This window comes from Pecten maximus, chromosome 10, assembly GCF_902652985.1.
Source record: "Pecten maximus chromosome 10, xPecMax1.1, whole genome shotgun sequence".
Classification (NCBI taxonomy): Eukaryota; Metazoa; Mollusca; class Bivalvia; order Pectinida; family Pectinidae; genus Pecten; species Pecten maximus.
This window is the reverse complement of record NC_047024.1, coordinates 43,005,246-43,125,252: the sequence shown is the minus strand read 5'-3', so window position 1 is coordinate 43,125,252 and position 120,007 is coordinate 43,005,246. Positions and strand designations below refer to the sequence as shown.

General features: G+C 36.8%; 5 protein-coding genes and 1 long non-coding RNA gene across 8 annotated transcripts; 2 read left to right on the top strand and 4 right to left on the bottom strand.

The window, feature by feature from the left end:
* Window positions 1-15,397: 15,397 nt before the first annotated feature.
* Window positions 15,398-32,561, bottom strand: LOC117336724 (zinc finger CCCH domain-containing protein 4-like). Its single transcript, XM_033897338.1, is given in 18 exon segments — window positions 15,398-17,332; window positions 17,334-17,647; window positions 18,992-19,113; window positions 19,371-19,462; window positions 19,793-20,032; window positions 20,710-20,812; window positions 20,898-21,519; window positions 22,711-22,876; window positions 23,096-23,177; window positions 23,858-23,967; window positions 24,728-24,839; window positions 25,454-25,630; window positions 26,018-26,114; window positions 26,599-26,885; window positions 27,435-27,625; window positions 28,291-28,520; window positions 28,980-29,352; window positions 32,379-32,561. Coding segments are annotated over 17 exon segments (4,881 nt in total). The 5' UTR covers window positions 29,309-29,352; window positions 32,379-32,561; the 3' UTR covers window positions 15,398-15,725.
* Window positions 32,562-34,981: 2,420 nt separating this feature from the next.
* Window positions 34,982-55,320, top strand: LOC117335643 (transcription elongation factor SPT5-like). The gene is made up of 24 exons (XM_033895782.1): window positions 34,982-35,077; window positions 37,957-38,108; window positions 39,078-39,140; window positions 39,669-39,756; window positions 40,418-40,553; window positions 40,739-40,870; window positions 41,513-41,612; window positions 42,385-42,519; window positions 43,690-43,806; window positions 44,616-44,711; window positions 45,182-45,246; window positions 45,585-45,766; window positions 46,692-47,002; window positions 47,427-47,524; window positions 47,795-47,864; window positions 48,293-48,418; window positions 48,985-49,110; window positions 49,361-49,556; window positions 50,487-50,592; window positions 50,771-51,007; window positions 51,470-51,654; window positions 52,415-52,677; window positions 53,270-53,365; window positions 54,352-55,320. Exons 2-24 carry the CDS (start codon window positions 37,962-37,964, stop codon window positions 54,484-54,486), a joined length of 3,210 nt encoding a protein of 1,069 aa, XP_033751673.1. The 5' UTR covers window positions 34,982-35,077; window positions 37,957-37,961; the 3' UTR covers window positions 54,487-55,320.
* Window positions 55,155-56,021, bottom strand: LOC117335644. The gene is made up of 2 exons (XR_004534472.1): window positions 55,556-56,021; window positions 55,155-55,422 (listed from the first exon to the last, which is right to left on the bottom strand). It is a non-coding gene; the product is annotated as an uncharacterized LOC117335644 (long non-coding RNA).
* Window positions 56,022-59,409: 3,388 nt separating this feature from the next.
* LOC117335627 (membrane-associated tyrosine- and threonine-specific cdc2-inhibitory kinase-like) lies at window positions 59,410-78,381 on the bottom strand. 2 transcript variants are annotated; one of them, XM_033895752.1, is made up of 15 exons: window positions 78,175-78,381; window positions 74,164-74,302; window positions 73,941-74,035; window positions 69,657-69,865; window positions 68,823-68,895; window positions 68,350-68,472; window positions 67,654-67,748; window positions 67,439-67,545; window positions 67,015-67,118; window positions 66,480-66,521; window positions 65,371-65,548; window positions 64,285-64,390; window positions 63,858-63,965; window positions 63,125-63,257; window positions 59,410-61,813 (listed from the first exon to the last, which is right to left on the bottom strand). In XM_033895752.1, exons 1-15 carry the CDS (start codon window positions 78,244-78,246, stop codon window positions 61,784-61,786), a joined length of 1,614 nt encoding a protein of 537 aa, XP_033751643.1. In that variant the 5' UTR covers window positions 78,247-78,381; the 3' UTR covers window positions 59,410-61,783. The 2 variants fall into 2 exon arrangements, with proteins under 2 accessions (XP_033751643.1, XP_033751644.1); XM_033895753.1 differs by lacking the exons at window positions 73,941-74,035; window positions 74,164-74,302 and adding exons at window positions 70,439-70,533; window positions 70,662-70,800.
* A 7,568-nt stretch (window positions 78,382-85,949) lies between these two features.
* Window positions 85,950-100,328, bottom strand: LOC117336356. Of its 2 annotated transcripts, none has more exons than XM_033896857.1 (5): window positions 100,252-100,299; window positions 90,334-90,561; window positions 89,100-89,319; window positions 87,981-88,023; window positions 85,950-87,359 (listed from the first exon to the last, which is right to left on the bottom strand). In XM_033896857.1, exons 1-5 carry the CDS (start codon window positions 100,289-100,291, stop codon window positions 87,027-87,029), a joined length of 864 nt encoding a protein of 287 aa, XP_033752748.1. In that variant the 5' UTR covers window positions 100,292-100,299; the 3' UTR covers window positions 85,950-87,026. The 2 variants fall into 2 exon arrangements, with proteins under 2 accessions (XP_033752748.1, XP_033752750.1); XM_033896859.1 differs by lacking the exons at window positions 85,950-87,359; window positions 87,981-88,023; window positions 89,100-89,319; window positions 90,334-90,561 and adding exons at window positions 94,059-95,071; window positions 95,693-95,735; window positions 96,825-97,044; window positions 99,142-99,369 and having other exon boundaries at window positions 100,252-100,328.
* Window positions 100,329-106,952: 6,624 nt separating this feature from the next.
* On the top strand, window positions 106,953-116,977 carry LOC117336013 (microfibrillar-associated protein 1-like). The gene is made up of 11 exons (XM_033896339.1): window positions 106,953-107,210; window positions 107,640-107,691; window positions 108,467-108,640; window positions 109,098-109,236; window positions 109,790-109,849; window positions 110,373-110,497; window positions 110,821-110,929; window positions 111,689-111,846; window positions 113,604-113,763; window positions 115,363-115,452; window positions 116,508-116,977. The coding sequence occupies exons 1-11, from the start codon at window positions 107,144-107,146 to the stop codon at window positions 116,682-116,684; spliced, it is 1,311 nt and encodes a 436-aa protein (XP_033752230.1). The 5' UTR covers window positions 106,953-107,143; the 3' UTR covers window positions 116,685-116,977.
* The last annotated feature ends 3,030 nt before the right edge of the window (window positions 116,978-120,007 follow it).

Genomic DNA, 120,007 nt, shown 5'->3' with positions numbered 1-120,007 from the left:
TGATAACATGTTTATCTTTGTATACAGCATTATAACATGTTTATCTTTGTATACAGTCTGATAACATGTTTATCTTTGTATACAGTCTGATAACATGTTTATCTTTGTATACAGCCTGATAACATGTTTATCTTTGTATACAGCATTATAACATGTTTATCTTTGTATACTGTCTGATAACATGTTTATCTTTGTATACAGTCTGATAACATGTTTATCTTTGTATACAGTCTGATAACATGTTTATCTTTGTATACAGCCTGATAACATGTTTATCTTTGTATACTGTCTGATAACATGTTTATCTTTGTATACAGCATTATAACATGTTTATCTTTGTATACAGTCTGATAACATGTTTATCTTTGTATACAGTCTGATAACATGTTTATCTTTGTATACAGTCTGATAACATGTTTATCTTTGTATACAGCCTGATAACATGTTTATCTTTGTATACAGTCTGATAACATGTTTATCTTTGTATACAGCATTATAACGTTTATCTTTGTATACAGTCTGATAACATGTTTATCTTTGTATACAGTCTGATAACATGTTTATCTTTGTATACTGTCTGATAACATGTTTATCTTTGTATACAGCATTATAACATGTTTATCTTTGTATACAGCCTGATAACATGTTTATCTTTGTATACAGCATTATAACATGTTTATCTTTGTATACTTAGGGGATAGTAAGTTGTTTTGAGTGGCTATACTGGCGATTAGAACATGAAATTTGGTTTGAACTCGAGACCGTATAGCCACGAAAAACAACGTACTATCCCCATTCTAACACGTTTACTATCGCATATATTTAGAAACATTGTTTTACAGTGCTACAAGTACGCTGTTAAGTACTCTGTGACCTCCGTTAGTGACGTGTCATACTGTGGCGGATTGACCAATCAGAGAGAAGCTATCAAAGTCGGTCAATTGGCCACGCCCATACTGGCGAGAGCTCGGTCTGTATGTTAACGAAGCGGGGTATTTGGATTGTTGTGAAAGTCCTGTTTCCGAAGATTTAAAGACATATTTGGATTTACGCAGTATGCTTAACGACATGTGCATTTTAACAAAGTCAGGGTTGATGTGTTTCTACAGGCTCAACCGTTATGTGAAGTTGTGTGCACTTGTTCCATTTCATTTCGGATTTTACTTGACCTTAGATGCTTACACACGGACGAAATGAACGTTTCAATCAATAAATGACGGTAAGAATGATGTTAACGATTTTTGTTAAATTTATTAAGTTAATTCATTCTATTCGATTTCTTCACTTTCGATTCCAATATCACGGGTCATCAATCATAAATAGTGCAGAGTGTTGAATTTCGCTACGAGTCGAACTTTACGCCATATTGTTTTGATTAGAAACGGGGCGTGGCTTAACACGATATGTCATGGTTCTATCGCAGATTAGAAGTCGGTCCGCAACCAATCAAAACACGCGTTGCAAACGAATCGTGTTAGAATGTCTGATAACATGTTTATCTTTGTATACAGCATCATAACATGTTTATCTTTGTATACAGTCTGATAACATGTTTATCTTTGTATACAGTCTGATAACATGTTTATCTTTGTATACAGTCTGATAACATGTTTATCTTTGTATACAGCCTGATAACATGTTTATCTTTGTATACAGTCTGATAACATGTTTATCTTTGTATACAGTCTGATAACATGTTTATCTTTGTATACTGTCTGATAACATGTTTATCTTTGTATACAGCCTGATAACATGTTTATCATTGTATACAGTCTGATAACATGTTTATCTTTGTATACAGTCTGATAACATGTTTATCTTTGTATACAGCCTGATAACATGTTTATCTTTGTATACATTCTGATAACATGTTTATCTTTGTATACAGCATGATAACATGTTTATCTTTGTATACAGACTGATAACATGTTTATCTTTGTATACAGCCTGATAACATGTTTATCTTTGTATACAGCCGGATTGATATATGTGTTATGTGATGAGGAAAACACTATTGATTCGGGCAACAGTTCTATTTTTTAGAATTGTAACATGAGTAATTACAAAGTTCAAAGAACGAACAGACAGAGACGTTTAATAAATAGCCTGGACAGGTCCAAGGCGTGGGCAGGAAAATAAAAGAAACGAATGAGAATCTACTTAATAACAAACCTCATGACAGAACTCATAACGCGGTCTCCACAAGTAGACATGTTGTCGATGGGAATGTCCTGCTTTTTATGATCATTTCTGTATAGATCGATACCGAGAACTACTGTAATGGCTATTGTACGAGTCGTACACCATTTCTCCTAGTACAGCTGGTTCTGCATATAGATTCCATTTGTTTGATTAACATATCTAGTCCAGTTATTATTCATATACCAACTCTTTTTACATATAAATCGATAAATATACCAAAAGTTTGAGCGGAATATTAATACAGTTCTCTCGAAAATCGTGGCCTTCACCTGGCATTTGAAACAAAAATAGATATAACACATGAACTTGAAATTGAAGACACTACAGACTTTGGCTTTAAATTTTACTGAACATTGACAAACTAACCAAATACTGTACACTGTATGAACGTGATGGTATCAAGTTTCCTATGAAAAAATCCCATTTCTCGATAGTAGCATCCCTGCTTCCCCATCTACCTTGTTACATATCGCATGTGTTTCCATATACAATAACACGGCAATATTGCTCTAGAAGACAAGTTACTGACGAATCCCGATGAACCTTCTATGTGGCCGAGTGGTTAAGGTGTCCCGACACTTTATCACTAGCCCTCCACCTCTGGGTTGCGAGTTCGAAACCTACGTGGAGCAGTTACCTGGTACTGACCGTAGGCCGGTGGTTTTTCTCCGGGTACTCCGGCTTTCCTCCACCTCCTAAACCTGGCACGTCCTTAAATGACCATGGCTGTTAATAGGATGTTAAACAAAATAAACTAAACTAAACCTGCTATGAGTGGTTTGATCTATTATCATCTCTACTTTTAGAGGCGATCTAAGTGTTATTGCAGTTAGCTATGGATTCGGGTATACTACAAATACTGGTCTGATTTATATTTTGTATTTTCTTTAGAGAGGCAAGCCTCTGCTATCGCGATACAACTATATATATGCTTGCATCCTGATAAGGAAGGACAGGTCCCTAACGACGCATATATACGTCACTGAGCTCGCGACAAATTAACGGAGACACATGAAAAACCAACAAGTATAAAAAAAACCTTAATATTGGAAACTACAACGGAGAGAAGGTTTCCTAATGAGACCCGGGGGAGAGCAATACGCATCCTACTTACCCGGATTATGGTAATGTCTGGAATAATACGTACAGCATCACGTGCTCTGGACTGTATAGTATGATGATCGCGGAGGGATAATTTGCGGAATCTATTACAATGTCACGTGCTGTGTACTGTATAATCAGCAGACCGCGGAGGGATATTTTTCAGCATAGCCGTATAATATTCTTTTGGCCCCGGATATGAGGCGACAGGTGGCGTTACTGGTCAAGATAAAGTACGTGATTGGTCAATGTAGCGGTAAATGCAAAATGCAGACATGCAGTTAAAAACGAAACAAAGTTAAGATTGAATGCAAGCTGAATAAGTGGATGTATATTTTCATATAATACATTGATAAAATTATATTCCTGATTCAAATGCAGTCTTATTATCACCAAACTGATATAATTTTGTTGTCCGTGCTGAAACGCATTAGTTCGTTGATTTATTTACATTATAACCACCAGCATTAAAACTATGCCGTTTATCTTTTTTAAAGATATTTCTTGTTTAAAAATATTCTTTGCTACCGGTATTTATTGGTAACTAATCTATTCATCTACCCCCAACAAGATTGGTCGTTATACTGCGGAGTGTTCTTCAGACCTTGAACGGTAATGTTTATTGATGGTAAAATTTATACTACGCAGACGACCCATTATACAGGCCCCAATACACCGCGCCTTATTTAATCTCATTCGCAAGTTAATCACATGACAGATATATACATTCGAGGAATGGCTCATCAATGAGGATTTTCTGGGCCAAACTGCAAGCATTATCTCAAGTTCTCAGGAAACTCAGATGGGAATCAGACATTTACATCTTTAAAATCTTTTAAATCGTTAAATCTTTAAAAAAAAAAAAAGCACAACGTTTATTAAATTACCAAATTAAAAAAACAACAAAAAAAAAAAAAAAAAAAAAACAACAACAACAAACAAACAACACATGATTACAACTAGATTGACATTGAATGTAGTCGGAGTCAGTTTTAGCACTATAAATTTTCATCACAAAAATACCTTGTGATAATAACATTACGTGATCACTTCCGGTTATTTGACCAAGAAAGATTTTGTTCTCGAACAGAACAAGAGACGTCCGTTCTAACACACGAAGTAAACGACACCGACTTCCCACATATGTAACACTCGATCTCTCCAAGACGTGGCGACATATTACAGGACTCCTAGAATGCCTGGAACCACAGCTGTTTATATAGTACCATTACTCGATCAGGTTTGTTGGACCAATACCCCTATAGCCACGGCGTTTCAATGATGGCGTCCTTTGCCAATACCACTATCATCACGACACGTCAATGATGGCGTGCTTTACCAATACCCCTATAATCACGACACATCAATGATGGCGTCCTTGGCCAATACCACTATCAACACGACACGTCAATGATAACGTCCTTTACCAATAACCCTATAGTCACGACACGTCAATGATTGCGTCCTTTACCAATCTCTATAGTCACGACACGTCAATGATAGCGTCCTTTACCAATCTCTATAGTCACGACACGTCAATGATAGCGTCCTTTACCAATATACCCTATCATCACGACACATCAATGATGGCGTCCTTTACCAATACCACTATCATCACGACACGTCAATGATAGCGTCCTTTACCAATACCCCTATCATCACGACACGTCAATGATGGCGTCCTTTACCAATCTCTATAGTCACGACACGTCAATGATGGCGTGCTTTACCAATACCCCTATAATCACGACACGTCAATGATAGCGTCCTTTGCCAATACCCCTATCATCACGACACGTCAATGATAGCGTCCTTTACCAATCTCTATAGTCACGACACGTCAATGATAGCGTCCTTTACCAATCCCTATAGTCACGACACGTCAATGATAGCGTCCTTTACCAATCTCTATAGTCACGACACGTCAATGAGAGCGTCCTTTACCAATACCCCTATAATCACGACACATCAATGATGGCGTCCTTTGCCAATACCACTATCATCACGACACGTCAATGATAGCGTCCTTTACCAATATACCCTATCATCACGACACATCAATGATGGCGTCCTTTACCAATCTCTATAGTCACGACACGTCAATGATGGCGTCCTTTACCAATCTCTATAAACACGACACGTCAATGATAGCGTCCTTTACCAATACCCCTATCGTCACGACACGTCAATGATGGCGTCCTTTACCAATCTCTATAGTCACGACACGTCAATGATAGCGTCCTTTACCAATCTCTATAGTCACGACGCGTCAATGATGGCGTCCTTTACCAATCTCTATAGTCACGACACGTCAATGATAGCGTCCTTTACCAATACCCCTATAGTCACGACACGTCAATGATTGCGTCCTTTACCAATCTCTATAGTCACGACACGTCAATGATAGCGTCCTTTACCAATATACCCTATCATCACGACACATCAATGATGGCGTCCTTCACCAATCTCTATAGTCACGACACGTCAATGATAGCGTCCTTTACCAATACCCCTATCGTCACGACACGTCAATGATGGCGTCCTTTACCAAACTCTATAGTCACGACACGTCAATGATAGCGTCCTTTACCAATACCCCTATAGTCACGACACGTCAATGATAGCGTCCTTTACCAATATACCCTATCATCACGACACATCAATGATGGCGTCCTTTACCAATACCCCTATCATCACGACACGTCAATGATGGCGTCCTTTACCAATCTCTATAGTCACGACACGTCAATGATAGCGTCCTTTACCAATTTCTATAGTCACGACACGTCAATGATGGCGTCCTTTACCAATCTCTATAGTCACGACACGTCAATGATAGCGTCCTTTACAAATACCCCTATCATCACGACACGTCAATGATAGCGTCCTTTACCAATATACCCTATCATCACGACACATCAATGATGGCGTGTTTTACCAATCTCTATAGTCACGACACGTCAATGATGGCGTCCTTTACCAATCTCTATAGTCACGACACGTCAATGATTGCGTCCTTTACCAATACCCCTATAATCACGACACGTCAATGATGGCGTCCTTTACCAATCTCTATAATCACGACACGTCAATGATAGCGTCCTTTACCAATACCCCTATCATCACGACACATCAATGATGGCGTGTTTTACCAATCTCTATAGTCACGACACGTCAATGATGGCGTCCTTTACCAATCTCTATAGTCACGACACGTCAATGATTGCGTCCTTTACCAATACCCCTATAATCACGACACGTCAATGATGGCGTCCTTTACCAATCTCTATAATCACGACACGTCAATGATAGCGTCCTTTACCAATACCCCTATCATCACGACACGTCAATGATGGCGTCCTTTACCAATCTCTATAGTCACGACACGTCAATGATGGCGTCCTTTACCAATCTCTATAGTCACGACACGTCAATGATTGCGTCCTTTACCAATACCCCTATAATCACGACACGTCAATGATAGCGTCCTTTACCAATCTCTATAATCACGACACGTCAATGATAGCGTCCTTTACCAATACCCCTATCATCACGACACATCAATGATGGCGTCCTTTACCAATCTCTATAGTCACGACACGTCAATGATGGCGTCCCTTACCAATATACCCTATCATCACGACACGTCAATGATGGCGTCCTTTACCAATACCCCTATCATCACGACACGTCAATGATAGCGTCCTTTACCAATACCCCTATCATCACGACACATCAATGATAGCGTCCTTTACCAATCTCTATAGTCACGACACGTCAATGATGGCGTCCTTTACCAATCTCTATAGTCACGACACGTCAATGATAGCGTCCTTTACCAATACCCCTATCATCACGACACGTCAATGATAGCGTCCTTTACCAATCTCTATAGTCACGACACGTCAATGATAGCGTCCTTTACCAATACCCCTATCATCACGACACGTCAATGATAGCGTCCTTTACCAATCTCTATAGTCACGATACGTCAATGATAGCGTCCTTTACCAATATACCCTATCATCACGACACGTCAATGATGGCGTCCTTTACCAATAACCCTATAATCACGACACGTCAATGATAGCGTCCTTTACCAATCTCTATAGTCACGACACGTCAATGATAGCGTCCTTTACCAATGCCCCTATAATCACGACACATCAATGATGGCGTCCTTTACCAATATACCCTATCATCACGACACGTCAATGATAGCGTCCTTTACCAATATACCCTATCATCACGACACGTCAATGATAGCGTCCTTTACCAATCTCTATAGTCACGACACGTCAATGATAGCGTCCTTTACCAATATACCCTATCATCACGACACGTCAATGATAGCGTCCTTTACCAATACTCCTATAGTCACGACACGTCAATGATAGCGTCCTTTACCAATACCCTATCATCACGACACGTCAATGATGGCGTCCTTTACCAATAGCCCTATCATCACGACACGTCAATGATGGCGTCCTTTACCAACTAATCATTCTAACGTACTGGTATATTACATTTGATGCTGAAGTACGCGGCATGAGGGACTGCTATATTAAAAAAGGCTTCTGACATGGAGAGTGGAAAGTTTTAAAGTTTTTTACCTCCACAACAAATCGTGGGTCCGTCAGAGTGTTCTGGAAGTTTGGATTGAACTTGTGCAGATTGTAATGAAAAAACTTCCCTTCTGTGAATTTTCCATTTGTATAGTATTATTACTGCTTCATTGGATATCCCAGGGTTATTTCCTTACACAAAAATCTCTATGACATCTCTCTGAGAGAAACACTAACAACACAAGGTTTTCAAGAGATACAGGTTTATGAAGACCATGAGGAATTGTCAAAGCTGTCGTTATAATCTCATCGTGTTCCAAAGATGGCGTCCTTTATTAATACTCCTTACAGTCAAGGCGCGTCAAAGATGGCGTCCTTTATTAATACTCCTTACAGTCACGGCGCGTCAAAGATGGCGTCCTTTATTAATACTCCTTACAGTCACGGCGCGTCAAAGATGGCGTCCTTTATTAATAATCCTTACAGTCAAGGCGCGTCAAAGATGGCGTCCTTTATTAATACTCCTTACAGTCAAGGCGCGTCAAAGATGGCGTCCTTTATTAATACTCCTTACAGTCACGGCGCGTCAAAGATGGCGTCCTTTATTAATACTCCTTACAGTCACGGCGCGTCAAAGATGGCGTCCTTTATTAATACTCCTTACAGTCAAGGCGCGTCAAAGATGGCGTCCTTTATTAATACTCCTTACAGTCACGGCGCGTCAAAGATGGCGTCCTTTATTAATACTCCTTACAGTCACGGCGCGTCAAAGATGGCGTCCTTTATTAATACTCCTTACAGCCACGGCGCGTCAAAGATGGCGTCCTTTATTAATACTCCTTACAGTCACGGCGCGTCAAAGATGGCGTCCTTTATTAATACTCCTTACAGTCACGGCGCATCAATGGCGTCATTTAACAGGTTTATTTCATTTCGCAAACTTTGTCGGGCGTCATATCAGGAACTCGCCAGCCAAATACATTGATTCTAGATGTGTATGTTAATCAGGAGATGTCATTTGAATGTTTAAACTTGTAACATCGAATATTTCTTTGTCCGGCTTTACCTCAGTAAGTACCAGCCTAGTATCATAATTCTAGGCTTTCTGAGAAGCAATAATTCCAAAGAAAAATCAGGCGGAAAACATACAGACGACGGACGGCACACCATGGCATGAACAGTGCTAGGTGGGTTAACAAGCGAGGAAGAGGACACCCTGATATCACATGACAGTTTGTCAGCATGCATGACAGAGAATGTTCTGGTATCTAATCATCACCGACTATTGATACAAATTTAGCATTGTGTCGTTTTCTGTGTTGCGAGCATTGCTTTACATGTACATATTTTACTTCAGTCTGGGTAAGGGATTAGGATTGATCATAATTAGGACGGGTAAGAAGCTATTATTGGGAACAGTCAGTAAAGGCAAATAATGGACAATGTCCTTATACTCGTTAAAGATGCTACAGCGCCGACAGTCTATACACTGTCTGTCACAAAGATGTTACAGCGCCGACAACCTATACACTGTCTGTCACAAAGTTACTACAGCGCCGACAGTCTATACACTGCCGGTCACAGAGATACTACAACGCCGACAGTCTATACACTGTCTGTCACAAAGATACTACAGCGTCCACAGTCTATACACTGTCTGTCACAAAGATACTACAGCGTCCACAGTCTATACACTGTCTGTCACAAAGATGTTACAGTGCCGACAGTCTATACACTGTCTGTCACAAAGATGTTACGGTGCCGACAGTCTATATACTGTCTGTCACAAAGATACTACAGCGCCGACAACCTATGCACTGTCTGTCACAAAGTTACTACAGCGCCGACAGTCTATACACTGTCTGTCACAAAGATATTACATCGCCGACAGTCTATACACTGTCTGTCACAAAGATGTTACAGTGCCAACAGTCTATACACTGTCTGTCACAAAGATACTACAGCGCCGACAGTCTATATACTGTCTGTCACAAAGATACTACAGCCCCGACAGTCTATACACTGTCTGTCACGAAGATGTTACTTCGCCGACCTGTCACAAAGATACTACAGCACCGACAGTCTATACACTGTCTGTCACAAAGATACTACAGCCCCGACAGTCTATACTCTGTCTGTCACAAAGATGTTATAGCGCCGACAGTCTATACACTGTCTGTCACAAAGATGTTACAGTGCCGACAGTCTATACACTGTCTGTCACAAAGATACTACAGCCCCGACAACCTATACACTGTCTGTCACAAAGATACTATAGTGCCAACAGTCTATACACTGCCTTTCACAAAGATACTATAGTGCCGACAGTCTATACACTGCCTGTCACAAAGATGCTACAGCGCCGACAGTCTATACACTGCCTGTCAGAAAGATACTACAGCCCCGACAGCCTATACACTGTCTGTCACAAAGATACTACAGCCCCGACAGTCTATACTCTGTCTGTCACAAAGATGTTATAGCGCCGACAGTCTATACACTGTCTGTCACAAAGATGTTACAGTGCCGACAGTCTATACACTGTCTGTCACAAAGATACTACAGCGCCGACAACCTATACACTGTCTGTCACAAAGATACTATAGTGCCGACAGTCTATACACTGCCTTTCACAAAGATACTATAGTGCCGACAGTCTATACACTGCCTGTCACAAAGATACTACAGCGCCGACAACCTATACACTGTCTGTCACAAAGATACTACAGCGCCGACAGTCTATACACTGCATGTCACAAAGATACTACAGTGCCGACAGTCTATACACCGACACTGATAACGTGTCCTAATAGCGATTGTTTTAGGACAAAATTATAATTCTACAACAGTTTCCTGTCGTATTGACCAATAATTTACAGACAAGGCGATACTCATGAAGCGAAAATAAGTACACCATGCGTAATGCAGTGAGCAACAGCTCACCTGCCAGGTGAACTTTGTCATATTGACGAAAAGCGTGTCTGTAATATTTAATGTTTATATTGGATGTAGTGTTTAAAATGACTGTCACGTGTCTTGATCAACTACCTCGTGATAATTTCACTGCAACATTCCGGTCCCACATATTTTTGTTCCTACGAGCATGCGTTTTTTTCTGCATATTAATTGTTTTGGATCATAAGATAGTTCAGTTAGAAGGAACACATTGTTTGGTACTGATGAATGTTAAAAAAACTTTTTGATTCGCACAAACAAACATTTAACTATCAACTGCTTAAAACCATGTTTAAACTCCGTTGCTATCGGAACATGCATTGTAGAAACGATCTAGGTTTCACCTCATAATCACACTTGAAAGATGACGCTAGAGCCAGAGATGATATATATCTCTCTGCTAGAACCATTCTGAAGCAGTCTATCTTTATTTTATTGATAAGTTTATATATTTACAAACCAAGCACTTTGATAAAGCCTTATCCGATTGTCTACGACCATCATTTATCTTAAACAGGCGTCTTCAACCATGTAACAGCATGAATCATTTCATGAAATTACAAACAAATACTTTTTGGAATTGAACAGTGTGTTGTTTGTTTTAGGGAAGACATCATTTTAGTACCATCCTGAACTCATCGGGTATTGTAGAAATACTTAACAGAAGATTCCCCGAGGAGTTCCTGATGAATCCCCTCCCTGAGGACCACTATAGGTGGTAAAGCCACAGCACCTAAAACTGAAAAACATATTCGTTTCTTTGACCTTGAAGGGAGGTCAAGATCATCCATTTCAACAAACTGTGTAGCACTTTATCCCAGCATGCTACTAGACCTCTTGGTTATTATGAAGAAATGATTTAAATATTTTAGCATATTTGACCCGTGACCTTGAAAGTAGGTCAATGTCATCTGTTTCAACAAACTTGGTAGCTTTCATTCCAGCATGCTATTCGGCTAATACCATTACTTTGGACCGTTTGGTTAACCAGAAGAAATTGTATGCTTTTTTTTTTTACACACATATTTGACCCCTGTGACCTTGAAAGAAGGTCATGATCATCCTTTTGAACAAACTTGGTAGTCCTTCATCCCAGCATGCTACTGGCCTAATACCATGACCCTGAATCTCATGGTGAGTGAGCGAGTTAATAAAATTTACAATTGACAGGCCATCACCTATGTAAGCTTGGTTAATGATCCATGCAGTTGGGCATTGTCAGCTAACATAAAACATAATACAGTATGGTGGACAACTTTTATTTAAACAGCACTTTCAATCTTACATCTGTCAAAATACACAAACAGTCATTCAAAGTCACGCACATCTCACACCACATACATACTCTCACACACTATCCATCATTCAGAGCTGCTGTTCTCACACATCTCACAACACAAACACACTCTCTCTCAGTGCCTACTAGCACAACCTTGATATAAGACAATACGGTCCCAGTACCATAATGTCCATCCTCCCGTTATTCTTTGTACTTTTCCCGCTATCGTCTTTTGCTCCCTGATAGTGTCCTACAGAGTATATAGCACAGAAACTCTGGGAGAGATTCAAATTTATCTTAATTTCATCATTTAAAAATATCTCATCAATTTAATGTGCCGTCTACGACTGTTGGAAATGTAATGCATGGTAACGTGTTTGTCTGTGTAACTGTTTAATTTATAAATATTTCAAAACTAAAATCAGAACCAAACCAGCCTATAATATTCATCTGTTATATCAGTGTTTGCAAGTACATCTCAAATCTTTGACCTTCAATTTGGGTCATAATCATGCCTATTATGAAAGAAGGCTGTCAATCAAACATTGCTACATGTACTTTGATTATGTGAATTTGTAATACCAAATCTATTTAGGTAATTGATAAAAACTTATCCTAGCAAGTTTCAGCCGGAAAAAAAACCCTTCATAGATATACATTTTACCATACACCAAATAATCTAACTTTGGAACATGTTAGAAGTTGTTTTAAGACTATTCGTTTGTCATTCAGACAAAGAAATGTCCCTCTATATCCTTCTTTATCCTTTGGATCTGAAGGCTTTTGTTTTTGCTATGTATGAAAAATCAGCTTTTCAAAAGTAACGACGTATAGTTCTTTTAAATGATTACACTCAACATTCACTCATAAACATGAAGAATTAATATCAAAAGTTGATTTGTAACATCTAAAAATCTTAAACAAAATTCAAATAGATGAATAATTTTATATTTTTATGAAATGGACAAATTTGTAACAAACCAACTAGGATATCAACACTACAGGACGTGGTGACATAAAATGTTTGTATTTGATTAACGCTTAAGATTTGGAGGATATTAGTCTCCTTCCAATAACAATCAGAATTCTTAACAATTTCATAGTCATCCTCACTAAAGTTCTGAACCCCTTATGTACTGGGTATGCTGTGTTGTTTTTCACATTGATAGAAATACTAAAATTAAACAGTCAAAACTTTGAAAAATATCAGAACTTTTTCCCAAATGATAAATTCTGAAAGCACGCTGATTTGTTTTTTTCAAAAATTGATCTGGAATAATTTAATCAAGATTTTATCAATGGCAAAAATCGGTTTCCTTGTTATGTCAGACCTGATTAATGGTGATAGAAATGGCTTGCAGCAAATTACCGATGATTCTGTTTTTAAATTGTTATTGTAACTGTGTTGTCACAAGTTCCACGTCCATAGTTAATGTGTCAAATCACTTTTATGAATTACTATTGGATATATGTCTGTTGAATAATAACACAGTTAGGATGCACATATGTACACCACTGTATATATCGGTAGGGTACACATATGTAAATCACTGTATATATAGGTAGGGTACACATATGTACATCACTGTATATATCGGTAGGGTACACATATGTACATCACTGTATATATAGGTAGGGTACACATATGTACATCACTGTATATACAGGTAGGGTACACATATCTACATCACTGTATATATCGGTAGGGTACACATATGTACATCACTGTATACACAGGTAGGGTACACATGTACATCACTGTATATATAGGTAGGGTACACATATGTACATCACTGTATATATCGGTAGGGTACACATATGTACATCACTGTATACACAGGTAGGGTACACATGTACATCACTGTATACACAGGTAGGGTACACATATGTACATCACTGTATACACAGTTAGGGTACATATGTACATCACTGTATATATCGGTAGGGTACACATATCTTCATCACTGTATATATCGGTAGGGTACACATATGTACATCACTGTATATATCGGTAGGGTACACATATGTACATCACTGTATATATCGGTAAGGTACACATATGTACATCACTGTATATACAGGTAGGGTACATATGTACATCACTGTATATACAGGTAGGGTACACATATGTACATCACTGTATACACAGGTAGGGTACACATGTACATCACTGTATATATAGGTAGGGTACACATGTACATCACTGTATATATAGGTAGGGTACACATATGTACATCACTGTATATACAGGTAGGGTACACATATGTACATCACTGTATATATCGGTAGGGTACACATATGTACATCACTATATATCGGTAAGGTACACACATGTACATCACTGTATACACAGGTAGGGTACAGATATGTACATCACTGTATATATCGGTAAGGTACACATATGTACATCACTGTATATACAGGTAGGGTACATATGTACATCACTGTATATACAGGTAGGGTACACATATGTACATCACTGTATACACAGGTAGGGTACATATGTACATCACTGTATACACAGGTAGGGTACACATGTACATCACTGTATATATAGGTAGGGTACACATATGTACATCACTGTATACAGGTAGGGTACACATATGTACATCACTGTATATACAGGTAGGGTACACATATGTACATCACTGTATATACAGGTAGGGTACACATATGTACATCACTGTATACACAGGTAGGGTACATATGTACATCACTGTATACACAGGTAGGGTACACATGTACATCACTGTATATATAGGTAGGGTACACATATGTACATCACTGTATACAGGTAGGGTACACATATGTACATCACTGTATATACAGGTAGGGTACACATATGTACATCACTGTATATACAGGTAGGGTACACATATGTACATCACTGTATATACAGGTAGGGTACACATATGTACATCACTGTATACACAGGTAGGGTACACATATGTACATCACTGTATATACAGGTAGGGTACATATGTACATCACTGTATATACAGGACTGGTCAACATAGCTTTACATTCAATTATATGGAACCGTTTCTACAGGTTAAACAATATACATGACAACACAGATCCTGTTCTGTATGTGTACTATCTGGGATTCTCATATTTATAATCTTGTATCCTCCCAAGAACATTTATCATCACACATCTTACAAGGACAAGCCCAGACTCTGTATTCAACCAATCACCTTGCAATATCTCATTATTTTTGGCAAAGCACAGAGCGGGAGGGTTTAATACAGGATGTTGTTCACAAACTCATTAACAAATAAGACTTCACAACAGGTTTAAACAACAAATTAACTTGATATTTAATTTCCTACAACAATAATAAATCACCTTCCTACAGATGTCTGTCCTCCTATACCATTTGACACTGATGTGGTAATGTTATCGAGCTGCCAGCAACACTTCCCTAACAAATCATCCTACCCTACATCATTATCAAACCTAGACAATTTCAATGGTCATGATTCTCGACTGTATTGGAAATAAGCAATTTGATTTCATGATTGCACCTCAAGACGACACTGAGCCACTAGTCTGTCGAGGAGTTGGGTATACACTGTATGTTAAGTAAGTGAAGAACACATTTGATCAATATAGACCTCTGATCAGCAGAACGGTGAGGCTGTGGGATCCATTGTCTTAAAGAAATCCTTCATTTGAGGTTCTAATGCATTAGGGGTCACAAAAGGGGGAAGCTCTAGGGCAACAGGCATGCCAATATCCCCATCAGGGGGCGGAGGGGGCAGGGGGCTGGAATCTACATTAGGAGAAGAGCCATCAGGCTTGTTAGTTCGAGGGTCGAGTTTACCCTTCACCAATGGTCTACTCTCTGTTTTGTGTTTAGCACTGTCAGGTCGTTGGTAACTGTTGTAGGTCCCTTTATCCTCACTGTCCAGCCCTAGGGGCGAACTGTAGTCCATGCTACTTTTGCGCTGCCCTGTGTATCTCTTGTGACCCACAGATTCACTGGCAGGTTTACGTTTAAATCTCGGATCATTTCTATAATCTAGCTTTGGCTTAGGTGTGTCTAATTCTTCCGTTTTCTTGTTTTCTGAGTCACTACTAGATTGCACACTTGGCATATCGCCTGGTGGGGGACGCCGGGGGTCTAGTGCCAGAGGCTTCCTGGGGTCAGCCCCTATTGAGCCCTGTCTCTGTAATGAGCGGGGATCAATCTGTCTTTGAGGCTCCATATCTGTAGTTGAACGAGGATCATGTGGAAATCTCCTGGGGTCTGAATTTGCTCTTGGATCTTTCAGCCCTCCACGTGGATCTTGTGGACCCACTCGTGGATCTTGGGGACCCATACGTGGATCTTGTGGACCCATCCGTGGATCTTGAGGACCACTTCGTGGATCTTGTGGACCCATTCTGGGATCTTGTGGTCCCATTCTTGGATCTTGTGGACCCATTCTGGGATCTTGTGGTCCCATTCTGGGATCCTGTGGACCCATACGTGAATCTTGAGGCCCACTTCGTGGATCTTGTGGACCCATTCTGGGATCTTGTGGTCCCATTCTAGGATCTGGTGGACCCATACGTGAATCTTGAGGTCCACTTCGTGGATCTTGGGGACCCATTCGTGGATCTTGTGGACCCATACGTGAATCTTGAGGACCACTTCGTGGATCTTGTGGACCCATGCGTGGATCTTGTGGACCCATTCTGGGATCTTGTGGTCCCATTCTAGGATCTTGTGGACCCAGTCTGGGATCTTGTGGTCCCATTCTAGGATCTTGTGGACCCATACGTGAATCTTGAGGACCACTTCGTGGATCTTGGGGACCCTTTCGTGGATCTTGTGGACCCATTCGTGGATCTTGGGGACCCATTCGTGGATCTTGCGGACCCATTCTGGGATCTTGTGGACCCATTCGAGGATCTGGTTGACCTATTCTTGGGTCGACTGGTCTTTGTGGCAGGCCACCTGATGTGTTACCATCCCGACTCATTTGCCGCGACATCCTAGGATCGAGTGGTTTCTGAGTGCCACTATCTGGGCGTGGATTCATGCCTATATTTAGTGTGGGGAGTAGTGGGTTGGATGGAGGACGCTGTAGTTGTGGTGGAATATTTGAGTGTGTAGATGGACTGTCAGATCCCTGTAGACGAGGGTCGACTGGTCGAGCTCCTTCTACTGCTGCATCCGAACGAGTTTTAACTCGAGGATCAATACGCCGGTCGACAGGTTGTCCTGTGCGTGGGTCAAGTTTACCCTCAACTGTCTCTGTCCCTAGGGAGCCAATAGGCTTCACAGGGCTTGACCACTTTCGGAGCCTGCGACTCCAAATAATCAATGAACTTTTTCATACGTGGATCATTCTTGTACTGTACATTATGTACGTCCATTCCATGAGGTGGTCTGGTCTGTTGTGACTTGTCGACTGTGATTACTCGGAGTTTGTATGGAATGTCGCCTTCGGATGAATTAATGATGACCGGGTCTGGCATGGTCACAGGAGCCTTGTTAATGACCTGAGCAGCAGTATCTTTAGGGAAGATTGGAGGATTACTGTTGGCTGGTATACTGAAACACAAAAACATATTCATTGTGATTCCATCAAGTTCATATATACACGTAAAAAACTAATGCCTTTGCTCCAAGTTTGGTGAAAATGGACCTATTAACGAAGAATAAACAATACATCCGTCTGTAGATTTTAGCAACAGAAAGTTATTTCTTTAATGTGTCAGAACATTAAACTAACTAGATGTATTTCAAAATAATATGTATAGATTTACAACATTAGATTTAAAGACAACTTTCATGCAAAAACAAAAAAGACACATCAATCATTCCTGAAACAATTACAGCGGACCCGCGATAATCCTGACGGCGATAGTCCAGAAAACTCACAGTCCGGACGGAAATGCATGGGAATTTGAGAAAGATCCCTTCCCTACTTTCTGAGAAATAGCGATAACAATCTTCAATTGTCAAAATACAAGATGGCTTCCTGTCGGCCATGTTGTTTTCCGATTGGTCTCAAAATGCAATATGCATGTACCGATAGAGAAACCTTACCCTGACAGTATAGTCTAACACAGCCATCTAACCAGTGATCATTCAATAAATGGATAAATAAATTGAAAGCAATAATTTCACAAAATTCACACTGGAGTTATATCCCCTCATCAATACAATTGAATGCCATAATATTAGATTAAATTCCAAGACCTTGATCAAATTTTATTTCTCAACACATTTCTGGTCACCTGTTCCCTGATTTGTTGATACATTTTTCAATCTTAAGAACTTTATGTTTCATTAAAATGATTATAACATAACAAACATTATCCTATCAAATATAACATATTTCTCTGTAAGATGTTTCTGCTGAAAGGTAGCATAAATTATAGACTTATCCATACAATTATGGAAACATAGTAACAGTATTGGGGTCAAGGTCACTATAAGGAGTTTAACCTGTTAACCATATATGGGCGATACAAAATCTCTCAAGCAATTCAAATATGTGGCCTTTCCCTTATCCCTATCCCCATCACTGAGTGGGCGAGACATATTCATGGCTCAAAGTGGCGCCTATTTTAGTGGCCATGTCACCTTAAATTCACTATTGGCGACCAGTTATTGACCTATAAGGCATCTGCATGGTCACTAAAAAAAATTGTGTAAATTTGCAATTTGTTAAATTTTTTCAAAGGTTGCAGCCCGTGCTAAATGACATTCACAATTGAAAAAGTTACAGAGAGATATCATACTGATATAAGAATAAAAAGTTGTTTTATTTTTAATCAGACAACTAGGACAACTGGCACCTTGATTTAATGACTTTTTTCAGATTAGCTAAATAGGCCTCCTGGTAAAAATATCCACAATGACAGTGGCCTAGATAAAAAGCAGACTTACTCTGGAGTGCCGACAGAAGTATTGTTGGCCTTGCGAATACTGTTAATCATCTGCATGATGTCCAGTGCAGACGACTGCGAGAAATTGGTGGGCCCAGGTGTCTGAGGACTTTCTGGCGTCGGCTACAAATAACACACACTTATTGTATATATCAGTGTAACACGCGAACAAAGGCATAGATCTGAAGTGATGAAAGATATTCAAAACAAATTACTTGAAATTGAAGAACAAAATATTTGAAATATAACATTTACATAAAATATAGCTCCAAATTACAATATTGATAACGTTTTTCATAAATCAAAGGTCCATGAAATCTCCAGTCAGACATTTACATATTAGATAATAGCTTGCCAGTGTGTTAGGAGTTAAGTTGTACCTTTTGTGAGAGGTTTTTGAGAATGTCTGTGAGCTTGGGTTTGGCAGATGGTACATCCTCTTCATCACTAGAGTACCAGTTGTCATCGTCCACTGGAAGTGTAAATCACAAGAAGGAACTATTAGATTTCACTCTTTGTTTAAAAGCAATCATCACAAACTTTAACTATTAGATTTCACTCTTTGTTTAAAACTAAAAAGCAATCAAATTCCAACTAAAATTTAAGAGTGTAGTGAAGTTAATATTGTTTTGTGTAGGGTAAAGCTAATAGTATTTAGGTTAGTATCTATATATGGTAATATTTCAAATGCTACAGCACGTGGAAAATGTTTACTAAATATTTCACAATTTCTCAAAAAGTAAAGTAGGTTAAACAATAACTACGGTAATGTCATCGATCTTCATACGAATTAAACCCTTACATTTCTCATCTTGAACTTTTTCTACTTTCTCTTCATCTGTTTGCGTGTCCTTCAGCCCATCTCCCTGCTGGTTTTGTATGCGGAGAAAGAGCTCACGTTGTTTAGCGGGAAGGTGAGTGAGTGTGTCTATATTTAATCCAAGTGTAGATAATTTCTTTTCGTTGGACTCATCTTCAGCAGCTGCTTCCTCTGTTCCAGCCTTGTCTGCCTCGGGATCTGATTGTTCTGTTTTCTCGCAGTCTGCAACATTGACATGTATTTTATCATATACCAGTATCAAAAGGGTGTTTCTGCATTTTTAAGGAATGAGTATAGGAAAAGAATACTTGAGTATTAAGATTTCCTAATTTCATATATGTTTTTACCAGGTATGGTATAGGAAAAGAATACTTTGGTATTTTATGTATGTTTTTTACCAGGTATGTAAGTCATGGTCAATATTCCGCTTGTACCCTACCACTTAACAATATTTTCAACTCCACAGGGACAACATTTACTTAAATTAGCGTTGATGACATCATGTCTATACTGTATTATTACGATTCAAATACGATAATTATTTGCAAAAACAAACCATACCAGATTTTGAAGGTCTTAATAGTTCAGTCAGAAAAGCATCAGTGTAACCTCAATGGAACAGTTTGTATTCTTATTGAAGTAGAGATTACCAACTTTACCCTAATTACTCTGTATAGTATACAATTTACCAGCCTTATATTGTTCAGTGAAGTAGCCACTGACTACAACAACGAAACTCCTCAAAATGAACATGGGGTAATAAATCCAGCAAACAACAAATTTTACAGCATATTTAGAGAAAACCACTCAAGAGTTCACATTCAACTTGTTGATGAACTTTGAACTAATGAACAAAATACAAAACTGAAAGAAATATTTACAAGGTCATTTATTCTCACCATTTGTATTCCGACCAATATCCTCCGCTTTCTTGTCCACTCCATTGTCAGAGGGATCCTCTCCATCCTTGCTTTCCGATGGCTGGTTGGTAGAAACTGGGTTCTGTTCATGTGGGGGACTCATAATTGTGTCATTAGAAGAGCCGTACATTCCTTGAGGGGAGTTGAAGGGCCCCGTCTGGTTAGGCCCCTGGAATGGTGGAGGCATGTTTTGCATTGGCCCTGGTGGTGCTATGTTCTGGGGTCCCTGGAGGCCCCATATTCTGGGGTCCGGGTGGTCTCATGTTTTGTGGTCCAGACGGTCCCGTGTTTTGTCGGAGAACCTGAGGGGCAGCCTGTCGTAAAAGTGCACCAACCAATGCCACCGCTGGATTCATAGCTGCAGAAGAAACAGGTGGGTTCGGCATAGGTGGGCCCTGCATACGAGGTCCAGGCATAGGTGGGCCCTGCATTGGAGGCATTCCTGGGCCCTGCATGTGGGGACCAGACATTGGCGGTCCATGTGAGCGAGGTCCTGCCATAGGTGGGCCCGGTTGATGGGGCCTGGGCATCGGAGGACCCTGCTGGCGGGGCCCAGACATCGGAGGACCCTGCTGGTGGGGCCCAGACATCAGAGGACCCTGCTGGTGGGGCCCAGACATTGGTGGGCCTTGTTGGTGGGGCCCAGACATTGGTGGGCCTTGTTGGTGGGGCCCAGACATTGGTGGGCCTTGTTGGTTGGGCCCGGGCATTTGTGGGCCTTGCTGGCGTGGCATGGGTGGTCCCTGCATTGGGGGAGGCTGATTCATGTCTGTATAGAATCCACTGGGCCTAGAAGAACAATAGACAATTGTCAGATATAATGTCAGTACATGGGTAAGAGATATAACAATTCATCGATATATGAATCATATTGATTACCAATTTTATAGATACATTGTATTGTGACATTCAATGTATCCCAATACAGTGCAAGAGTTGTGAAATTGTGGTGCGACATCTAAGAGATTGACAAAATTACTCTTCTGCAAAACATACTTCCATAACAGAAAGCAGCTTGGAAAACAACAGATATTTCTGGCACCAAAAGTCTATGAATGCAATGTGGAAATAACTTTCATGGAATATATAGAGGATAATAAATGGTTTCCCTTTTGATATAACATATATTTCATGAGTACGACAGAATATCGAAATATTATGTCATCTCATGAAATAGCTATATTAAACAGGAAACCATTCAATTTTCTTTTTATTGCATTTTACATACATAAAAACAAAATCAAAAACATTGAAAAATTAGTAGTGTCAAAAAGTGCAGGAATCAGTAACATAATTCATAACGTCATTTCTTTGTGACGTTACTCCATGTCAGCTTTACGGCGCAATTTTGAAAGGACTGATCAACACAGTTTAAGCGTTTTCTGCTGTTATCGGATATTCTGTGCATGAATAGCTAACATCAAGTGAGTAATTTGTCAAAAACTAGTCTGACTATTTCAGCAAAATAACTAATTTATCTATCTTCGTTTCGATTGGAAAAGTCAGTGAGTTTCAATGAGGTGAATACAAAGGTTCGCTCTGATTGGTTAAAAGCGAATGATTTGTATTTTCACTGCAAAACTTGTATTTTCACTGCTCATCGCTGAAGTGAAAAGATGTTTTATTAGTTTGATAAATGTCTATATTTCACTGGCAAAAATGTAATAAAACTTGTTTACTTTACTTTGATATCATATATAAACATGTATTGAGGTAGAAATGTATTGTGATTCAATCATGACACCAATCAATGTATCGTAATACCAGTCCATGTATTATGATACAATCGTGATACCAGTCCATGTATTATGATACAATCGTGATACCAGTCCATGTATTATGATACAATCATGATACCAGTCCATGTATGACCATTTAATATTGAAATATCTATTACACTGTAATTTTCTTGAGCTAAAACAGGTATTGTATCTATCATATCCTCAGTTAACATATTTGAAGAAAAGGTATGTTAGCTACCTGGAAGGAGGCCCACACATTTGAGGAGGATGTGCGTTCGGTGGGCCATCGTTAAGTGGTGGTTTCTTTGGACTTTGGCCTGGTGGGTATACTTTGATGTCAAATATTGATGGAATCTTCTTAACTCGTTCAGACTGCTGCTCTGCCATGTGGCGTGGTGGTGATCCTGAAACAATGATTTTTGGTAATTTTGTCATTTGCAAGGTTAATTTTAAACATCAATATTTCAGCTGAAAAACAGTAAAATATTCAGTGGACAATAGTTATGTTAAAGTTTTGTTACATCAACCATATCCTCAAACAGACAATTCTTGTTTATTTTAAACAAAGAATCTGAACCTCTGAATGAATTCTGTACTGGGAGAGTATGTAGTATTCCCCATACCTAGGAGACTTGGTCGAGGGGGACCCATTCTCTGGCCATCCCCGTAGGTTTCTTCATCCCTGTTTGAAAAGTCCTGGTAAAACTACAAAGAGGAAAACAACCATTACAATCTATACATCATTTGACGTTCTTATAATACTCTTTATTTTCTGAGAATAAGACAAGAGTTTAGCCGAGGCTAATCCTCCACACGACCTACTGTGAGTTAAATATATGTTAAGTTAAAAATTACATACATATACAAACTGCAGTTAAGTTATATCACAGTAATCTTAATTAAGATTATCACAGAATAAATATATGTATTGTGCCAGTTATATGGCCTGCTAATATATGTACATGTTCATATAGCAAAGAAATAAAAACTGACAGTTATATGTGCTAATATAGCATAATCTAAAAACAGTATAACTTCAATTTCATTACCACTGCTACATACATAGATATAAAGCCATATATGCTACAAAGCTATTTGGTCATAAATCATTGATGATTAGAATATTGCAACTAATTAAACATGCTGAAGAGTAGGAGTCAACAAGCTTACTTTAAGTTGTTTTGAGTTAAAACAAAAATAAATAAAATATTGCATTAAATTTTCTCTAGGTTTTCTTATATAATATTTAAATGATTTTTCAACTTTATACCAGGAATGGGCTGTTAACATAGATGGAAAGAATATGATGGACCGAAAATGATAAAGATCTCTATTGAGAATTAAGGAAAGATAACTCCATCTACAGTATAAGAAGTTAGACTCACCTTATCGACAAGAGGTGCTGTTTCGTCTGTAAGTGGGTCGTGCGAGAACTTACAGTTGTCACCGCTGTAACAGTTTGCTCCAGTGTGGAAAAACTTACAGGGGAATTCACGTGATCAGAGTTAAGGAAATCTGCTTACATGCAATGTGGTACTTAAATAACCTATAACCAATTTTCTATATTAATCTGAATATTATATGATTTTTTAAAATTTAATGAACATCAAAAATCTCAAAAATTTATACTAAGTCTCCACTAACAATAGAAGATCCAAGACAACTGCAAAAATGGTCACATCATGGCCGCCAACAGGAACAAATTACGCAATCTTGACCGACACCATATATGACCACATGAACATATTACAGACAAATGATCAAATAATACTTACAAACCTTGACCTTTAATTCAATGACCTTGACCTTTGAACCACAACTCTTCATTTCATTCCATTGAACCTTTGATTCATGAAATCAACAAAAATGTAGCCAATACAAGATGAGTTTAACCTTGACCTTTGAACTGGTGACCTAGGCTTTGACCTACAGCAAGAAAGCCTTCCTTGTGATTTTAACACTGTTTCAGGACGTCATACCAAAATATGTACAATTCTGTCCTACGGTGGACTCAGTCCTAAAGGGACAACCTGTAATCACAACTATCTGAGAAATAGTGATATAAAGTTTTATACAAATTGACGGACTATAAACAAAAGTTGATCAGATCACAAGTTTAAGGTTGCATTTTTCTAGTAATGTTATTTGAAGGTAAAAACTTCTCAAAGTGTTGAAACTCGGGGAAATGACGTACGAACAGAAGTAATAACATCAATGCCAAATGTTTCCAGGTATGACTGTTAAATAAAGGATATCATGCATGAATATACAGTTGTCTCCCTTGGAACACTGAGAATTCAGGTAAAACTTGCACAGATCCATCTTTTTTGGTGGTCGATAGTCATGGTTGAATGGACAATCATTCCCCTGCGAAGAAAAAAAGCAATTTCTTGGAACATGTTCTTTCGATAATACAAAATGTTCTTATTTCAAATACGAAACAAGTTGTATCAGATTACACTGGCATGGTGCCTTTTCTAACACAGCAGCTGGGCCAGGCACGTAGTTCCCATTCACATTTAATGAAGGCATTGAAACATGCTGCTTCACTGAGAGGCATGAGCTTCATCCTCTGCATCATCCAACCATCAAAGTTACTTCCTTGACCAGAACAGCAAGCAACGATGTAACAATATAAATCCAGACCGAGTTCTGCTGTTTTCGTTTCTGCCTCTCAGCATTATTTGCCATTGAATTTTGCCCCCACCCTCTCTCCCAATTTGTAAACAAAAAGCTAAAACATTTGGAATAACATGGAATAAGTAGTTTAGAGATTTACCTCAATATCTCTATTGGGCTGCCCATCTACCATAAAGGTTGTGATGCCCATGGTCATTAATGATCGACACCAAATACCACTCATTCTGGACAAGTTACTGTTGTGGATATTTTTACACAAAGTTAAAGAATGCATTACCTTAGAGCATTTCCTTAAAGAATTTATTATCTTAGAATTTTTCCTTTCTTAAAGAGTTTATTACCTTTGAACATTTCCCTTCCTTGAAGAATTTACAGATAGGACGTTCATTCATAGGCGTGAGTAGTAGAGGTTTTTTCTTCGGTGGTTGGTCTCCCTGCTGTTGGCGGTCCATCTTCCTTTTCATTTGTTTCATTTGCTTCACTTTCTTATTGGACATGTTCTGATGCTTGTAGATGTTCTGTGTGTAATAATGGTATGGTGTTTTACAGAAATTACTAGAAGTGTAAAGTACTATTATTAGGGTGGGCCAGTAGATGTTTTGTCATGTTGGGTGAAACAAAAATTTCAGATAGATATAAGTTGGTTTTGTCTTGCTAGATAACCATCAATGTATAGGCGTGACTTCACCTACATCGTAAAATATTGATTCATTTTTTTTTTATTAAAGTAAAACAGTTTTAAAAGAAAATGCTGTTTTTGTGTTTCAAAGATGACTTTTTTAAAGTCGAAAATTGTCAATTTTTCACATAGTTTCTGACTTGCATTTAACTTGCTGTCAGTCATGATAAAATACATGAACTATCTGTGGAATAATCTATGGTCGAAATCAAGAAATATGAGTTACCTCCCCTTCGTCAATGACAACATTGGCATCAACATAATCTCCCTCCACCATACTCATCATGGTTCGCCGGGGCTTAACGTGGTTTCCTGACTCATATCTACAAAAACGGTAAGTTTATACAGTCAGTGGGTACACTACATATGTTCAAATATTCAAAACAAAAAAAGTACTTACAGAAGTCATTTTGATGCGTCTCCATGCCGATCTTTATTTTTGTTTACATTTTGAGTTTGAATTGTGTTTTCTTTATTATGCTGGCATTCTTTGTTGTTTTTGACAAACTAATACACTGCATCTTAAAGCTTAAAAGCTTAGGTATTTGTTTCTTGATGAATACTAAGTTTGGACATCTTGAAGTGTTAATATTACATTACATTTTCGGAGAGGAAGTCTTTAATCATTTAGTAAAAATATGCTGCATGTTTAATGCTACCCGAGGGCCATTTTATAGAGACTTAACTATTTTATTATATAGTGGTTAAAAAATGAGCTAATATATAGAGCTTTAACTGTTCAGTGATGAACAAGGGGAAAGATGAAGAATTTTCTTTATATCCTGAAGATTTAAAGAGATTACATACATTTCTCCTTCGGAGTCCTCATCATAGGAGGGGCTGTCATAGGGACCAGGAGGACTATCGTAGGGGCTGTCGTAGTGCCCTGGGGGGCTGTTGTATGGTCTCTCATACTGTCCCTGATCTTCAAAATTATCTTCATAGGGTGCGGGTGGGCTGCGTTCGTAGCTGCCTCGAGAGCCTCGAGAGTTTGGCGGATTGTTGGAGTGTTTGTCTATGCCAGTGCCCCAGGCTTGGTCGTAATCTTCTTCCACTTTGTCAAAGTCATGGTACTCTCTTCGCTTCTTCTTTTTCTGCAAACACCAAGAATTATGCTTTAGAATACACAGTTAAGGTGTTTACAAAACTGTACTGTGCTTCAGAAAACACAGACAATAGGCTACAAAACTTGTTACTTGTCGTCCAATTGTCCAATCGTTTATAATTATCAATAAAACATGCAATACCTGGCTTTACAAATTTGTAATGAAGAAAAAACAAATAAATAAACATAATCTGCTAACCAACAACATTTTGAATTTAATATGGAGAATATTGCTCCCTCAACACCCTCAATAAAAAGTACTCGGAGCCTTTTAAAGAGATATTCTGCACAAGTTGCAAAAAATCTGACTGTTCTGTGCATTTAATAATAACTTTGATGAATTAAAACTATTGTTAGCATATATAGTATTGGGTAAAAACATAAGTGTGTACGGCTGTTTACTTTTAATTTCTGATCAAAATTTTATTGCTTCATTGGTCTTATTTCCTGTCAATTTTTTAAAAGTATACGATGAGATCATAATTTGTACTGAACATCCAATGAGCTAAATCACGAAAAAGTTTTTAATTTTACTCACCTTTTCTTCTTTTTGTTGCTTTCTTCGTTTGTCTTTGTCACGCTTTTCTTTTCGGCGTCTTTTACTATCGTGATCATCCCTTTGAGGTCGTGACCTTTCTATATCTTCAATATTACCTTCTTCTACACCTTCGCCTTCCACAGCATTCTCCGGGTAAGCTACCTCCTCTTGGTTATCATCTTCAGTTTGGCCTGTTCAAACAGTAACAGTGATTTCTATATATAGCACAGACTAAATGATGTCCTGTGATAACACGATAATTAAACACTGACCTGGTTCTATATATAACACAGACTAAATGATGTCCTGTGACAACACGATAATCCAACACTGACCTGGTTCTATATATAACACATACTAAATGTTGTCCTGTGACAACACGATAATCAAACACTGACCTGGTTCTATATATAACACAGACTAAATGTTGTCCTGTGACAACACGATAATCAAACACTGACCTGGTTCTATATATAACACAGACTAAATGTTGTCCTGTGACAACACGATAATCAAACACTGACCTGGTTCTATATATAACACAGACTAAATGTTGTCCTGTGACAACACGATAATCCAACACTGACCTGGTTCTATATATAACACAGACTAAATGTTGTCCTGTGACAACACGATAATTAAACACTGACCTGGTTCTATATATAAAACACTGACCTGGTTCTATATATAACACAGACTAAATGTTGTCCTGTGATAACACGATAATCAAACACTGACCTGGTTCTATAACACAGACTAAATGATGTCCTGTGACAATACGATAATCAAACACTGACCTGGTTCTATAACACAGACTAAATGATGTCCTGTGACAATACGATAATCAAACACTGACCTGGTGGATGTTTCTTTGGTGAAGACTTTTCGCTACTCTCCTTCCTATCAAGTTTTGGGGGAGAGGGTTTGGTTGGGGTGATGTTTTCTTGGTAATCATTGTTATCATCATCATCTAACTCTCCGTCCTCTAACTCGCCATCTTCTAACTCGGCCTCTAGCTCCTGACTGCTGCGTGAATTGTTGTTACGACGCGAGTGACGGGACCTCTCTCGATCCTTCCTACGTGATCTGAGAGTGTATAAAACTACTGTTATTAATTGACCCAATGAATCTTTTTTTTTTTAATTTCAAGGTGAAAATATCAGAGTAAATCCTTGTCATGGGTGATGTGTTGATAAAGTATATGTGGACAATATTTTCCCGTGATATCAGGGAATAGTTTTGTATATTGATTTTCCCCTCCTTTTTACATATATGTAAAATTTATGTGTAAATTTACATACATTGTATTTCAACATTATTTCAATTATAAACCTTTCTTTGTTGTTTTAAAACATGCAAATATTTTGATACAATCCTCATGAAAATCTATATTCAATACCAGTGAATACTTGAATGAGAGTCTTCCTAATTAAGATTTGAAAAGAGTAAAAAATTTCAAATTTAGGGAATAAACTTTAAGGTCCCCAAGGGAGGTAACCCATCAATATAATGAGAATGGTCTTAGATTTATCCCTGCTACTGTACCTGTGGTGTCGTCTGCGATGATTTCCACGATCCCTATCCTGATCAACTGAACGATGTCGAGAATGGTGTCTGTGGTCACTATCTCCATCAGAATTATCTCCCCCTGACCGCCTCCGTTTTAATACTTTATTATTGTAATCAGAATTCACATCTCCATCTTGTTCCTCTACGTTACACTTTTCATCAGGGTCACTAAAACTCTTTTTGCGTCTCCTTTCAGATCTGTAATCTTCCTCAAAATAATTGTCTTCTTCTCCTGCAGAATTCAATGGCTGTGTATCATTTTCTCCATACTGATCATTTTCAGTAACTTCTTCAGCCAATTCCATTGTCAGTTTATTTTATCACAGTCATCACAAAAGTCTTTACTCCCCTGAAATATATACATGCATATAGAATTAATAACTCTAATCTTTAAAAAAATAAATGAGCAGTTCAATGCATTTTGAAAATAATTTAATTACTAACCAATATAATCATTTCAAAATAAAGCATGATTAATAGAATATTTAAAGTTGAGTTTCCAGAACATGTCTAAAATTGTTTGCATTGATTGTTAAAGGCCAATACACAAATCTTCCCTATTACATTGGGATAATAACCGTTAGAAATCTATCAGACCCATAACAGACAGAAAAACAAAGTATACCAAACCAATCCTATACAAGTCTTACACAATAGATTTAAACCCAAGAGATGAAAATATCAAAATGCATTGTTAACAAGGTGTGTTCATTTGCTATTTCTTCCTGAATTATAAAGGTCTACAAGATTATACTCATTGTTCTAACTTATTCTTAGTTAATTTTTTTTTACACAAAAATATTTTCAAGGGAGACAATCCTTATACATAGCATAAGTTTACTTTTATATTATTTTGCTTTCTCAGAAACAATATACTGGATTATACTAAGGAGGGTTTAGTTAAGGTTATATCACAGCATAGGTCAAAGGTCACACAAATAAATGTGTGTGCAGTTTCCAGGTCGAGATAATTTGGTACTTAAAATAATTAATGCCCCCCCCCCCCTTTTTTACAGGGCTTTTTCTAAGGGCTTTTAGGGGCCTTTATGGCCCCCATTCCTAATTGAAATTATTCATATTTTAACCGAATTCCCAAAATTTGTAGTTTAATCCTGAAAAGTTCCTTCACAATTCACCAATTTTCATCCGAAAATGAGGCAAAAAGATCCCTTCCCTAACCATTGAAAAAAAGGCGTGTTTTTTTATCAAAATACTTTGACATCTTTGATTGGTTAACATGAATTACCCCAAAAACGATATGAATGTCCATATAAAAAATTACAGCACATTCTCACAATTTATTTCATTATTGTTCTGATTTTTTTTAACTTTCTTTTTTTCCAGAATCCGATATTAAATCTTTATGAAGTGTTTTGAAAAATTTTCCTTTATATTTGATTGAAGCTAAAATTTGAAAAAAAAAATCATGATTTAAAGAAAATGGTAAAAGGCTGTATTATATATACCGTATATAAATTATCAGACACTACCACTTTTTGGAAACAGCAGGACATTTGAGTGGACCTTTCTTTGTCATTTTCGTTTTGATTTGTGATCTTATATGATGTGTAAGAGTGTTTTTTGGTGTCCATTTTTGTTAAATCCCCATATTATGGAGATAAGGGGGGGGGGGGGGGGGGGGGGGGGGGGGGGGGGGGGGTTAGTATTTGGGCAGGGCAAAAATACTCTTTGTAATTAAAGTCATTCTGTCATATCAGAAAATTCTCTACATATATTTATATTCCAATTTCAATAAGAAAAAATTACATTTTCTCTAGTAACAAAATTATCTTCATGTTTTATGGTAAATTTGTCATTACAAATATTTTTCCCAATGCACAAAAAAAATTTGTCCCACAGAATTACATGTAGAAATAAACATATGTAATTATTTTTGTATTCATTGTGGAATGCAGAAAAGAGGGAATGACTTTGTTGCATGCTTCAATACTCAACATTTTGATTTTGTAAATATAGATAGGCCCAACAAAATACTTTATAGTGTCATCTGATTACAATAATTAGCAGAAGTTGGTCAGTGACATTTGTATATATATATTTATAATTAATGGAAATGTGGTCTATATGGTGTACTCGGTTGTCAATAAATAAATGTTTCATGGATACAAAGTTAGAGTTTTGTCAGTTTCTTATAATCAGACACTTTTTTTTACATTTTGATCCGTTTGTGGGATATATATATATATATATGGTCCTTAAAGGGGTTCTCTTTTCTTAGTTCACATATTGTACACACGTGGTGACGTGTTATATTACACATTGCGAATCCATGGACAACGGCTAGAATTAATGTAGACCTAGTCCGTTTAGCTTCCTTCCTCCTTCGGTTATCACCGGTCCTCAGGCGAACACGTATTAGCCAGGTGATCGGCCACGTGTTCAAGATCACATGTTTGTGTTAGTACAAATCACGCATCCTTCCGCAAGAAAAATAGTTCTTCGTACTTCCACAGTTTACGATGCTATTACTTTGCCCGGTGAAACTTTTGATACAACTGTTTACAAATATGATATAATCCATTAGTCACATATAAAAATATATTATGTTCGCCCTCAAGCCGGGTTGTACTTCATTGAGGTCAAATCATTTCGAAAGATCTATTTATAAATAACATTGTAGTTGGCCAAGGTACGCGATGTCCACATCCGGGTTCCCTCTCGAGCCACCAGACATGGCAGCTGATGTTATTCTCGATGGTGTAATATAGAGAGAAAGAAATCTCGTATCATCGACGTCGTTACACTATCCCAAAGTCCAATATCAATACTACTTCGTGAAAGATACCCAAGAAAATAATAATTTGAAGAAAATTCGAAATAAAATCAGTGTTGTGACAAAAGAATTTATCTGAAAGGTCTCTGTCATAAACTTGCTAAAATACTCTAACATTGTGCTTTTGTATTTTTCCGTTTCCGCATAGCTTACCTTTGAGTGATTTATTTTAATCCTCGCCACAAAATAACAATCGTTTAATCTGATTTGAATTTTTTAAGTATTCGTAACGCTGAACAGGCCAAAATATTGGTATTTGGAGACTTCGACATCTAGACATTCGTAAGAGAAACCATCATGGCTAAACTCATTTGCATAATTTATGCATATTTTGTTACACTACCTTGGCCTGCAACTAATGCAGTCATTTCCTTGTGCAATTTTAAATTCAGCTGCACAAAGTATGTACTTAGACGGTGCTACATTATTCGTTGCGGTTGTGACGGCAAAAACATTCCTTCTATCCTCGATCCATGGATTCGCATTGTGTTGCTTGTGAAAACCACCCTACATTTTTGCAAGGGGTTGGGCCACAAGAGGAGATACTTGGAAGGTTTAGTTGTAGTTTTTGGGAAAGATACCGTAAAAGAGCATGTCACTGAAGCCTTTTCAACTTGAGCTTTGATCTGATCGGTTTGTGTGAAATATACAGGTCCAACTATCGTCCATTTTTTGCAAGAATTCCCCAAGTACATTGCTCACTAGCCATTCCTACTGCGAACAAAATGGCGACGTAATTTACATTCGGTCACGTGATCGCCGATGGCTCACGAGTTGTCTAGAATATTTTTCCAATGATCTCAGTTGGTTGGGTCAAAGTTCAAAAGGGCAATTCAGTCCAGGCTTTCAGATACAAGGAGAGATACCATATTTCAGCCCAATTTTAGTTGTGATTTAGCTGTTTCATTATATAGGCCTATTTTAGCAAGGTCTCCGGAAAATCATTATAATGCCCTATATCACAATTTTAATTCGGATTTATGTGGACAATTTATATAAATAAATCCAGTTCACAGATCTTCGACGTTATGATACAAATAATAGCTAATTTCATTGTATTATACTGGGACTAAACCCTTGTTTATTTATTTATATATATTTCATGATTAAAGAGTTTTGTAAAAATAATGTTTTCTGGATATAAGATATTTAATTGAAATAGATAATCAAGAAAATACAGAAATTTATACAAAATTAATCAAATAAGTACATATGCTGCTGCCAGCAGGGACGTTTATCATATATATTTAGAATTAGTCTATGTCCCTGCATGAATGAGCTAGTTATCCACCTTTAAACGTTATCTTTATAAACCATGCAGAGACTTGTATAATTACATAACATTATACACACAAATATATAGGACCCAATAAGGTCTTAGTTCTCTGTATTGTATACTTATGATCATATTCAGTGACGAACTATACTGTACATGAACTTCTTTGTATTATTTTAGAACATCGCCGGCCTTCTCCGCCTTTTCTTGTCGAATCTTCCAACTGTTGCTTGTTTGGTTATAAAATGTATTGGTTATATAACAAATTATACATACGTGTACTTATACATGTACTATACGGAATCAAATCTAACCCTTGAACTTTATTACCAATTGTACTAGTTGTTGAACATCAGCATTCTACGATTTGTATTTATAACCATGATCACTTATGGAACGCCAAATTAACATATATTCAATTAATTGAATCTATCTTGAAGATAGGTTCAATTATTTGAAGATAGTCAGTTCAATTGAAGATAGGTCCAATTATTTGTACACGTACCTATCTTTAATTATTCAAAGATAGGTACAATTGAATTGAACCTATCTTTAATTGAATTATACCAATCTATAATTGAATTGAACCTGTCTTTAATTGAATTATACCAATCTATAATTGAATTGAACCTGTCTTTAATTGAATTGAACCTATCTCTAATTGAATTGAACCTAACTTCACTTGAATTGAACCTATCTTCAATTATTTGAAGATAGGTTAAATATTAATTGAATATATGGTTTTTTTTTAATATTGGGCGTTCCATAATCACTCTTTATATCAATGTCCAATACTAATAAGACGGTGGTTTTACATAAACTCTTATCGTGTTACCGAATCCGCTTGTTCACTTTTGATTAATTGTTTTGTACTACTTATTCTCATTTTTTTCTTAAAACTAATTTAATTACCAACTAGCTAGATCAGATCTATTTTATATATTTTTCCGTGATACAAATAAAAATGTTGGTACGCGATGCTGCAAAAACTAGGTTTGATATGAAAGTTTACAAAACTGTTTTTGTCAAATTCTCTTTAAATTAAGTTTTATAAGAAAAATTTACATGTAGACTAATAATTAAGGGTCTTGTAAGTCAAATATGGCTTCTTATAATATATATAGTGTCGCGTACTGGGTATACAGTAGAGGCTAACCTTTTGATACATTTTTAGATATATTCTAATTTAAAAAATGTCCAAACAAATAAATTAAAACTTAATAGTTTGATATATGTACAGTTGAGTGTAGACTAAAGGTTACAAAAAGTGCACTCCGTTTGGACTCCAGGTAAACTTGGAGTGCACTCCAAGTTTACCTGGAGTCATATCAGGCTCCAATTCTACCTGGGTCCATATGTATCACATGTACCTGTAACCAAGTACATTATATACATACGTAATGTACAGATAGATGTATACTCATATACAACATGTAACGATAAGATATGCGTTACTGGGTATACAGTAGGGGCTAACCTTTTGACATATTTTTAGATATTCTAATTTAGAAAATGTCCAAACAAATTAATTAAAACTTAATAGTTTGATATATATGGCGCGGGAAGGATGTCATAATTAAATATTTTTGCCTAGGCAGAAATCGAAGTTTGCCTAGGCAAAAATAGAATATTGCCTTGGCAAAAATAATATTGCCTAGGCGGCAAAAATATTTCTGCCTTAGCAAAAATAATTTTGCCTAGGCAAAATTCGATTTTTGCCTAGGCAGAAATAATTTTGCCTAAGCATAAATCGAATATTGCCTAGGCTGAAATATTTTTGCCTAAGCAATATTCGATTTTTGCTTAGGCAAAAATATTTAATTATGACATCCTTCCCCCGCCATAGATATATATATACATTAAATCTTGTACACACGGTCATGTTGCTTTACGTCGATGATTGATTTTGTGATAAGCAAAAAGTACGAAACTAAATACCAGCTCTTTCAAAACGAAAAGCGCCATCTGCTGAAATAAAACGTGAAGATTGAAAATAGAAAGAAGGTATGTACAAAGCGACCTGGTAGCTTTTATGAGTCCTTTAACAGTCGAAATAACAAAAGACGCCGGTGAAATTACATAACAGGTGTCATGTTTGACTGTCTTATTTGACTCAGAAATGTATGTATACACGAATAATTGTGGAATTATTCTCAACAAGTTCACCCCCCCCCCCTCCATCCTCTGTGTTCCTTGATTATATTTACGTTCTTGATGCTTCAGTCGGGGGTTAAAACGACAATGGCATCAATAGCTGGCATTCAAACATGTAGCTTAGCTGGAATACGCTTTTCTGCCTGGGACCATCGGTGGTAATCAAGGGGTTACGTCCGCTCTGCACTGCACCAGCTTGTCTGATTTCAGCAGATATATACTGCCCGTATATCTCTCTGATTTCAGCAAATGTACCCGGCTTTATAATGTTCTGTTTCCTTATTTTAACAAATGACTGTCGTTGATCAGTTTGATGCAGTCCTGAATTGCAACATCTCAGAGATATAGTCTGCTATGACACTGATGTTGAATAAAAAACACAGAGTAAAGAGGAAGCTTAAAGATGAATCATTAACATTAAACATTATCTTTCTTTATTCTTGCTGAAAAGATTGTAATGGAAATGGATAGCACACATACACTGATCAGGCATCATTGTGTGCTGTTTACATATTCAGAAATCGGTTATTCTTGTACATTAACCTGCACATGTGATTATGTAATTTTACACTAACATGTAAAATACTTGAATTACTCGGATGATCTTAATCTGAGAGTATAAAAGTCGGCTCAGACAGACAACATTCACTTTGATTTCGGCACCTGAGCTAGACAGTGTTTGAAAGTAAAGGTGGTCCGATGGTCCAAGGCTATAGAAAACCTGGTCGGTCTATGTAAAAATTCAAAGTGTTGGCCCCATTGGCTATGACAAGTTTGAGCCCTGAAATACATTACAATTCATGAAAACAACATTCCATTATTTTCTGACAAATGATCATATGAAATCAGAGCTTACAATAGAGTTTATTTTACCCATAACAGTGTGTTATTACTGGATGATGCAAGTATTTGCGTGACAGTTATGCTACTTTCAACAATGTTTTAAAAAATTGGTCTATCGAAAAATAACTTGGGCTATGGGATTTGAATTTTCTGTAGACATATTGTCTAATGAATTTTTATATATAATTTCATACACTGGCTTGAAAGACTGAAGCGGATAGACCCAAGAAAAAAAAAGGATGAGCGTGTTTAATAAGGCTTGTTTGACTTCAAACATTACGTGGCCATTATGTAAAATCTGCAACTATTTATGCAAAATTTGAGCAATTTTCTCAAATATATTTTTATATACAAAAAAATTAATCAGTGCCCATGGAATTTATTCAGCTTTTTACTGTTTCAAAAGTTGAAACAATTAGAAGAGTGTTTTTAGAGAAAGGTGGTGTACATATATGTGTGTTCACGTTGAGTAGGGAGTTGAGAGTAGATCTAGAGTTTAAAGAGGTATATTTGAGAGAGATTTAGAGCAGGTACTCATAAAGACTAAGAATGGGTCTCATAAATAGGGAGACTTTAAGGTTTTATGTGCCAAATTTAGATAAAGAGTTTGGAAAAAATGTTTGATTATGGTTAGTTGATACATTTTGGTTACTTCTAACAAGAATTTTAATGTAATCTATTTTGTACCAGTGGAATCTATTTGACATTACAGTCCAACCCGGTTATGACGAATTTCTGGGGACCCCTCAAATGTTTTCGTATTTCCAATGTGCCACACCATGTTTGTACGCACAGCACACATACACTTCGTACATGTTTGTATACACACGTTTCATGTTACACTTTTCTCACTAAAAATAAACAAAATTGAATATTAATTTGATTATTTAATATGAAAAATATAATGTTTAAAACATTGTACATTGTAAGTGCATGGCGTTCAGTCTTTGGTTATTTACAGTTGGCCTACCAATGCACAATGGGCCTACAACGGCTACGTAATGTCATATCACGATCGCGCTAATCACGTTTTGCAGCTGCGAAATAATCACTGACCAGTGTTTGTTTGACTCTTTCCGAGCTGACCTTATACTTACAAATATATCCAGGTATAAGAGATTTTTGAAAACACAATCTTGAACGTCATTTTGATTTTGAACGAATGATTTCAACTTGTCAAGACATTCGCGGGCCTCGCGATCTGTAACGCATGTGTTTCCGGGTCAGTACCATCATCATCACTCTCGTGGAGCTCTATTCCTCAGTAATCTCGAGCTAATATCAAGGTATTCCTCAGCCACGATAACTTAGGCAAGAGAAGTCGTAATTCTAATTACGGGATGTTGTCATCCGGGTCCTACAGTTGTATACACTTTCTATAGAGCGCGTGGGTCGGTCCGAGACAAAGGTCATGAAAACTTACCTGTGTCACACTTGGCTGACTCTGACTTTGACACTTCGTATTATGTGGGTTTAAAACAACACAAACAGTGGTCAAGAGACCCTGGCATGTCTGTGTATTACCCGGGTTTTCGTCGTAACCGATTCGTCTTAAGTGGGTAAACAATATAAGCACATTGTGCACGGTTTGCAGGGCATTTGATTTTCATTCGTATAAAGCGAGTTTTTGTATTATCACTTATACTTTGAAGGCATTTCAAACATGTATATGTTTTCATTTGCATCGAATAATGTAACAATTTGGTGTCAGAAGGAAAAAAAATTTTACTCGTAAGGTATTGATATTAGTATATTACTGCATCCCTACATGGAGTTGAATTATTTAAAGTTTAGAATAGCTGTCACCAGCAGAAGTCCACTTCAGAACACCGAACATACGAAAAACTAACAATAACAAGAACTCAATATTTTTTGTATCTCTGCAGCCATCATGTCCGACGATAGTGCGGACAGTGATTTCTCCGACCCAGAAAGTGTACACAGTACCAGTGGTCCTGGCAGTCCTGCTGGTAGCGCATCAGGAAGTGGAGGCGGTAGGAGTCCGGCCGGTAGTAGGGGAAGTGGATCTGAGAGTGGGGTAGGTACTCGATTGATGTAACAGCCTTCTGCGAGTATAGGGGAAGTGGATCAGAGAGTGGGGTAGGTACTCGATGGATGTGCAACATGCTTCTGGGAATCTAGGGGTATATGGGGTGGGTACTCAGTTTATATAACAGCCTTATTGGAATAGAAGGATGTGTGGAGTAGGCACTCGGTTGATGTAACAGCCTTCTATGAGTATAGGGGTATGTGGGGTAGGCACTCAATGAATGTAACAGCTTTCGGGTAGTACAGGGGTATGTGGAGTAGGTACTCAATGGATATAACAACTTCCTGGGACATTTTATCTGGCCATTTTGGGAAATTGTTACCTTGCTAAAATTGGCAAAAAAGAAAACTAAAGTGAAAAGAACTATATTTGGGAAAAATTCTTCCAATATTATTTACATTACAAATTCACTACATCGTGAAGTTACAGAATAAATAATTATATTTGAGTGTAGCTGTATATATCGATGATATCATTATCATAGATGTTTTTAGTAATGTTATGTTACTTTTTTGTCCAGATAAGCTGTCAGATTTATTCAATTTTTACCAGTTCAATCTGATAACCATATTTCCTTGATGTAAAATTTTCGTTATGCATTACTGTCTTGTTGGGTTGCAATGACCTCAACTTGAGTCAGCTAAGTGTTTGAAAACAGCTTTGTGGGAGTGGAAGAGTTACTTGTGAACACAACATAGTGATTACTTCGGTACTTATTTTAATATTACAAATTTTCAAATCACACTGTTACAAAGTGGAAAAAACTCACATGGACTCAGCGACTGTGGTATGATGATTTCCGATCCTGCGTTAGTGTGAGTCTGATCCACTGTATGTTGAGTAATGACACAATTTTAACTTAAGGCTGTATGTTAGGCATGTTTGTAAGTTTTCATTTTGAAATTGTTTGTTCCAATCAACTGATTCCTAAATATTTGTCAATAATTTTCATTATAGGGAGAAGGCAGTGATGTAGAGGTCCGGCATCGACGGAAGAATGTGTTGTCCGAAGACGAGGGGGTAAAGTGATGTGTTTACTATGTGATATGTCAGTATATTTTTATTGCTGCGAAATAAAAAAAAAATGCTGCCTTGTGATATGAGTCAGAATACTCGCTCGAAATTAGAGACATAATGAAAAGAAAGTGACTATCATTCATATCATAACAAATAATGAATACCACTGAAAGAGCGAAACATATTCAAGCTTGTGATTGCTGAATACTGAAGTACTTTAGTGTGTCATTTATAATGGGCTTTCCTCTGATAAATTAATTGTTAAATGGGATTAGAGGCTTTGGTAAATGGAAAACACTGATTCGGAGGAATCAGAAAATTTAACATTATATGGTATGATTCCCCAACAAATTTATTATGTTGAGTTTTAACAGTATTCACTTGTCATTGCCCTGGTGTGTCAAAATGGCCTTGATAGACTCTTTGTTCAATCAACCTAAACTTAATACATTACAGATATAAGTATTAATACTTATCTGATTTCTTATTTTATATGTATTTTTAAGAAGTTGATTGTAATAAATTTTACAGGAGTATGATTCAGAGGAAGATGAAGATGATGACGGGAGGAGGAAGAAGAAGAAACCTCGACTATCTGGTTTCATCATTGACGAAGCCGGTAAGACTATGTTAAATCCTTAAAACAGTTTCATAGATTGCCTTTCAAATCACTGCCTTGAAAATTGTTTGAATTCATGAAAATCTATGATTTGTAGAAGTATACAGCCCTTTTGAAATATGAAGGTCTAGATGTGTCATCCTTTGACATTATGGTTCAGTTTACTTAAGCCTACTGCGATTGAGAAAAAAAACTTGCATGCAATATTCAGTAAAGGAAAATAAACTCTCTCTATAGTTTAAGATGAGTGGAAGCTATATCAATGTAAATTTTGCAAATGACTTGTGTATGCTGATCAAAGGTCACTCTTTTTGAACAATCCAGACATTAGTATTGGGAGATATGGAGAAAAGTCCTGGTAGTTGTGTTATTGACTGATGAAATAGTTTCTGGTAGTCGTGTCAATGACTGGCTTGGTCAGGTACCTGAAGGAAAAGTTTATTGTCATTATCACCTAAACAAAATCAGGTTTTCAGACTGATTACTTTAGCGTAATTCATTCTTTTGTAACCAGCTGAATTTATGGCGTTGTCTGACACTTGTCTCTATGGATGAGGACACTTAGAAATCAATCCCTCTCACATTGTCTTAAGCATGTAACTTGTACAGCGGGCCAGAATTATTATGTATCATCTGTATTGTGAATTCAATTTCTGTTCAGATGTTGATGATGAGGGCGAGGATGATGAAGATGACTGGGAGTCCGGAGCAGAAGATCTGATTGAGGCTAAATCTAACTATGAGGGTCCAACTGCCAGAGAAATAGAGGGCAACCGCAGACTCGAACACTTGTTCAAGTGAGAACAATTCCAAATTATCATGTCTCAGAGAACTTTTCAATGAGGTGGTAGTTTGAAAATGACCCAATCTCCCCAAAAAAAATTCTTCAGACAAAATAATTGTTTTTATTTTAGAAAATCAAATTTATCACTGATTTAAGGAATATACAACTTAACAATAAATGTTTTTTTTATTTTGACAGGTCACAGAAAGAAGATGAAATTGAGGCATATTACAGACAGAAGTATGAGGATTCCTCCCTCACAGAGAGGTTTGGAGAGGGTGCTGAAATGTCGGATGAAATCACGCAACAAGGATTACTCCCCGGAGTCAAGTAAGTTGTTCATTTCAGTGGTTCTAGATCGTATAGTTAACATTTACCCCACTCTTACGTTTTACACAAGTCCATCACATACTCCTAGCAACTTTTGATTACAGAGTTCTATTGTTTTGTAACATAAGCAATTTCTGGCAAAAAATGACACAGAAAAGAAATGATTGTTAAAGGGTCATTCCTTCGTTCGGACATCAGAAACATGCACAGTTTTTCTATTCATGAAATCTATGTCTGAACGATAATTATGTGTGTGTTTGTGCCTACAAGTAATGAAATTAAAGCCGAAATATACAGGGAAAAGGCGTAGCTTATACAAATACTGTATGTCTTTGCGAGAATTAGTGATACTTCGAGTCGAATTAAGAATTTTCAGGACTTAGTACAGGAAGAACTTTGGTTTATCTTGAGAATAAAACTGCTTTTTAATGTATAGATTATAACTTTTACTATTTGGAAAAAATACATATTTTCCTGTAAGTAAAATTTTGACGACCTAAACTTTATTAAAACGAAGGAATGCCCCTTTAAGATAAGAAATTGTAGAATTTTTTGTTTGCCTGTCATGGTGTAAACGTGAAAATAACACAACAGAAATTCAAAGTCATATACATAATATCTCTTGTTGTTTGTGTTACACAGAGACCCCAATCTTTGGCTTGTCAAGTGTCGTATTGGATTTGAGAGGGAGACAGCTATTCAGCTTATGCGCAAATTTATTGCCTACCAATTTACAGACGAAGTAAGTTTACAACATAATGCCCGTCATCAGCAAGGAGTCTAAGGGAGATAACTCCAATATAGAAATATCTGATTCAGAATTCCCTGGTCTAGGATGAAGAAAATCTCTTAGTTTCTGAAGAATAGAGTCGTAATGCTGCTAGAACAATTCTTGTTGTAGTCAAAATAAAAAAAAATGCGAGAGAAACAGACTTTTGTAGTGTTTATAGTGCGGAAATGTCAAGATTTTGTGTAAAACAGTTCATTTTTCGTACCGCAGACAAAAAAATATCTGACAAATCAATATTAACGGTTTGGATTAACAGAGAAGTGTTGGAAGCACTGCACTATTGTTGAAAAAACTGAGCTCTAAAGATACCTGATTTTCATAGAACTCGTGAAATCTTTATTTATCTAATACCGTCAGGTATGAGAATACTACATGAAGGAACTGACAATCTTGCTGTGATACTGATTTACATAGATTAGGAAGTTATTCAGGCTATACAGACATTTTCTAAAGTTTCTTTTAGGTAATCAACTAATGTAAATGTGGAAATTAACGCTAGCTAAGCGAAGGCCATTCAGTCGCAACAAATTCTCCCACACAGATTATTTTATGATGTGTGTGATATTCATGGTGTTATTGCAAAGGAAAAAATGTACACCGGTCATGGAAATAATCCTATATGCTTATAAAAATTGTGAAATAAAACCCCCTTGGAGATTACCATGATGTTTACAATATCAAATGACTTTTAAGGATGTTCTATATGAAGATGTTATGTTTTCAGCCTCTCCAGATAAAGTCGGTGATATCCAAGGAAAGCCTAAAAGGTTACATCTACATTGAGGCATTTAAACAGACTCATGTCAAACAGGCAATGGAAGGCATTGGGAATCTCCGCATGGGACTCTGGTCACAACAGGTAAGACTAGGTCACATTTGGGACTCTGGTCACAACAGGTTAAACTAGGTCACGTGTGGGACTCAGGTCACAACAGGTAAAACTATGTCACATGTGGGACTCTGGTCACAACAGGTAAACTAGGTCATGTATGGGACTCTGGTCACAACAGGTAAGACTAGGTCACATGTGGAACTCAGGTCACAACAGGTAAGACTAGGTCACATGTGGGACTCTGGTCACAACAGGTAAAACTAGGTCACATGTGGGCTCTGGTCACCACAGGTAAAACTAGGTCACATGAAGGACTCTGGTCACAACAGGTAAGACTATGTCACATGTAGGACTCTGGTCACAACAGGTAAGACTAGGTCACATGTGGGACTCTGGTTACAACAGGTTAAACTAGGTCACGTGTGGGACTCTGGTCACAACAGGTAAGACTAGGTCACATGTGGGACTCTGGTCACAACAGGTAAAACTAGGTCACATGTAGGACTCTGGTCACAACAGGTAAAACTAGGTCACATGTGGAACTCTGGTTACAACAGGTTAAACTAGGTCACGTGTGGGACTCTGGTCACAACAGGTAAGACTAGGTCACATGTAGGACTCTGGTCACAACAGGTAAAACTAGGTCACATGTGGGACTCAGGTCACAACAGGTAAGACTAGGTCACATGTAGGACTCTGGTCACAACAGGTAAAACTAGGTCACATGTGGGACTCTGGTCACAACAGGTAAGACTAGGTCACATGTGGGACTCTGGTCACAACAGGTAAGACTAGGTCACATGTGGGACTCTGGTCACAACAGGTAAAACTAGGTCACATCTGGGACTCTGGTCACAACAGGTAAGACTAGGTCACATGTGGGACTCTGGTCACAACAGGTAAGACTAGGTCACATGTGGGACTCAGGTCACAACAGGTAAGACTAGGTCACATGTGGGACTCTGGTCACAACAGGTAAAACTAGGTTATATGTCTCAGAATTGTTGTATAAATGTTTTTGTTCTTAAACAGATTTATTTGAAATCTTACAATTATTTAGATCCCAAAAAATAATGTTTGAGTAACATGATATATGTGTGTGTGAAGGTAACATACTACCTTAAGACAAATAAGATTTGTGTGTGTTTCTATGAAAAATTTGTGGATTTGAGATTGACATCGTTTTGGTTCCTGCAGATGGTTCCGATCAAGGAAATGACAGATGTCATGAAGATCGTACGTGAATCTACAATCCTCAAAGCGAAGGCGTGGGTTCGGCTAAAGCGTGGCCTGTACAAGGAAGACCTGGCTCAGGTAGGCAATGTTAAAAACTGCTCAAGATGGTGTTTCTGTAAAAGGGAATTGTTCACCGAAGTTGGTACCGGGTCAATTTCCTTTGTCTGCCAATCTCCTCTTACATTTTTTACCGTCCTCTTCTTAAACTTCGTATAAATTATGATCGTGATATGAAGTTGTGTCTCCCTGAAAAGAATTGTGATTCAACTGTTTTTATCCTATTCAGTATTTTATTTTTGTCCAGCAATTTCCTCTTTCATTTTTTGATCAATCTCTTTGAAGCTTGTAAGAAAATAATTCCAATACATCTGTTTTTGCAATAAAAAGTTATTCCTCTCAAAATATATGTGGCATGCGATGGGTGTATATTGTTCCGCCCTTCGGTACTGTTGTTAGCAATTTCAGAAATCAAATCACTATTTCACAAAAACCTTCATGGTCAAAACAAAGTCAAATGGACATATCCCTTCAATCTCGAGAGTTAATTATCATATTGAAGAATCAAAAACAAACACTCAAGGGTCAACTGGATACCCTATTTGATGTCGACAACGTCCTAAATCAGAAAAAATCAGACAAATTAAATTAAAAAATGTCAAGAAAGTATCTTTAAAAGTCCAGTTGTCTGTCTTCCAGGGCATGTGAGAACAAAAATATACAGTTTGATTAGAAAATTTTTTCTGTTGAAGAAAAGGTATTTTTAAGGAGAAAAATGGAAGACGTACATAACTATATATTTCAATGCAGGACAAAGTCCTAAAAAAAGTCGGAACAGATCTTTGAGTTGATGAGCTAACCAGATTTTTGTTTTCCTTTTCCCTACACAGGTTGATTTTGTGGAGCCAGCCCAGAACATTGTGCACTTGAAACTGATACCAAGAATTGACTATACCAGACAGAGGGGGGTACTGCGGAACGCACAGGTAACATCACTTTAAATAATGTCATCATATTTAGAGAAAAAAATTCGGAACATTTTAATCTTTAGGTGAATATGTACTCATTTATTTTTTGCTGGAATGAGATTTTCTGGAATTCTTCATAAATATAGAACACCTATTTACTGTATGATTGGTGTATATTATACAGGTAATCAAACAAAAACTGAGAGCAGTTCTAAAATCGCTGTTTGTTGTGTTTCTTGTGCTGATCATTATGTATGCTTAAAAGCTGATATCAGGGATATCCTATCAAAAATGGTGTCTCTCAAGATCACAAAATTTCAGTCCATATAATATGTGTGTGAAAATAGTACAACAAGAGACCTGGGGAGAAGTTTTATTTTGTCCGCTGTTGTGTAGTATTGGTGAAGGAATTGTAGGATAGGGGTAATGTAGGGAAAGATGATTATAGCCGTAACAGAATTGTAAGGGACATGTCCAAAATGTTGTAGGATGCAGAGAAGCGGAAAAAGAAACGAAGGCCTGGACAGAAATTGTTTGATCTTGACCAGGTCAGGTAAGATTTCACCTGTGAACGATAAATATGTTTGTGAGGATGTGCAGTTAGACCTAACCAAACCAATGGCTGCTGATGCTACAGGTTCAAAATCCAATATTTATACCAGTATCATCTTTTTTAGTAAACATATGAAACAAGTTTGAGTACTGATAGGAATTTGTTTGCATTTTGAAATTTTCAAAAACATTAAAATCATGGAGATTGCACTTCACAAATATGTTAAACCTGATAACCTTTTGAATATTTTCCAACCTTGTGGAGGCTAAACTTCACAGAATATTGTTGAATTGTGGAATTGGGTATTTATTTTTGAAGTCAATCAATATTTGTTTCAGACAAATTGGTGGTGAAGTTTCGACCGATGGTGACTTCCTCTTGTTCGAGAACAACAGATACAGTCGGAAAGGTTTTCTCTTCAAGAGCTTCGCCATGTCTGCCATCATTGCTGAGGGAATCAAACCGACTCTAGCAGAGCTAGAGAAATTTGAGGATCAACCTGAAGGAGCAGAAGTGGATTGTATCTTTAACTTACAGGGATAATAAATAACACCTTATACATATTTAAATATTGTTTTTTGGCCGAAACAAGAGGTTAGGTATTGTTTATTGGCCGAAACAAGAGGTTAGGTATTGTTTATTGGCCGAAACAAGAGGTTAGGTATTGTTTATTGGCCGAAACAAGAGGTTAGGTATTGGAACAAAATATAGGGACAATTGGAGGGAACTTAAAGTGAGGTTAAGTTTAATGTTTGTATAGGGGAGGTAATAATGGGCCATGATGTAATGAAGTAGAAATATAAACTTTTTATAAGGTATGGGGTGGATATATACGCTTAGAAATGATATAGGAGAGAGAGAGAAAGAGTAATTCAGCAAGAAATAAAGACATGAAATAAATGGTGGATATAGGAGAGAGAGAGTGGGGGAGGGGGTTAAGAGGAAATATAGATGGGAGATAAAGAGAGGATGTATATAGATTTTACATGGAAAAGGGAGAGAGATAAAAAGGAGAAAAAAATATAGGCGTGAAATATAGATGCTAGATAACCGGAGGATGGATATAGACTTCAAGTGGAAAAAGGAGAGAGAGAGAGAGAGAAAGAGAGGAATTGAAGCAAGAAATAAAGACATGAAATAAATGATGGATATAGGAGAGAGAGAGTGGTGGTTGAGGGGAAATATAAATGCTAGATAACGGGAGGATTGATATAGACTTCAAATGAAAGAGGAGAGAGAGATAAAATAGGACAGAAAATATAGGCAGAAATAATGGGAGAATGAATATGGACATCAAATAAAAAGAGAGAAAGCGATGAAATGGGAGAGAAAATATAGGCGGAAATATAGATGCTAGATAACGGAAGGATGGATATAGACTTGAGATGATGGGAGAGAAAATTTAGGTGTGAAATAGAAGCGATTATAACCTTAACCCTCGTCAGTGATCCCAGAGAAGTCTGCTGGGGATGTGAGCCACACCCTTATTCCCGGGGACGTGGTGGAGGTGTGCGAGGGAGAGTTGGTTCATCTCCAGGGTAAGGTCATCAGTGTTGACGGTAACAAGATCACCATGTTACCCAAACACGAGGACTTGAAAGACCCTCTCGAGTTTCCCTGCCATGAGCTCAAGAAACACTTCAAGATGGGGGACCACGTAAAAGTGATCGCGGGTCGGTATGAGGGAGACACAGGGTTGATCGTGCGAGTGGAGGAAAACATGGTTGTTTTATTCTCGGACCTCACAATGCACGAGGTAAGTCCTGAAACCAGCATGGTATTTATTCTGAAGACACTAGTATATGTTGGCTTTCTGGGTATTTATTCTGAAGACACCAGTATATGTTGGCTTTCTGTTAATTGTTTTGATCTGTTCAACAAAATGAAAATAACTCTGAAGGCTCTTTGATGTTGTCTCGTCAGCTGAAAGGCCGCAAGCCCGTAATAGCGGACATAAAACCCGTTAAATAAATAAATAAAATAAAATCTTTGATGTTGTAGTTCAAGCAGACATTGAAAATTTCAGGCTATCAATTTTAATCTTACAAACTGCTGACAATTTATTTCAGTTAAGAATTATATTAAATAAAGGAATATTCTTTATGACTGGTAACTTTTGTTTTATGTTACAGCTCAAAATATAATACTCATTATGACTGGTAACTTGTTTTCTGTTATAGCTCAAGGTTTTGCCACGAGATTTACAGTTGTGTGCAGACATGGCTACGGGGGTTGACTCCCTGGGGCAATTTCAGTTTGGAGACCTTGTCCAGCTAGAGTGAGTAAAACTACCTTCATTTTGTTGTTTGATCTCTATGATGAGACTGTGGCAGTCAATGTAGCTGCTACAGATAGTCATAACTCATATATGATGATGATGATGATGATGATGTGAGAAAGGAAGCTAATCTTAATTTTGGACGTATATCACATTGGTGTTACTTCGTATGTAAATTAGTTGTCTCGGTTTGTATTGGAAATAACCTTGAAAAATGTAACAAAAGTTCTATTTTGGCATATTACTATTAAATGTGTTTGCTGTTTACAGCCCACAGACTATGGGGGCAATCGTGCGACTCGAGAAAGAAAACTTTCAGGTCCTCAGCATGCACAACAAGGTAGACGATCTGTGATTAGTTCGGCAGAACATTCTACCCCAAATATTTCTGTAGGAGAATCTAGGCATCTCAATTCATCCCAAATGTTTAAAACAGCATTTCTTTATCAATGAAAATAATTTTGATTATGAATTATCAATGCCAGCAAACAGATCAGAAGAAATTTTGTGTCACTTTGAATGTTATTGTAGATAGAGTTACCCTAATTATGGCAAAAATGTATCGAAACAATGAAAACTCACTGTTGTGTTTAAGTTTACCCTATTATTTATCCGTATTATTCGTGGTCTTATTGTGGTGTATCTCCACAAATTTCTAAACATGGCAGAGATATCCCCTAAATTAAGCTTGTAATGTAATTTATAGATGAGACAAATTGTTTGCCATATCGTACTTGGATTAACAGAAATTTTTTCTTGGCTGACTAGGTATTGAATGTGAAGCCACAATCAGTGACAAGGAAAAAGGACACGAAGAATGCCGTGGCTCTGGACTCGGAGAGTAATAATATACAGACCAAGGATATTGTCAAGGTCATAGATGGACCACACTCTGTGAGTATTCAAGGTCATAGTGTCAAGGTCATAGACAGAGCACAGTAAGTATTCAAGGTCATAGTATTCAAGGTCATAGAAAGACAACACTGCGCAAGTATTCAAGTTTGTATTGTCAAGGTCATAGACGGACCACACTCGGTAGGTATTCAAGGTCATAGTGTCAAGGTCATAGACTGACCACCCTCAGTAAGTATTAAAGGTCATAGTGTCAAGGTCATAGACAGACCACACTCAGTGAGTATTCAAGGTCATAGTGTCAAGGTCATATACAGACCACACTCAGGTAAGTAGTCAAGGTCATAGTGTCAAGGTCATGGTATAAATAGATACCATATATTAAATATTATGGAAATTGAATATGTATTATGAAAATTATCAGTTTGAAGAAGCTATTTTAGCCTATAAGATTTAAGAAAAAGTTAAAAACTTACTCAGATAATTTTTTTCAGAATTTTCATTTTATTTTTATAATGATACATGTTTGTTAAGAAGGGCACTATTTGATACTTAATAAAAAGTACTGAATAAGCTTTGTACATGCTATGTTTTGTTTGTTTTGACAGGGTCGCCAAGGCGAGATCATGCACTTATATCGTAGTTATGCTTTCCTGATGTCCCGAATGATGACAGAGAATGGTGGCTACTTCGTGTGTCGAACCAGACACTTAGTATTAGCAGGAGGGGCTAAGGTACGCAATCCCAAAATCTAAAATAGAACGTCAGAGTTCTTCACATTTCTAAAGTTGACTTAATGGTTTGTTGCTTTATTGAACGTAACACTGCAGTAATTCCTACACTCTTTACAAACAGATTTTGAAAACGCACTCCAATTTTTGCTATCTTCAGGAAAGCGACAGTTAAATTAATAAGAAAAAGCTTAAGATGCAAAATTCCTTTAGATGTTTCTTTGTGTATGTTATTACCAGCTTCACATTTCAGCAATCAACAACAAGTATTGGTGTGGCCGGTTTTATGTCTCCACGATTGTCGAGTCCTGCCCACCCAGCTAGCGGAGGCGGAGGTGGAACCCCGGGTAGTGGTACACCAGGACGGGGCAGAGGGGGTGGGGGATTCAGTCGTCGGGACCGTGAACTCATTGGTCAAACTGTCAGGATTGTTCAGGGGCCTTTCAAAGGTTTGTCTTAGAATAATGTAAACGTGATAAAAGCAAATCTCACTTTAACTTTAAATCATAACTTAGCAACCCTTCATCATAACTTAGCAACCCTTCATCATAACTTAGCAACCCTTCATCATAATTTAGCAACCCTTCATCATAACTTATGAACCCTTCATCATAATTTAGCAACCCTTCATCATAACTTAGCAGCCTTTCATCATAACTTAGCAACCTTTCATCATAACTTAGCAACCCTTCATCATAACTTAGCAACCCTTCATCATAACTTAGCAGCCTTTCATCATAACTTATGAACCCTTCATCATAATTTAGCAACCCTTCATCATAACTTAGCAGCCTTTCATCATAACTTAGCAACCCTTCATCATAACTTAGCAACCCTTCATCATAACTTAGCAACCCTTCATCATAACTTAGCAGCCTTTCATCATAACTTAGCAACCCTTCATCATAACTTAGCAACCCTTCATCATAACTTAGCAACCTTTTACCATAGCTTAGCAGCCTTTCATCATAACTAAACATCCATTTGTCATAACATAGCAGCCGTTCTTGTAACTTAGCAAATCTGTTTAATAGGAATGGAATTAAAAACATTTTTGCAAATATTTGGTTCGTAAAGTGATATTTAAATGCAATATAGACAAATGAAACCTCGGAACAATTATCAATTTTGATGTTTTAATAAATTACTGTCAGGCTTAATGCGAGTAGAGAAAATATACCCGAGTGTCTGTTGATGTATCTTTTGTGTTTATTTTACTTACTCATTAAGATTTCTGTCAAAATCCGCAAAAACTTAGATACCTTCAATTGGTAAATTAAGCAGCCCACCCCAACATTTCTGTGTTTACCTGGTTGTTCTTATGTCTCTTGGACAGATTGATCACAGTTTCTCCACACTACTGAATTTCTGTGTTACAGGATATATTGGTATTGTGAAGGACGCGACAGATTCCACAGCCCGTGTTGAGCTACATTCCAGCTGTAAAACCATCTCTGTGGATAAAACGCGACTTTCAACTCTCACGTATGTAAAACATGACTTTCTACTGTCACGTATCATTGCAACCTTCATTTTCAAGTCAAATGTCAATTCAGTGCCAAAATATTCAAAGATAGTATGGGAGATGGGGAGACGTAGGATTTTGTTCACAGAAATAAATCTGAAGTTGTGTTTGTTTTCAAACCAAATTGTCTCTCTTCAGAGGTGGAAAACCAAGTGGGATGTCCTCATCATACGGAAAAACACCGACATACATGGGTGGACAAACGCCTATGTATGGGTCCCGCACACCAATGTACGGTTCTCAGACACCACTCCATGATGGCAGTCGTACACCCCACTATGCTACTCCTGGAAGCCGCACTCCTCTACATGAGCCGGGCAGTATGACACCAGGAGCCAGTGCCTGGGATCCAGCCAATCCAAACACTCCAAGCAGGTAGATAATACACCCATTCAAAAACGTACAAACTGGTCAATTACTACTGTAAACGTGGAAATTTACGCAAGGGGGAAATTTACGCTAATTACACAGAGTCCTTTTGATCGAGAAAATTTCCCCCATGCTTGTTATTTTGATATCAGTTTGCATAATCTCGAACTACAAACGAAGGTGGATTGATCGTAAAAATTACTCCAACGCGTTTAGTTTATATATCGAAATCGCGAAATTAACCCCCCCACGAAAATAACCATGTTTACAGTATGTAAGAATTGAAGAAATGTCAGTGAATTTAAAATTTGAAAAATAACAAAAATAAGAGAGAGAAAAAATCTTCAACCTAAAATAAACCGTTGTGTATTGACATTAAATCATCTGAATACATCGTAATAAATTTGTTACAGGACCATCACGTTTAACGATTGAAATCATTATCTTGTTTAAAAATATCTCTTTAAGGAATTCTGAATTTGAAGACTACAGTTTTGATGAGTCTTCCCCAGCTAACTACAACACTCCTACCCCTGCCACACCAGGATACCAGGAGAGCACGCCCAGCCCCCAGGGGCCTTTTACACCCCAGACCCCAGGGACCAGCTACTCCCCATATGGCCAGGCGTCTCCCTCCCCTGCTAGCTATCAAGGTAAGCTTACTCCCTCTCAGCTTGGTTTTTCTCCTCAAATACTAATAATGTATTGATAGGAACAGAACATTATTCTTTGTAGAGGATCATTTTTGTTACTATGAATACCATATCTCTCCATAGGAACAGGAAAGTTTTGTTACCATGGTTACCATAATCCACTCGTTTTATAATTCGACTCCCGAGTTTCCAAACAATTTGGTGGCCATATTTGTAATGTGAATCACATGATTACAGTCTAACGGAAATTTTTTTTCAGAATGAAGATTTACCATGTGTCACGCGAGATCTCGTCCAGTCACATGAACACAATTTAAAAATAGGGCCACGAAATGTTTGGAATTTCGGAGTTGAATTACAAAATGAGTAGATTGACATTTTATGTATGTTGACATGTATGTCTGTGTAGTCAGGTATGTCAAAAAATGGTGGATGTTTCAATATATGAGTGTTTATTATCCACATGACAGTATTGAAAAGTTGGAAATATACACTGAAGTGCTAACCCTAGGGTGGGTCAGCTTTCCCCCTCCTTTTCACTGTGGAAGGAGTTCTGATGTTAGCTCTTATAGGATTTTCTAAAAGGCTGATAAAATATCAGAAACCTTCAAATTAATCTAATCTCATTCCAAATTAGAATTTTATAGCCTTATACAGTTCTGATGAAGACTATACATTGATAACCATCTTAGACTAATGCTGATTTGATGAAAGAACATGTATAACAATATCATCGCCAACTTATCTCTATTATCCACAGCACCTAGTCCGGCTGGGTTTGGCAGTACGCCAAGTCCTGGTGGTTATCAGCCGTCCCCATCTCCTGGGGGATTCTCCAGCAGCCCTTCACCCATGGGATACAGCCCTATGACCCCAGGGGCACTCTATACTCCTCAGACCCCCGGCATGGCTATGGACCACAGTATGGCGGACTGGCACACCACCGAGATTGAAGTCAAAATCAGGGAAACACATGACGATCCAAATCTCATATATCAGACGGGCACTATCAGAAGTGTGACGGTGAGAAACGCTATTTATAGATCTCATATGAGACGGCACTATCAGAAGTGTGACGGTGAGAAGTGCTATTTATAGATATCATATATCAGACAGGCACTATCAGAAGTGTGACGGTGAGTAAGGCTATTTATAGATCTCATATATCATACAGGCACTATCAGAAGTGTGACGGTGAGAAAGGCTATTTATAGATATCATATATCAGACAGGCACTATCAGAAGTGTGACGGTGAGAAATGTTATTTATAGATCTCATATATCAGACAGGCACTATCAGAAATGTGACGGTGAGAAACGCTATTTATAGATTTCGTATATCAGACAGCTTGACCAGGAAGACAATATGGCCGACCGGTGGACATCTTAGACAGTTTGACAGTTGAAAATTGATATTTCTTGGTCACAGAGAGTTCTTAGATTTCATTGTAGGTTTTCCTGGTTAACAAATTATTTGATAGGGGAAAGAAGGGAAATTGAATTGGGCTGTATCAATACTAAAATACACTTATGTGGTTTAGTTATCGGTAGATTTACCTTTGATTACATTATTGTATTAATGAAAGTAATATTAAGAAGAGTACCTGTGTTTTAGGGTGGAATGTGTTCAGTGTATATCGCAGAGGAGGACAAGACAGTCAACGTGGCTTGTGATCATCTGGAGCCTGTTCCGCCGGAGAAGGGTGACAAGGTGAGTTGAGGGTGATCTTGATTGGTCTTGATTTGATAAGTCCATTCAGGTCCTTGTCATTATCATCGTTACTATGTCATTGTTTATACTTATCGCCACCAACACCACACAGATTGAAGTGTATATGATAAATTCCATCACATATCCAATAATGTGTGTATGAATATTGCCTAACTTCGAAATTGGTATGCTGGTCTTGGCGCCAAGGTAGTATAACCACTTAATTAATGATATTTCCCAGTACAGGTTCCTACTAAGGATCCTCTTTGCACTTTGTGATATATTGTCAGCCTACTATAATTGGTCATATCGGAACTTCCACTCTTCATCCCAGCACAACCATGTCCAAGTTACCTCCCTTGTCTGAGGTTACCTCCCTTTTATACATCCTCCATTCATTTTTCTTCAGCATTCAATCCACCTCCCTGAATTTCATTTTGCTGCCACACATGATCAAGTGAGAGTTGCATAGTTTATGAAAAATTTTGTGTTACTTGTTAGTTTGTGATAAAAAGTCATGCGTACACAGGCAAAATGTCTTCATGTCAATTATGGTCAATTTCAAATTGACCAGAAAAGTGTAGGTGCCTGTTTGTTTATGCGGTCAAACCGGTTTGACAGTTTTTAATTGTAATATTTCAAACATTTATCTTGACGGACCTGCAAATGTTAATATAGGCCTTGGAAGTCTTTGTCAAGACTTGTCTGAAAACAATATAAAATCACCAGGTCCGTCTTTATTTCATGAAAGAACAACATCGGTCCAAGTGGTCTAACCGTTTTAATTGCAAAAAACGAAAACGACCCAGATTAGTCATTTCATATCATATCGTTGACCTGAATTTGACCTGAAAATTTCTTCATATGAAATTGACCCCATTTTCAGGTCAAATTTACCTCAAGACATTTAGCCTGTGTATGTACACTTAAATTTTACTTTGCACGACCAATTTTGATTACAGATCAATATACAATTGTTTTTCCAGGCAAAGGTAATTCTGAGTGAGGAGAGAGAGCTGACTGGAATACTACTGAGTATAGATGGTGGTGAGGGAGTCATCAAAACCGACCACGGCGAGATTAAAATGTTACCAATACGCTACCTCTGTAAAATGACATAGTGGACTTGACAGTATTACAACTCCTCTCACAAACCTGACCTGGTCATTGGACAAACAGACCTCCTGCTTAAGCAGCATTTAAAGAGTTTTCGTACAGAAACATGTTTCGTCGGCAGATGCAACAATATTGTTTGTGTACTCTATAAGGATATGTAGAAGACTTGTACTCCAATAGCAAGGACGAGGCAGTCTAAGATGATCACATTGCCTGGGCAAAAAAGTCCTCCATAATTGGCGATGAGGAGCATATTGTGTGGAATGGTTGGGAACATTTAGCCAGGTCTGGACTGTCCTTTAGGGACATCACCACCAGAAACTGACCAGATTATTTCTGTAAGATTATGTTACAAACAGTGCAGTTTAAGAACCCTCTGTTGAGGAAGAATGATGTTTATATACAAATGCCCTGGCCTAGATTCACCATTCCATTTGGTGAAAATACTGACGAAAAATTTGTACTGTTGTTTTTCTTGATTTTATCATTTGAAATCATAGCTTTAATTCATTAGTTTGAAACTGAAACAGAAGTTTTCTCTTTTTGGGAAGAAACAAATTTTGTTTAGTTTGGGCACGAAAGAAGACTTTGTTTTGATTTATGCAAGATTCTTCGATAAATCCTGCAGAATCGGTAATAATTCAATGTTTTAATCTATAGTTTTTATAAATTGAAATTGAAAAGATCCGTATGTATGCTGTACAACAGGTCTGCTTGAAGTTCTTGTCGTGTTGAATTTACAGTTTCAATATTTTTAGGTATGTAGTATTTCCTTCCTAGTTGAGATGAATAAAGACTATTTTACTACAAGTCAACACTGGCTTGTGATTGAAAATGAGCCTGTATAGTTGAGTTATCTGTGTGTCATTTGTGCAGTATCATTCTCTCACCTTTGGAATACGCGGATAATCTGTCTGTATGGTGAATATACATTATGTTACCTAGGATAACCATTGAACGTGAACGTTATGTTAATAGGATAACAATTGAACGTGAAAGTTATGTTAATAGGACAACAATTGAACATGAACGTTATGTTAATAGGACAACAATTGAACGTGAACGTTATGTTACCTAGGATAACCATTGAACGTGAACGTTATGTTACCTAGGATAACCATTGAACGTGAACGTTATGTTACATAGGATAACCATTGAACGTGAACGTTATGTTACCTAGGATAACCATTGAACGTGAACGTTATGTTACCTAGGATAACCATTGAACGTGAACGTTATGTTAATAGGATAACAATTGAACGTGAACGTTATGTTAATAGGACAACAATTGAACGTGAACGTTATGTTACATAGGACAACAATTGAACGTGAACATTATGTTACATAGGACAACAATTGAACGTGAACGTTATGTTACATAGGACAACAATTGAACGTGAACGTTATGTTAATAGGATAACAATTGAACGTGACCAGAACCTGTACAATTTGAAATGTGAACAAGGTATGATACAATGTTCTGTTGCTTAAATTAAAGTTTAAGCCAGTTTTACAAAGTTGTTATTTTCTGTATTTTCACCTTGTCTTATTGCCCATCATCTTCGGAGACCCAAGATTGCACTACGCTACACTTATCAGCACTACGCTACGCTACACTTATCAGCACTACGCTACGCTACACTTATCAGCACTACGCTACACTTATCAGCACTACGCTACACTTATCAGCACTACGCTACACTTATCAGCACTACGCTACACTTATCAGCACTACGCTACACTTATCAGCACTACGCTACACTTATCAGCACTACGCTACACTTATCAGCACTACGCTACGCTACACTTATCAGCACTACGCTACGCTACACTTATCAGCACTACGCTACGCTACACTTATCAGCACTACGCTACGCTACACTTATCAGCACTACGCTACACTTATCAGCACTACGCTACACTTATCAGCACTACGCTACACTTATCAGCACTACGCTATGCTACACTTATTAGGATAAGCGTAGCCTTGTGCAATCAACCATGGGTCTCTGGCGATGATTGCCTTTAAGAATGACCTAACCACAAAACCTTGTGGTTGATTCCAGTCAAATAGTGGATACGTACATAATAAAAAATATTTAACCTCGACAATTGACTTGCGAGTTACTTTCAGTCGTAGGCTTATTTTATTTAAATTCCATAAAGTCTACTTTTTAATGTAATCTGTTAAGAGGTAATTGCCTTGACCTGTGACCCCATTATCTAAACCCTATAGACCAATCATTTCCTTGTTTAATTTTAATCAACTTTATTTTAACAGCAGAACAGTCTGAATTTGACCTCGACACATGACTCTATGGAACAAACTTTATTTGCAAGTTCAGTCTTACTTTACTTCATAATGTCGCACCAGAAAATTAGTTCGTACAGATAATTTCACACCGAAATCCAAATGGCGATAGTATTCTTCATGGTATGTGGATGCGTAAAAGTTATTTTTCACAAAAGGGACCTATCATGATCAAGTGCGGTTTTGAAATCTTAAAAACAGTTACGACCATGATCATCATACTTGTAATTAAGAAGAAAAGTAAATGTCAGATTCTCAAACATCACAAATTAACCAAAATAAATTAATGATCAATTCCAATACCTAACAAAGGTGTAGTATGGTAAAGTGAAGCCCCCAATGATAAAGTGAAGTGTTTCTTACTTATTCACTTTTTTTCTATAAAAATACTACGAGGAGATATCATCAATGTATACAAAATCATGAACAGGAAATGTAGGGCGGGGCGGGGCGCTTCACTTTACCATGGCCATGATAAAGTGAAGCATTTCACTATTTTCTCACTAATTCAGTTTTTTTCACCAAATCTTTTTTAGATTACCCCCAGACATTTTTTGTGTGTTAATGTGTTCAGAGGAATAAAGCAAGGTAATCTAAAAAAGATTTGGTGAAAAAAGTGAATTAGTAAGAAAATAGTGAAATGCTTCACTTTACCATGGCCATGGTAAAGTGAAGCGCCCCACCCCACTCTAAATTTCCTGACCCCCGGACATTTTTAGTGTGTTAATGTGTTCAGAGGAATAAAACAAGGTAATCTAACAAAGATTTGGTGAAAAAAGTGAATCAATAAGAAAATAATGAAATGCTTCACTAAAGTGAAGCACCCCGACCCACCCTAAATTTCCTGACCCCCAGACATTTTTTGTGTGTTAATGTGTTCAGAGGAATAAAACAAGGTAATCTAAAAAAGATCCCAATATCAACTCCCTGGGCCCAATATCAACTCCCAGGGACTCTTGGTTATTGAGAAGAAGTCGTTTAAAAATGTTAGCCTTTTTGACCGCTGTGACCTTGAATGAAGGTCAAGGTCATTCATTTGAACAAACTTGGGAGCCCTTCACCCTAGCATGCTGCAGGCCAAATATTAGGTCTCTGGATCTGTTGGTTATCGAGAAGAAGTCGTTTAAAGATTTTAGCCTTTTTGACTCCTGTGACCTTGAATGAAGGTCAAGGTCATTCATTTGAACAAATTTGGTAGCCCTTCACCCCAGCATGCTACAGACCCAATATCAAGTCCCTGGGTCTTTTGGCTATTTAGAAGTTGTTTAATTTTTTTTTAGCATATTTGACCCCTGTGACCTTGAATGAAAGTCAAGGTCATTCATTTGAACAAACTTCGTAGCCCTTCACCCCAGCATGCTACAGACCCAATATCAACTCCCTGGGACTCTTGGTTATTGAGAAGAAGTCGTTTAAAGATTTTAGCCTTTTTGACCCCTGTGACCTTGAATGAAGGTCAACGTTATTCATTTGAACAAATTTGGTAGCCCTTCACCCCAGCATGCTACAGGCCCAATATTAGGTCTCTAATATTGGGCCTTTTGGTTATTGAGAAGTTGCTTGAATGGAAAAGTTGACGCCGGACGCCGCACCACGGCATAAGCTCACTTGCCCTTCGGGCAGGTGAGCTAAAAATTGTGTAATGGGAAGTCAATTGAAAACAAATTATAAGGTGGCTTCACTGCGGTTCACTTTACCATGGTATTTTGACCCCGGGTTAATTTCGCCAAGCTTCAAAATACCATGCCACACGGTAATAATGACAGATTCCAATATCTGACTGGGAATAATGATATCAGATTTCAATATCAAACTGGGAATAATGACAGATTCCAATATCTGACAGGAAATAATGACAGCAGATTCCAATATCTGACTGGGAATAATGACAGTAGATTCCAATATCTGACTGGGAATAATGACAGTAGATTCCAATATCCGACAGGAAATAATGACAGTAGATTCCAATATCCGACAGGAAATAATGACAGCAGATTCCAATATCCGACAGGAAATAATGACAGTAGATTCCAATATCTGACTGGGAATAATGACAGTAGATTCCAATATCTGACTGGGAATAATGACAGTAGATTCCAATATCCGACAGGAAATAATGACAGTAGATTCCAATATCTGACTGGGAATAATGACAGTAGATTCCAATATCCGACAGGAAATAATGACAGTAGATTCCAATATCCGACAGGAAATAATGACAGTAGATTCCAATATCTGACTGGGAATAATGACAGTAGATTCCAATATCCGACTGGGAATAATGATGTCAGATTTCAATATCAAACTGGGAATAATGATGTCAGATTCCAATATCTGACTGGTAATAATGACAGCAGATTCCAAGATTCTAATCAATAATGATGGCAGATTCTAATATCTAACTGATAATAATTAAAGCAGATTCCTATTTCGGACCTGGAAAAATTATTCAAATATCCAATTCCAAGAGTATAGATTCCACAGCTTGATTCTAAAGTCCTACTTCATTATTGCTGTAGTCTGCACATACGATTGTCTTATATACAGACCGTGATAAAAGAACTTAAACAATATCTTATTTCCTGGAAAACCTCATCACACAAAACAAAGATGGATATAATATTAAAAGATTTATTGAATTGGTCTCCCTGGTATCCTGGTCATTGCATAGCTTGTACAGTGTATAGATTAACATATATCCGAGCAAAACTCATCACAGAAAATAAACAATTATTAAATAACTTCGCATCAGGCAAGAAACTGTCTCGTCAGCCAGTTTGACCCTAGTTAAGTTTACAGTAGAGACTTGTTGCCGACACCTTATTTCTCTGATAAATCGGCTTAAATCTCCAGTAAAGGAATAATCACTGTAACCAAATACACAAAATGATTCTTTTCAAACCATATCAACAAGATTGTAAACATTTCTCTATTAAGTTGGAGAGCCCTGTCGACAAGTTCCAGACTACAATATCATTAATGATTTCCTAGTTACATACCAATATTGAATCTCCTTGATAAAGATAAGCATTCCGTTTTGTTAAACATTTACAGGAATAACAAGAATACCAGTACCTTTATTGTAATCACTCTTAATATGCTTGCATATGTAAGAAAGTCCTATAACAGTGTATACAATATTAAAAACAATTTTCCAGATCACGGAGAAATCTGTACCCGATTTTCCTTTGAACACAGCGTGGTGGAGTTTGGCCTGTAAATAGGACAAGGCAGTGAAGGGCGAATGATGGACAACAGAAATCTGGAACAAAGTCACTTCGAAAAGGTCATCAAAAGTCGTGTTTTGTAAACAATCTTATATCTAGAGTAGAAACACTCACAAGAGTATGACCTTGAAGTGAAAAAGTTGGAATTTGTGAAAAAGGCAGAAAAAATGTCAATACTGGTCGTAACCGATAACAATGATAAACAATTAAAACATCACATATTTACCAATACCATGTAGCAGGGTTTTTACGACTCTACTTATTATCACTAAAACTACCACCTGTGTAAAGGCTATTTCTACATAGGGTGTTCCTTGGTGGGTGTCTAATTATTTAAATTTTCTTTTCGTTCACCACTTTAACGGCCAAGTAAATTGTTTAATCAACCAGCTTCATCTAATATCCCACAAGATGTCCGTTTTACGATAAAAATAGCCTGCTATACGGTAATGTATTGTAGAAATCAGAACACATTAAAGGCACATGTATTTACATGTTCATATTTGAAAATAGACAGCTGTGTCACATATAGCACTAGACACATAAATGCACACATACACATCAGTAAACAAAATGTAATTACATGTGTGTAGTAACTTAAAACACATTCCGGTATGACACTTGATGTGTTGAGTACTCAAAACATTTATAAGAGACTTGTCTCAAAGCATTACATCAATATAACAAAACAACAGTAGCACTCTAGACAGCCGAACTGGTGAAGAAAACTATTTAGATGTTGGTAACAATTTTACAGAGATTAACAAGACGATGATATCTAGGTGATGGTAGATAACAGACGATGATATCTAGGTGATGGTAGATGATACATAACATGATGATATCTAGGCGATAGTAGATGATAGATGACAGACGACGATATCTAGATGATTGTAGATGATAGATGACAGACGATGATATCTAGGTGATGGTAGATGATAGATAACAGATGATATCTAGGTGATGGTAGATAATAGATAACAGATGATATCTAGATGATTGTAGATGATAGATGACAGACGATGATATCTAGGTGATGGTTGATGATAGATAACAGATGATATCTAGGTGACGGTAGATGATAGATAACAGATATCTAGATGATGGTAGATGATAAAATAACAGACGATAATGTCTAGATGACGGTAGATGATAAGATAACAGATGATATCTAGGTGATGGTAGAGGATAGATAACAGACGATGATATCTAGATAATTGTAGATGATAGACGATTATATCTAGGTGATGGTAGATGATAACAGACGATATAAATGACACCGGAGTAGATGATAACATATTTAAACTAAATGACCTTAAAATATTTGAACACAGTATTTGAACACATATTGGTTAATTAGTCATATAAAAATAAACAATCTTCAAAAATGACAAAAGTGCCACTTCTTAAGATTCAATGAACAAGAGCAAAGTTTCCACATTTTGAAAGTTTGGAACTTTCTTCAAGCTCTTCCAACAAGTAGCATTAAGACAATCCTTCTGTAATTTATAAGTCTACCATACACATTATAATGTGATTGGTGAAGTATCTGCAGTTGAAGCACAACACTGCCATTAAGCTTCCAATATCTTAATATTCTTAACAAAACAATCTTTTGCAAATTCGGCCGCAAATATCTTTAGTTCAAGCACCCTATTGTTGCATCTCCTAGCAACTCCGTAATACACAGAATATCTTCTATGTTGTCCGACGATAACCCAGTACAGAAGAAAACTTAGGATGACGACATCTACCTAGAGCTTCTCAGTCTTCATCACTCGCAGCTTCAAACATCTGTAAAAAGAGTACCTCGAAATTAATGTATTATACAGGCGAATTTTCTCTCACAAAATTAATGTATTATACAGGCGGATTTTCTCTCACAAAATTAATGTATTATACAGGCGGATTTTCTCTCACAAAATTAATGTATTATATAGGCGGATTTTCTCTCACAAAATTAATGTATTATACAGGCGGATTTTCTCTCACAAAATTTATTATACAGACTGATATTCTCTCACGAAATTAATGTATTATACAGGCGGATTTTCTCTCACAAAATTAATGTATTATACAGGCGGATTTTCTCTCACAAAGTTAATGTATTATACAGGCGGATTTTCTCACAAAATTAATGTATTATACAGGCGGATTTTCTCACAAAATTAATGTATTATACAGGCGGATTTTCTCTCACAAAATTAATGTATTATACAGGCAGATTTTCTCACAAAATTAATGTATTATACAGGCGGATTTTCTCTCACAAAGTTAATGTATTATACAGGCGGATTTTCTCACAAAATTAATGTATTATACAGGCGGATTTTCTCTCACAAAATTAATGTATTATACAGGCGAATTTTCTCTCACAAAATTAATGTATTATACAGGCAGATTTTCTCACAAAATTAATGTATTATACAGGCGGATTTTCTCTCACAAAGTTAATGTATTATACAGGCGGATTTTCTCACAAAATTAATGTATTATACAGGCGGATTTTCTCTCACAAATTTAATGTATTATACAGGCGGATTTTCTCACAAAATTAATGTATTATACAGGCGGATTTTCTCTCACAAAATTAATGTATTATACAGGCGAATTTTCTCTCACAAAATTAATGTATTATACAGGCGAATTTTCTCTCACAAAATTAATGTATTATACAGGCGGATTTTCTCACAAAATTAATGTATTATACAGGCGGATTTTCTCTCACAAATTTAATGTATTATACAGGCGGATTTTCTCACAAATTTAATGTATTATATAGGCGGATTTTCTCTCACAAAGTTAATGTATTATACAGGCGAATTTTCTCTCGCATAATTATGGCACATTCTATATAGCAATAACATTTGTAATGTCTTCAAGTTTTGTATTCCAAATTCTGGTAATGGTAGTTAATGTTGTAAATTTAACTTGATGACCAAGTTCCAATAATCTCTATTCAATGTACAAATGGTGTCTGCATGAAGCCAATATTTCTAAAGCTAAAGATAAATCAGCTATATATGGAAGACAATTCAGTTTCTGCTGGACAAGGTTTTTTTCCCTATATCTGGATAATGACGATATGATTCGTCGACTACTTACATCCATGAGATTCTTGGGTTCGATGCCTGGTTTGGTGATGTCTTCACTGCCGAGGTCAAGATTTGTGGAGAAGGTGGTTGGTGTTACAGCTCTCTCCTCCTCAAAACTGCTCTCAAAACTCAGGTTAGGACTTCTGTAACAGTATAAAAATCAACCCCTAGAAAATATACTGATGATTAAATACGATCAGCTCTCCCATACAATTATTAGTCAAAGCTTACATGGATAAACCTTCTATCCCAAGATTAGTCGTGTTACTTTTCAAAATTAAATTTTCACCATTACCACTGAACATTTTTAGGCATCAAGAGTTGTGGAGATTTGTTAAATTGTTACACAGCTGTCCTTTTAAATTCAAAAGTGGTCAGGTGTAACCTTGATCCTTTACCAGTTACCACTAAGTGACAGTTTGGTAGGTACCATTAGACGGTTTACCTACCAGTTACCACTAAGTGACAGTTTGGTAGGTACCATTAGACGGTTTACCTACCAGTTACCACTAAGTGACAGTTTGGTAGGTACCATTAGACGGTTTACCTACCAGTTACCACTAAGTGACAGTTTGATAAGTACTATGAGACGGTTTACCTACCAGTTACCACCAAGTGACAGTTTGGTAGGTACCATTAGACGGTTTACCTACCAGTTACCACTAAGTGACAGTTTGGTAGGCACCATTAGACGGTTTACCTACCAGTTACCACTAAGTGATAGTAGTAGGAGTCGGTTTTACCTCTGACGACTAGGAAGCACAGGTGAAGAACTCATTGGTGAGCAGACAAAGTCTTTAGGTCGATGACGCATCACAGGCGATGTGTAGGCTTTCCGTAGAGGCATGTCTCTGTCAACAGAAAGGTATTGCATATTGAGTGTTTTTTACATTATACATTTTATTTTATTGACATCGCTGTATTTTTATTGTATTAGTTCAACAAGAGATCCCCCATCGATCATGGCACCCACCATCATATGATCAATCAGTATTGGTGCTTAATTTAGATCTTTTCTACTCATACTTGTTTAAGATCTATTGTAAATGAAATTTGATAAATATTCTAGAAAAGATCAAGAAATAGTGATAACAAGGAATGTTTACAGATCGATGGACATAGGGCAATTTTAGCAGTCCACCATCTGATGATGACGAGTTAAAAACATACCTTGGCACTGCAAACTCTGAAAGGAAACTCTCACTCGACGATGAGCTGTCTAATGGAATTCCCATGGAATTGTTGTGGATACTTAACTCATCCTCAAAACAATCATCTGCAAAAAAAGAAAAGGTTCAATTATTCCAATAATTTGCCATGTCCAGAAGTTTTCAATTGTTTTCTGTAAGAATGTCATAAAACTGATTAAATAAGGAGCATCCTGACAGAGTTGACACTTCGTATGTGGTGTTATATAGACGGTTGTGAAAAAATAGTACACTTATTTATACAACAAATGTAAAACAATTTATATCAAACTCTTGTTGGTCTGGATGGTACTGCACAAGGGGTTTTTGATCCCCAGACCACCCAATGTGTTATAACATGGGTAGGGTTACAGCTACAGAGCCAAACCTATGGTAGCACACCACAGTAAGACAGCCTGGCCATGGGCAATTTTTTTGTTAAGCAAATAACTCCTGTATTATGATATGCATAAAAAATGTAAAACTAAATGTACACTATAATTGGTATATTCAGTATGAAGTAGTACATACAGGCTTCACATTTATTAAAACAAAAATCAATAAATTGGTTCCGGAATTTAAATATCCGGATTTTCCGAACGTGTGTTTACACAGGAAATTTAGTTTCGCCTACAGCGCAAAATGGAAGCCCACAGAAAAGGTAAGATAGCGGAAAAACTTAATTTACAACATATGTCCAAACAAGATTAATTCTGTCTTTGGGATAGAGATACTTAATTTTAAACAGGTTTCAGAAAAAAAATTGTGTAGAGAATTGTGCCATTTTGGGTCAAATATCATAATATTTTGCAATTTTTGAGAATTTTTTAAGCTGTTACCATGGTATTCACAGCTCTAAAAATCACAGAAAATATCAGTTTACTTATCCTTCAGAGCTCTATTAAAATTGCAAATGTTGTACAGATTTCAAATATAAATACTTTATTAGAGGTTATATGTAAGGTTAACTGGCAATGTTTACATATCTAAAACATGTGCCATATTTTTCAGAATTTGGCATTTTTACTGTACACTGCTACCTATCTGTTTACTGTGTGGGTAAGCTTACCATCAGACAGACTGTGATCGAGCTCCAGGCCAGTACTGTTACTACTGAGGACACTGCTGCGTCCGGAGCTTTCGCTGAGGATTGCTGGCCGGAAGTAGTGATAGGGCCAGGTTAACATAGTAGGTAGGAAGAGAATGGCCTGAAACAAGCTCTGGAACATGGACTGGACAGTGTTCATCTGCAACAAGAAATGAGGGGAGGTCATTTTACACATCAATTCGTTTGTAATCGGTACCACATCAAATATGTTAATCCGTCGGTTAATTCACTCAAATAGCTCTTAGAAAACATGGCACCTATCATTGAATGATCTTTATTACATCTATGTCAGACTGATTTTTCATTTCATCTATGTCAGACTAATCTTTATTACATCTTTTATTACATCTAATATGTCGGACTGATCTTTATTACATCTTTACATCTATGTCAGACTGATCTTTGTTACATCTATGTCAGACTGATCTTTATTACATCTATGTCGGACAGATCTTTATTACATCTATGTCGGACTGATCTTTATTACATCTATGTCGGACAGATCTTTATTACATCTATGTCGGACTGATCTTTATTACATCTATGTCGGACTGATCTTTATTACATCTATGTCGGACTGATCTTTATTACATCTATGTCGGACTGATCTTTTATCACATCTACGTTTGACCGATCTTGAAAATGAGAGGAACCTACATAGGAAATTTCTGATAAATAGTCAAGCTGTTCAAATTCAAAATGGCTGCCTGTCAGCCATCTTGTTTTCCAATCAGTCTCAAAATTGAACATACACAACTAGGGACCAATTTCAACCAATCAGAAGCCGCTATATGGTGGCATTTTTGTTGGAAATGTCTTTTTTTTTTTTAATCCAGTTTAAATAGCAGATCCAATACCAATAATTTCCTCAAGTTTTCATTCAATGTCCCAAATAGAACGAAATTTATAGTTCAAAATGTTTTAAGCCAGTCTAAGGCTATGAAGAAAGAATGGGGACTTAATTAAATCTTACAGATTACATATGTATTAAAAGGATGTTAACTACAAACAAATTCAATATTTTGCCTGCTTGATTGAGAGATTACAAACACTAGCAATTGGACACTTACAGCACTATTCATCATGTATTCACGTTGTCGTCTTTTCCAAATCTGTCAAAAAATAAAAAGTAAAATCAAATGATCATGTACACAGAAGTGGCACATTGAGAAAATAAAAATGTGACCAGCATGTCAGCCAGATAAAGATATGTTTATCATTTGTCTTTGGTGGACATCTCCATACAGATTTACTGATTATCTTTACAAAAGACAAGCATAATAATTTATGCAGAAAACAGTTGGGAATACTCAATGTTAAAGTAGGTCATTGTCGATGATTTTAACATTTTTTCTGTAATTATTTCAATATCTCAAACAGGCATCTTCAACCATATGAAAGCATGAATTGTATTGCAAAATTACAAACAAATATTTCACAGAAAGAGATAGTGAGTTGGTTTTTCTTTTGAAGAAATTATTCAATCTCATCCTGAACTCATCAGGATTTATGATAGAAAAATTCCTCTCTAGAGTTCCTAATGAATTGGTCCTCGCAGAGGTCAGCAATGACAGCTAAAGGTAGCACAGCACCTAAAATGCTAACCTTTCTGACATAATGGAAGGCAAGAATCTGGTCTACAGTTGGACGACTTGTCGGGTCTGGGTCCAACATCTGTTGTATTACATACTTCAGGTCAAAAGACTTGTCTGTAAGGCAAAAAACAATGTAAGTCACCCATATTCCACTGAGCTATACAAAGTGTGACAAGGAAACTCATAATTGACAGAGCTAAATAAACTCTGACAGATGGCTGATACTGCATTCTACCATAAAATACTTTCTGTCATTCGAGTGAAAAATAAGAAATTTGTTGTGGATACTTTCCTACTGACAATAGTAAACTCAAAGTACCTGGTGAAGTAATACCATGAAAATGAGTTATCTACGAGGACTTGGTAATATTTCTGGCAAAGTCCTCTCTACAAACAGAATTTATCTCTAAAACCTTAATATTTAAGATTCTCACCGCAGAAAAATTCTTCAGGAAGATGTCCTGTCCGTAACAGGTGCCAACCATCTCCTCCTCTGGGCAGGTCAAGGTCACTGGCCAACTCTAGCACCGTCATCCCAAGACTATCAAAGTTTAATGGACATCAGTAAATATCTATGGAGTTTTAAAGAATGAAATTTTTAAGCCGAGGAAGAGTAACAAATATCATAAAATGTTTTTTAATAAGATACCTGAAGATATCTGCTGCCTTAGAGAATTTTCCATCCATCAGCTCGGGAGCAAGGTACTTGGGATCACCTTCCTGCGACTCAGAGAAGTCTCCGCCCTGAAAAAAGTATGTTTTCCATAATCCACATATCCAATTAATTTCTTCAAACATGTATTGGGTTATGGAAGCAGGGATAATCCGAAATATTTTACATATAATAGCCCTTTTTCAATCTATTCATTAGCGATAAATTAAACATATGGTGGAAGTTGTAGCTCTCTCTAAAACAAGAGCTCAGCAAGCAGGAGCATAATACGTTCATCACCAGAACAGCTACCACAGGAAAATGTAGCATCGTTAACGGTGAATAAAAAGCCCTAATATATGTAGAACATAATTGCTTCTTATTATAGGGAACAAGAACTTATAAGAATTGAATAAGAAAAAGAAAACTTCTTGCATTTCTACACAATGCCCAAATTTGGCAGTAAAAGGGACATAACTCTGCTAAAAATAAATAAAAGGGGCATAACTCTGTTAAAAATAATCACGAAATTCCATAATACGAACTCACTTGAGCTATTGTGCCATAGAATATTTGTAGTAGGTTCATAAAAATCTGTTGATAAATAAAGGAAAGGTACAGGGTATACCATAATACGACCTGTCATTGACGGGCGTATAAAAATAGAATTAATTGAGACACAAATGGTTTTACCTTTGACAGGTCAATGACAAGCCCAAAGTCACCCAGCTTGCATACTTTGTCGTGGGAGATGAAGATGTTGTCTGGTTTGATGTCCATATGGATATGATTGTGATCATGTAAGTGTTTTATTGCCTGTCAACAAATCAAAGATAAGTCACAACAGGGTTATATCTAAGCACGACATGTTACACAAATTAAGATGAAGTCTAGATCTAGAGAATGCAAATTTCATACAATATCTTTACACAATCCAATATTAATTTTATTTTTTAGTTAATTCTTGTGACAATGGAAAGTCAGGGTCATTTATAAAAGATAGTTACTAGCATTTCATATTAGCCAAATTTCAGGACTGATATTTTAAGATTTTCTGGAAGATGTCCAAGTAAAAGGTCTTAGATGTAGCGAGATGTTTCACCATACAATGTGAGCTAAATTCATTCAGATCCAAGTTCAAATTGAAAATGTACAATCTATCTTACCATCAATAAATCCACAAGATATTTCCAAATCATTCTTTCGGGTATTTCATGACTCTCAGCATACTGCAACAAACTGCAAGAAAAGACAGGACATGTTTTATATTAAGACAAAGTTTTAGTCTATATTCCAAGTAAATGTGGTGTGTCAGTTATTTCTGATAGAAAGCATTAAAATGTAGTAACACCGAAGTATTCTATACACAGTCAAACAATTTGTACAAATATCAATGTTTGATTTTATTAAAAAATCTGTCATTTCCATTATTTCTCACCAAAATGCCACTAAATAGGACAATATGTACAGAATAACAGATTGTTCATACACTGGATTCAATACAAAAACAGGGATTTTCCTACAATTTTTCAACTGGGTCCAGGGTCCATTTGATTGGGAATTCCTACACAACAAAATGTGACATTGGGAAAAACAAACTATAGTAAAATTCATACAAATTTCAGTTTTTCTTTGATAATAATAATATTGCCTTTATATCATTTTTGATTTTATTTTGTTATCTGTAGCTGTTTTTATTTTTCAGTATTGCCTTAATATAGGTCTTTGTATATAAAACATACTTAATCATTCAAAAGTGATTTCAAAACTGGGTATTTTTTAGTGGCAAATTGAAAAAAGATTTTTTTAGGGGATGGGTCCTTTTTAACGGACCCTGTTTCTATTTTAGGAAAATCCCTGAAAAATGATATAGAATGTACCAGTGCTTTCACCAGCAACTTTGTTTTTTTGGCTTTGGGTTTCGTGTTGTTTTTCTTTAAGAAACACAAGTTAAAACTTTTAATTGATGATAGATAATTAAGCCCTGCCCTATCTCATACTTAGTCTGACACAGCTCCTCTTGTATATAAAGATACTGGTTCTCCTCCCACGCACGATGGAAAGTCACACAGTTGGGGTGAGATGGTAGAGATTCATGTTTTGCTACCTCCTCAAGTTTTCTCTTTCTGTCCATCTCTCCGCGAAATTTCTCCTGGGACTTCTTCACAGCATAATACTTCCCATCTTCCTTACTTCGTACTTTGAACACCTAAGTAAATAAAAACACCCACCATTGAATGATCTTTATTGGTTTCGCACAAGACTGATATTTTCTCAACTTTTAATGATTTGATAACATGGGGAACATACATATGAAATCTAAGAGAGATCTAACATACTCTCTGTGAATTAGAAATAGCAATACTAACTTAAATTGTCATTGAACTACCTTCCTGTAATTTTCAAGAAATAGCAATAAAAAAAACTTTGATTGTCAGAGATGGCAGCCATTCTATTTTCTGGACCAAACTCAAAATCAAAGGGACATAACTAAGGACTAAGAGGAACCTACAGATGAAGTTTGAGAAAAGTTTTCCCAGTATTTCTGAAGAATGAACAATAATAATTGCTTATGGGTGGACAGACCACAAAGCAAGAGCTATTTGAATAGCCCACCATCAGACGATGCATCGATTACTTACATGAACACAAATGTGTAAAAGAGTTCAGGAGTTTTTCAGAGGAGTTAATCCTATGTAATGATAACGTGTTGGGAGTTCCCAGTGCAAATCCAAGGATGTTCTGAACCTTTTTAATGGATATCCTTGAACATTGTACATACCTCTCCAAAGGACCCAGCTCCAAGCTTCGATATGACCTGGAATCCAGTCTCAAAGTACTGTCGTTTACTGTTGGAAGTGTTCGCTCCCAGAAATACTGTGAATGGCTAAGGAAATGTAAATTCACAAAAGCAAATCTTGAAATCATTGTTAAACATTTTGTTTGAACATTTTTTTTTCACTAACGTTATAATATAACAACCCTGTATGGGGTGACAAGGATACATCCACTGACATCCTGATTGTCTCGGAATGACACTATCTGAGCTCTCTGAATTGGTCTATGTGGGAAAATCCGGCTGATTGGTGGAGCACTCTTCACAGGGGGTTTGGGAGGTAGGGAATCCCTCGGCGTACCTCTCGACTACAACACCAAATATATTAAGTTTGGGAGGTAGGGAATCCCTCGGCGTACCTCTCGACTACAACACCAAATATATTAAGTTTGGGAGGTAGGGAATCCCTCGGTGTACCTCTCGACTACAACACCAAATATATTAAGTTTGGGAGGTAGGGAATCCCTCGGTGTACCTCTCGTCTACAACACCAAATATATTAAGTTTGGGAGGTAGGGAATCCCTCGGCGTACCTCTCGACTACAACACCAAATATATTAAGTTTGGGAGGTAGGGAATCCCTCGGTGTACCTCTCGACTACAACACCAAATATATTAAGTTTGGGAGGTAGGGAATCCCTCGGTGTACCTCTCGACTACAACACCAAATATATTAAGTTTGGGAGGTAGGGAATCCCTCGGCGTACCTCTCGACTACAACACCAAATATATTAAGTTTGGGAGGTAGGGAATCCCTCGGTGTACCTCTCGACTACAACACCAAATATATTAAGTTTGGGAGGTAGGGAATCCCTCGGCGTACCTCTCGACTACAACACCAAATATATTAAGTTTGGGAGGTAGGGAATCCCTCGGCGTACCTCTCGACTACAACATGAAATATATTAAGTTTGGGAGGTAGGGAATCCCTCGGCGTACCTCTCGACTACAACACCAAATATATTAAGTTTGGGAGGTAGGGAATCCCTCGGCGTACCTCTCGACTACAACATGAAATATATTAAGTTTGGGAGGTAGGGAATCCCTTGGCGTACCTCTCGTCCCAATACATTAAATCGTGCAATCGTATAAAATGAATGTGTTCATCACGATTTCATATTATCTCATTGTGTAATGTGGCTGATAGAACATGCTCTTTTATATATATATATATATATATATTTTTATTGTGTTGCTATAGCTATTTGTGGTATACTTCAGGTAAGGATATTGCCATATTAGTTCAGAAGAAAACTTTTTATACATGTAGATATACAAAAAAAAAAGGGACATACATAAAGACTTCTTACATGCACAGACTCATACTTTAACAGTAATAGAGTTCTAAAAGTAACAATAACAAGTTTTTCTTTTTTTGATTTGTTACGTTACAAGTGCTTTCAAATCAACCCATCGTTTTTCAAATTTTTGGACAGTCATATTTTTCCTATGAATGTACTGTTCAATTTTGTAATGTTTTTCTAGTTCCATTTTGAATATAAATAGAGCAGGCATATGATTTTTATACTTTTGCTTGTATATGTGTAATTTTGCTAAAACAATAATAATCAAACTCAGAGTTTTCCCGGTTTTGTTTTCTACCCATGTGGTGAATTCTTGCCAAAATTTTGTAACAAGAGTACATTCCCAAAACAAGTGGATTATTGATTCTATATTTGCTTTACAAAATGAGCATACAGGCGAGTTAATTACACCTATCATACGCAGGTATTTGTTTGTGCTAATGATTCTGTGAGTAATTCGGTATTGGAACCATTGAAGTGTTGAGTCCGAGGTTAACTTAAATATTATAAAGTTAATCTTTTCCCACCAATATTGATTTTGATGTATATCAAGTTCAAGTGACCATTTGACTTTGTATTTATCATTTGTAGTTAAATCTTTAATAAAAAGATTATATATCGAGAGTCCTCGTTGTTTATTTGTTAAGATGTGATAAATGTACTTTTGACAATGTGGAAGTATAATAGTGGAATTATAATTTCTCAGAAAAGGCCACTTAGACAGAATGGTATTCCTGATGCCATAAAACTGAGTTAGAATTGGTGAAAAGGAAACTTTTTCGCAAAATTCTTCATAGTTTTCAATTAATTTACCTTGGTCATTACATAAGTCATACACATAACATATCCCTTTTCGTGACCATTGTTTAAAATGTAAGGTCTTGTTATCAATCTTTATTTCTGGATTGTGCCACAAGGGACGATACAAAACACTTTCTTCGTTGCATGGAAGGTACAAAAAACAATGTATATTTTCAAGGACTTCTTTCAAGAACAGATTTTTAATAGATTTCGACTTTTTTCCCCCTATGAAATAATAGTAAATTTTGATTCGCCAATCACTTCTTCAAAAAGGTAGGTCCATGAATTATCATTTGTTAACAGGCGTTTTATCCAGGATAGTTTCATGGATTTAATGAAAGCATCAATTTGAACCATTTTAAGACCGCCATCTTTGTAATTTTGAACTATCAGGTTTCTTGAGATTCTGTCGTTTTTCCTGCCCCATATAAAATTGTATAAAAGTCTTTCTAGGATTTTTACAAAGTCCTTATCAGGTCTTGGAATACTTATGAATAAATGTGTTAATTTAGAAAGAATGATGCTTTTAACAACTGTAATTCTACCTATTGGACTAAGACACCTCTTTGACCATATGTGAATGAGAGTTTTAATTTCTTTAAGTTTGTCACAGTAATTCAAGTCAGCAAGCTCTGACAGATTCGGACTGAATTTCACTCCTAGGAAAGTGAATGGTTCATTTGACCAAGAAAGGTTATTATTAGCACATATCCTATCCGTACTTAATTTTTTAGTTCCAAACCATATACACTTTGTTTTTTCGATGTTGGGTTTTAACCCAGAGTATTCACCATTGAATGATCTTTATTGGTTTCGCACAAGACTGATATTTTCTCAACTTTTAATAATTTGATAACGTGGGGAACATACATATGAAATCTAAGAGAGATCTAACATACTCTCTGTGAATTAGAAATAGCAATACTAACTTAAATTGTCATTGAACTACCTTTCTGTAATTTTCAGGAAATAGCAATAAAAAAAACTTTGATTGTCAGAGATGGCAGCCATTCTATTTTCTGGACCAAACTCAAAATCAAAGGGACATAACTAGGGACCAAGAGGAACCTACAGATGAAATTTGAGAAAAGTTTTCCCAGTATTTCTTAAGAATGAACAATAATAATTGCTTATGGGTGGACAGACCACAAAGCAAGAGCTATTTGAATAGCCCACCATCAGATGATGCATCGATTACTTACATGAACACAAATGTGTAAAAGAGTTCAGGGAGTTTTTCAGAGGAGTTAATCCTATGTAATGATAACGTGTTGGGAGTTCCCAGTGCAAATCCAAGGATGTTCTGAACCTGTTTAATGGATATCCTTGAACATTGTACATACCTCTCCAAAGGACCCAGCTCCAAGCTTCGATATGACCTGGAATCCAGTCTCAAAGTACTGTCGTTTACTGTTGGAAGTGTTCGCTCCCAGAAATACTGTGAATGGCTAAGGAAATGTAAATTCACAAAAGCAAATCTTGAAATCATTGTTAAACATTTAGTTTGAACATTTTTTTTTCACTAATGTTATAATATAACAACCCTGTATGGGGTGACAAGGATACATCCACTGACATCCTGATTGTCTCGGAATGACACTATCTGAGCTCTCTGAATTGGTCTATGTGGGAAAATCCGACTGATTGGTGGAGCACTCTTCACAGGGGGTTTGGGAGGTAGGGAATCCCTCGGCGTACCTCTCGACTACAACATGAAATATATTAAGTTTGGGAGGTAAATATATTGTAATCATTTTAATCATAATACAATATCTGGAAGAGACGCAACGGCAAAAAATTAAAGAAACTTCTGAATAAACAGATCCAGTATAATCCGACGATTGACCTATATAACTGACTCTAAACAAAAGGTATCTTTTCATGTTTTTAGGAACGGGGAGGGGTGGGTTGTAAAAGGAAGTCTGGCCATTGAACCTTGCATCCATTTAATATTTGACAATATACACAATACCCTGCTGCACTACGTACATGAACTGCAAGTAGCTGCTTCAGAAGTATGCATGTTGTAAAAGTTCACTGTCAACTTATTTATATTTCTTTTGCAATGATATATGCACGGACCCCTTATATAATTACCTCAACAGCCTTATTGTAGGCATCTTTGCTGCGTAAGTCTCTGTGGCAGTAAAATTTGAAAAGAAAGCTATAACACTGACAGACGTGGCGAAATGTAAAAAAATAATAGACAAATATATTACCATTCTGCAACGGTCTTTGAGGCAAATGAAAAATGCATGTGTCGCATATTATGAGGTTGGGGGAAAAAACAAATTGTGTATATTACACGAATTTGTGTATTATATGCCAGTTTCAGGGAGTTTGAGTATGGATTTGTTACTAAAACTAGACAAAATTGATTATCAATTAAACAGTAAATTTTGAAGCATGTTATTTAATGGCAATTTTATTTCTGACAAGTTAATAATATTTTGCTTTTAAATATGTTTACTGAAAGCGTTGTCTACCTAGAAACTTTGTATACTACTGGAAGCTTAAGTATTTCATAAATTTTTGGTACTTTCCAACATGCAAACAATTCTTTTTGCTGTATTTGTATGATGTTTCATGACTATATAAATGCGACTTGGGACTAATTTTAAAAAAAAGATAATTTTTAGAGTGATTTTGGCTATTTTTAGTAACAAAACTATACCTCTGTAAAAGATTTGGGTTTTGAACACTTACATGTTGCTTATAATTCCGTATTTACATCCTGTAAACCAGAGTGCGTGTTATGGGGTATTCCCATTGAGGAATCCCTTCCGGTTGTATTTGTCGACGTTTCTGATTGGCTAATGTTCGGGGTATGTGTTTATTTATAATCACCTTATATTACCTGTACATTACTCTACGCTCAGGTATCGGTCTATCTAGAGCTATAGTCTTAGGACAAACTGCACATGTATTTCGAGGCATACAATTAAATTTAGCTATATAGCTATAGGAATTTTAGTATTATACGACAGTCTGGCAGAGGCTTACATGACGTAGCTGGCCGGCTCGTCTTTCTCCTTCATAGAGTCAGGTATGTAGTAGATTTCGGACTTAGACCTCTAATTTATCCAGGGTTGGGAGGTATTTTTCTCTCAATTATAGGAATGATATAGTCAGTAATTCTGTTGTTATTTCGGGTGGTCTTTTCCCGTTGTAGGCATATTATAGTCGTGGTATTTTTGTGTACATTTATACCCAGGGAGGGACAGGGGGATATTTTTCATACGAGATATGGGCCGGACGCACGGTTAGGTTATGCAGAGACATATATAGAGAGATAAGTAACATCGCTATTTTCCCATACAAGTGGTGGCTCCCTTTAATCGTGACCACTCAAGCATATCCCTTATTGAGAGCGCCTTGTCCCCTTATCAAACACACACGAGCACAGGTAAATCGGGCTTTGCGCATGTGTGTATCGATGTACTGGAACTTATTCAACATGTTCTGGTTAATCCGCCATTACGTCAGACCAAAACATCGTCAATTTTAAACGTACACAAAAAGCACATCGTTTAATTTAGGCCACTACAAAAATTTCTACATTATCCAAAAACTATCATACTTATGGGATATGGTCTTGCTTATCATTTATCCATAAATTGGAGATTCCTGCCGATCATCCCTGTGGTGTGCTTGACTTTCATACTCAAAATACGAACACTTTGACAGCAAATTGTGATATATTTTATATTGATGACACTTCTGCACTTTGATATTAATCAAATCAAAGCACATCATTGGATCTTGGTGATGATTTCAAATAGAAATTATCAATAATTATGTGTCTGGTTTTCAAGTTTTCTCCATTATGGCATCAGGAGAAGACTGAACAGAGCGACTGCAAAGGATTGTGGGAAGGTCAGGGGCCACCACGTAGACATAAGGGCAAATAGAGAGCTGCCAATCTGTCTATATATGTCTCTGGGTTACGTGAGCATAGTGTATATATTCACTCATCATGCTTCATCACTTCTACATTCTTCATATAATAAAATGTTGGAACTTTATAAACTGTGTTGTCATTCCATTGATCTGTAGCCAGCCATAAAAGTCGAGACAGAACCACAGAGTTGACGAACTTAAAAATCACTATACGAGGATACACTGGTCTCAGGAGCCAGAACTTTTACATTGGTGCCGCGACTCCTCAAAACTTTCACACCTCAATTGGCACATAATTAGCCCGAGTTTTCTCTGGCCCTGTCACCATGTCTGGTGTAGGGCCAGAGCGCACTACTATATGAAAACGTGGAATTATCCGACACCGTTTGGTGTCGCTAAGAATTTGATGCAAAAACAATAAAATCGGGTGTGACATAACACCTACCTTACATATATGGATAAATGAGATATTTATGTACCCCAAAACACCCATTTAGTCTCATATAGGTGTTTTATTCCGTCCGTATAGACCCTCGCTTTACGCTAGTTAAAATTTCATACTTGACTCGACGCCATATTGCTAACTATGTAGGTCGCGGTCCGCCTAATTACCCTAATCTGTGCGCGATGGAGCGAAAAGAAAAAAAAATACAACATTTATTTTTATATATTTTACCGCTTATAATTTATAAATAATGATTTTTTTAATGGAATATAACATCTTTTGGGAAATAATCAACTTAGTTTTCATAATTTAAACTTTGTAAGAAGAAAAACACAATAAATCATATGTGGTCTTTTCGGTCCATTGCGTTCCGATTTGGGTGGTTAGTCGTACTGTCACTTACAAAATGGCGGGTCAACAGTATGAAATTTTGACTAGCGTAAAGCGAGGGCCTGTACGGACGGAATAAAACACCTATATGAGACTAAATGGGTGTTTTGGGGTACATAAATATTTCATTTATCCATATATGTAAGGTAGGTGTTATGTCACACCCGATTTTATTGTTTTTGCATCAAATTCTTAGCGACACCAAACGGTGTCGGATAATTCCACGTTTTCATATAGTAGTGCGCTCTGGCCCTACACCAGACATGGTGACAGGGCCAGAGAAAACTCGGGCTAGCACATAATATGCAAGTTGGTGGTTTTCCCCACCTGATTACACAGGTGAATCGAGATATACAGGTCGATCTGTAGTCTGCATTGGACCTGACAACGTCCATATACACAAAATTTATTCTTTGTATTAAATTTGTTTTAATAACTTTTTAGGATATAGTGGAATTTTTTTCTGTTATAACTCTGAAAGATGAAAAAATAAGTGAAATTCAATCATTTCATTCCACAACACCACAGACATGGCATGACATACTGTCCATCTAGTAATGTACTGTAGATAGTCTTATTCAAATGACTTGCACTAGTCCGTGATATCAACATACACTTATATATATATATATATATATATCGTAACCATAAACTGGGGGGGTGTCAACATCAGCCATCTGACCATCAATTGTTTCGGGCCCAAAATATCATATAACATCCCGACCTACGGGATGCAGACTTTCGCCATGCATTGATAAAACGATGTTTTGATACGGGTTTTACTGTGATTCTTCGTACCACGAACCTGTTAAGCAAAACCTAGATACCACACAAGTAATCACCTTTTTAGTAGAAAACGTCTGAGGTTCGAGGAAAAACTTAGGTGTAGGTCTCGGGCTCGGGAAAACCTCCATCTTCAATGTTTGACATCTGAAAAAAGGCTAACCACAATCTAGCGACTGGACCATCTCTGCTTTGGGACTACTGTCAACAACACTGTTTTTGCTGAATATCGTGCATACACTCTTCCTTCCACCGTATTCTTTCGCGGTTTTTTCCCGATACACAAAGAAGGCGCGCTGTGATTGGCTATTCCAAAGCTCTCTACATATAAATTGCGTTGTCAAGTTGTTTGCGTTCATCTAAACTGAATAAACAATTAACCAACCAATATCATTTATTTTTTGTAAATTTGTAATTAATCTTTTATTTATCTTGCAATCAATAATAGGTTTACGAATCTATCGCTCTTGTATTAATGCTAGATCCTCATCCAATCACAAAGCCCGTAACAAACTGCACAACTTGGAACACTTCCAATATTAAAATAAACAAATATCACGTGACATAGCACCCGGCTAAATAAAACAATAAAACACGGTTGAGTGATGCAGCGTAATTAGAAATTGTAGTAATTAACATAATCTATTTTAATAACAAGCGTGATCAATTGACTACATCTAGCTGCATAGGCGTGCGCCTGCATGGCTAGAAATTCTAGTACACTACAGAAAAATATTAAACCCGGCCTTATATGCACAGAAGTAGGGGCTTATTAAATCTGGTTTATAAATAGATTACTGATGACTGGATACTTAATGTACATCAGAGATAGAACAGTCGCCTTCGTCATATGTTCAATACTGAAAGTACTGACGTCGCCTAGCTTATTAGTTCAGTTAGGAAAACTAGCTACATGTAAAACAACAACAACATCAATAGACTGTAGTGAACTAGGAAATAGATAGGTTGTATAAAATGTCATTAGGAATATTTAAGAGTTAAGTAGGTACGTTTTATTTAAAGACAAGTTTTACATGTTATGTGTTCAAAGTAACCTAGTGTAGGAATGCGCTATACCCAGCCAAATCTATTCGAGTTGCTTCCCTTAGATTAGTAGTTTAACCAAACGGTAGCATCTGGAAGTCAGTCGTTATTATGTAGCACACGTGCACGGTCCGTGGGACCGGTGATCAGTGCCTAGAGTTGTAATTAGAAATGACGTTATAGGGATTTAAAGACACTTGATATTTCAGGTTAAAGGCCAGGATTGGTCAATTGACCACATCTTCAATTTATACATATTGATTAACCCTTGGGGGATATATAAAGAATTGGGCGTTTTGCATACGCTGTTTTCCAGTAGTTTTTAGGCCAAACGGACTTGAGTAAATATATAGACTTTGATTTGTTTAAATGTGTGTGAACTGGTAAGTGTGAATGCGTGTGAATGCGTGTGAATACCTTCGGGATTTTCATGTGGATTAATAAATATATATCATCATCATCATCATCATCATCATCATCATCATCATCATCATCAACAACAACTTTATCATCGTCGTGATATGATAATTTATTTACGCAAGCAAAAAGTTCATCATTTCGCATGTATTTGACGTACACAAAGTTTTGCTTATAAAATTCCCTCCGGATAAAATTTCAATGCAGGACATTTTTTACTGACTATACGCATACAATAATATCTTAAGTTTTGTAATATACATTGACAAAGACATGCAATTACACTTTCAACCGTCATATGTTTAGGAAGACGCGCAGTTTAGTTTCCTGTTTCAGAGTGGTCGACACTCCATATATGTTGCAATTCTTCCGTTTCTATACATTAAATTGCTTTCCTTCTCACCTTTTTATCCTTTTAACTAACTTCTTTCCATGATGTTTTTTTTGTTTTTTTTTTAAACCGTTATCCGTATTTTACTAACCATGCATATTCCTTTAACAATTCGTTGAATATACTGGTGTCCGCTTCTATATTTTTCTTCCATAATGCTCAGATTTTTCTGGAACTCTAAATAAGGTCAGGGTCAGCGGGTGAGAGTTAGGTTAATTAAGTCAAAGGTCAAGGTCAACTTTTTTTTGCATTACTTCACTGATAAAACATTTTGTTATGCCATGAGAAAGCAAAGTTGTTCTCTTCGTTTTCCTTCCTTGTTTATCGAGATGAACTCTCGATCTTGTCTTTATCGCTGTTTTGTTTGCGTTTATATGTGTCCAGACTTTAATTTCTTCGTTGTATGGTATCATAGATTTTCTTCCGATATTTCGCATTTTAATTTTATCTATCGCTCAAATTCAGCGATATATCAATAAGTTCTTCGCAGGCAACCATTATTCCCATACATCTGTCCGTTAGAATGCTCTTTTCAACTGCCCGTGTCTTTTACCTGATTTACCTCACGATCTTCGGTCTGTTTAAACTAAGAGCGTCTATAAGATCACGATTCTTCTTTTTTTTTCTTTTTTTTCTATTTTTAGTCATTTTAATATGACAACAAATACAATATGACACGTCACAACAACACATTCACCCTTTCATCATCATCATCATCATCATCATCATCATCATCATCATCATCCACGAATCAAACACCATTATCATTCTGCATAATAATCACCATCAACATCATACCATCATCATTATACAACGTCATCATCATCATCATTACAGTGTGCAGTCAACGATTCTGCAAACTTTATTACGTTGTGGATTGCGCATGCCATACCGTTCAGAAAATGCGCTTTCCATTTGAATTAAAATAAAAACAAAAACACCCAAGTATAAGAAGGCGTGGACATCTGTATGTATACTTGTAAGAAGCTATACTGCATTATATCTCCCCTCCCAGTATATATATAGCTGTCTGGTTTAACTTGGTTTCGAGTCCTTTCCAATGATCGTTTTACTTCGATTTAAACGTGTTCAGATTTGATGTCGATAAGTCATTTCAGTCTCAAAGCAACTTTCAGTCCGAATGTATAACCTTGAGCGGTTTCCTCTGATTTGGGGTTATGTCCCCTTATTCTGTTGTCTATGACTTCGGTTCAAGCATCTCTTTTCAATCTTCATTGGTTACATTAAGATCTTATAAGGATTCTGTTGTCTGAAATTAGATATCGTCTTCATGTGTATGGGAGGGTTGGAATCGTCTTCATGTGTATGGGAGGGTTGGAATCGTCTTCATGTGTATCGGAGGGTTGGTATCGTCTTCACGTGTATGGGAGGATTGGAATCGTCTTCATGTGTATGGGAGGGTTGGAATCGTCTTCATGTGTATGGGAGGGTTGGAATCGTCTTCATGTGTATCGGAGGGTTGGTATCGTCTTCACGTGTATGGGAGGGTTGGAATCGTCTTCATGTGTATGGGAGGGTTGGAATCGTCTTCATGTGTATGGGAGGGTTGGAATCGTCTTCATGTGTATGGGAGGGTTGGAATCGTCTTCATGTGTATGGGAGGGTTGGAATCGTCTTCACGTGTATGGGAGGGTTGGAATCGTCTTCATGTGTATGGGAGGGTTGGAATTCCAAGGGAATGTAGTCTTTCTGAATACATTAAACCGTTCAGAAATGACAAGCTTGGCGACGCTTTGAACGTTTTAAATTGCTCTGATGTCTTTCTTGAACAACTGGTTCCACACCGCCTAACAGTTTACTCTGAATATCCTCTTTAATAGCCCTACCAGTCTGTTTTTCCAGATTGGATGCTGTTCCAAATCGGTATCAAATGTGATCTTGTACATGACCTCCTTGTTGTGTTTCATCGTTGTTTCTTGTGTTAGGATTACCTTTCTCTGAATCATATTTCAGCTACCACCTGCCCCAGGTTGTCCAGATCGGCCTTTAGGTTACCGACGTCGTTATTGTCGTTACTTGTTCTACATACATGTATCTTTGCACCGTTTGTAATTACTTAAGACAGATGTTATCCACTCTGACACTTTGGTGTGTATTATGGTCATTTTTAAGGTAATTCCCCATAGCTCTATAAATCGATAAATAGATCTTTGATACCATGCATAATTCCTTACTTAAATCACTTGTGAAAACAAACAAACAAACATTTTGCCATTAATTATATTCGTATTACATCATAAAGTTTATTTAAGCACAGAACAATATTTTTTGTACAGTTCTGTTCTTACGAGTTTGTGCCGTGCCTTAAAACATATTAACAACACATTTGTTGGCAGTGAGTTTAGATTTATTTTTAACTTGAGTTTAATACCAAATATCGGAAGCTGTTGATTATTGTGGACTTGTATTTCAAGCAGCAGTTTCCAATCTTCAATTTAACCGAAATATCAACTTTTGTTTCATGTGAATCTTGATATCTGATAATGGAATGGACATTTAGATATATATTTGTTAATCATACGCTTCTAATACATTTAAAAAAAATCATTTCTATTGATAAAGGATTCAAGAATCGCGATAAAACTACTTTAACGCGTTAAAATTTCACATTTAACACGTTAAATAACCAAAACTTTTTTTACTGTGATAAACAGCTTCCTATTTTTAACACGTTTAGATTCTATATATATATGTATTATTGTAACCGTTAATATAACGGACAAATAAAAGTTCTTGTTGCATGCATTCCGCTAATGGCTCACGATGCCAGAACCAGATTTCGGCAGATTACTGTTATCGATTTTACAAGATGACTGATATGTTTAACATCAGCAACATATTCCACACAAGTCGGTCGAGGCTAATTATCTTTAAAAAAAAAAAAATCGAGAAACTAAAAATAACACTTAAACCCTCTAACAGAACACAAACTATTTTTACACTCCGTAAAGCAGACATTGCGCAACACAACACAGAAAAATACTCAGCCTAACAAATGAATGAACAATAAACTAATCTATTGTTTGTTGGGTTTATCGCCCCGTGAATAGACATTGTCATTTTGAGGCGGGTTCCCCTTGTAGTAGTTGGTGACTACCTCACTGAACAGCATACAGAAGGCCCGTAGCGTGTCATCCAGAGCAATACGAGTAAAGTATTGTGCCCAAGGCCAGAATCACGCCAGCCCAGTCCGGTCCGTTTCTCAACTTACAGAGAAACACAAACCGACACGGGTAGGGAGCATCGAACCACGAACCTCGGATCTTTGGGTGAGGTCACGTGGTCGGCGCTCCAACCAGGGGCCGTGGTGGCCGAGTGGTTAAGGTGTCCCGACACTTAATCACTGACCCTCCAACCATGGGTTGCGAGTTCGAAACCCACGTGGGACAGTTGCGTGGCATTGACCGTAGGCCGGTGGTTTCAAGGTCTCGGGGTACTCCGGCTTTCTTCCATCTCCAAAACCTCGCACGTCCTTAAAGAGGCTTACCCGCAGACGGACCGGTAAACGGCACATCTCCGATCACTAAATAAACTTCAGTACACGTTTCTATGTGACAAAATTAGAGGCTTTCCGACTTTTTTTCTTGTATGTATTTAAAAGACGTTTTAAAACTCAACCTGAGAGGGAAATGTATGGAATATAACGGCAAATCTTCTCTGTAAATCGCCGCTGCCTTTGAAGTTATCACTGTGCGGCACTGTGCACGTGCTTGTTTTTTTGATGTGTCAATCAAATTAGACTTATTGCGGGTTGCGATTAAATAAATAATATTTAAAAACGAGGTTTTAATATCACTTTTCAGCGTTTTATAAGGAAAATAAAATGAAAAACTCAACAATTCCAACAATCTGTCATGTGTAAACAAATCTTTTTCTATTAGCCAATTTTTCTGATCTCTCTGCGGGCAAGCCTCTTTAAATGACCCTGGTTGTTAATAGGACGTTAAACTAAACCAAACAAACGCTCTAACAGACTGAGCTATCGCGGCCATTAAAAGTAATGGAAGCCGACATTAATCCTTAATTCAAACGCTGCTACATCCAAAGCTAACTTATATAGTGCATATTATGTATTTCGTTGTCTGTTTCCTTTTTTCATCAGCCGAATTCTTTTGACATGAGTGATTGGTTAAAAATTACATGTTCCCATCGGATCTTTTTAAAGAAAACAATTATGAGGTTAAAGGTTGACTGTTTTAATGAAATGAAGTGACCTTGAGGTATTCTGTTCTCATATTAATCTTATTATTTATTATTATTCCAATATTCTGGAAGTAGTCATTTAATTGGCCAATCCAAAAGGTCACCCTGACGTGGCCCCTAATGGGATGTTGTTAGATGTTCATGTAACGTAGTGAGAATGACCATCTAGATTTTAATTAGATTGATGGGCAATGATGCTGAAGATGATGATGTCATTTTTTACCATTTAAGATATTAAGAAGAAAATTCTTAAAATGAAATTAGGTGCAAACTTAATCATATTGATCAATTCAAGATGACAAAATCTCGCCGGAAAAATGTTGGGGAATCTGACATTTACTGGGTGTTCAATGGTTACAGATGTGTGTTGCGTTGTCGGTTTTTTGTCACAGTAGGATTATCAGGGGACAATAATTTCTTTATTATTTAAAACCTTGATTTGTAAATCTGCATTGCAGCAAAGTTTTGTACAACTTCATTAAAGGCTACTCAAATTATGGTCTTTTATCACAATATCTTACAATTAAGACCCTTTAGACACCAAATTGACGTTTTCAGCAAAATTTCCTTTTTGCCATTTAATGCACATGTACTTTGTTTACTAGCTCCTTCCAAGACTGAAATACATTAAATTTGTGCAGTTTCGTTGCAGGTAGGGCGTAAGAATTATACCTGCTGCCCCCATTGCATGGTCGTAAGAGGCGACTAAATTTGGGATTTTATCTTTTATCTTTCTTAACAACTTCCTTCTTCCTAATGTCTCCCTTGACAATGCCTCACTTTTGGCCTTTAGTGTTCTTCCCCTGGTAGTCGCTACTCCTACTTAACGCTCAGAATATTAGGAGTGGGACGACTGGTTCGCCCATTGTCAGTATAATGTGACGGGATGGGGTGTCCTAGCTGCTGGGTGTCTTCGGCATTATGCTTCAGTGAGGTAGCATCTATAAATCGGCAAAAGTTCCGGACTATCACAAAGAGACTTAACACAAACCTACCACAGCCTCCCAAAACACTTGTCAATGTACGAGAAGCCGTCCTTAATTGACCTTTGTTGTATAATGGATAGGTATTCAGTACTAAATGGGACTCTGTTCCGTTTACTTCAATGTGTTTATTAAGCAATGAACACAGTCTGAAAATACATGAAGTAGGTGTTAATTAAACAATTATTATAGTGACTAATCATACATACAATTCTCCAAGTACCACACTTACTTCGACTGTATTCATCAATATAACTATGAGGTAATTTATAGTTTACGGAAATTGCATTTCTCTGTTGCAGACACCTGTCAAGGTAAAATGTATTGAATTCATATGGGAATACTTTGTCAGACTTGTCGGATGAATGGGTATATATGATAGTATTTACAATGAAAGAAAACCTATTCCCGATCTCTACATGGGGTACTCTTATTTCGTTAAGTTAGTAATCCTACACAACAGCAGTCTCTTGTAGATGTCCATTAATCAACACCATTTTCAACACTTTTAGTAAGTATGCTTTGAGAACCTCCATCGGGCGATTACCAAATTACAGTGGTATGCGCCTTGGAAAACTCACAATGTGTTATTTCATCATTTTTGATTAATTGTTTTGTTTCATTTCGTAGTGAGTAATCGATATTTTCAACGCAGTCCTCAACTATATGCTTGTTTGTTGCTTGGCTTCAAAACGATGTGAAACTTTGGAGAGTTGAATTTCCGGAAAATTTATACCAGAAATACACCATTTAGATGTTCATCATAACAATATTAAACGATGATTGTATTTTTTATTAAAAAATGAAATCCATAAGACAAAATACATATAGCTTTTTGTAAAGGTATTTACATAATATCAAAAACATATGACAAAAACACAAGTAACAGAAAAAAATATCCCCATACTATTTTAGTCAGACTGACGGATAAGTTGGATAACTTGTGAGATAATAAAAGGCCCAGAGGGCCTGTATGTCTAACAATGCAATATGTATGATTACAGGGTGGGATATCAGCTGCTTCAAATATAACCTCGAAACGAAGTCAAGACTCAACATGATTATGTTCAAAGAAATCAAAAATCCCTTAGGGGTAGGGAAAGACCCCTGGGCTTACGGTTGCAAAGACATAACAAAACAAAAATAAGTCTTCAGGGGTGGGGAAGGACCCTAGATTCTATTTTTACAACATGAATGTATTTATGTTTTGATGCCCAGCAAACAATGCCATATATGGATAGTGGTCGGGGATCTCAATACTTTCAATATAGTCAAATGAATCCCTTTTGTCCCAACTCTTTGGCCCCTGGAGGGGGGTGTTCAGTCCATCATTTGTATAAATTTGAATCCCGGCCACCTAGGGATGTTACCGCTGACATATCAATGTCATACATTACTTAGGTCCAGAGAAGAAGCCGTTAATATCAATATTGCCTAAAGGGACGCTTTTTTGTCCGCTCCTCAGGCCCCTGCAGGATCAGCCCCATCATTTGTATAAATTTGAATTCCAGTCACCTAGGGATGTTTCCTACCAATTTTGGTTAAATTTGCGATCAGCGGTTCAGAAGAAGAAGTGAATTGTTGACTGACCGACGCCGGACTACGGATGGACGACAGACGGACGACGGACGCAGGACGCCACGGTATGGTATAAGCTCACCTTCGTCCTTTGGACCAGGTGAGCTAAAAACACAAGATTTTGCAAGTCAATAAATTTGTTTCAGCTGTATTGCTCGCTAGTTAAACCCTGTTCTTTAAAACAAAGCGTGTACATAATGTTTAATAGCAATGGCACAATAATGATGCTTGATTTAATTGGCACGCTCATATAAGCATCTGCCAACCGGATCTTTCATTTCGTCGGGACCGGAAGTACGTCATAATTTCCTGGAATGGACGATTTTTCTTTGGCGTGTAACCGGTCATACGTATTATCTCGGGTGGTATCGTAAGGTTGATCACCAATAACACTGTCATCTGTAGTCTGAGACTTCAGAGTATCGTAAGTGTCCGTTGTCTCCGAATGTCTCTCCGTGTTCAATGGCGGCTGTCGACAATGATCGTATTTGTCCACCTCGTCAGAGATAGTGACGTAATCCCCCGGTATTTCCTCCCTCCTCCCCGTGGTCTCCTCTACAGTCGTGATATCAGTGTAGACGTGGTCCCCGGGGGTAGCGTCTGACGTCTGTGTAAAAGGAAGTAACTTTCTAATGAAATACAAAATGTTAAGTCGGACAACATGATAGCCAAGAGGAAACTTTATAGATGTGCATATATTAAATATTATCCGGAAGAAATTAAACGATCAAAAGTTCGTGAACAGTGTATTTCTGCTTGCTCTCAATGGAACATTTGTCGATAAGACAAACAATTAAAGTACCGAGAGTTGCAGCTCGAGACAAAGCGAAATTTTACGATACGGATTTACGTTTCACGTATTATATAACGACTTGTAAAGAATTCAGACGCAACCAGATCCATTTATTATAATAATTTCATATTTTAGATTTTAGCCTATTTGACCCCTGTGACCTTAAATGTAAGCCAATATCATTCATTTGAACAAACTTGGTAGCCCTCCGCCCAGCATGCTACAGGCTCATTATCAGGTCCATGGGTCTCTTGGTTATTGAGAAAAAGTCGTTTAAAGGGACGGACGAATGGACCACAGACGCTGTGTCATGGCATAATCTCGCTTGCCCTTCGGGCAGGTGAGCTAAAAACCGCGTTATTTGAATTCATGAATTGTCCTTCACGCGAATCTATCGGCCAATTATATGTAACCTATTGTATTTTCATATCTTACCTTTTTGCTGTCACCGTTTTTATCTCGTATGCCATGTTTGGACCTAAACCGACAAAAAGAGATAAATTAACACACTTAAATAATATTTATCATAATGTTAAATTTTGTTCCTAAACCGACAAAAGGTGATGAATTAATCACTGGATGACATCAATATAAGTCTTGTGTGACTTCTGTGATGTATGTATCTTTCGCGACTTCCTTCCGGTTGCACACACTTTAGTATCATAGAATTGTATTTACACTTTGAAAGTTCTAAAACACATAAGATATACTCAGAGTATGATTTGACACGCTTACACAACATTTATCATAATGTTAGTTATGGTAGCACACAGCAAAAAGTAATCCGTCACCGTGTTTAAAAATTACGGTTAGTTCCAATAATATTGAAATTGAATTGACTTTTGATATGTAATGAATTAAAGTTTAACAAATGGGAAGTAATAAGTGTATATAATTTTAGTCGTCAGAATACAGGATTAATACAATTGACAACAACTTTCTTCGAAGTAGGGACACAAAAACAATCTTCACATCAGCGACCTCCCACGTCATAACTATGACGTCACAGTCACAATGGTTAGTGGAATATTTTATTTCCCTACCTTGTAGGAGAGAGAGAGAGAGAGAGAGAGAGAGAGAGAGAGAAACAATAACAGGAAAGACGTCATTTTCTTAAGCCAACACGTGCTATCTGCCCTAGAGGATGACAGACAAATGACATCCAAGGGGTTGACAGAAAAATCTTAAACAGGCCATATACGTGAACGGTGGGAGAAATAACGATCATAACACCCACCAGCGCACGTCATAATTATGACGTCACAGTCACAATGAAATAAGGATCATCACACTAGAAAAAGTAGCTCCATAACTCACAACTAAAGTCATTAGAGAAGTAATTAATTATCCGGATTAAATGTCATTAAATATTTACCACTCTATAACATTGCCACTATATGACCTTACAAACTGCAAGCTTGACAAAGGCAAATTTAACATGAAGTGCGCTATTAAATTTGCCTTTGTCCATTTTGCATTATCAGCCCATAACTGCCAACTAAAAGCAGTCCAATGTTTAAATAGATGAACAAATGCGTTAGAGAGGATACCTACTTTTGGCGGCGATAGTACAGTATCACCATGACGACCACTGCTATAACGACTACTAGACCAATTCCTACAGCCAGTCCTGCTGTTAGTGCATACCGATTATCATTTTCATCTTCTGGTTGTTTAATAGGAAAGTGTGAAGGTGTATTCCGAGTCGTGGGCGTGCCGACAGACGGGAGTACAGGGGGCGCTGATGATGAACTGATTTCATCAAACGAACTTTCTGTAAAAACGAAATTTTACAAGATTTTTTTTTTTTTTTAGAAACGGATGATTTTTCAATACAAATTTACGAGTTAAATATCTTACAATTGATGTGCAGGTATTTATACTTTTATAACCTCCAGTAGCAATGACCTTGGAATTATATTATTACTACTTAAATTGGGGGTGGAACACCTTTTTGGTGGTCACTGCTAAGTCGTCTAACTAAAGGACATAAGAGTAAACACAGTATTTTGCATGCAGAGGTAAAGTTCCACTTTTATTCACCTTCCATGAGCAAGATTCGCCGTGGTGACCTTGACCTTAGCAGTTTATACACATGGTATTAATATTTATAAAAACAAATCACTATATCAATGTAGAGCATACATTTTATATGATTCGTCTGTTTTATAAAGCATACAAGTCATCTACGATCTCTGTGGACAGTAATATAGCAATGTAAAACGTACAGGTCATCTATATTTGTTTCAACAATAGGTATTCCATGGCCAGGTAAGACATCTGTCTACAATATAGATTTTTAATCTTCGTGTACTTGGAGGAAATAAACATATCCATTTAACTATAAAATTATATGCATATATTTGTGCCATTACTTCTTTAATACATTTTGAATGACAAAAAAATATTAACCTGTTCGCTCAGGAATTCATATTTCATTTCTATACATACTTATACATTTACCTGTAAATACCTTTAATACACGTTGCATTACTATATTTACCTGTACATGCCTTGGATCGACGTTGAATTACTATATTTACCTGTACATACCTTGAATACACGTTGAATTACTATATTTACATGTACATGCCTTGAATACAAGTTGAATTACTATATTTACTGTAAATGCCTTGGATACACGTTGAATTACTATATTTACCTGTACATGCCTTGAATACAAAACAAATACTATATTTACCTGTGTATGTCTTGAATACATGTTGAATTACTATATTTACCTGTACATTTCTAGAATACACAATGAATTACTATATTTGAAATGTACCTGTACATGCCTTGAATGTTGCCGCACATCCTTCCCGCACATGAATGAAACTGTCATTATGTCCGTAATCATGCCCATGAACACAGGCTGATGGTGGTACCATGGAACCTTTTTTAATATTTAAACACTCGATAGGCTGAATATGTGCTTCCACTTCGCATGATTTATCTAGAAAATTTTTCCCGTCAAACAAGCTATGACATTCGATCTCTGTACAGATTAACGAATCTGTTAAAAAGGGGGAAAAAATCATAATAGGGATCAGACAGACATCGTAATACATATTGATCGTCACGAGTTATGTATATATACGAATTGGCATTTAAAAAAATCTCATAATTGTAGGCTGATGTACGGAGATGTTTGTGTGCATTGGGCTACCCTGTCTCTATAAGTGACCGGGTCAGAAATTCTCTATAAGTGACCGGGTCAGAAATTCTCTATAAGTGACCGGGTCAGAAATTCTCTATAAGTGACCAGGTCAGAAATTCTCTATAAGTGACCGGGTCAGAAATTCTCTATAAGTGACCGAGTCAGAAATTCTCTATAAGTGACCGAGTCAGAAATTCTCTATAAGTGACCAAGTCAGAAATTCTCTATAAGTGACCGGGTCAGAAATTCTCTATAAGTGACCGGGTCAGAAATTCTCTATAAGTGACCGAGGCAGAAATTCTCTATAAGTGACGGAGTCAGAAATTCTCTATAAGTGACCGGGTCAGAAATTCTCTATAAGTGACAGAGTCAGAAATTCTCTATAAGTGACCGAGTCAGAAATTCTCTATAAGTGACCGGGTCAGAAATTCTCTATGAGTGACCGAGTCAGAAATTTTTTATAAGTGACCTGGTCAGAAATTCTCTATAAGTGACCGGGTCAGAAATTCTCTATAAGTGACCGAGTCAGAAATTCTCTATAAGTGACCGGGTCAGAAATTCTCTATAAGTGACCGGTTCAGAAATTCTCTATAAGTGACAGGGTCATATTTTCTATAAGTGACCGAGTCAGAAATTCTCTATAAGTGACCTGGTCAGAAATTCTCTATAAGTGACCGGGTCAGAAATTCTCTATAAGTGACCTGGTCAGAAATTCTCTATAAGTGACCGGGTCAGAAATTCTCTATAAGTGCATATACATCCAAAGTTAACTTATATAGTGCATATTATGTATTTCGTTGTCTGTTTCTCCCGCGTGAATTCCTTTTTTTCATCAGCCGAATTCTTTTGACATGAGTGATTGGTTAAAAATTACATGTTCCCATCGGATCTTTTTAAAGAATACAATTATGAGGTTAAAGGTTGACTGTTTTAATGAAATGAAGTGACCATGAGGTATTCTGTTCTCATATTAATCTTATTATTTATTATTATTCCAATATTCTGGAAGTAGTCATTTAATTGGCTAATCCAAAAGGTCACCCTGACGTGACCCCTAATGGGATGTTGTTAGGTGTTCATGCAACGTAGTGAGAATGACCATCTAGATTTTAATTAGATTGATGAGCAATGATGCTGAAGATGATGATGTCATTTTTTACGATTTAAGATATTAAGAAGAAAATTCTTAAAATGAAATTAGGTGCAAACTTAATCATATTGATCAATTCAAGATGACATAATCTCGCCGGAAAAATGTTGGGGAATCTGACATTTACTGGGTGTTCAATGAGGTTACAGATGTGTGTTGCGTTGTCGGTTTTTTTGTTTAATTAGGATCACAGGGGACAATAATTTCTTTATTTTTTAAAACCTTGATTTGTAAATCTGCATTGCAGCAAAGTTTTGTACAACTTCATTAAAGGCTACTCAAATTATGGTCTTTTATCACAATATCTTACAATTAAGACCCTTTAGACACCAAATTGATATTTTCAGCATAATTTCCTTTTTTTGTCATTTAATGCACATGTACTTTGTTTACTAGCTCCTTCCAAGACTGAAATACATTAAATTTGTGCAGTTTCGTTGCAGGTAGGGCGTAAGAATTATACCTGCTGCCCCCATTGCATGGTCGTAAGAGGCGACTAAATTTGGGATTTTATCTTTTATCTTTCTTAACAACTTCCTTCTTCCTAATGTCTCCCTCGACAATGCCTCACTTTTGGCCTTTAGTGTTCTTCCCCTGGTAGTCGCTACTCCTACTTAACGCTCAGAGTATTAGGAGTGGGACGACTGGTTCGCCCATTGTCAGTATAATGTGACGGGATGGGGTGTCCTAGCTGCTGGGTGTCTTCGGCATTGTGCTTCAGTGAGGTAGCATCTATAAATCGGCAAAAGTTCCGGACTATCACAAAGAGACTTAACACAAACCTACCACAGCCTCCCAAAACACTTGTCAATGTACGAGAGGTCGTCCTTAATTGACCTTTGTAGTATAGTGGATAGGTATTCAGTACTAAATGGGACTCTGTTCCGTTTACTTCAATGTGTTTATTAAGCAATGAACACAGTCTGAAAATACATGAAGTAGGTGTTAATTAAACAATTATTATAGTGACTAATCATACATACAATTCTCCAAGTACCACACTTACTTCGACTGTATTCATCAATATAACTATGAGGTAATTTATAGTTTACGGAAATTGCCGATGATTCCCGATTGACTCCCATGCATGAATGTTTCTCCATGTTTCCATGTTATCATAATCACGCCATTGGTATCTTCAAATACAATTAAACATTGACAACAATCTCTGTCTTATTGTCAATCCTGGTATAAACACGATTGTTTACTTACAGCGTACATAAAATGGTTGCTATGATTTTTGTAGCAAGTTCAAAGTTCAGATTACCAGTAGCTTTCTGCAAAATAACATAGACATTCATATAAATCATCAAAGTAAGTATAATATCAATTTTTATATTGAAAAGTTAACATCATCCAAGTCCACTAGAAAAAGTCCAGCATTTGAAAAACGTTTTAATCACATTTCTCTGTTGCAGACATCTCTCAAGGTAAAATGTATTGAATTCATATGGGAATACTTTGTCAGACTTGTCGGATGAATGGGTATATATGATAGTATTTACAATGAAAGAAAACCTATTTCCGATCTCTACATGGGGTACTCTTATTTCGTTAAGTTAGTAATCCTACACAACAGCAGTCTCTTGTAGATGTCCATTAATCAACACCATTTTCAACACTTTTAGTAAGTATGTTTTGAGAACCTCCATCGGGCGATTACCAAATTACAGTGGTATGCGCCTTGGAAAACTCTAACAATGTGTTATTCATCATTTTTGATTAATTGTTTTGTTCATTTCGTAGTGAGTAACGATATTTTCAACGCAGTCCTCAACTATATGCTTGTTTGTTGTTTGGCTTCAAAACAATGTGAAACTTTGGAGAGTTGAATTTCCGGAAAATTTATACCAGAAATACACCATTTAGATGTTCATCATAACAATATTAAACGATGATTGTATTTTTTTTTTATTAAAAATATAAAATTCATCAGACAAAATACATATAGCTTTTTGTAAAGGTATTTACATAATATCAAAAACATATGACAAAAACAGAAGTAACAGAAAAAAATATCCCCATACTATTTTAGTCAGACTGACGGGGAAGTTGGATAGCTCGTTAGATAATAAAAGGCCCAGAGGGCCTGTATGTCTAACAATGCAATATGTATGATTACAGGCTGGGATCTCAACTGCTTCAAAGATATAACCTCGAAACGAAGTCAAGACTCAACATGATTGTGTTCAAAGAAATCTGGGCTTACGGTTTCAAAGACATAACAAAACAAAAATAAGTCTTCAAGGGTGGGGAAGGACCCTAGATTCTATTTTTACGACATGAATGTATTTATGTTTGGATGCCCAGCAAGCAATGCTATATATGGATAGTGGTCGGCGATCTCAATACTTTCAATATCGTCAAATGAATCCCTTTTGTCCCAAACCTTAGGCCCCTGGAGGGGGGTGTTCAGTCCATCATTTGTATAAATTTAAATCCCGGCCACCTACATACATTGCTTAGGTCCAGAGACCTAAGAGAAGGAGTCGTAAATATCAATATTGCCAAATGGACCCCTTTTGGCGCCGCCCCTCAGGCCCCTGCAGGATCAGTCCCATTATTTGTATAAATTTGAATCCCTGCTACCTAGGGATGCTACCGCTGACATAATAATGACTGACCGACGCCGGACGACGGATGGACGACAGACGGACGACGGACGCAGGACGCCACGGTATGGTATAAGCTCGCCTTGGTCCTTTGGACCAAGTGAGCTAAAAACACAAGATTTTGCAAGTAAATAAATTTGTATCAGCTGTATTGCTCGCTAGTTAAACCCTGTTCTTTAAAACAAAGCGTGTACATAATGTTTAATAGCAATGGCACAATGATGCTTGTTTTAATTGGCACGCTCATATAAGCATCTGCCAACCGGATCTTTCATTTCGTCGGGACCGGAAGTACGTCATAATTTCCTGGAATGGACGATTTTTCTTTGGCGTGTAACCGGTCATACGTATTATCTCGGGTGGTATCGTAAGGTTGATCACCAATAACACTGTCATCTGTAGTCTGAGACTTCAGAGTATCGTAAGTGTCCGTTGTCTCCGAATGTCTCTCCGTGTTCAATGGCGGCTGTCGACAATGATCGTATTTGTCCACCTCGTCAGAGATAGTGACGTAATCCCCCGGTATTTCCTCCCTCCTCCCCGTGGTCTCCTCTACAGTCGTGATATCAGTGTAGACATGGTCCCCGGGGGTAGCGTCTGACGTCTGTGTAAAAGGAAGTAACTTTCTAATGAAATACAAAATGTTAAGTCGGACAACATGATAGCCAAGAGGAAACTTTATAGATGTGCATAAATTAAATATTATCCGGAAGAAATTAAACGATCAAAAGTTCGTGAACAGTGTATTTCTGCTTGCTCTCAATGGTACATTTGTCGATAAGACAAACAATTAAAGTACCGAGAGTTGCAGCTCGAGACAAAGCGAAATTTTACGATACGGATTTACGTTTCACGTATTATATAACGACTTGTAAAGAATCCAGACGCAACCAGATCCATTTATTATAATAATTTCATATTTTAGATTTTAGCCTATTTGACCCCTGTGACCTTAAATGTAAGCCAATATCATTCATTTGAACAAACTTGGTAGCCCTCCGCCCAGCATGCTACAGGCTCATTATCAGGTCTATGGGTCTCTTGGTTATTGAGAAAAAGTCGTTTAAAGGGACGGACGAATGGACCACAGACGCTGTGTCATGGCATAATCTCGCTTGCCCTTCGGGCAGGTGAGCTAAAAACCGCGTTATTTGAATTCATGAATTGTCCTTCACGCGAATCTATCGGCCAATTATATGTAACCTATTGTATTTTCATATCTTACCTTTTTGCTGTCACCGTTTTTATCTCGTATGCCATGTTTGGACCTAAACCGACAAAAAGAGATAAATTAACACACTTAAATAATATTTATCATAATGTTAAATTTTGTTCCTAAACCGACAAAAGGTGATGAATTAATCACTGGATGACATCAATATAAGTCTTGTGTGACTTCTGTGATGTATGTATCTTTCGCGACTTCCTTCCGGTTGCACACACTTTAGTATCATAGAATTGTATTTACACTTTGAAAGTTCTAAAACACATAAGATATACTCAGAGTATGATTTGACACGCTTACACAACATTTATCATAATGTTAGTTATGGTAGCACACAGAAAAAAGTAATCCGTCACCGTGTTTAAAAATCACGGTTAGTTCCAATAATATTGAAATTGAATTGACTTTTGATATGTAATGAATTAAAGTTTAACAAATGGGAAGTAATAAGTGTATATAATTTTAGTCGTCAGAATACAGGATTAATACAATTGACAACAACTTTCTTTGAAGTAGGGACACAAAAACAATCATCACATCAGCGACCTCCCACGTCATAACTATGACGTCACAGTCACAATGGTTAGTGGAATATTTTATTTCCCTACCTTGTAGGAGAGAGAGAGAGAGAGAGAGAGAGAGAGAGAGAGAGAGAGAGAGAGAGGAACAATAACAGGAAAGACGTCATTTTCTTAAGCCAACACGTGCTGTCTGCCCTAGAGGATGACAGACAAATGACATCCAAGGGGTTGACAGAAAAATCTTAAACAGGCCATATACGTGAACGGTGGGATAAATAACGATCATAACACCCACCAGCGCACGTCATAATTATGACGTCACAGTCACAATGAAATAAGGATCATCACACTAGAAAAGTAGCTCAATAACTCACAACTAAAGTCATTAGAGAAGTAATTAATTATCCGGATTAAATGTCATTAAATATTTACCACTCTATAACATTGCCACTATATGACCTTACAAACTGCAAGCTTGACAAAGGCAAATTTAACATGAAGTGCGCTATTAAATTTGTCTTTGTCCAGTATGCATTATCAGCCCATAACTGCCAGCTAAAAGCAGTTCAATGTTTAAATAGATGAACAAATGCGTTAGAGAGGATACCTACTTTTGGCGGCGATAGTACACTATCACCATGACGACCACTGCTATAACGACTACTAGACCAATTCCTACAGCCAGTCCTGCTGTTAGTGCATACCGATTATCATTTCCATCTTCTGGTTGTTTAAAGGGAAAGTGTGAAGATGTATTCCGAGTTGTGGGCGTGCCGACAGACGGGAGTACAGGGGGCGCTGATGATGGACTGATTTCATCAAACGAACTTTCTGTAAAAACGAAATTTTACAATTTTTTTTTTTTTTTTTAGAAACGGATGATTTTTCAATACAAATTAACGAGTTTAATATCTTACAATTGATGTACAGGTATGTATACTTATATAACCTCCAGTAGCAATGACCTTGGAAATATATTATTACTGCTTAAATTGGGGATGGAACACCTTTTTTTGGTAGTCACTGCAAAGTCGTCTAATTAAGGGACATAGCAGTAAACACGGTATTTCGCATGCAGAGGTAGAGTTCCACTTTTATTCACCTTCTTTGAGCAAGACTCGCCATGGTGACCTTGACCTTAGCAGTTTATACATATGGTATTTATACTTATAAACAAATCACTATATCAATGTAGAGCATACATTTTATATGATTCGTCTGTTTTATAAAACATACAAGTCATCTACGATCTCTGTGGACAGTAATATAGCAATGTAAAACATACGGTCTCTGTGGACAGTAATATAGCAATGTAAAACATACAAGTCGTGTAGGTCTCTGTGGACAGTAATATAGCAATGTAAAACATACGGTCTCTGTGGACAGTAATATAGCAATGTAAAACATACAAGTCTTCTACGGTCTCTGTGGACAGTAATATAGCAATGTAAAACATACAAGTCGTCCACGATCTCTGTGGACAGTAATATAGCAATGTAAAACATACAAGTCGTCTACGGTCCCTGTGGACAGTAATATAGCAATGTAAAACATACAAGTCGGCTACAATCTCTGTGGACAGTAATATAGCAATGTAAAACATACAGGTCGTCTATACGGTCTCTGTGAACAGTAATATAGCAATGTAAAACATACAGGTCGTCTATACGGTCTCTGTGGACAGTAATATAGCAATGTAAAACACACAAGTCGTCTACGATCTCTGTGGACAGTAATATAGCAATGTAAAACATACAAATCATCTACGATCTCTGTGGACAGTAATATAGCAATGTAAAACATACGATCTCTGTGGACAGTAATACAGCAATGTAAAACATACAAGTCGTCTACGATCTCTGTGGACAGTAATATAGCAATGTAAAACATACAAATCATCTACGATCTCTGTGGACAGTAATATAGCAATGTAAAACATACGATCTCTGTGGACAGTAATACAGCAATGTAAAACATACAAGTCGTCTTTTGTTTGAACAATAGGTATTCCAGGTAAAATATCTGTCTACAATATAGATTTGTAATCTTCATGTAGTTGGAGGAAATAAATTTTATCTAACTTTACATGTAGATGTATATATCCGAGTCATTGCTTCTTTAATACGTTTTGAATGACAAAAGATATTTACCTGTTCGCTCAGGAATTCATATTTCATTTCTATACATACAAATACATTTACCTGTACATACCTTGAATGCACGTTGAATTACTATATTTACCGGTACATGTCTTGAATGCACGTTGAATTACTATATTTACCGGTACATGTCTTGAATACACAAAGAATTACTATATTTACCTGTACATGCCTTGAATACACGTTGAATTACTATATTTACCTGTACATGCCTTGGATACACGTTGAATTACTATATTTACCTGTACATGTCTTGAATACAAGTTGAATCACTATATTTGCCTGTACATGTCTTGAATACACGTTGAATCACTATACTTACCTGTACATGCCTTGAATACACATTGAATTACTATATTTACCTGTACATGCCTTGAATACACGTTGAATTACTATATTTACCTGTACATGCCTTGAATGCACGTTGAATTACTATATTTACCTGTACATGCCTTGGATACACGTTGAATTACTATATTTACCTGTACATGCCTTGGATACACGTTGAATTACTATATTTACCTGTACATGCCTTGGATACACGTTGAATTACTATATTTACCTGTACATGCCTTGGATACACGTTGAATTACTATATTTACCTGTACATGCCTTGAATGCACGTTGAATTACTATATTTACCTGTACATGCCTTGGATACACGTTGAATTACTATATTTACATGTACATGCCTTGAATACACAAAGAATTACTATATTTACCTGTACATTTCTAGAATACACAATAAATTACTCTATTTGAAATGTACCTGTACATGCCTTGAATGTTGCCGCGCATCCTTCCCGCACATGAATGAAACTGTCATTATGTCCATAATCATGCCCAGGAAAACAGGTTGATGGTAGTACCACGGTACCATTTTTAATGTTAAAACACTCGATTGGCTGAATGTGTGCTTCCACTTCACAGGATTTTTCTAGAAATTTTTTCCTGTCAAACAAGCTATGACATTCGATCTCTGTACAAATTAACGAATCTGTTAAAAAAAGGGGAAACAAATCATAATAGGGATCAGACAGACATCGTAATACATATTGATCGTCACGAGTTATGTATATATACGAATTGGCATTTTAAAAAATCTCATAATTGTAGGCTGATGTACGGAGATGTTTTTGTGCATTGGGTTACCCTGTCTCTATAAGTGACAGGGTCAGAAATTATCTATAAGTGACCGGGTCAGAAATTCTCTATAAGTGACCGGGTCAGAAATTTTCTATAAGTGACCGGGTCAGAAATTCTCTATAAGTGACCGGGTCAGCAATTCTCTATAAGTGACCGGGTCAGAAATTCTCTAAAGTGACCGGGTCAGAAATTCTCTATAAGTGACCGGGTCAGAAATTTTCTATAAGTGACCGGGTCAGAAATTCTCTGTAAGTGACCGGGTCAGAAATTCTCTATAAGTGACCGAGTCAGAAATTCTCTATAAGTGACCGAGTCAGAAATTCTCTATAAGTGACCGGGTCAGAAGTTCTCTATAAGTGACCGGGTCAGAAGTTCTCTATAAGTGACCGGGTCAGAAGTTCTCTATAAGTGACCGGGTCAGAAATTCTCTATAAGTGACCTGGTCAGAAATTCTCTATAAGTGACCGCGGGTCAGAAGTTCTCTATAAGTGACCGGGTCAGCAAGTTCTCTATAAGTGACCGGGTCAGAGATGTCACAATTGGGGCACTATCTACTTTATCTACCATGACTGTGAAGAAATATCTGTATTCATACTAACAAAGTAATGCGTTGATATCACTCTATATACATGTACTAATTGATACATAACAGTTTTCAATATTACTAATGTATTGATAAAGATAGCAGCATTTGTATTTATCTATATCAAAAAGCTGTTAAGATAGGCCTTACCGTCATCATCCTCACAGATATGGTACGGTATCTCTCCCATGGTGATGACTATATAGCTACTAAAATGTCTAAAGTTTAACCCAGTTGTTATAATCAGTCATGCGCAACGCGACGTCACTCGTCTGTATAAAAGTATGGAGGTATGGCGACGTCATATAGATAGTTAACCCAGTTGTTAAAGTCAGTCATGCGTAACGCGACGTCACTCGTCTGTATGAAAGTATATGGAGGTATGGCGACGTCATATAGATAGCACCATTTTAATTAAAATAGGAAGTACATGTTGAAATAGAATCTCTTAATTGGTGTCTTAATCAACAAGTCTACAACTTATATCGTCACTGACATATGGAAGACTCAGATATAAAATAATACAAACCCGGGACCAAACTATCCCCTCAGTATACCAGCATACAGACCTACGTGAAGTATCGGTATACAGTGTTGAATTAAATCATGTTATTCAATTCAAAGTTTGTATATGCACGAATAATGCACAATGACATCTACTTTATGATATATCTTTTATTTCTTTTTTCTTTTTTTGCATTCAACAACGATATAAAAGTAGAATCTCTACAATCCGGAACTCTCTACAAACCGGCTTTATTTTGTGGTCCCAACGGTGTCCGGTTTAGACAGAGTCCACTGTGTCAGCTGTCCATAACGCATTTCATTGTAGTGCATTGACATATCACTGTAAATTTTGTCAAACAGCTACTACTTTTAGAGATCTTAAACCTTCGTCATACAGTTTAGCTAATTTAATTGATGAACCCGCGTGCTAATTTAAGGGATAAAACCGTGTACTTATTTTAGTGATAAATCCGTGTAGTTATTTTAGTGATAAACCCGTGTAGTTATTTTAGTGATAAACCCGTGTAGTTATTATAGTGATAAACCCGCGTGCTAATTTTAGTGATAAACCCGCGTGCTAATTTTAGTGATAAACCCGTGTAGTTATTATAGTGATAAACCCGCGTGCTAATTTTAGTGATAAACCCGTGTAGTTATTATAGTGATAAACCCGCGTACTAATTTTAGAGATAACCCCGTGTATTTATTATAGTAATAAACCCGCATGCTAATTTAGTGATAAACCCGCGTGCTAATTTTAGTGATAAACCCGTGTATTTATTATAGTAATAAACCCGCATGCTAATTTAGTGACAAACCCGTGTATTTATTATAGTAATAAACCCGCATGCTAATTTTAGTGATAAACCCGTGTAATTATTAAAGTGATAAACCCGCGTGCTAATTTTAGTGATAAACCCGTGTATTTATTAAGTGATAAACCCGTGTGCTAATTTTAGTGATAAACCCGCGTGCTAATTTTAGTGATAAACCCGCGTGCTAATTTTAGTGATAAACCCGTGTGCTAATTTTAGTGATAAACCCGTGTACTAATTTTAGTGATAAACCCGTGTGCTAATTTTAGTGATTAACCTGTGTACTTATTTTGGTGATAACCCCGCGTGCTAATTTTAGTGATAAACCCGTGCGGTAATTTTAGTGATAAACCCGTGTGCTAATTTTAGTGATAAACCCGCGTGCTAATTTTAGTGATAAACCCGTGTAGTTATTATAGTGATAAACCCGCGTGCTAATTTTAGTGATAAACCCGTGTAGTTATTATAGTGATAAACCCGCGTACTAATTTTAGAGATAACCCCGTGTATTTATTATAGTAATAAACCCGCATGCTAATTTAGTGATAAACCCGCGTGCTAATTTTAGTGATAAACCCGTGTATTTATTATAGTAATAAACCCGCATGCTAATTTAGTGACAAACCCGTGTATTTATTATAGTAATAAACCCGCATGCTAATTTTAGTGATAAACCCGTGTAATTATTAAAGTGATAAACCCGCGTGCTAATTTTAGTGATAAACCCGTGTATTTATTAAGTGATAAACCCGTGTGCTAATTTTAGTGATAAACCCGCGTGCTAATTTTAGTGATAAACCCGCGTGCTAATTTTAGTGATAAACCCGTGTGCTAATTTTAGTGATAAACCCGTGTACTAATTTTAGTGATAAACCCGTGTGCTAATTTTAGTGATTAACCTGTGTACTTATTTTGGTGATAACCCCGCGTGCTAATTTTAGTGATAAACCCGTGCGGTAATTTTAGTGATAAACCCGTGTGCTAATTTTAGTGATAAACCCGTGTTCTTATTTGAGTGATAAACCCGTGTGCTAATTTAGTGACAAACCCGTGTATTTATTATAGTAATAAACCCGCGTGCTAATTTTAGTGATAAACCCGTGTAGTTATTATAGTGAGAAACCCGCGTGCTAATTTTAGTGATAAACCCGTGTATTTATTAAGTGATAAACCCGCGTGCTAATTTTAGTGATAAACCCGCGTGCTAATTTTAGTGATAAACCCGCGTGCTAATTTTAGTGATAAACCCGTGTGCTAAGTTAAGTGATAAACCCGTGTACTAATTTTAGTGATAAACCTGTGTGCTAATTTAAGTGATAAACCTGTGTACTTATCTTAGTGATAAACCTGTGTGCTAATTTTAGTGATAAACCCGTGTACTTATTTGAGTGATAAACCCGCGTGCTAATTTAAGTGATAAACCTGTGTACTTATTTTGGTGATAACATCGCGTGCTAATTTTAGTGATAAACCCGTGCGCTAATTTTAGTGATAAACCCGTGTGCTAATTTTAGTGATAATCCCGTGTATTTATTTAGTGATAAACCCGTGTACTAATTTTAGTGATAAACCCGTGTAGCTATTTTAGTGATAAACCCGTGTAGTTATTAAAGTGATAAACCCGTGTAGTTATTTAAGTGATAAACGCGTGTACATATTTTAGTGATAAACCCGTGTGCTAATCTTAGTGATAAACCCGTGTATTTATTTAAGTGATAAACCCGTGTACTAATTTTAGTGATAATGAACCCATGTTAGACATTGTCATACTCGGACCAACTTTAGCGTTAACAAACCCATGTCGTACTTATTTTAGTAATTATAAGGCTTTGCAAAATTTATTCATATCGGTGCTAACTTCAGGAATATTTTACCGATCGATTTATACATTTTTGATCGTGTATTGGTCTAAAGCTATTTCGTAAAAATAGTCAACCGCGAAAATTGTGCGTTTTACAGAATGTTATCGTAATAACAAACACAGCCACTGTTGACACTGTTCTGTTTGAATATTTATGATACACCTGTGTCGTGAGTTTCTAGTTTAGTCAACTTTACTAGATATCACCGTCTTTACAATATAGAATAAAGCTTTTATATTAATTAGAGTTTTTGTACGAATACCACTAGTCACTGACTTAAAACTACATAATATTCAAAAATTAAAAGTCTTTTGTTATCATACTGCGGGTGAAAATAAAACACCATATCATCGAAAATATCTATCCGTGCGATATGAAGATGTCAAATCTTTGCTCACTTTTCACTTTTCTCACTAACGAAATATTACCCTTTCCTTTTCTTCACTGGTGAACCAATACACGGAAGTTTCTCAAGCTTGAAACCTTTCTCACGACTCAGGTGCCCTACCTTGGTTGTTTGAGTCAGTTTAGGGCAATTTTGAAACTATTAAAACTTGCAAGATGCTAAAATTACTTTTATTGGTAGTTAAAAAGCTATAATTTGTCGATGTGTACAATATTGTCCGTGTCACCTGTTAGTTCCTCGTACACAATATGTTTATTAACCCAAGGTCTTTAGATACATACAATGTTTATATCTTCTCTATCTTAAGAAAAAAAAATATATGTAAATAACACATATGAAAATGATAATTAAGAAGGAAAGGGATTATTCTAATGATTTTCCTGACAATTTTAATTTCCATTTTTATTTGAACTTAGGCTTTGTTCTTGAATGACACTTTTTCCAGTGGAAGGTCATACTCTGTAAATGTAAACATTGTGTCTACAACCCAGAAGTTGAAGCTGGAGGTATTTTCGATGGAGTCTATCAAGTGAGCATATTCTTACTTTAAATTAATATCATTTTACAATGTTGTTTTGACGGCCAAAATTTAGGAAAACTTTTTACTGTATTGCACCTTATATAAAATTTAAAATGCTCAGTTGAGATTTATTGACCAATTTTAAGTACATTAGTTTTGTATATAGTATATGGACCCCGGAACGTATAAGTCCAAAGAATGTTAGATGTGTATACACCTATACTAACGATTTGTTGTATCAGAGTTACACGTTCCACGCTACCAGATGTAAACAAGTCAAGTCAAATATTTTATTTACATCTCACCAGTTTAAACATTTTTACATAAAACATAAAGTAAGATACACATGTTGATCAATAGAAGTGTATACTGCCATTCTGTAAAGAGCTGGTCTATATGAGAGATAATTAAAAACAAAAATAGACATAAAATACAATACCACATTAACTTCTACATTCACGTACAATTAGTGACAAATTTCACTAAACTAGATTAAAATTCGGTAAGTGGGAGTCATTTTTACCAAATCTAACCCCCCAAAACGTCTGAAAATGTGCTTTACTATGGGGCGCCGTTTTACTATTTATTCCCATTTGGTGATATCACCTATTCAAATGAGTGATATCACCTATTCGAATAAGTGATATCACCTATTCGTTTCATTAAGTGATATCACCCATTCGAATAGGTGATATCACTTATTGAAACGAATAGGTGATATCACCAAATGGGAATAAATAGTAAAACGGCGCCCCATAGATATCACCCATTCGAATAGGTGATATCACTTAATGAAACGAATAGGTGATATCACTTATTCGAATAGGTGATATCACTCATTCGAATAGGTGATATCACTCATTCGAATAGGTGATATCACCAATTGGAATAGGTGATATCACTTAAAAATATTCTTAAGTGATATCACCTATTCGAATAGGTGATATCTATGGGGCGCCGTTTTACTATTTATTCCCATTTGGTGATATCACCTATTCAAATGAGTGATATCACCTATTCGAATAGGTGATATCACTTATGAAATTTTATAAGTGATATCAACTATTCCAATTGGTGATATCACCTATTCGAATGAGTGATATCACTATGGGGCGCCGTTTTACTATTTATTCCCATTTGGTGATATCACCTATTCGAATAGGTGATATCACCTATTCAATCAGTGATATCACCTATTCTAATAGGTGATATCACCAATTCATTTTTCAAATAAGTGATATCACCTATTCGTTTCAATAAGTGATATCACCTATTCGAATGGGTGATATCACTTAATGAAACGAATAGATGATATCACTTATTCGAATAGGTGATATCACTCATTCGAATAGGTGATATCACATATTCGAATAGGTGATATCACTTAAAAAAGTTCTTAAGTGATATCACCTATTCGAATAGGTGATATCACTCATTTGAATAGGTGATATCACCAAATGGGAATAAATAGTAAAACGGCGCCCCATAGTGATATCTCTCATTTGAATAGGTGATATCACTTATAAAATTTCATAAGTGATATCACCTATTCGTATAGGTGATATCACCTATTCGAATAGGTGATATCACTTAAGAATTTTATAAGTGATATCACCTATTCGAATTGGTGATATCACCTTTTCGAATAGGTGATATCACTTTAGAATATTTTTAATTGATATCACCTATTCCAATTGGTGATATCACCTATTCGAATGAGTGATATCACCTATTCGAATAAGTGATATCACCTATTCGAATAGGTGATATCTATGGGGCGCCGTTTTACTATTTATTCCAATTTGGTGATATCACCTATTCGAATAGGTGATATCACCTATTCAATCAGTGATATCACCTATTCGAATAAGTGATATCACCTATTCGTTTCATTAAGTGATATCACCTATTCGAATGGGTGATATCACCTATTCGAATAGGTGATATCACTTATTTGAAAAATGAATTGGTGATATCACCTATTCGAATAGGTGATATCACTGATTGAATAGGTGATATCACCTATTCGAATAGGTGATATCACCAAATTGGAATAAATAGTAAAACGGCGCCCCATAGATATCACCTATTCGAATAGGTGATATCACTTATTTGAAAAATGAATTGGTGATATCACCTATTCGAATAGGTGATATCACTGATTGAATAGGTGATATCACCAAATGGGAATAAATAGTAAAACGGCACCCCATACTATACACATTAGGGAAGGTCCACATGTGTAGACTGTAACTTATTCTCAAGTCCCGGTAGGAAAAGATACATATATCTTAAACAAGATTCATGGTTATACTTGGAGAACTCTAACAAAAGTAAAATACAACTGCACACACATACTTGTTTCATTCTGTCAACTGAATAAACACGGCATTTTAGTTGTTGTTTTTGAATGATTACTGTATTAACCATGCAGATGTGCCCAAGGTGACTAATAATAGTCAAATTACTGTAGATCAAGACCTTATAATAATTAGATTGAACATCCACGTTTTTTAATACATCACTTCTGTAGTTATGGTTTGCATTCACAACAGTTAATTAGAGAAGACATAAACATCACATACATGTATATGCGATTCACACTATCAGGTGATACCACTTCAACCGCAGAATGGCAAAGCCACCAAAAGGCAACTTGTACGAAACTAACGCATCTATGACGAATTTGGTAACGTCTGACAAACGCTTACATCAGATGTCCATTAGGTTACCAGCCACAACAAGAAAATCGACGTCGATTTCGTGGCCAAATGTGATTGTTGTTGAAGGATTTGTGGCCTCAGCGGCAATATTTTCTGTTTATAGAGAAGTGTCGTCATATGTGAACTCGAGACTTGCTCCCTCGTGTTTTCTAATACTCAATTTTATTTCAGAGAGTGTGTCCCTATCAAAAGGGTAATCGGAAGCCAAGATGTCGGCTCCTACAAATGCGCCGATCCAGTCGACGGCGGGTGCTATCCCGATGAAAAATGAGAAGGGTATTGCACTTTGATTATGTGATAATTGAGATGTTTGATTTCTCTCTTTTCCTTTTGATATATGAATTAAGTAAGGAGACGCTACAATAACGTTTAATATGAAAATCCTTATTGGCATATTCTGCTATGTCCCCATTCTGACGCTGTTTGTCTACAAGCACATGTTGTCCTGTAGGCACTGAAATGCTGTCTGAAGAACGTGACCTGAATCTAGTCTTTTCTTTCAACTAAAAATTTTGATGTACTCGTATATATTGATTTTAAAATAAATTGGAATTCGTAAATCTTACTCATCATTGCTATATATTTTGAAGATGTCATTTATTTGAGAGTTCTATTCAAGATACAAGAAACTATTTCATTGCAAATAATAAAAAATAAACATTGAAACCGCAGTGGTATTTTGAACAATGTCTTTCCTTTTAACAGGTGATCTTACTATGCAGAAAGTGAAAGTCAGTCGTTATGTAACCGGTAAAAGGTTAGTGATAATCATGTACTTTCTCAACGGAAGTGATTTTTTTTTTACTAGCCCAAACAAACAGCTAGGAAAGTACAACCCTGTTAAAATCATGTAATTATTTACAGGTTTAATAATGAAATAACAAGTTGAATTAACGTTTATTCCAGTCCTGTTCCACTATTATTACTTATTGTTATCCATTGCTTCAAATTAAACTTAGAATTACAATGTAAGTCTATTGAAAAAAAACAACAAAGGTTTGAAATACGATTTAGTTCAAAGGTATCAGTTTGTCAGAGGGGACCTGTAAGTCATAAAGACTTAAGTTTGCATTCATACAGTTTTCCTGTGAGAATTTTAAAACTTTTATAAGTATGCTGTCATCTCCAGTAAAAGCCAAAAAAGGGAGTCCTGTTATTGAGGTGTAATAGTTCACCAGCGGAATTGATTGCAGATGGTAGTATCAATGCATTGTTTGCTGGTCATTGGTATCTCGATATACTTAAATTGATAAAAATGTATTAGTTACCTTCCCTTTACTCATGCAACACAAGGCATGGTAAATCGTGATCATGATTATGAGGACACACTGAACTTCCCATTGGCATACTTAATTTGCCATGTTGATCATTTGAATGTAATTTATCTCTATTTGTTAATTTTCTTTAAAATATCTGTTTCACCATACACAGTGTATAGCCATGCATTTTGGGCAGAGCTAACTATGACAAATTATTACAACCAAAATGTGCATTAAGCACTTTCTACAATAAACCTGTGTGTTGCATTTCAGACCTGACTATGCCCCAGACAGCAGCAGTGAGGAGAGTGAAGATGAGTTTGTACCCGTTAAGACAGAACAGGAAGCCCCATCTGTGGTTGAAAAAGAGGAAGGAGCAGAAACTGTATATGACCGTCGTCTCCAACGGTTACAGGGACGTGATATTGAAAAGGATGAGGATGACAGGTGTGTTATAGAACTGTAGACAAATTAGGTATCTTACTGCTGGGTATGATGTACATTGGTATCTAATATAATTAAATACCCATAATGATTTTTGTTTTTATTTCTAAAAGCGGACATTGTATCATGCCATTATTGAATTGGTACCTACAACATATCCAATGAAATTTAAATGATTTGACATTTGTCATATCAAAATAGATTTAAAAAAAAAAATTGGATTTTGCTTATTTATTAATAACTAGATTATTCATACACTATGAATCAACCAAAAAGTTATTTTTGCAGTGCCTAGTATTAAAATACAAGGTTCTTCTATATTGGGGTGGAAAAGCATTTTAACGAATTAGAAATCTTGAGCTGGGGAATGATCTTTTTATGTATTTACTCTGACTTCACAACAATGTGTATTTTCTAAATCCACATTGAACTTTTGTACACAGTTGACTTGTTGTTACAGAGTTGCGAGACATCGAAGAGAAGTAGAAGAACCCGAGCTCATACAGGATGGTTCAGACTCGGAGGCAGAAGGAAGGAAGAGAAGAGGCGAGGAAGAGGAGGAGAGCAGTGAGGAAGAGGAGGAAGAATTAGATGAAGAGGTCAGTTTTAAATTGTGATGACCTACTTCAACTAAAATTGGTTGAATAAGAAAAACTTTTCAAAAAGGAAAAATAAATAAATGAATATGATAGATGTCTGTTACAGAAAATCAAAGTGTTTGTAGATATAATTATGGAGGCTGGTCGTTCTATCATTGTTTCAGGAAATGATTATCATTATAGATGTGTTCATTCACATTCAAACTTCGTTTGGGAGGAATGAAATCTGCCATACTAGATATTTTAGTTGCAAAAAATGTGTCCTCATTACCAAGCTGTAATAGCATATTTGTATGTTATGCCTATAACATAAACATATCTTTGAAGGATTTTGATTTTGTCATTTGCTTCATTTATTCCTGGAAATCTAGGGTATAAGCTTAGCTTTGAGGATAAGACCTCTACAGACATCTACAGTAAATTGGTCATTAGGTTTGGTTATACAGTGATACACACATCAAACATATGTCATTTTAGTACCTGACGATATTTATAAAAAATGTTGTTTCAAACAGAAAGAAATTACCATTGATGTTTCTTTTAACATTTTTAGGAGATTGAAAGACGGCGGATACTGTTGAGACAGAGAGCACTTCAGAGACAAGAAGAGGAGGTAAGTCACTGTATATAATTCCTTTGTTATATCACCCTAAACCCATTGATAGCAGTGTATGTCCGGGGCTGATATATTGGAGGCATTTAGAACATTTTTGACACCAACCTTTCCTGGTCAAGAGAAAAACTCCACTGAAATTTTCATGAAAAATTAATAATTTTTACTTTTCACTGTTATTATAATATTTGAAAATAAAGCTGATAACATAATGCTTACCACATAATAATGAGCTCTTTTGAATACTGAAAGGTCTCAACCTAGAAACGTTACAACAGCCCGGGAGTGGGGGGGGGGGGGGGCTCTCTTTTACAGCTTATCTCCATTAACGAAACAACTTCTGGATGTTAAGCTATGATGTTGTACCCATTCAACACTTGTCAGAACAAATCTATTTCAACATCGTGTATGATGTAAATGCAAACTTTTGCCTACCTCAGTGGAGTGATGGCATTGACTTTGAATTTGCTACAGGAATACTTACATGTAAGTACGGTTAATTGGTGCTTTATTTGATTGACAGGAGGTGATGGATGTCGAGGATGAGAAAATGGACGGCGACAGTGAAGAGGAATCATCGGAGGAAGAAGATTACACAGACTCAGAGGAGGAGACAGGCCCCAGACTTAAACCAGTGTTTATCTTTAAGTAGGTCAAAGTTCAGACTGAAATCAAAAATTATCTTTAAGAAGGTCAAAGTTCAGACTGAAATCAATTTTTATCTTTAAGTAGGTCAAAGTTCAGACTGAAATCAAAAATTATCTTTAAGAAGGTCAAAGTTCAGAGTGAAATCAAAAATTATCTTTAAGAAGGTTAAAGTTCAGACTGAAATCAATTTTTATCTTTAAGTAGGTCAAAGTTCCACACTGAAATATTCAAATTGAAATCAATATTTATCTTTTCAGTAGTGAAACATTTTGGCTTCCTATAGAAAGCAAAGTTCTTCATTAAAATATCTTTTTCTCTTACAGAAAAGATCGTATCACAACATTAGAGAAAGAAAAAGAAGAAGCCAAGAAGAAGGATTTAGAGTCAGAAACCAAACTGCTAGCCGAGGAAAGGCGTAAACAGGCACTCAAGGTAAGGGATCCATGCAGGCCGGACTATTTCTCTCTATTTAAACCTTCTAATTTTATGTTTTTGTTAAGTTGAGGGTAAAATGTATTTTATTTTTGTCCCTCCTGATATCGGTCTTTCTGTCTGAGATTTTATACCATTTAGGACATAGGAGTTGCAAAACACAGTTCAAAGTTTATTCCATAAAAAAAATTCTTTATTTCCTGTAAGAAACAAAATAAACCTGAATTCCATTTTTTGAGCCACAATTCATCATAAAACTTCACATGCCTGCTTGGGACAAATTTTAAAGATTTTTCTCAAGTCCAGGGTGCACCCGACACATGAATTTTATCCCTTTGTCCATCACACATTTGTATTGGTTAGGCAGCTGTATTGCTCATATAGATTTTTCTTTGGACAAGTTTAGATATGGAATTCATCTGTTAAAGGTCAAGGTCATTTACTCAAAATTGAATTTCGCCATCATCTTCCTTGTCACAGTCCCATTTTTCTAACCTTTCCTTTTGGAAATACATGTACCTAACTTTAAAAGTGACTGATTTCATGGAAAAGTGAACCTTTCAGAAGTTTTCTGTTCAAAAAAGATCTCATTCAAGGACTCAACAGTTCTTTTTCAGAAAATTGGAGTGAAGCTGTATCTTAACAATTTTGAATTTAAATGATTAAATTCCAGCAAATAAGTGCATTAATATAGTGTACTTACATTTAATTTACAAGTTACGTTGACATTCTTATGACAAGGACTTTTGTCGGTTACAGATGATTGCCGATGACAATCGCCGTGAGATGGAGGAGGAGAAGGGCACACTTGATGCCTGCGATGCACTCGACTCGGGTGATGATGATGAAGAGGAATATGAGGCATGGAAAGTAAGAGAGTTGCGGAGACTGAAACGAGACAAAGAGGAGCGAGAATCGTAAGTTTCTAAACTCATAACAGTGTACGTTGTGTATGTTTTGGTGGGGAGGAAGTTAAATGTGGTCAGATGTAGGTGTAACAATGGAAAGTCAGATAAAGCTTATAAGGAGATAAAGATGTCAATCACATTTCCACACCAAAACAACAGAAATGTATATAGCAGCATTAGATAAGTAGTTTAGAACTAACAGTAAACACCAGGGCCCAGTTGTTCAAAAGGTGATTAGGCTTATCTCATTTTAACAACATTTTTCAAATGCTGATATAATAATTATACCCCCGCAACGAAGTTAGGGGGGTATACTGGAATCAGGTTGTCTGTCCATCCGTCCGTCTGTCTGTAGACGCATTTTGTCCGGACAACTCCTCCTAAACCGATGGGCCAATTCCAATGAAACTTCACACAAATATTAATGATCATGTGTAGATGTGCATGCCACTTTATTTTTCTCAAAATTATGGTTGCTATGGGAACTGGTCACTATAAACAGGTTTTCCAATAAGAACCATAACTTATGCTTGTCCGGGCAACTCCTCCTAAACCGAAGGGCTGATTTCAATGAAACTTCACACAAATATAGAGGACCATGGGTAGATGTGCATGCCACTCTTTTTCTCAAAATTATGGTTGTTATGGGAACTGGTCACTATATTACCGGGTTAATTATCTTAGTTAGCCTCTAATTAACAGTTCCAATTCACCATTTACTCGTGCAGATTGCGGGGGTATTAGACAGCCATCCTGGCGACAGTTCTAGTTTCAGGTAGAACTAGCTTGTCAAAGCTTTATGAATTTCTGTAATTCTTTATTCTCTTCCAACTGGCATGATTTAAAGATGATATACTCACAGGTTTTGCAACAAATGAGAAATGAAATGTTCACTAATCAAGTGATTAAGCTAATCACCTTTTGAACAGCTGGGCCCTGATGTTGTAGTTTGTCAGTGCTCCACTGACTTCATTCCTTGAGGAATTTTGAGAAAACTTCATGCAATGATAAAGGACCTTATTATCTTGGACAAGTTTGAGTTTCAGGGATTTTTGGTCAAGGTCACTAGTGCTATTTTTAGTTGGGTCCAGTAGGGGACAGAACCCAGTATGCTTGTTTGATCTATGGCACTGCATTACTTAAGGTTTTCATCATTGAAGAGAGACTCTAATTTTTAAATTTGGAGGAGTTGATTCCATGAAAAGATCATTGTGTATTAATACTGGCTTTAAGGTAAATTATCTCACTTTTTAATGGGCTATAGAATCTTTTACCTGTATGCAAACATATATAGGCACTACATTCTCTTTCCTGGTACATAATTGTATCAGATTTGAATAAATTCTTCAATTTGACTGAATTATCTCCCTTGGTTGGTTATCCATCAGAAATATGACGACATGTCAATCACGATGTTACATTGCACCTAATATCTTGTGAAGGTACCAGACAACATGGAAAAATTTACTACTGTATAGCATTTGAGATTTCCTTGTCTGATGTGCGAGAAATCTGTTGTTACTGTAGCATTTCCACTTTTCATTTGTGAAAGATTTTTCTGTCATTAATACTCAGTATTCGAATAAAAAAGTAAATTAAGATACTTGAGGAACATTTTGGATCTGTTTTTAAAACAAAATTAGTTATCACCCTACACAATATTGGTTTATGTGAAAACGTCTTGATGTAACATCAAAATGCCAATATTGAAAAAAAAATCTTTCGGAAAGTTGAAAAATGTCTAACCCGAGAATTTTTTTTTATAGTGCAGAGAAGGAGAAACTGGAAGTTGAACGCCTGCGAAATATGACAGAGGAAGAACGACGTGCTGAGATAAAACAAAACGGCAAGATCGTCACAAACAAGGCCCCTAAGGGCAAATACAAGTACCTCCAGAAATATTATCACAGAGGTGCCTTCTTCTTGGTAAGTCCTCTCACAACAAACTGTTATCAGTAATAGGGGCTCGGAGAAAGGGAAAATGTCTAGTACTAATGATAGTGAGGAAAAATGTCTAGTACTAATGATAGTAAGGAAAAATGTCTAGTACTAATGATAGTAAGGAAAAATGTCTAGTACTAATGATAGTAAGGAAAAATGTCTAGTACTAATGATAGTAAGGAAAAATGTCTAGTACTAATGATTGTTTGATTACTACTGGTGAAACTTGGGGACTAAAGGTTTCCTCTCCGTCCATTTTGTACATAATTTCAAAGTTTGTGGGCACTCTACTTTGAGGGATTTAATCAGACTTCACACAGTGATTAAGTACCATAAAATACATTTCTGGACAATTTTAAGTTAAGGGGTTTTTAGGGCCAAGGTCAAGGGTCAAGGTCATTGTTTCTACCTTTAGTGGGAGGCCAATAGAGGACTTGTATTGCTTAAACAAATTCAGCATTTCAGTGTAACTACACTATAGTACATTTCAGTGTAACTACACTATAGTACATTACAGTTTAACTACACTATAGTACATTTCAGAAGTACATTTCAGTGTAACTACACTATAGTACATTTCAGTTTAACTACACTATAGTACATTTCAGTTTAACTGCACTATAGTACATTTCAGTGTAACTACACTATAGTACATTTCAGTGTAGCTACACTACAGTACATTTCAGTGTAACTACACTAGTACAGTACATTTCAGTGTAACTACACTAGTACATTTCAGTGTAACTACAATAGTACATTTCAGTGTAACTACTCTACTGCATTTCAGTGTAACTACACTAGTACATTTCAGTGTACATTTCAGTGTAACTACACTAGTACATTTCAGTGTACATTTCAGTGTAATTACACTAGTACATTTCAGTGTAACTACAATAGTACATTTCAGTGTACATTTCAGTGTAACTACACTAGTACATTTCAGTGTACATTTCAGTGTAACTACACTAGTACATTTCAGTGTACATTTCAGTGTAACTACACTAGTACATTTCAGTGTAAATACATTAGTACATTTCAGTGTAACTACACTAGTACATTTCAGTGTACATTTCAGTGTAACTACACTAGTACATTTCAGTAAATACATTAGTACATTTCAGTGTAACTACACTAGTACATTTCAGTGTACATTTCAGTGTAACTACACTAGTACATTTCAGTGTAACTACACTAGTACATTTCAGTGTAACTACACTAGTACATTTCAGTAAATACATTAGTACATTTCAGTGTAACTGCACTAGAAGGGCCTTTTCCATCTGTACATACATGTAGGTCTCTATAGCCTTTCATCAATGAAGCTATCTCAGAAAGGGAAAGAAAAAGCACCTTTATAATTAAAATGATGGAAAATGTTTTTGATGATTATCTGAAAAACACCAATATAGGCATATATGTATCGTGGTATTGAATTGTCTGTACATCACAAGCTTATTTTGTCTGAAGATAGCCAGTCGGTTTTCAAGCAATCTGTTAACATTTTGAGCACATTTTCTGCTCTGGACCCAAACAAAAGGGCATAAAAATCTTGAAGTGTAAAAACTCGTTGACTTTCCATTACAGAGTCAGGATGATGATGTGTACAAGCGAGACTTCTCCGCGCCGACCTTAGAGGACCACTTTGACAAAACAATTCTTCCGAAAGTCATGCAGGTTTGTCTCACAGTGTTATACTGAAATTCTCTTTATACTGCCATCATTAATCTGAAGCCAAAATATTGACATTTTAATGGGGTTTGTCAGTATGTCAGGGAAGATAATACAAATTGTAATTAAGACAGAATCTGGAAATGTTTTAAGTGTAATGTGAAAAAGAAATTTTATTGTACATGTAGCAGTATTATATGATGGTAATACTGTGACACAGTACCGTATAGTTTAACAATATTAAACACTGGCCCTCAACCCCTGGGTTGCTAGTTCGAAACCTATGTGGGGCAGTTGCCTGGTACTGACCGTAGGCCGGTGGTTTTTCTCCGGGTACTCTGGCTTTCCTCCATCTCCAAAACCTGGCACGTCCTTAAATGACCCTGGCTGTTAATAGGACGTTAAACAAAACAAACCAAACACTAAACACATTTGGAAAATCCAGTTAATTTGACATACTTTTTACTAGTGTATATATTAACAAAGAAACAAAGAAAGTAACTTAGTAAGCAAGCCCTGTTTTGATTATTACAAAACATATCAATGATAGTAGATTCAGGTTTTTAAAGTTATGAAAAATTAGTGTGACTTTATAGTGGCTAGTATGATGTAGGTTCTGTCAACTTCATCAGATGAGCAGTAAAGTGAAATCAACGCCAAGTCTTCAATGTTGATTTTGTGTGATTTTTGAAGTAATATTTCTTGTATTAGAAACTATATGAAAATGTATGCCTTTACAAATAAGACATCTTTATTTTTATATTATTTGATTTTGATAATCGTAAAACTTTTAAATCATGTAGATTTCTGAAAAAAATGTCTAAGGGAGGTTACACATTTTTATCTGATTGGCTATTGTTATTTACTTGTTTTGGCAATATGTAGTTTTTTTTGGCAGTTTGATGGAGGGCACTATCAGAGAAGGTCCCTGTTTCTTAATCCAGAAATGATCACATAATGTGCCATCCTTGAATGACTAGCTGTTGATAGGATGTTAAACAATACTAAACGAAATTATAATGCTGTGTTGAACTCAAGAAATCTGCTTGTGGTCATTTCAGGTCAAGAACTTTGGACGTTCTGGCAGAACAAAATACACCCATCTTGTGGATCAGGACACGACCCAGTTTGATTCCCCATGGATGACCGACACGGCACAGAATCTCAAGTTCCAGGCCGGTAAGGGCGGAGGTATGAAGCAAGTCTTCGAGAGGCCGTCCAATAAGAAAAGGAAATGAATCTTTATTGGAATGAATTAAATATTTCAAATATGAAAATTGGAAGGTTTTGCAACTAGGGACAAACTATTGTCAGTAGAAAACAATATTTCACTGTGAAATCATGTTTCGTTGACAAAAGTATGTATTTAAAGATAAGAAAAGACAACCCTCAGTTTTATTAACAGTTATTGTGTTATGTCTGAAGGCTGTAAAATGCTACACATGGAGATACCACTACCGCATGACTTCAAGCATTGGTATATCATGTAAATCCTCTCATGTTATAGGTAGTTACTGCATCTAGTATTTGAAAAAAAAAGTTTTGCTCCATGTAGAATTTGCTCTGTTTTGAGAGCCAATAGAAAGTGAGTGAAGAGTCAGTGGAATGAATACATTCCATTTGAGCAGTATTTTCATCACTATTAATTTTGTACCTCAGGGATACTAGAAAATAAATTACCCATTGGTCATGGGTTGTGAAAATCAATTTTTTGCTCTATTTAGCTCCATGGTAATAATATATAAATATAAATTTCTGGGTATTTCAAAATATTTTTTGTGTGGTATTATAATATCGACCCTGTAGGGAAGTTCCTGTTTCACATTAACTGTGAGTATCGATGCAAAATGTATTTGTGTTCAGTGTTAAGAGTTAACCATCCCAAGCATACCATAGTTATATATCATTAGGACCTTGGAAACTTTCAGTAAGGGGATCTTGTCATGGCTGAGTCTACATCGGTTTGATGTAAGGAATAGTGTCAAGGTCAAATCATGTCCTGGCCAGATCTACAACTGTTTGACTGCAGATACAGATCATTATTATGCACTTTGGGGTCTTCAATTTCACTGGTTTAGACTACATATGGGGACTACAATGTCACTGGCATAGTCTACATATGGGGACTACAATGTCACTGGTTTAGACTACATATGGGGACTACACTGGCATAGTCTACATATGGGGACTACAAAGTCACTGGTATAGACTACATATGGGGACTACAATGTCACGGACATAGACTACATATGGGGGCTACAATGTCACGGACATAGACTACATATGGGGGCTACAATTTCACTGGTATAGACTACATATGGGGACTACACTGGCATAGTCTACATATGGGGACTACACTGGTATAGTCTACATATGGGGACTACAATGTCACTGGTATAGTCTACATATGGGGACTACAAAGTCACTGGTATAGACTACATATGGGGACTACACTGGCATAGTCTACATATGGGGACTACACTGGCATAGTCTACATATGGGGACTACACTGGTATAGTCTACATATGGGGACTACAATGTCACTGGTATAGTCTACATATGGGGACTACACTGGTATAGTCTACATATGGGGACTACACTGGCATAGTCTACATATGGGGACTACACTGGCATAGTCTACATATGGGGACTACAATTACACTGGCATAGTCTACATATGGGGACTACACTGGCATAGTCTACATATGGGGGCTACAATGTCACTGGTATAGACTACATATGGGGACTACAATGTCACTGGTATAGTCTACATATGGGGACTACACTGGCATAGTCTACATATGGGGACTACACTGGTATAGTCTACATATGGGGACTACAATGTCACTGGTATAGTCTACATATGGGGACTACACTGGCATAGTCTACATATGGGGACTACACTGGCATAGTCTACATATGGGGACTACAATTACACTGGCATAGTCTACATATGGGGACTACACTGGCATAGTCTACATATGGGGACTACAATGTCACTGGTATAGTCTACATATGGGGACTACACTGGTATAGTCTACATATGGGGACTACAAAGTCACTGGCATAGTCTACATATGGGGACTACAATGTCACTGGTATAGTCTACATATGGGGACTACAATGTCACTGGCATAGTCTACATATGGGGACTACAATGTCACTGGTATAGTCTACATATGGGGACTACAAAGTCACTGGTATAGTCTACATATGGGGACTACACTGGCATAGTCTACATATGGGGACTACACTAGTATAGTCTACATATGGGTACTACACTGGCATAATCTACATATGGGGACTACACTGGTATAATCTACATATGGGGACTACACTGGTATAGTCTACATATGGGGACTACACTGGTATAGTCTACATATGGGGACTACAATGTCACTGGTATAGTCTACATATGGGGACTACAATGTCACTGGTATAGTCTACATATGGGGACTACACTGGTATAGTCTACATATGGGGACTACACTGGTATAATCTACATATGGGGACTACACTGGCATAGTCTACATATGGGGACTACACTGGCATAGTCAACATATGGGGACTACACTGGCATAGTCTACATATGGGGACTACAATGTCACTGGTATAGTCTACATATGGGGACTACAATGTCACTGGCATAGTCTACATATGGGGACTACAATGTCACTGGTATAGTCTACATATGGGGACTACAAAGTCACTGGTATAGTCTACATATGGGGACTACACTGGCATAATCTACATATGGGGACTACACTGGCATAGTCTACATATGGGGACTACAATGTCACTGGTATAGTCTACATATGGGGACTACACTGGCATAGTCTACATATGGGGACTACACTGGCATAGTCTACATATGGGGACTACAAAGTCACTGGTATAGTCTACATATGGGGACTACACTGGCATAATCTACATATGGGGACTACACTGGTATAGTCTACATATGGGGACTACACTGGCATAGTCTACATATGGGGACTACACTGGCATAGTCTACATATGGGGACTACAATATCACTGGTATAGTCTACATATGGGGACTACACTGGTATAGTCTACATATGGGGACTACACTGGCATAGTCTACATATGGGGACTACACTGGTATAGTCTACATATGGGGACTACAATTACACTGGTATAGTCTACATATGGGGACTACAATTACACTGGCATAGTCTACATATGGGGACTACACTGGCATAGTCTACATATGGGGACTACAAAGTCACTGGTATAGTCTACATATGGGGACTACACTGGCATAATCTACATATGGGGACTACACTGGTATAGTCTACATATGGGGACTACAAAGTCACTGGTATAGTCTACATATGGGGACTACACTGGCATAGTCTACATATGGGGACTACAATATCACTGGTATAGTCTACATATGGGGACTACACTGGTATAGTCTACATATGGGGACTACACTGGCATAGTCTACATATGGGGACTACAATTACACTGGCATAGTCTACATATGGGGACTACACTGGCATAGTCTACATATGGGGGCTACACTGGCATAGTCTAC

Excerpts from the sequence above, each read along its gene's own strand:
- LOC117335643 (XM_033895782.1), top strand. The coding sequence starts at position 37,962 with ATGTCCGACGATAGTGCGGACAGTGATTTCTCCGACCCAGAAAGTGTA. Across the intron at positions 45,247-45,584 it reads TTTGATCTTGACCAGGTCAG|ACAAATTGGTGGTGAAGTTT; the intron begins GTAAGATTTCAC and ends TATTTGTTTCAG. Across the intron at positions 53,366-54,351 it reads CGCCGGAGAAGGGTGACAAG|GCAAAGGTAATTCTGAGTGA; the intron begins GTGAGTTGAGGG and ends TTGTTTTTCCAG.
- LOC117335627 (XM_033895752.1), bottom strand. The coding sequence starts at position 78,246 with ATGGAGGTTTTCCCGAGCCCGAGACCTACACCTAAGTTTTTCCTCGAA. Across the intron at positions 74,303-78,174 it reads AGACGTTTTCTACTAAAAAG|TCGAGAGGTACGCCGAGGGA; the intron begins GTGATTACTTGT and ends TTCATGTTGTAG. Across the intron at positions 68,473-68,822 it reads ATCTTGTGGATTTATTGATG|GCAATAAAACACTTACATGA; the intron begins GTAAGATAGATT and ends ATTTGTTGACAG.
- LOC117336356 (XM_033896859.1), bottom strand. The coding sequence starts at position 100,291 with ATGGGAGAGATACCGTACCATATCTGTGAGGATGATGACG. Across the intron at positions 95,736-96,824 it reads GTGTACTATCGCCGCCAAAA|GTCCAAACATGGCATACGAG; the intron begins GTAGGTATCCTC and ends TTGTCGGTTTAG. Across the intron at positions 95,072-95,692 it reads AAAACGGTGACAGCAAAAAG|ACGTCAGACGCTACCCCCGG; the intron begins GTAAGATATGAA and ends CCTTTTACACAG.
- LOC117336013 (XM_033896339.1), top strand. The coding sequence starts at position 107,144 with ATGTCGGCTCCTACAAATGCGCCGATCCAGTCGACGGCGGGTGCTATC. Across the intron at positions 107,211-107,639 it reads CCCGATGAAAAATGAGAAGG|GTGATCTTACTATGCAGAAA; the intron begins GTATTGCACTTT and ends TCCTTTTAACAG. Across the intron at positions 115,453-116,507 it reads TTCTTCCGAAAGTCATGCAG|GTCAAGAACTTTGGACGTTC; the intron begins GTTTGTCTCACA and ends TGGTCATTTCAG.